Below are 144179 nucleotides of genomic sequence, written 5' to 3' on the forward strand. Positions count from 1 at the left end.
GTCGCTAACTAAACGAAGTCTTCGAATTTGGGCTTCCTAACTCAATGTGCCTTTCCTAAATTATCCAAAACCTATTGACCCTCACTTGTGCCTTTTGTTCTACTGACCTTATACTATCTTACAACTATGGTGGTCGACCTAATACTCACTTCTAAGTGTCCTAAAACTATGCGATAAGTGAAAGTGCTCACTGGTGCAAATTTCAGAATGGTAACTAAGGTTTCTTGAGTGCATTAGACACTCTTAAACTACAAGTTTTTCTTCAAAATTTTTACACAAGACTTTCCTGACCTAAGGGCATCTCACAAGCTTGATGTGGCTCAAAGGCCTGGCTTGGGCCTTCTTGGGCCTAAGCTAAAAGTCCAAGGTTCCCCTGTTTTTTTCTGGGCAGAAAATGCCCTGACTTGAATTAACTTGTGACACGTGGTTCTAGCTCATATCCTATGAACTATGGTTGGAAAAACTTCTCTGACACACCCTCTAACTAAGGCCCAATTGGGCCTAATGAGGGCCTACCCATGACATGGCCAAATCTCCCTATTTCTAAGTTGTAACAAAACTGTCCCCTGCTGGACAGATTTTGTTATTCTACTTGTGCACCTAACCAAATGACATGCAAACCTCCAATCAACTCCTAAAACCTATTATATATTCCACATACTAACTTCTGGTGGCTTGGGCCTCAAAGTGCACATCAATGACATGGTCAAAACTCACTCTAAACCTCAGGGTACTAAACTGATTTTTCTGCAGAAACTATAACTCTCATTTTCCAAGGTTTTGACTTGACAAACCCAATTAACAACAACTAAATACTTAAACCAAGACCTATACTTGGTATTCTACTGAACTAACTCCCTTTTTCTCAAAATAACCTTGGTGAGATCATCCTTACCTAAGGTGCAACTATGGCAAAACGAAAGAGACTACTCTTAACAAATCGCAAATCTTCATGCTTTTGAAACAACAAGATATATATTTTTATAAAAGATAACCACAATTTATTACCATGCAACAAGAAGCATAAATCAATATTATCACATTATTCCTACTGAAATTAAGGCTCACTAACAAAATCTTTTCCAAATGATCAAAATCTTACAACAAACTAAGAGAATTCCACATGCATGCATGCCTTCGGGTTTTTCAAACCAAACAACATATTTTCTACATATATTCCATCTTAAAATTGACATGCAAGCCTAGCATAAGGTATACCTAGATGATCACTTAGCATGCAAGGAGTTTTATCAAATTTTCACCACAAAATTCAAGTCATTATCACATAAACATGCAAAAATTGAACAAAACAACAAGAATGATTTCAAGGACCATTCATTCGGCTCCCATATGGTCATGGCCGAATGAAATGGATGGAAATGGCCATTAAATCATCAAGAGTTTCCTTCTCAAGACTTGGCACTTATCCATTCATTGTAGTCCTCTCAAAAACAACCTTAAATCCATAAGAATCAAGATTGTATTTTGAGTTTCACTAAAACCTTTACATGCAACCCTTAAACTTAAACTTTCTACTCAAAACTCTTTGAAATATGAATGATCATGGTATGGAAGATAACATTTACTTGTATAAAGAGTAGAAGCTTGGTGGAGAAATGAAAAAAAATGGGGAGGGGTGGTTCTCGGCTAAAGGCCGAGAGTGAGAGAGAGAGAGCCGAGAGTGAGGGAGGAGGAGGGAGAGAAGAGTGAGTGTGGTGTGGGTGATGAGTAAAAATGATCATGACTTTGCTTGTCTTATGGTTTTTGTATTGGCAAAAGTGAGTGGAATTAGGAATTGACATGATTAGCCTTCCACTTGAACTTGGTTGAATTTGCATGCAAGGGTAAAGAAGGTATTTGGCTAGGAAATAAGAGTTAGTGGGGTGGTTATTGACTCTTTAGCCCTTTTGGAATGTATGGAAGGAATTTGCATGCAAGGATAACTATGGAATTTGCTAATTATATTTATAAAGATTTATTTTTATAAAATAAAACACAAGTTCAAAAATTATAAAATTTATACCATAAAATAACTTGGATTTTTAGAGATTTTATAAAGTCACTTTCAAAATTTGTGAACAAAATATCTTTTAAAAGAAAATTTCTCCAAGGCTTAGAATATTCCTTATAAATCAAAAGTAAAGGAAATAATTAAAATTTTGCTTTGAAAAAAATCATGTATTACACATAAAAATTTTATAATGCAGAAATTCTCGCTTACACAATCGTACAATAATTGAACATATTTTTATTCGGCTTTAATATTATACCAAATCCACAATTAATATTACACGAAAATGCCGGTCGTAACAACAACCCGTTATAGTCTCAGAGATGAAATTTAAATAAGTACAAGTCTTTGAATCCACAATTTAAAAGTTATTACAACCCAAAATGATTACTTGATAAATTTACAGTTAATTGCCATTATCTGCCACAAGTTATAATTATACATAATTGATTCTCAAAAGTAGATGGTCTGATCTACAATAGATCTACCTCTGCAGCTATAGCAGCTACAACATCAACGGGAAGACGCGGGACGCTTCCCACGCGCTTGCGCTGGGTCTGCTGGAGTCTGGCCATCTTTCCTAACTGTTGTTGTGTGATGAAGAAATAAAGCAAGGGTGAGCAGCAAGCCCACCAAAATAATATGTATAATGATTTACAATATATGAGCCTACTCATAATACTCATGAAAGTCTTGGTCAAAAGAAATGAACCAAGTTTGATATCTTAATGCGATGAAGTCGCAAAATATTCAGTATATATACATATATACTTTTCAAAATATTGGAAGTCCTCTTCCATGCATAATATACACAAAGTCCCAGTGTATAACTGTATAAAAAAAAATATCGTTGCAAGGTGATCTCATATATCTAACCTTGTTTCAACGTTTTTCTGAAAATCTTTGTCATTCATAAGACAATTATTAATTAGATATAAGTTTAAAAGATGAGGTTACCAAATACCCCAATATACTTATATCTTTCCCAATACTACTTGAACTACCACCGTTCAAGTTATAATTAGTTTCAAAAGTTCATCCCACTGATGAGACCACAAGATAAGACTTGAATAGATTCAATCTTTGAAATATTATTGAATGAAAAAGTTATGAGATACTTTATTTAGTCCCGATATATATATATCCACATATATATATCTCTAAAACATTTCCTGGAACCTCTGTTATGTAAAGTATGAACAGAGTTTGAAACATCCAATGAATTTTGGAAAGGAAAAGAATTTTAGCATAAACCAGATATCTTGCTGATCAGGCAAAGATACCAATAAGTAACCTTTTCTACTGTAGATGGATGAATTCCTCACCGGTCATCACCCTGGCCGCATTAGGACCTCACGCTAGACCGTTACCCGGCCCCTCACGCGTTGATGGACTGCCACCCAGCCACTTACACAATAATAGACCGTACCCCGGCCCGTCGCTTATGCCGACTCAATTAGATGGGCTTACTTCCCGAACGTTGGGCAAGTAATCAATTCATTTACCAAAACTGCAACCTCGTTGCGAATATAAAATACACCACAGAGCCGGATTCCCCAGGTTTTGAGCGAGTATTTAAATCCCCTTAAAAGGAAGATCTTAAATATAAAAAAAGAGTTCTGGGATCCACTCTGACTTTTAAAAATCATTTTGAAGACTCGAAAACACTTTAAAGAGTTGATAGGGATAAATAAATTATGTTTGTATAATTAAATACTGCATTAATTGTACAAACTGTGGGCTGCCAGGCCCAATAAAAAGATATATGAAACTCAGACCAGAAAGGTTAAGCCTGATGGACCAGATTAGGCCTGATGTAATAAAAAAGGCCCAAAAGCCCTGATTATTAATTAATTTTGTAATTAATTAATAAGGGACAAATCAGATGTTGAAAAGAGTCCCGATAAGGATATAAATCCTTGGAGATTAGCCTCAAGGGGACCTAAAAGGATAAGGAATCAGTTTCCTACTATCTAGGACTCCAAAGTCCATTCTAATTATGAGACTTGCCCACCAAGTCTCCTATACCAAGTCCAATTCAAGGACTCCCAACATCTATATAAGGGGTCTCACCCCCACCAATCAGAACTACGTTTTTTGGCTTGATTCTCTAATTCACAGAGATACGTAGGCATCTCGTAAAGGCAGATCGAGCCACGAAACACGAGAGCAGCCATTAAAGGCCTTGAGCTCCCGAATCTCAGTATTAAATACAGCAAGTAATAACCTTGGTTTTTTATCCATAACATTTGGCGCCGTCTGTGGGAACACGCAACAACAACCATGGCGAGAACACGGAGAACAATTGGAGCTCTAGAGGAAGGAACACCATCAGAGACAACCCAGGTGATTTCATCAACCGTGGAGGTTCCTCCCCATTCAACTTATGCATCTACTCAGGGGGAAGCCCAGACAGGGGCAACTCATCCTCAGCCACAAGGGACAACTCCCCCGACTATTCAAGGTACGAATCCTCAAGTTCAACAAATACATATACCTGTGAATTCTCGACCCGTCGGGTATGAATATTCAACTATTGTTACTACTAACCCCCCTTATGGGATGCCCCTTCACCCTGAGGTTGGAGGAAGCGGATATGCTGGGCGAAGTGAAGCACGAGGGCGGTCGCCCCCCTATATACGAGGTTTGGATCCTATCCCTGAGGATCGGGAATTTTCTGGTCCATACACTGAGAGAGACTCCGAATCTTCGGATGATGAAGTGGCCCCGAGAAGGAGGCGTCCTGGAAAAGAGCCAATGGCCGATGGAAGGCAACGCCCCCAAAGCACCCCAGGGGCGAATCCCCAAGAAGTGCAGGAAAAGATCAGGGCTCATGAGGCTGAAATCCAAAGGCTGAGGCGTGACTTGGAGGCTCACCAAGCCACCAGAACCCACATACCTCCTAGGGGGAGAAATCCTCCTCCTATCATAGACCTGGATGGTCCGGTAAGAAGAAGGGCTGTTGTCCCAAGAACTGATCCAAGCAATCTCCTTCCCCTTGGAGATCCTGATGATCCAACTCCACCCTTCACAGAAGAGATAATGAATGCCCATATCTCAAGGAAATTCAAGATGCCCACTATCAAAGCCTATGATGGCACGGGAGACCCCGCTAATCATGTTAGGACATTCTCTAATGCACTTCTGCTGCAACCCGTGAACGATGCTATAAAATGTCGGGCCTTTCCTCAAACCCTGTCGGGTATGGCTCAAAGATGGTACAGTCGCCTACCCCCAAATTCTATTGGATCATTCAGAGAATTAAGTCAGGCTTTTATTAAGCAATTCATCAGTGGAAGAGTCCATGAGAAAAGTTCAGCATCTCTTATGAGTCTTGTGCAGGGAGCTAAGGAATCCTTAAGAGATTACCTGAATCGTTTTACAAAGGAGGCTTTAAAAGTCCCAGACCTTGATGATAAGGTAGCCATGATAGCACTGCAACAAGGAACTAGGGATGAGTTTTTCAAGATGTCTTTGGCCAAACGACCCCCTGAGAGCATGTTGCAGCTCCAAGAGAGGGCAGGGAAGTATATCAAGGTCGAAGAAAGTATGAGGAAGACCGTAGTAAGTAATGAGCCCACTGGAGGCAAGAAACGGAAAACTGATTTGGAGTATATCGCTAAGGACAAATATCCTAGAACCGAACAAAACCCTGATTCAACCCCCAAGAAGGGAGGACCTGGGCAAAAGTTCACTGAATACGCTAAGTTGAATGCTCCCAGAAGTCAGATTTTGATGGAGATTGAGAAAGACAGAGAAATTCGCTGGCCTAAGCCCTTGAAGGCTGATCCCGCCAAGCTAGATAAGGGCAAGTATTGCAGGTTTCACAAAGATGTTGGCCATGACACCGATGAGTGTAGGCAATTGAAAGATGAAATTGAGTTTTTGATTCGAAAAGGAAGATTGAACAAGTATACTAGAGATGGAGGGGACAGAAATAATAATGGAAGGAAGAACTTTGAAGATCGTAGGAGGGACCAAGACGATCAGGGGCGAAACCCACAGCCTAGAGGACCAGTTATAAACACCATTTATGGAGGGCCGAGACCTCGAGGGCCTGTGATAAACACGATCTTTGGAGGTCCAACTGCTGCTGGATTGTCCAAAAATTCCAGAAAGGCATATACTAGAGAGGTTATGCATATTGTTGGAGAAGCCCCGAAGAGGGCCAGGACAGAAGTAACATTGGCTTTTGATGATTCCGACCTAGAGGGTGTGAAGTTTCCCCATGACGACCCACTGGCCATAACACCAATAATAGGAAATAGCCCGGTTAAGAGGGTCCTTGTGGATAATGGTGCTTCTGTGGATATCTTGCTCCATGACACCTTTCTAAGGATGGGGTATAACGACTCCCAGTTAACACCAACTGACATGCCGATATATGGATTTGCTGGAGTAGAATGTCCTGTGGAAGGGATAATCAAGTTGCCAACCACCATAGGTACGGAGCCAAGGCAAGCAACGCAGATGCTGGATTTCGTAGTGGTAAAGGCTAGTTCAACTTATAATGCTATCATGGGGAGAACAGGGATACATGCCTTCAAGGCAGTCCCCTCTTCCTACCATTCAGTCATGAAGTTTCCCACCCGAAACGGGATTGGAGAAGAGAGAGGAGATCAAAAAATGGCTAGAAGTTGTTATGTGGCCTCTTTGAGGGCAGATGGAGTCGGGGGGCAGGTTCTTCCTATTGAAGATATGGATGTTCGAGAAAATGATGAGAATAGAGGAAGGCCAGCAGAAGAATTGGTCTCGGTTCCTTTATACCCCGAGAATCCTGAGAGGACGACTTTCATTGGAGCCACATTAGAGGAGCCCCTTAAAGGGAAGTTAGTGAAATTTTTGCAAGAAAATAGTGATGTGTTTGCATGGTCAGCAGCTGATATGCCAGGCATAGACCCGGAGTTAATTACTCACAAGCTAAACGTAGATCCAAGCCGGAAGACAGTGAAACAAAAGAAAAGAAATTTTGCCCCGGAAAGACAAGAGGCTATAAAGCAGGAAGTGGAAAAGCTCTTAGAGGCTGGATTCATTGAGGAGATTCAATTTCCGGAGTGGTTAGCAAACCCTGTAATGGTGAAGAAGGCTAATGGAAAGTGGAGGATGTGTATAGACTTCACCGATCTGAATGATGCATGCCCCAAAGACTGTTTTCCGCTGCCTAGAATTGATACTTTGATTGATGCTACCGCTGGACATGAGATGCTGAGTTTCATGGATGGGTTTAGCGGATACAACCAGATCAAAATGCATAAGGATGACATTCCAAGGGTATCATTTATCACTGACTTTGGTGTTTATTGTTATCTTGTTATGGCGTTTGGTCTCAAGAATGCAGGAGCCACCTATCAAAGGTTGGTGAATAGAATTTTTAAGGATCTTATTGGTAAGACTATGGAAGTCTATGTTGATGACATGTTAGTCAAGAGTCTAGTAAAGACTGATCATATAGCCCATTTAAGGGAAGCTTTTGAGGTCCTGAGGTACCACAAGATGATGTTGAATCCGACGAAGTGTGCTTTCGGAGTAGGATCTGGAAAATTCTTGGGATTGATGGTCTCGAAGAGGGGAATTGAGGCAAATCCCGATAAAATAAAGGCGATCCTGGACATGGAACCCCCCAAAACTGTCAAGGATGTTCAGAAGCTCACAGGAAGGGTTGCTGCGTTAGGACGATTCATCTCCAAGTCAGGAGACAAGTGCTTGTCATTTTTCAAGTCACTGAAGAACATCAAAGACTTTGTATGGAATGAGGAAAATCAGAAGGCATTTGAAGAGTTAAAGAAGTATATGGGCCAGGCCCCGTTGTTGGCCAAGCCAGTTCTGAATGAAGTTTTATTTTTGTACTTGGCTGTTTCAGAGAGCGCCTTGAGCGCCGTGTTGGTTAAGGAGGAACTGAAAGTCCAGAAACCCGTATACTATGTCAGCAAAATTTTGCATGGTGCTGAGTTGAATTATTCAGCCATTGAGAAATTCGCTTTAGCCTTGGTAATGGCTTCAAGAAAGCTGCGTCCTTATTTTCAAGCTCACCAAATTGAAGTGCTAACAAATCAGCCACTGAGAAATATCATTCACAGTCCCAAGGCAAGTGGGAGACTGATTAAATGGGCAATAGAGTTGGGAGAGTTCGATCTCAAGTATAAGCCACGTACGGCCATAAAAGCCCAGGCACTAGCTGACTTCCTGGTGGAATGTACCATACCCAACCAAGAAGTCGGGGGGCAGGAAGATACCATACCCCAAGACAAGGGAGTCGACAATGGGGACAAGGAGAAAGAATATTGGGTTCTCTATTTTGATGGAGCATCAAAAACAAATTCCAGTGGAGCAGGGTTGGTTTTGCAAAGCCCTGATGGGTTCTTAATTGAGTATGCTATGAAGCTAGATTTTCCAACCACAAACAATGAGGCAGAGTATGAAGCCCTGATAGGTGGCCTTGGTCTAGCTGGGACACTTAGAGTCAAAAACTTAAAGGTCCGTGGAGACTCGAAGCTGATCATATCCCAGGTAAAGGGAGAATTTGAGGCAAGGGATGATACGATGGCTAAGTATGTCCGCCTAGTAAGGGCTGTGATGACCCAATTTAATGAGTGCCATGTTGAACACATTCCAAGGGAAGAAAATGTTAAGGCAGATGCGCTATCAAAGTTCGCTTCGTCTGAGATTGAAGAAAGTTCAGGAAGTGTGTATTTCCGTGTTTTGAAGACACGAAGCATAGATGTTAAGCTTGTGGCTCCCGTAGGCTTGGGGACGTCATGGATTGATCCCATTAAGGCTCACATTCAGACCGGTTGGTTGCCAAGCGATGCAATTGAGGCACGGAAGTTAACTGTTCGAGCACTAAGGTACTCTTTGATAGATGGGATTCTATATAAAAGATCTTTCGTGGTTCCTTACCTGAGGTGTCTCAGGCCCGATGAGGCACGCTTGGCTCTTGAAGAAGTGCATGAAGGTATTTGTGGACAACACCTGGGGGGCAGGGCCTTGGCTCATAAAATAACCCGTTTAGGCTTCTATTGGCCAGAAATGATGGCTGATGCCAAAAAATATGTGAAGAAGTGTGATCGCTGTCAGAAGCATGCACCAGTTATTAGACAACCCCCCGAGATGCTGACCTCTATCAACTCGCCTATTCCCTTTGCCATGTGGGGGATGGATATTCTAGGGCCTTTTCCTATGGCCACGGCACAAAGGAAATTTCTGATTGTAGCCATTGATTATTTCACCAAGTGGATCGAAGCCAAACCCTTGGCCAAAATCATAACTAAGCAGGTTGCACAATTCCTGTGGGAAAACATTATGTGCCGATATGGAATTCCCCGTATCCTCGTCACTGACAATGGAACACAATTCAACAATGAGGAATTCAAGAAGTATTGTGAAGAAAATGAAATTGAGTTACGATTCACCTCTGTGGCTCACCCGCAAGCCAATGGGAAAGCAGAGGTAGCAAATCGGATAATCCTGGATGGACTAAAAAAGAGGATCGAGAAGTCAAGAAATAATTGGGTGGATGAGATACTTCCAATATTATGGGCCTATAGGACTACCTGTAGAGTCACGACAGGAGCAACTCCTTTCATGTTGGCATATGGGGCAGAAGCAGTAGTTCCCGTGGAGATATCGCATTCCTCTCCAAGGATTCAGACTTTCAATGCTGTAGAAAATGAGGAAGGGCAGAGGTTAGCCCTGGATCTAATTGATGAAGTGCGAGATGAGGCACATGCAAAGATAGTAGAATATCAGAAAAAGGCTTCATTTTATTACAACCTAAGGGTTAAAGAGAGATTTTTTAAACAAGGAGATCTAGTCTTGAGAAAAATAGAGGCTTCTGGTATTGGACAGAAAGGAAAGCTTGCCCCGAATTGGGAAGGGCCGTACAGAGTCAAGAGCGTTCAGGGTAGAGGAACCTACAAGCTGGAAACTATGGAAGGTTTTGAAGTCCCGAGGACCTGGCACGCACAAAACCTGAAGGTTTACTATGTGTAAGATAGGAGAAGTACGATTCTCACTTGTCATTGACAAGTAGGTTTAAAAGCACCTTGAAGCTTTGCTTGCATAGGATTTTATATTCCAGTAGAATTTACATTGTCTAGTTATTGTTGATTAGGGTCGAACCCATGCTATGTAAGGTTTTGGAAAACCAGACTTCATATTAAAGAGTTTGAAATTATTTCTATCTAAGGATGTTTAAGGTTCAAATGCATATTAATATTGTAAAGATAAAACAGAAAAAGGCAAGAAAAGCAACGTATAAAACATAACCCCAAAGGGTAACAAGTTCTGATATAAATAAAGTTCAAAAAGAAGATATACAAAAAGCTAGGCCTTGGAAGGATGAGATTCCTCAGAACCACTATCTGAAGTCTCTTCGGAAGTTTCAGTCGTTTCTTCGGACGTCTCGGTCGTCCCCTCCGAAGTCCCTGTAGAAGTTCCCTCGGCAGAAGATGATGGCTGTTGAGGCGCTGCTTTGGGAGATTCTTCCACCCTGGCCTTCTTAGCAACAGGCTCGAATTGCTCCTCGGGGGAATCTTCCTCCTCTCCATCCTTGATCATACCAGCAAGCTTTTCAGTAACACCTCCAAGCTCTGGAACCCGCACTGGGCAAGGAAAGGGCAACTGCTCAAGGACCTCGGGAAACTCATCCTGGATGGCCTCCACAGCAGCGTCCCAGCCTTCCTTATAGCTAACAGGATGAAGAAGGGCGTCATGTTCCACCATCAAGTCTTTGAATTCTTGAGTGTCCATCCAGCCATCAAAGGCTTTTTCCTTCTGCGCCTTCAAGATGACATTTTCAGCCCGGGCCGTCTCCAGGTCAGAAGTGGAAGAGGCCAATTGAGCTTCAAGGGCCTCAATTTTTTGATTGGCCTCCTCCAACTTCTTGTTGGCATCTTCCAGGCCAACCTTCCAAGCCTTGGCTTGGTGAATAGCCCCTTGAAAATGGGCGTTAGCCTGCAGGAGAAAATAGCAAAGGTTTAGAAAAGAAAGAAAAGAGAATTGTAAAAAGCATAAGTAAAGTACATACCGTCGCCAGAGCTTGGGCTCCAAACAGCTCATTCCCCTCCAAGTCCTGTTGAAGGAAAAAATCTTGATAATCCACCGGGGAAATGGAATGCTTAGACCATTCCTTGGACAGGGCCGTGCTGCCCATAATTGAGTCCTTGCCCCGGATCCCCCAAGCAGGTTGAAAGTAGGCACCTGGCCTCTGCTTGGTGCGCAGAACTTGGCTGGGGCCTTCCTCATCTGGCTCCGTCGCCTGAAGAAGGAACTCCGGGAAGCGGTCACCCAGTCGAGGGTCCTTAAAGATCTTCCCGGCCCTCTTCATCCTGGTTGTCTCCAGGTCCTTCGGCTTGGTAGCCTCCTCAATCTTCTCAGCCACTGCAACAAACAAAAGTCAGTTGAAAATCAATGAAATAAAAGTGCAGGAAATAAAGGAGATAAGAAAGGGAACTTACTTTTCTTATTAACGGGCGAAAGGCCGCGTTCTACCAGGACGGTCTCCCGGATAAGGTCCCAACAATGGGAAGTGCCGTTGTCTTGCGTAAGGAGGTTGAAACCTCTAGCCTCCTCCTCAGACAAAGTTATGTCATTCGGGCTCCCGTCGACGGCCAGCCCAAAGGATGATCGAAACAGGGAGCCCCAATCTCCACCTTCCCAAATAACAAACAAAAAATCTTTCTTCCACCTCAAGTTGTTGTCAGGGATGGACTTCCCATTTACGATATGGGGGATAGTGGGGTGCTGGTTGATAGAAACCCAACCCGGACTTTTATCAGGGCTGTTTTTAAACTGAAAAATCTTCCTGAAGACAGCAACAGATGTGGGGACGTTGTGCTTGGCGCATTGCGACAGATAACACAGAATCAACCTCCAGGAATTAGGGGGAAGTTGGCAAGGGCTGATGCCCACATCAGCCAGTAGCAAAGGAATGAATGGATGAAAAGGGAGTCTAATACCTGCCCTCAGAGTATCCCTATAGACGCATAGCGCGTCCTTCTTCCACTGACAGGCCCTGTCGGCCGGACCCGCAAGAACCAGCTTAAAAGGCTCCTTGATTTTGAAGCAGCTGCTCAACTTTTCCAGCTCCTTGGGATCCCGTAAAGCACTGATATGATCGTGCGCGTCCAGATGCGCATCAGACGGATACTCGTCCCCTCGAGTGTTGATCATGTCGATTAAGGAAGTATACCTCGATCGAATAGGAAAATCATTGGACTTTCTAGCCACGTTCATCTTGGCCAAACGAGTCATTCTTTTGTCAGCCATCTGAAAAAAGTATGAGGCACGTAAATAGGCTATCTTAAAATGGCACACAATGGAAAAATAATGAAAAGCAAAGGGAGGAATCTTACCTGAAGAAGCGCTCCTGAAAAAAGGCTTTGAGCTCCGACTTGCTGTTATTCCTCTGAGAATCTTAGCAAGAAGATGAAGAAGAAAACTAAGAAATGAGAAAGTGAGGAGTAATAGCCTTTCCTCATTCCTTTATATAAGAGGAAAAGGAAGTTGAAGGGACGAAAAGCCCATTGAGGACAAAAGCCCATAAGAAAAAGCCCAGAAAAAAGAATATTCCAGAATATTCCAAGGAATTCTAGAGCATTCTTAACAGGGTGTATTAAGCCCAGATCAATAAAAAGAGGCCCAATAAGATTTGAAAAGGCCCAATAAAAGAGGCCCAATAAGATTTGAAAAGGCCCAATAAAAGAGGCCCAATAAGATTTGAAAAGGCCCAATAAAAGAGGCCCAATAAGATTTGGAAAAGCCCAATAATAGAGGCTCAGGAAAATTTAATAAGGCCCAACAAAAAAGGCTAGGCCCAAATCCAATTAGGATTTGGAAAATACAATACCCTAAATTAAAGCTAAATAAAGAAGGCTAGTGGAAGACCAGGAACCAGGTCGAAATCCAGGTCGTGAATCCTGCCCGAAATCTTTCGAGCAGACACCCGAAAATAGCGGATAAAAAAGACCAGAATACAGGTCGAAATCCAGGTCATGAATCCTGCCCCAAATCTTTCGAGCAGACACCCGAAAATAGCGGGTAAAAAAGACCAGAATCCAGGTCGAATTCCAGGTCGTGAATCCTGCCCGAAATCTTTTGAGCAGACACCCGAAAATAGCTGGAATAACGGAACTGAATTGAGGTCGAAGCTTCGACCAGGAATGAGGTCGAATAAAACCAAGCATCTTTCAAAAAATAGGGATTAAAAACCCAGGTCGAAGTTCGACTAGGATCCTGGTCGAATTCCAGGTCGTGGATCCTAGTCGAAATCCTTCGACCAGGAAGCAAGAAAACCAAAGAATTTTCGAACAAGATTCAGGTCGAAATATCGACTAGAATCCTAGTCGAAATCCTAGTCGATAGGCTTAAAAAAAAAATGGGTTGAATTTTCGACCTCGATCCAGGTCGAATTTTCGACTAGGATCCTGGTCGAATTCCAGGTCCTAGATCCAGGTCGAATTTTCGACTAGGATCCTGGTCGAATTCCAGGTCGTGGATCCTAGTCGAATTCCTTCGACCAGGATGACAAGGCTGGCCCCATTTTTCGACTAGGATCCTGGTCGAAATTTCGACCTGGATCCTGGTCGAAAAAAGGGCTGGAAATTTGAAAATCCCAGAAAATTAGGGAAAATTCCAGAAAATAAGGAAAAATCCCAGAAAATTCCAGAAAATTAGGGAAAAATCCCAAAAAATTAGGGAAAATCCCAGAAAATTAGGGAAAAATTCCAGAAAATTAGGGAAAAATCCCAGAAAATTAGGGAAAATCCCAGAAAATTAGGAAAAATTCCAGAAAATAAGGGAAAAATCCCGGAAATAAGGGAAAAATTCCTGGAAATTAAGATAATTCTTGAATAAAAGGAAAAATTCGTTGTAAATGTGTAGGTCGCTCCATACTTTACGGAAAAACGAAACCCTGTAAGGGAACAAATAGACTTAACTTCTGCAAAACCTAATCAATGTTTCCCAAAAGTTGGGGGGCAAATGATAGGGATAAATAAATTATGTTTGTATAATTAAATACTGCATTAATTGTACAAACTGTGGGCTGCCAGGCCCAATAAAAAGATATATGAAACTCAGACCAGAAAGGTTAAGCCTGATGGACCAGATTAGGCCTGATGTAATAAAAAAGGCCCAAAAGCCCTGATTATTAATTAATTTCGTAATTAATTAATAAGGGACAAATCAGATGTTCAAAAGAGTCCCGATAAGGATATAAATCCTTGGAGATTAGCCTCAAGGGGACCTAAAAGGATAAGGAATCAGTTTCCTACTATCTAGGACTCCAAAGTCCATTCTAATTATGAGACTTGCCCACCAAGTCTCCTATACCAAGTCCAATTCAAGGACTCCCAACATCTATATAAGGGGTCTCACCCCCACCAATCAGAACTACGTTTTTTGGCTTGATTCTCTAATTCACAGAGATACGTAGGCATCTCGTAAAGGCAGATTGAGTCACGAAACACGAGAGCAGCCATTAAAGGCCTTGAGCTCTCGAATCTCAGTATTAAATACAGCAAGTAATAACCTTGGTTTTTTATCCATAACAAGAGTGTTTGGAGTAAAGCTGATTTAATGAAGTAAATCAGTCCCCAGAATATTTAGAAAATGACTGAATATTATTATTTAAATAATATTCCCATAAAGAATAGTCTTTATAAAAATAATTGAAGTAGAAGTATTAAAATTTATACTTGAAACGAGTATTAAATAACCAAAGATATACTTATATGAAAGTATTATCTTTATTTGAATAATCGAAAATAAGTTTGATTATTGACACCTTATTCTTTAATAAAATAAAGAATATACCTCAGCAAATAATCGGAGTCATAGATCCTCAAATGAATATTCAAATAATATTCATTAAATAATATAAACTGAGTCATAAGCCCTCGAATGAATATTCAAATAATATTCAGATAAATAAATAAAAGGAGTCATACGCCTTCGAATAATATTCGAAATAATATTCAATAATAAAATAAAGGAGTCATAAGTCCTCGAATGAATATTCAAAATAATATTCAATAATAAAATAAAGTTAAAGTTATCGAATAAACCTTATTCGATTAATAGTTTTAAAAACTATATCCATATATATATATATAAATAAATATATATATATATATATAATATACTCGGGAACATCGACTCCCGGTTTAGAAATATGTTCACCTTTTATCCCCTATACTAAGGGTATACGCAACTACTTGCTTATTTCTAGCATAGGTATTATGCAACTATAAGCATTGAAATCAACAGATAGATAACCAGATTACGAAACAGACATGCATATATACCATATTAGCATGCTCCAATATATCGCAAAATTTGCTAATAACAATCATGCAATATCACAAGATAATGCATATACATATATTTACATCACAACAACAGTATAACGGGTAGAAAACTTGCCTGAGCGACTGGGGTTACGAATGGCTCGGGACGAGTCTGGTAACCTATAAACAACAAGTAAGTTGGAATTAAACCAAAGTCACTTGTAAATCTATACTTTAACTAACTTAGACTCTAACGCTTGTTTTGCGCTCACTGATTCGCTTAAGTCACTCGGGTACCCTCGGCTCCACCATTTTTAATAATTTAACCTTTACGAGTTTTAAAGCGATTCCTTCGCGAGTGTCTTACCAACTGCCTAACACACTTACCATAAATGTTTCATACATTAATTAACCCTTTTTGGTCTTTAACCTATGTTTCAAAGTAAGGCGAGGGGAAAAGTTTCGTTCGCGAAACGCCGTTACTTGAAACGGTCGTTTCTCCTAAACCGTGCATCGGAATCGAACGAATTACATATCAAAACGAAGCTCGTAACATGAGCTATCTAAACATGGCAGTGGTCATATTCTAGAAGGGGGTTCTCGGGTCCTAATGCCATGCACAAAAAAAGTCCAAAGAAAATCGGACGTTACGACGACTATGTTTACGCGATTTCCCAATTTTAAACCAATTCAAAACAACCACAATTCAACCACATATCATTCATACAACCAACATCCATCCATACCATACTACAACAGCCCCAACAATTCAATATTTCCAATTCATACTTATTTCTCAATTATGAACTAAGAGTTTACTTAAGTTCATTAACTAATAACCAAGATTTCCAACTCCAAAAATATCACAAAATCAACCAATCTCTAAACACACAATAATCATGCCTCTCACCAACTAAACTACTCATAACAAGCTCTAAACATGATTACACACCCATTACACTAACCCATCATCTAAACATTAGGAAATCTAAACAACAAAACTTAAAACTAAGACCATGAAGAGTTATACCTTCCTTGAAGCTTTTAATCCATGAAAGGTCCTTGGAATGCCCATGGAAGCCTTAATCTAACCTCCTACAAGCTTGTTCTTTCAAAGAAATCAAGAACACAAAAATTAATTTCAAGAAAGTAATATTCACCATCTTCTTGAATGATTTATAGGAAATGCTAGGAAAGGATTTTGAAGCTAAGATTTCTAGGAAGTATGTAACTTAACTAGGAGAAGCTAGGATAATTACCTTGTAAAATAGCAAGTGGAGGAGCTTGGACTTCCCATTTCTTAAGAAAGAAGCCGAGAGCTTCATGAAGAAATGGAAGGTTTGGTGTTTTGTGATTTGTTTTGCTTGGTTGGTTGCTTTTTGTCTTGTTTTTTGGTTAATTCCCTTTGTAGCCTTGACTTTGTGTGGTTAATATTCCACCACATTTCCTACCCTCTTATGTCATGCTTGCATCATCCTCATGATGTCATCCTCCCCTCCTTGTCCTCTTCTCATTGGTTGGGTGACATCATCCTCTCTAATCCCTTTGATTAACTTCCTAATTGTTTGCCTAATGACCGCTGATCTGTTATACGGTTCGCTTAACTTTCATTTTCGTTTATCGTTTGAGGGATCATACCTGGGATCTTATTACTTAGGTTCCTTTAACCTTTCTCAATATATTATATTCCTTTTATGATCCTCTCCTATAATCCTTTAATTTAAATCCTTTTTATCCTGTTACCTTTTTCTCAAATCTTTCCGTATCTAGTGTATTTCCGGGAAAAATCAAAGTGTTCGGATTTGGATTCTGACGATCATTACATACACTTATATCCCATATAAAGTACTAATAAAATCTCAGAATATCCATATCAGAACCCCTACATAGTGTGGCATGAAAAGTTTTCTCATTCAGCAAAAACACTATTCATAAGGGTTTCAAAAATTTTCCAAAAATTGGGGTTATTACACCTAGTATTGTTTTCGAAGTGGGTGATTCTTCTTATGCAGTCACTCCTGGTACAATGCGCAAGGCTCTACATCTCCCAGAAGGTTGTACCTTTTCAATTCCAGAAGAATCAGCTCTTCAGGAGTTAATGGCAAATTTGGGGTATGAAAAGAGTTTGGCAAAACTTGGGCAGTTGAAACGGGCTCATATCAGAAGAGAATGGAGCTTCGTCTTCGACTGCATCACTAAAGCTTTTGGGAACAAATGTTCGAATTTTGATGCTATCCCAATTCTGAGTCAGCACATCGGGTATGCTATTATAAATTAAACTCATTTTGATTTTGCAACTGGTATAATTGGTTTTATTGGGGATAGGATGACAGAGGATAGGAATGTTGTCTATTTTGCTAGATTCTGTCAACTTATTTATACTTTTTGTACTGATGAACCTCAATTAGTCAGTTCCTCAACCCCACCTTTTAAAGTTGCAAAACGCTACTTTAATGACCTGGTAAATGTTGACACTAAGAAATCAGTGGTTAGACCATTACAGATTCCTCAGTCTGTAAAACAGATCCTAGTAAATGTTGATCCTGATACTTATAGATCTGTTTACTCTGATCTCCAACCAACAACAAACACTCAAAAACCATCATCCTCAGCACCTACCACTCATTCTACTCAACCTACCCTTAGGAAATATCTCAAATCCTATCTCTCCACTTCACAGACTGTTCAACCCTCATCCTCAGCCCCTACTGTGAAGCCTTCATCCTGCAAGCCAAAGAGGACAAAGACTGTTTCTCAAACACCTCAAAAGAGAAGAATGATTGCCTTGAGAGATGAATCTGATACTGAGGACTAGGTTCCTTCTTCAGAACCTGTTGTAGGTGAAGCTGAGAAAGAGACTTCTCAGAAGGATTCTGGAATTGGGGGATCTGGGCTTCTCAAAAGGCTTAGAAGAATGACAGTTCCTGAAACTCCCAAGGAATCCAAATCAACAAAGAGATACAAGAAACAGAGGGCAAAAAGGCCAGTTTCAGATGATGAAGAGGAAGCAGCTAAGGAAGGGGATCAGGAATCTCTGATCTCACAAGACAAGGAATTTGCTACAGTCATTTCTTCTCCATCAACTCCATCTAAGGAAGCTGTTTCCGAAAAGGCAAACACACCATCTGTGTCTCCTGTTGATCCAGGCACAAGTGCTGATATTGATGTTCAAACCTTGGTTATGCCTGAAGTAATTCTCTTAGGAGCTCCAACAATAACTAATCCTTCAACAACACCTGTTACTGATGCTGTTCAAACTCCAGAGTTATCTACAACACCTTCTCTGCATCATGATGCTGATGATCAGACTTTAGGTGAGCATCAGGATATGGCTGTTGATCAGAACTTAAAACCAGATCAACAATTAGAGGATGTTGAAGCCTCCATTGCTACACACACTGTTGTCTTATCAGAAGATACTGATTCTTTAAGTTCTGATGCTGAAAATGCTGGAGATACTGGTGATGCTGCTCCAACTACAGATGCTGATGCAGCAGGACCTTCATGACATGCTCCTCAACAAACTATTCTTAAGTCTGAACTTATTAAGAAGTTTGTTACCCGAGAAGCACCAGTACCTTGGAGTGAAACTCCTGCAGGACGGGAGTGGACTAAGGAATGGAACTCAGTTTCATGTGTTCCAAATGATATTCATCTTGCTGAGCACTTGACTAAAGCTGATGAAATGTTAAATTTTGATGATTTCAAAACCCAGCTTAGAGTCACTGCATTGAGTACTAAACATCTACAAGGTCTGAATTCAACTACTCGTGCAGAGCTTCACAAGATTCAGGAAGAATTTATTAAGCAAGGAGAAGTTTGGAAAATTGATAAGAAAAAGTTCTTCCAACCTACCTTTGACAGGATTGCTTCTATTGAGAAGACTCAAGACCATCAACAAGCTCAGATTGGTGATATTCTGAAAAATCAAGCTTCTCAGCAATCACAACTTAATGACATCCAATCTTCAGTGGAATTGCTTGTCTCTCTTCTATTACCTGCTGATGCCAAAAAGGGGGAGAAAGCAATTAAGTCCAAATGCAAGACTGACAAGACACTGAAAGGTAAGGATGATGGAAAAGATGATCGAGGAAGCTCTGGAATGGGTAGAGGTCATAGTCAAGGTAGAGGATTCACATCAAGACAAGCTAGTCACAGGACAAGTTCTGATACTGGGAAAAGAATAAGTTCTGCTACTGGTAAAAGGATAAGTTTTGATGAACTTTTAGATCTTGATGAGGAAATGTCAAGACAGTTATTTCTTCAGGAAAATCCAGGAATGGACTTGGAGAGTTTAATGGAAGAAGAAGCCAGACTTAAATCAGAGAAAGTTGCATCTAAATCTGAAGCTTCTGGTAAAAAGCCACATCCAAAACTCAAAGGCATTGTGATCAAAGAAAGGACACATACTGAAGCAACATTGGCTAAATCACAACCGCAGATAGATCCAAGATCCAAGGGTAAAGAAAAGGTTGGTGAACCTATCAAGGTTTATGTGCCTCCTGAGAATGAAGAAATTACTGATGAAAAGGATGATCTTGCTCTGACTTCAAGAAAAGTTCTTAAAACAACCTCTGACATTGCTCAAGTTGTTCAGAGTCAAGAAGCTGTAAGTTCTGATATTTTGAAGAAGCAAGTAACCTCTGACGCAGCTCAAGTTAACTTGATATCAGAAGTTAGACCAAAGACACTCCTACCAGGATTCACTAAAGCAAAACAGACTAAATCTTTTAAGACTGCAGCAAGTGGTTTTGAAGCAAGAGTAGTTACTGGAAAGGAAGCAAGAGATAAAACTGGATTGGGAAGTGCTGATGAAAGAAGAATACAGAACACTACCAATGATCCAACTTTCTTGAGTGAACCAGGTATTGGAGCAACTCCTGAGAGATTGAATCAACTGGAATCTGTACAAATGGTTTACCATACCTACTTGAAAGAATACATCTTGTTGTATTTCATGACAGATGGTAGGGTTTATCATATAAGACAAAATGTCATTCCGTTGAAGTATTTTGAAGAATTGGAGCATGTACTATTCTTACTTCAAGTGGATGACAGATTGACAGGGACTGCTACAAACTATTTGAAGGATCAGATTCAGAGACAGAAAAGGCTTTATTCTGTTAAGTTTGACAGCATATACGTTCCAAAGTACAGAGATCACAAGGGTGATATAGTTGAAATGAAGCTCAATTCTGCTCAAATTGTAACTACCTTTCTAGGGTACAGGGCTGTGGAATTCAATCTTGTGTCTGATAAAGCTTATTTGATCAGACTGGATCAGGATATAAGAAAAGCAAAGATCAATGATCTCAGAGCTGCAATCTTTCAAATTGGTGAAGATACTGCAGAGCTTAAAGATGCCAAAAGGAGAATGATTGATGAACTTAGATATGCTGAGAGATGTTTGTTGAAGAACTATCTCAGAACAACTCCTGACATCAGAGAGATCAGATAATAAAGCCAAGTCAAAGATCTACAACTGCTTAAATTTTGATATTTGAACAGACTGAAGTTGTTATCAGAAGTTAAATATTGGTAAAGCTTTAAGGACTGTAAGTTGTAGTTATCTAGTCTAATTCTCATGCATTTGTACTTAATGTTTTTGACATCATCAAATATCTGTTAAACTTGTATATTATGCTAATTTACAAGTTGGGGGAGATTGTTAGATATATTTGATAATGTCATGGCTAATATGATTTATGTTTAGATTTCAGATCTTACTTAACAGGACAAGTCAGTACTTAACCATTAATCAGTACTTATACTGGAAGTCAGGACTTAAGGATATCAGTACTTATATTATCAGGAGATAATCATCAGAAGTTAGATATCAGAACTTAAGTGCTGAAGGACGTTCAGATAAGGACAGTAGCTGATTAAAGGAAAGAAGATCGAGATAAACATAAGAAGAGATATGCATGAAGAAGGAGTTTCGTGAAGAATGGAATACTTGGAAGAAAAGATATATGATTGATATATTTTAGGAAGTAGAATTATATTCCATATCAATTAGCAATTATCTTATAACTGTGTAGTATATAAACACATACATAGGGTTTACACTATAAGTGTTATCATATTCAAGAAGATTATTCATTGTAACCCTAGCAGCTCTCGCGATATTTGTTCATCACTGAGAGGTAACAGTTCCATACTGTAACAGAGTTTATTGTTTCAATAAAGTTTGTTTTCTGTTACTTAAGATATTAAAGTTCGATTTGATTGTATTATACACTGTATTCACCCCCCTCTATAGTGTGTGTGACCTAACAGCATCAAAATGTGGTGTAACCAAAAGGTAACAATGCCACTCATCAGCCTTGCCATTTTTCTTTTCTGTCAAATTTGTGTTGTCTAACTAATTTGTGCTTTGTTATCCATGGGGTATCCTGCAGTTAGGGACATGCTGGTAAAGGAGGACACTTAACAAAAAGTGGACCAAACATTTGCATCTGAAGTCGAGGAGAATGCGAAGAGTTTCTAGTGTTACTATTTTATTAAGTTTATCTCTTTTTTCTAATATTTAGTAAAGAACCTGGACTATTTTGTTTAGTTAAAATAATTGGTATTGTCATAGTTTTAGACATGTGATGGTTTGAATGTTTGAGTTGGTTTAGATGTGATACATTTTGTGGTATGTAATAATATTTTGGGATTATTCGATTTCGAATAGCAGAATTTCATGTAGTATTGCTTTTTACGTATGAAAAACATGTTAATGGTATATATGTTCAATTTACAAACAAATCTTGTCAAATTAATATAATACAAATCATTATAAAAAATGGGGCCCACCCGGGGGACCCAATATGGGCCCCACAAGTGGGCCCCATCTTTTTTTTGCAACTTCAAAGTGCAAAGGTAACATACATAGTGTGATACTATAGACATACATTGATGTTACCTTTGATGTCTATTGTAACACAAAAGTCCATTTTACACAAGGACAAAGGAAATGTTACCTTAGGGGCCAAAGGTAACTCGAAAAAAAGCAACTTAAATTTTATGTTACCTTAGGTCTTTTGGGTGGCTATGGTAACATTTTTTTGGCCTGTTGTAATATTTTTTGGGTGTTGCTATTGACCATCTATGGCGTAGTGGTCTCGGAGGAAGAAGAGCTATGATCATCTGCTGAAGGCCGGGAAGATGACTCTGGAGGAGGTCGAATTGGGTCCTGAGGAGTACGATCCGAGACAACCACTCAGGTGTGAAACCTCTGTAGTAAAGCCTCGTCGTTAGGCACACATAGTACGCTAGGTTAATATCGGGACAAACCTCTTTCACGGTTCCAAGGGCCGTGTCCCAGCCAGTCCTAAAAACCCCAGGGAACACCGAGTCGTCCCTCACCCTCATAGACTGAGTGAACTACTCCAAGTCCAAATAATTATCAATCGCCCTGTCCTTCTCAGCCCTCAGCACGACCAGTTCAACATTTGACTCTCCAAGCTCCTCCTCCTTACGCTTCAACCTCCTCTCTAGTGAAGCATACTTCTTGTGCTTCCTTAAGAAGCTAGGCTCCAAAGCCTTTCCCCGGGTGTCCAATCCTGTGAGCCGAGCTTCTTCATCCTCGCAAATTCTTCAACGACAGACATATTATCCTCGTTGATTTCCTTAGCAGCTGCAAAGATAAAAGGGAAACAAAAATAAGTGGCGTCAATAATGCATGAAAGAAAGTAAAAACAAGAAGGGAAGAAAAATACCCTGTGCAGAAACTGAGGAGAGTCCCACTTGGATAAGTGAAAACTTGTATAATAGAGTCCAGTTGGGGGTGGCAACATCATCCCGAATGAGCTCATTATAGATAATAGTCTCCTCGGGGGTTAGGTGAATGGATTTGAGGCTACCATCGCTGACCTTCCCGAAGGAAGATCTGAAGAGGGTGCCCCAGTCCCCATTCTCCCACCTTAGCCCAACAAAACTACTCCTCTAGTGTTCGTTATTGTCGGGGATGGAAGCACCGTTAAATATGTGTTTACATTTGGGCCTTTGTCTAATACAGACCCAACCACAAGTGTTTTGAGAACTATTGTAACACTGTAAGATTTTCCTAAAGACTGCTACTGACAAAGGGAAACCTCCCCTAAGACACGAGACCATGAAACATAGAATGTTTCTCCAAGCATTAGGAGGAAGCTGACAGGGATTAATTTATAAGTCTGCTAGTAAGACAGGAATTAAATCATGGAAAGGAAACCTAATCCCAATGTTAAGGGCATCTGCATAAATGAATAGAGTGTCGGGCTTCCAATTGCAAGTACGATCACCACAATCAGCGGGAACTAGCCTAAGAGGGGGACGAACATTATAAAGTGTGTTCATTTTATCAAAATCTATGTTGTGCCATGTGTTACAATAATCGAATGAATCTAGATGTGTATTAGAAGGGTATTCATCCCCCTAGTGTTAATCATGTCTAGCAATGACATATAAGAAGAGCGGATTTCGATATCATTACCTCGTTTTGAAGCAGATGCGATCTTAGCCGCTCTCTCAGAACTCTTGTCTACCATTGATGCAAGAGAAGAACTTGAAACCCTGGAAGGAGAAGAAGAAGGCTGAAAAAGGCTAGGAGGATTGCCGGAAAATTTCTAGAGGGGAGAGGAGTGTTTGAGAGGTGAAGAAAGTGAAATGAGAAGTGAGAGGTATGAAATTCCACTCCACTCTTCCCCCCTCTTTATAGCCGTTGATATCCAACAAATGGGCCTAGAAAAAGCCCATTTGGCCCAAAACCTACACAATTCTAGAAGGTTCTAGAAAAATCTGGAAATCAAATTTGATAATATAGAATATACATCAGAATTCCAGAATGTTCTGGAATTTGGATTTTAAATCCCATAAAAAGGCCCAGCCCAAGTCATGGGCCCAAATTCTGGAAAATTCTAGAACAAATATATATGTATGGGGTCAAAGTTATGGAAAAACCTAAAAGAGGCCCAATATCAGGGCTCAGAACTTAGGCTTTTCTAAAGAAGATCAATAGGAGGGTCCAAATATCAGAAAATTCCAGTTAAGAGCCCAAATGATTGAAAAGCCCAAAGGGTTAAGGCCCATTTAGGGATAAAAAAAGGGGGCCCGCATAAAAGTCCCAGAGAAATTATGGGCCCAAGTGAGTAATTACTTATTAAAATTCCTGACCTAAATTCGATCAAGAATTCTAATCGAAGAATCCTAAACGAAACTACCTTCGATCAGAGATTATAGGCCTTTAATTCGGTCAAAAACAAATTTGACAAATCAATCCTGACCGAAAAAAGGTCAGTATTCTGATCGAACACTTTTGGTCGAAATAGACCACGACCAGAGCGACAAGGACTATAATTTGGTCAGAAAAGTCAGAGTCAAACACAAATCCTGACCAAAATAGGTCAGGAATCTTAATCGAAAATTCCTGCTCGAAATTCTTCACGACCAGGAAAAATAAGGGTCTTATTCGGTCAGTACTGAGGAACCCCGGGTAAAATCCTATCTGAAATAGGTCAGGAATCCTGGTCGACTGTTTCTGCTCGACAAGGCTTTCGACCAGGGCAAACTAGAAGCTTATTCGACGAGGATCCTGACCGAAGGGATTCCTGGTCGAAAATGGGTATTAAAAAAAGAAGAAAAAAAAAGAAAATGAAAAGGAAAAGGAAAAAAATGAGAGAGGGGGGAAATTGTAAATATTTTCTTGAAAAATAGAAACACCTTGGAAAATCCCAGAAATTATGAATATTTTCTGGAAAATCCTGTAAATTCCTTAAAAAATTCCTATAAAATAAGGAAAAAATCCCAGAATTAAGGGAAAATTCCTGAAAATTAAGGAAAAAATCCAAGAATTAAGGGAAATTCCTATAAATTAAGGAAAAAATCTAGAATTAAGGGAAAATTCCTGAAAATTAAGAGAAAAATCCCAGGATTAAGGGAAAATTCCTATAAATTAAGAAAAAAAATCCAGAATTAATGGAAAATTCTTATAAATTAAGGAAAAATCCTGGAAATTAGGAATAAATCCTGTAAATTAAGGGAATCTCTTGAAAAATTCCTAAAAATTATGAATGTATTCTGAAAATTAAAGAAAAATTCCTGTAAAATCTAGAAATTAAGGGAAAAATTCCAGATAATTCCTAAATAATAGGAATAAAGGTGAAGAAAAAGTGGTAGGGAGATTCCAAGATATCCCTGGAGCCGTGTACAAGGCAAATCATTGTAAATGTGTAGGTCGCTCTATACTTTACGCAAAAACGGTACCCTATAAGGGAATGAATGAACTTAACTTCTGTGAAATCTTTTTACGGTTTTCCAGAAGTTGGGGGCAAATGATAGGGAATAAAATAAACCCTGATTGTGTCCTGAATATTAATTAATTAATTATGAAATTAATTAATAAGGGATAAGTCAGCTGATAAATTAAGTTCGGTTAAGGAGACAATTCCTTGGAGATTGACCTCCAAGAAATCTCATAGGATAAGAAATCAGTTTCCTACTTCCTAGGACTCCAAAGTCTATTCTAATTCAAAGACTTGTCCATCAAGTCTCCTAACCCTAGTTTAATTCAAGGACTCCCAACATCTATATTATGGGCTCACCCCACAGATCAGAACTACGTTTTTGACTTAATCCTTGGCAATCAGCAAGGTACGTAGGCATCTTGTTAAGGTAGATCGAGTCACGAGACACAAGAGCAGTCAAATCGAGCCTCGAAGCTCACGAACCCTAGCATTAGATTTACCATAAGTTTTAATCCATAACACTTACCTGTTTAATTTCATTATTAACACATTTCACTACAAGATTTAATTACTTTGTTCACTACCTTAAAAAATTTAAGAAAAGTAGAAAAACACTAAAACACATTCACCCCCCAACTATGTGTGATTCATTATCTAACACACGTCCCTGTATTTCAAGGATTCTCTTGCAATATGTAGAAACATTGGTCATTCTTCATTCTTCTTGACGATGACAACCAATACTAAATTGTGATATTCTTTGAATATGTTTATATGATCTTCTGATTTAGAAGGAATAAAATTATGGACATTTTATACTTGTTCGACGTGTTCGTTTCATTAAATGGTAGTGTGCTAATTGGTAATTGGTCCCAATCCTTGTTAGTATTGTGAAAGTATTTAATTACTTTTACAATTTAAAAATAATATCTGAAAGCCGATTGTTTTATCAATATCGGTAAAACTGAGTGTATTTTCCAGTCTTGGGGATCGAGTGCGTATTTTACTCGTCTCAATATTTTATCTTTTTTAAAAATATTATTTGGTATTTTAACCGTGTTCACCCGGGCATAGGGTGAGGTTTAAAACCATTTAAATATAATATTTTACAGCTATTTTTCTACATGTTGAATGAATAAAAATATGTTTAATATTATTTAAAATATGTTTGGACATGATTTAACATGCGGTGGATTTATGTGTATTCTTGTAAGAACCAGAGTATATTTCGGATATTTATTACGTGTTTAAAATGCATTTGAATGAAATTACCCACAATTTGGACGCGTTTTATAGTGCATTTTTATCGAGGTACTTGTTTTATCTCGTTTTTCGGGCCTTTGCATATATTATATGTGTTTTTGGGGTTTACTTTCAATTTAGAAAGGATATCGGTTTTTATAAAAATTATCGGGTCGGGCCCCTATCAGGACGTGAAAGACCACAAAAATAATATTTTCATTTTTATAAAATCGTGGGACTTCCAAATATTTTATATTTTCATATTTTTGGAATATTCGTAATTTTTGGGGAATTTTGATACAAATTTATATCTATTTGATTAAATATTATTAGTTTTTGGGCTAATTGATTCTGTTGCATTAATTTTATTTTAAAAAAACTAAAAAAAACAAAAACTTGTAGAATCCTAATCTACCCACGTACCCTCCTTAATCAAGCGCCTACACCCCCTCCCCTTATCCTTTTCTTTTCCCGCAATTCCCTTCCCCTGTTATCCCCCTCCCTCTTTTCAGTCTCTCTCAATCTTCTATATTCGTATATTTTTAATTTTCAAAAATTCATATCTCCCAAACCGTCCGTCCAAATTTCAATTGTTATATATAAAAATGATCAGCGCTTCGATACCTACGCATTGAAATATATGTTGCGAGGTTTTGAGAAGAAAATATGCATGGCATATTTCCCTTTTTATTTATTTACGGGTCGTAGAAAAGGAGTCTAGCGGTATTGATTACTCCACATGGCATTTCAGCATGTGTATCTCTATGGCTATTAATTTTAGATTTTTCTAAAGATATTTTCTGGATATTAGATATTTTCTTGGGGTGATCAGAACTTATTTATTCTGAGTAAGGATTTCGAAATTCAGCTTTTAACTTGAGTATATTATAGCATGTTAGTGTTTATATATTTATTTTATAATTTTTAGAAGTTGTTGGAGAAGTCACTTTTAGTTCGAATTTTGGTTAAGGTGGCCGTGTTTTTCGTTTCTGGCATGTTTATGCGTGCAAATATAAATTATTGTGTGTTTTAAATTTATAAATTTTTATTAGAGTATAATTGATTATATTGTTTGGGATTGATTTTGGGGGGCTTTAAGCCCGGGGGAGAGTCTGTTTTACAAAAACGTTATTTCAATTTATTTTTTTGTAAAATATCTATTTCACTTTCAAATTATTATATTGTATTATTTTCATAATTCATAATTTGAATTAATTATTTATAATTTATTTTGATTAATTATATATTCATTTAATTAATTGATTAATTTATTTAATCAATTAATTTTATTTATAAATAGTTGAATGAAATGTAATTATTTATAATTGAGCCAAATAATACTCTAAAATTATTTTGATATTTTTAAAGTATATAAAGGTAGTGAATAATCTATTAATATTATTATTAATTGAATTTTTATTATTTTATTCGTAGAAAATAGATCGTTCGTCCGCTTAATACGAAACGAACGCGTTTAGACTTAGAAAGATATTATGCTTCTACTAAAAATACTTTCTAGACACAAATCCTTTTATTTTGAAAGGTCGCTTGTTTTGCAAGTCAGTTCTAAGTCGCGTATTTATCGAAAAGTCGTATTTTAACTCGATTTTAATTTTAAATATACAGGTTCGATAAATAGAGGAAATGTTGTCAAATTTTCGGTAGATTTCCTATCCATATATTGGATATGAATAAGTTTGTTATATAAATAAATTTTCAGTTTACATATCATTAAAATATGTCTACGTGCATGCGTGGGTTAAGAATCATTAAAATAATTTTCTTTATATGTGGGTTACCGTTTGGGTAGACGATAGAGTTTTGACACGCAGTTCGTCGAGTAATTATCGTGTTGACAATTAAGATTGTATCTTTTAATTATATATGTGAACCATTCAAGAAGATCAAGACGAGACTTTGGGATCCAGAGTAAAGTTGAACAGTAATGCATATCAGGATTCTATCAATCGCTGGAGCAGCATATCAGTGAATTATCGAAATAGGAAGACGGTAATGTCATGAGTTATCATGATGAGATATTTTGTGTTACTGCGAGTGTGCTTAACTGCTAAAAACCAAAGACAAGTATTACAATACTATTCTAATTCCAGAATAGTTTAATGTTTTACTTATCAGACTGCTTAATTATGATTATGAAAGTTTTCATAGGCAATTCTACTTCTAGAATAGTTATATATCTATGTATTACAATTAAACTATTTTATAAAGATTTTGGAAGACATTGCATGCATATAATCTTTGGATGATTGAAATCATGTTATTCTAGCAATTATTGTGCAAGAATATAATTCATTTCCAGATAGATAGTGAATAACTATTCTGTCCAAATATACTCAGTACAGTGAATTTTGATTACATAATTAGCGAATAACTATTCTGTCCATTAGTTGTTGAGATTTCTCCGGATCATGAGAAATGGGGAGTTGATTGTGATAGGATATCGATTGATTCGATTCCTATATGAAAGGTTTTTTGATTGGATGATGCGTAATTGACCCGGGGGAACGGTCCAATATTAGGGCTTTGTATTAACTGAAAATACAATTTTTTCCATGGCCACAATGTGCTTTTTTATTTAAGTACATACTAGTAGTGGCTGATATGTAGCTTTTATTTGAGTACTCATGTTTGGGACATGATCCAATACTATCACAGTGGCTGATCGGAATGTTATAGTACATCCGCTGGAATTTTATGATTCTAATCTAAAAACTTATCGTTTAATCATTAAGATTATAATAACTTGTGATAGCTTGTAATAGCTTTTATTCTCGTATGTATCTTGTGATTAATAATCATAAATAGATGATTTATCATAAATTTTTATTGCATGGTTTACATTAAAAGTTGATGTTAATATTTAAATTGTTGTTAAATATCAAAAGTGGTATTAATATATATGATTGATGCTAACTTCAGTATGGGATGTTGTGAGCATCAAAGTTAGTATTAATATCTAATTTGACGTTGACATCAAAATGAGTATTAAAGAGTGTCGTTGAGTAAATTTTATGATTCAGTCCATAATCGATGTTCCATATTGTTGTTTACAATAGTTTTGTAAACACTGTTTTACGAGTTCTATTCTCGTTGAGATTTAAAGTATTGCCGAAACATTTCCACTCGAAACATCAAAAGAGTTTTGAATAGATTTAAAGAATTAATTATGGGATTCCTTAACAAATTTTTCAGATTCAACAATTATGATTTTAAATGTTCTGCTCCATTGCAGATGTCGGTTTTATTTCAAAAAGACCATATATATGTCATATTGAACTTGTTGAGCATTTCATTCGCTCATACTTGCCTGTTTTTAATTTAACCTTCCAGTGAGGATTAGTTTGCGCTGTTTAGCCGCATAATTCGAGAAAGCAAAGAAGAAGCTTTTGGAAGGTGATTGGTCCAGTTTTTGTGGACTACTATAAGTTCTACTATGTAAAGTTATGTGTGTATATATAATATAGTTGTGTTATCGTATATTTGGGCCTAGTATACTTCCTTTTGAAATTATACTAGCGGGTTTAGTTTGGAGTTTGTAATTGTTGGAAAAGATGTTTTAAAAGAAGTGAAAAATTTACTTAAGAAAATTTGGATTTCTTGTTTCTAGAACTGTAACCTGAAAAGATCTTGGTCTAGTTTTGAGGTCACAAATATTATATTTAAGTTGTTGGAATTTATTTATTGTTAAAAAGGTTATTTTCGATTAAGGTTTCATCGTGATGACCAAATCTTCTAACCCCATATTTGGGGGCGTTACAGAATGGTATCAGAGTTAAGGTTATAGTAAACTAGAAATGAGAGTGTGTAAGAGTGTGTATAGTTATGTAAGGACTTCAAAGCTCATATCGAGTTCGTGTTGGACTATTGGATATATGTTAGGTCCCAATGTGTTTGTAGAAGGGGGGTTGAATACAAACAGTACCAAATAATCGAATAAAATGCGGAATAAAATTGAAACAAAATTCAAGTTAAATAAGAATATTATTAAATTGAAAGGTGTTACAACAACGATATCGATTACGAGGAATTAATCTCAAATTAATTATCACAAATCTAGAATAAATTCGACATGAACTTTTTCTATTTTTGCAATAAAAAGATTCAAATACTAAACGCAATTTGAGATTAAGTTCTAGGGATTTTGATCTGCTAGATAGTTACACAAGAACAAGACAAATATTTCTAGTGGTTTGGATTTAATGTTACAAGCTAGAAATTAGATCTTGAATTAAGCAGATGAAAAATGGAATATTTCTAAGGCGGCTGCTTTTTCTTTTCTGTGTTCTTGACTTCTGTTTTGTTGGATAATTTGTTCAATGGCTGCTTCTGTCTTTTTAATCAATCAACAGAATGGAATGAACTGGAATGACAATCCCATAGCTGGCAAGACTTTCGGCAGGACAATGGATTGAACTAGCAAGACAATCTGATTGAACTACAATGACTTTCGGTATGACAATCAGTTGAACTAGCAAGACTATCTCCTTCCCAGTAGAACTTTCGGTAGGACAATTGAAATGACTTGGCATGACAATCGGTATGACAATCCTGATTGTCATGCTAGTTCATTTTCAATTGCCTTGCTGATTTAAGACTGTTTTTAATCCAATTAAACTTCTAAAAATTCTTAATATTAATTCTGAATTAATTAATCAATTAATTCAATTAATAAATAAATTAATCTTTGCAGATATAATTTATTTTCTTAATTAAATTATATGACTTAATTAATTAATAGAGAATTAATACTAATCCTGAGCAGCAACCATTCTTCTGAAAATCTTCTGAAAATCACTGAAAATTATGAATCAATTCCACCACTTCAATGTTGACACTCGATGTACTGTCTGGTTCATGAGTGACTAACTTCCATGACGTTTCTTCATATCTTGACTTTGACAACTTGATTTTCTTCAGATTAAATCCTTGTAATTATCTGATACCCTGACGAGATCTCTGTCACTTGATTAAATCCACAATCTTGATTTATATCACTGAGGCATGATCAATTTCTTGAACTTCTTCCAGTGAATTAATTCCTCAAGTCTGTAGATGAACCTTATTTCTGAATCCTTTGACAGATATTACTTTGCGAGATCTCTTCGACGGTAGATCCACTATTTACTTATTACATTCTTATTTGAGTTGAGTTAAATCCTCGAATATACAAATAGGCTATGACATATGCCTTACAATCTCCCCCTATTTATTTGTTAGACAATAACACACAAATACCTAGAGGATAACTCAACTAACAAATAAGAAAAAGATATAAACAGAAATGCAAAGTAAATAGTAGAAAAGTTCTGGATGACATTTAACCTTTTCCAGATTCCAAATAGATGTTCCTCTAGACTGAACATATCTTCAAGTAGTTTTATTTTCATTTGTACAACCACATTTTCTGTTGAGAAGCGCATATATGTCTTGCTTCTCCCCCTATGAGAATCTACTGATTAAAGAAGATCACCTTCGTTTACCACCTCTCCCGTACAATAGGATCCGCAGATAAAAACCAATGGTACTCCCCTTTTAGAAAACAGCTTCTTCCCTTACTAGAAAATCACCTTGTGTTTACCACCTCTCCCGTACAATAGGATCCGTAGTTACAAACAACATGGTGTGGTGTAGTGTACATATGTAGGATCTTTTTCTTCCTCCCTGCTATTTTTCCCCCTTAGTTGAGGAATCCTGCAAACTATTACTTAAGCTTTTATCTCCCCCTTAAAGAAGGAATGTATGCCATCGTCTGAAGGAGTTCTCATATTTCACTTGGTTGGAAGAGAAATAACAAATGTTTCTCTTTCTTCCTCACTGTGAGTGTGTGATTCTGTTTAGTGTACCTCACATGTGTTTCACTCTTCTCTCCACTCGTGTTTACACTCATTCTCACAAGTGTATCACTCCTCTCTCATAGCTCCAAAAATCAGCTGTACCTGCAAGGAAAATCACCTTAGCCATCCTTAAGGAGGTCACAGGTGGTGCAATGGGAGTTCACAAATCCCCATCCTTGTTAAACTCGTCAGATGGATCTGAGTCATAATTTACAAGTTGCTAGTTTACCTTTTAGGGTTCCAGATTTGAATTTTGGGAAGGTAAACAATGATCCAACGAATTTAGCATAAAGATCAAAGTTCCCTTCTAATGTCTGTGAAGACATTTCCTTGTGACTCATCAGGTAATATCTGAATCATTGTCAACAAGTTGCCGATCTGCACCTATGTCAGATCCACTATCCGCAGATGCATCCAGGGGATTTAAGCCTGGGGAGGTAGACACTGACCACTGACATATGGCTTTTGGATCAGTATCCTCTCCTAACACCTGTAAAGGCAATTGGTCCATTAACGAACCTTTAACAATCGAATCTGACCTTAAAATGGTCGAAACTCTTGTTTCCGTCAACTCATCCTTTGTGTGTGTAACCTTTCCTTGTGCATTAAGAATTGTTTATATTTGAGGTGGTGACACTACATAGGATACCTTGGCCAACAGGCAAATTTCAATAGACGCACCCTGTTGAGAGAATGAATCTAGTAACTGTTTTTGTGCCTTTTTAACCATTACATCTTTTTGAGAAGATGTATGGGGGTTAGCAGTTGTCTCAGTTTAAATACTACTCATCTTTGTAGGAGACAGAGCTACTGGGTTGACTACAGAACCTTCCTTATGTGGTGCACTAAGGCACTATCTCCCTCACGCTTATTCATACTACATTTAGTGGTAAGAGAGTGTTGGTTGGTTCTGTTTTTATGTTTGTCTTTACAGTCTGGGATAGACGTTGTGGGTTTTCAACCTCATGACTGTCAATGAAAGAAAGTCATTGGAGACTGAACCTGTAACACAGAATATATGGCACTATAGAGATAAAATGTATTTAAGATTTATAATGAATGAAAATTATACATTTAATCTTTTGAGAGTAATGATGTACAATAGTGATTTGAAAGGATTTTACATGAAATAAGAAATCACTAATGTATAAAGAAGTTTGATTTTGTTTTTTAATATGAATGAGTTTTTGATAAAACATTGATCACTTAGGGTAAAGTCTAAGTATTTCTCATTCATGTCAAAAGCTTACAAATATCTGTAACATAATGTTAACAACATATCATTGACCGATACTTGTCAAGTACTTTAGATACTAATTGTTATGTTGCATAATATTTAAAATAAAATAAAAATAAAATAAAAATAATAATACAATACAAATAATAATAATAAAAATAAATATCAATGAATTAAATACCAAATATCTATCAACAAGATATCAACATTCAATTTCATATATCATACAATATTTATAATTACAGAAAATACAAATAAAAACTTATATAAATATAGCAAAAATATAGAAACTATTTACAAGTTCAATGATAACATTACCAGCTTGCAAACAACCATATCCCTCGGATAAACCTTTGCTGTTATCTCCAAAGGTAACCAGTGGGCCAGCTTTCTCAATCCACATTTGATAGCAGGGCTCTATCTTCGGTCATACGTCTTGATGATCCACTGTCAAGAATCCACACTACCGGTTACACCTGTTTAATACCCTCTTTTCTTGACGATGAAGCTTTTCCATCAATAGCCATAAGAGCAAGATCCTCATTTTCTTCATCTTCACTATCAGTATCATCCCAACTTCTTCCCTTTGCCAGGTAAGCCCTTTCAGAGTTACTCTTCTGATTTGAATCATAAGAGTTCTTCCTTACTTGCTTTGGCTTCCTATATTCTGTGGCAAAGTGTCCCAACTCATTGCAGTTATAGCATCTAATGGTGCTCCGATCAACCATCCCTGTTTTGTATCCACCACTACTGGTGTTAGAGGATGAAGATCCACCTGTCTGGAATCTGTTGTAGTTGGACTTGTACTTGAACTTGGGATTTCTCTTGAATCTAACATTGGAGAATCTCTTGACAATTTGGGCCATTGACTCATCTTCCAATTGCTCCAGCTCTTCCAAGGAATAAAAATCATCACTGGATTGATTTGTAGTAGGAGGATCATATTCTGCTACTATCACATTTTCCTCAGCCTTGGAAAACTATACCATTCTCTCCGACTGTTGAGATTGTTGTTGTTGTTGACCTTCAGCTACAAGAGCAGTAGATGTGCTGACCATTCTATCTTTCCCATAGACTTCCTTCTGCTGAATCTGCTCCAACTCATAGGTTTTCAACACACCATAGAGTCTATCCAAAGAAATCTCACTCAGATCTCTACCTTCTCTAATGGCAGTGATTCTATGTTCAAGATGAGTTGGTAGTGTTAAAAGGAACTTTTTGTTGACCTCCCTGATTGAATAATATTTTCCATTTATGTTCAGGTTGTTGATCAACGCATTGTACCTCTCAAACACTTCAGTAATTCCTTCTCCTGGATTTGATTTAAAATGTTCATACTCAGAGGTTAGGATCTCCAACTTGTTCTCCCTAACTTCCTCTGTACCTTCATTAATCACCTCAATAGTTTCCCAGATGTGTTTAGAATTTTTACAGTTCATCACATGTTTGTTCATTAAGGGATCGAGAGAATCAACTAAAATTAACTGAAGGCTGGCATCCAAGGAGGCTTCTTCTTTTTCAGCAGGAGAAAAATCCTCAGGCTCTTTTGGATAGGTTCTAGCTTTGGTAATCACAACATCATCTACTATCACCTCTGGTTCAATAACCATTGGAGTTGTTGGACCCTTCTTTAACAAGTTCAGATATTTGGGATTTGCAACTTGTAAAAACAAGAGCATCTTCTTCTTCCACATGATGTAATTTTCTTTATCAAATAGTGGAATTTTAACGGTTCCAACTTTTTGTGAAGTCATTATGAATTTTTGAATAAATAAAAATTCAAGGAGTTGAAAAATCACAAAAGTCTAGGATCTTGATTTATTCGTTAATCAGAAGGCTCTGATACCAATTGTTAGGTCCCAATGTGTTTGTAGAAGGGGGGTTGAATACAAACAGTACCAAATAATTGAATAAAATGCGGAATAAAAATTGAAACAAAATTCAAGTTAAATAAGAATATTATTAAACTTGAAAGGTGTTACAACAACGATATCGATTACAAGGAATTAATCTCAAATTAATTATCACAAATCTAGAATAAATTCGACATAAACTTTTTCTATTTTTACAATAAAAAGATTCAAATGCTAAACGCAATTTGAGATTAAGTTCTAGGGATTTTGATCCGCTAGATAGTTACACAAGAACAAGACAAATATTTCTAGTGGTTTGGATTTAACGTTACAAGCTAGAAATTAGATCTTGAATTAAGCAGATGAAAAATGGAATATTTCTAAGGCGACTGCTTTTTCTTTTCTGTGTTCTTGACTTCTGTTTTGTTGGATAATTTGTTCAATGGCTGCTTCTGTCTTTTTAATCAATCAACAGAATGGAATGAACTGGAATGACAATCCCATAGCTGGCAAGACTTTCGGTAGGACAATGGATTGAACTAGCAAGACAATCTGATTGAACTACAATGACTTTCGGTATGACAATCAGTTGAACTAGCAAGACTATCTCCTTCCCAGTAGAACTTTCGGTAGGACAATTGAAATGACTTGGCATGACAATCGGTATGACAATCCTGATTGTCATGCTAGTTCATTTTCAATTGCCTTGCTGATTTAAGACTGTTTTTAATCCAATTAAACTTCTAAAAATTCTTAATATTAATTCTGAATTAATTAATCAATTAATTCAATTAATAAATAAATTAATCTTTACAGATATAATTTATTTTCTTAATTAAATTATATGACTTAATTAATTAATAGAGAATTAATACTAATCCTGAGCAGCAACCATTCTTCTGAAAATCTTCTGAAAATCACTGAAAATTATAAATCAATTCCACCACTTCAATGTTGACACTCGATGTACTGTCTGGTTCATGAGTGACTAACTTCCATGACGTTTCTTCATATCTTGACTTTGACAACTTGATTTTCTTCAGATTAAATCCTTGTAATTATCTGATACCCTGACGAGATCTCTGTCACTTGATTAAATCCACAATCTTGATTTATATCACTGAGGCATAATCAATTTCTTGAACTTCTTCCAGTGAATTAATTCCTCAAGTCTGTAGATGAACCTTGTTTCTGAATCCTTTGACAGATATTAGTTTGCGAGATCTCTTCGACGGTAGATCCACTATTTACTTATTACATTCTTATTTGAGTTGAGTTAAATCCTCGAATATACAAATAGGCTATGACATATGCCTTACAATATAGTACCAATTAGTAAGTTAAGATAGGCGTACTCGTTTGAGATTATTATGCGGAGCTAGTTAGAATTCCTGACAGCTGCGAACGTCTATTGTGGAATCTTCTAAGGCTACTATGAAGCGACGATGACGTAGATTATTGATATACATAAGATGTGGAGAAAAAGAGCTTATAATCAGATGAAGAGTCATTGGAAAAGTCATTAAAGAAGGCAATTTTAAAGACTTTAGATATACCTTCTCTTTCTCCAAATTATTTTGACATCTCTCAAAAAGAGGTATATGTTAGAGGATATATTTACCAACACTCGTTTTCAATCATGTATGTGTCTTAAATGTGCTAGAGGTTGTCATAAAACCTAATTTCAGGTTTTGATAGCTCTGCCAAGTTGTGATAGTTGAAATTCCACTTTTCTGTTATGGTGGATAATTTTATTGGTGATGTGACACCACTTGGCCATTTTGTATTAGAACCTTGTTTTCTGGATTTCATTTTCTCCAAAAATATTAGCTTTTAAATCTTTCTAGTTTTGATCCAAGGATTGCATTAACAAGTCATTTATTAGAAACCCTCGATTATTCATTTAATTTTGAATTTTCTTTCATATTCTTTTACTTTGATTGAGATGAACAACCTTATTTTATAAGGGACGCCAGGAATCTCTGTCTGTGTGATACAAGTTAGATGGGACACCATCGCTGGTGTGTTGTACATTACAAAAAGGCTAATTACCTTCAATTGTAAGTTTCTTAACTAAGGCACGCAACATAAGTTCTTTTGATCATATTGATCTCTCGGTTATTCTTTTATTCCAAAAAATTGTACTAAAAAATTCATATTTTTAAAATCACAGTTGTGGAACATGTGTTAGATATGAGATCCTTTTCTTTCCGGAACTTCACTATTTTATCATCATTAAAATATGTGAAGGTATGTCAACCAACGATTATCCTGGTCAAGGGAAGTAAGACTTTGGGATTACCACGAGCAATAGTGAATTACAATACGGCTATAATATCAGTGGTGTATAGAGAAGTCAGCCATTTTCTTTCCCTCTCTCTTTCTCTTCCTCTGTTTCTCTATCTCAATCTATCTTTCTCTTTCTCCCTCTCTCTATCAGTGAAAGTAATTCTACTGAGAGATTGGTCAAATGGTATGTGGATGGAACAGTGGTGCAGAGTGAAGCTCCCGTGATAATTATGTTATACAAGGAATCCAAGTTTTTATTTGATATTTTCACAAAGGTTACTTATGCAAGGTTGGAAAGTTGGTAAGAAGACCCTGAGTGTTTTCCTCTGCTGATTCTGAGGACGAAATCCTTATAAGGGGGTATACTGTGATATCTCGGATTTTCAGCAATTAATATTATTATTCCTTGAATAAGTTTATATGATTTTCTGATTTAGAAGGATTAAAATTTTGGATATTTTATTCATGTTTGACGTGTTCGTTTCATTAAATGGTAGTGTGCTAATTGGTAATTGGTCCCAATCCTTGTTAGTATTGTGAAAGTATTTAATAACTTTTACAATTTAAATTTTTTATCTGAAAGCCGATTATTTTATCAATATCAGTAAAATTGAGTGTATTTTCCATTCTTAGAGATCGACTGGATATTTTACTCGCCTCAATATTTTATCCATGTTAAAAATATTATTTAGTATTTTAACCGTGTTCACCCGGGCATAAGGTGAGGTTTAAAAACATTTAAAAATAATATTTTACAGCTATTTTTCTACGTGTTAAATGAATAATAATATGTTTAATATTATTTAAAGTATGTTTGGCCATGATTTAACATGAGGTGCATTTGTATGTGGTCATGTAAGGACCAGAGTATTTTTCGGATATTTATTAGGTGTTTAAAATGCATTTGTATGAAATTACCCACACTTTAGACGTGTGTTATAGTGCATTTTTATCGAGGTACTTGTTTTATCTCGTTTTGTGGGTGTTTGCATATACTATATTTGTTTTCGGGGTTTACTATTAATTTAGAAAATATTTTGGTTTTATTAAAATTATCGGACCGGACCCCTATTAGGACGTCAAAGCCCACAAAAATCATATTTTCATTTTTATAAAATCGTGGGACTTTCAAATATTTTATAATTTCATATTTTTGAATATTCATAATTTTTGGGGAATTTTGATATAAATTTTATATTTATTTGATTAAATATTATTCCCCGTTAATTATTGGTTTTTGGGCTAATTGATTTTGTTGTATTGATTTTAGTTTAAAAAAAACAAAACAAAAATGTGTAGAATCCTAATCTACCCACGTACCCCACTTAACCAGGCACCTACACCCCCTCCCATTATCCTTTTCTTTTCCCGCAATTCCCTTCCCCCTGTTATCCCTCTCTCTCTTCTGTCTCTCCCAATCTTCTATATTCGTATACTTTTAATTTTCAAATATTCATATCTCCCAAAACGTCTGTCGAAATTTCAATTGTTATAAATATAAATGATCAGCGCTTCGATACCTACGCAGAGGTATATATATTGTGAGGTTTTGTGAAGAAAATTTGTGGGGGCATATTTCCGTTTTTTATTTATTTTAGGGGCGTAGAAAAGGAGTCTGACGGTGTTGATTACTCCACGTGGAATTTCAGCGTGTGTATGTCTATGGCTATTAATTTCGGATTTTTTTTGGAGATATTTTCCGTACAAAAGATATTCTCTTGGGGTGATCAGGACATATTTATTCTGGGTAACGATTTCGAAATTCCGCTTTTGTACTTGAGTATATTATAGCATGTTAGTGTTTATATATTTATTTCATAATTTTTAGAAGTTGTTGGAGAAGTCACTTTTGGTTCGAATTTTGGTTCAAGTGGCTGTGTTTTTCATTTCTGGCGCGTTTATACGTGCAAATATAAAGTATTGTGTGTTTTAAATTTATAAATTTTTATTAGAGTATAATTGGATTGTATTGTTTGGGATTGATTTTGAGGGGCTCTGACCCTGGGGAAAAGTCCGTTTTACAAAAACGTTATTTCAAATTTTTTTTTGTAAAATATCTATTTTACTTTCAAATTTTATCTTATATTATTATAAATTTATTTTAATTAATTATTTATTCACTTAATTAATTGATTAATTTATTTTATCAAATAATTTTATTTATAAATAGTTAAATGAAATGTAATTATTTTTAATTGAGCCAAATAATATTCTAAAATTATTTTGATCTTTTAAAACTATATAAAGGTAGTGAATATTCAATTAATATTATGATTAATTGAATTTTTCTTATTTTATTCGTAGAAAATAGACCGTTGGTCCATTTAATATGAAATGAACGCGTCTAGACTAAGAAAGATATTATGCTTCTATTAAAATACTTTCGAGACACAAATCCTTTTATTTCGAAAGGTCGCTTGTTTTGCAAGTCAGTTTCGAGTCGCGTATTTATCGAAAAGTCGTATTTCGACTCGATTTCACTTTTAAACATACCTAGTCGAATATTTTGACGAATTGAGTCATGTATTATATGAATTGTGTGATACGTGAATTATGTGTTTACTGCAAGTCGAGGCAGATTTTCTTATGTGTTTACAGCAAGTCAATGCTGATTTTTACTATATATATAATTGTTGATTGAGATTGGAAACAGGTGGATAGTTCGATAGATGGAGGAAATGCTGCCGAATTTTTGGAAGATTTCCTATCCATATTTTGGATATGAATAAATTTGTTATATAAATAAATTATCAGTTTACATATCATTAAAATATGTCTATGTGTGTACGTGCGTGGGTCAAGAGTCTTGTGTTTGACTATTTTCTTTATATATGGGTTATCGTTTGGGTAGACGATAGAGTTTTGACGTGTAGTTCGTTGAGTAATTATCGTGTAGACAATTAGGATTGTATCTTTTAATTACAGATGCGAATCATTCAATAAGATCAAGAAGAGACTTTGGGATCTAGAGTAAAGTTGAACAATAATGCATATCAGGCTTTTAGCAATCACTGGAGCCGCATATCAATGAACTATCGAAATAGGAAGATGGTGATGTCATGAGTTGTCAGGATGAGATATTTTGTGTTACTGCGAGTGTGCTTAACTGCTAAAAACTAAAGGCAAGTATTATTATACTATTCTAATTCCAAAATAGTTTAATGTTTTACTTATCAAACTGCTTAATCATGATTATACAATTTTTCATATGCTATTCTACTTCTAGAATAGTTATATGTTTATGTATTACAATTAAACTGTTTTATAAAGATTTTGGAAGACATTGCATGCATATTATCATTGGATGATTGAAATCATGCTATTCTAGCAATTGTTCTGCTAGAATATAATTTATTTCCAGATAAATAGTAAATAACTATTCTATCCAAATATAATCAATACAGTGAATTTTGATTACATAATTAGCGAATAACTAATTATTCTAGTTATCTCGCCATCAGTTGTTGAGATTGCTCCGGACCATGAGAAATGTGGAGTTGATTGTGATAGGATATTGATTGATTCGATTCCTTTATGAAAGAAAAATATTTTGATTGGATGATGCGTAAGTGACTCGGGCGGACGGTCCAACATTAAGGCTTTGTATTAACTGAAATATGTTTAATATAATTTTGTCCATGGCCACGGTGTGCCTTTATATTTAAGTACATACCGTTAGTGGCCGATATGTAGCTATTATTGGAGTACTCGTGTTTGGGACATGAATTCCATGAATCATGATCCAATACTATCACAGTGGCTGATCAGCATGTGACAGTGCCTCCACCGGAATTTTGTGATTCCAATCTAAAAACTTATCGTTTAATCGCTAAGCTTGTGATAGCTTATGATAGCTAGTGATAGCTTTTATTCTCGTACATATCTTGTGATTGATAACCATAAATAGATGATTTAGCATACATTTTCATTGCATGGTTTACATTAAGACTTGATGTTGATATTTAAATTGTTGTCAAATATCAAAAGTGTTATTAATATATATGATTGATGTTGACTTCAGTATGGGATGTTGTGAGCACCAAAGTTAGTATTAATATCTAATTTGATGTTGAAATTATAATGAGTATTAATATCAAGAGTGCCGTTGAGTACATTTAAGTGTTTTGAATACATTTTAGGAATCAATTATGGGATTCCCTAACAAACTTTTCAAATTCAGCAAATATGATTTTAAATGTTTTGCTCCATTGAAGATGTCGGTTTTTATATCAAAAAGACCATATATATGACATATTGAACTTGTGAGCATTTCTTTTGCTCATACTTGCCTGTTTTTAATTTAACCTCCGGTGAGGATTAGCTTGCGCTGTTTAGCCGCGTAATTCGAGAAAGCAAAGAAGAAGCTTTTGGAAGGTGATTGGTCCAAGGGTTTGCGGACTAGTGTAAGTTCTATTGTGTAAAGTTGTGTGTGTATATATAAATTATAGTTGTGTTATCGTATATTTGGGCCTAGTATACTTCCTTTCGAAATTATACTAGCAAGTTTAGTTTGGAGTTTGTAATTTGTTGAAAAAATGTTTTAAAAGAAGTGAAAAATTTACTTACGGAAATTTGGATTTCTTGTTTCTAGAACTATAACCTAAAAAGATCTTGGCGTAATTTTGGGGTCACAAATGTTATATTTAAGTTGCTGGCATTTATTTATTGTTAAACAGGTTATTTTGGACTAAGGTTTCATCTTGATGACCAAATCTTCTGACCCCAGATTTGGGGGCGTTACAGAATGGTATCAGAGCTAAGGTTATAGTATAGTTATGTAAGGATGCCAGAGCTTATATCGAGTTCATGTTAGACTATTGGATATAGTACCAATTAGTAAGTTAAGATAGGCGTACTCATTTGAGAATATTGTGCGGGGCTAGATAGAATTCCTTGTAGCTGCGAACGTCTATTGTGGAATCTTCTGACGTTACTACGAGTCGTCGATGACTAAGATTATTGATATACTTAAGACGTGGAGAAAAAGATCTTAGAATCATATGGAGAGTCACTGGAAAAGTCATTAAAGAAGGCAATTTTAAAGACTTTGGTCGGTGCTCGGGTTTTTAAAATGAAGTTGGATCAATTAGTTGACCTTATAAAAAAGAAAAATTATTTTGGTCAGTGCATCAAAGGTATATTGATATCTTTCACCTTTTATTAAGTTTTTGTAAGATATTCTTCCATAAGACAATAATAAATATGCTTTTTGTGTTGTTAGTAATATATGTCATAGAATTTCGAAAAAGAGGATTACTCCATGCCCATATGTATATGTTAGTGTGGCTTCACCCAGATGACCGTCCAAATATAATAGAGCAAATAGATGAATTGGTCTCGGCAAAAATTCAACACAAGGAGACATATCCTATTGCGTATAACGCTGTAAAAAATTACATGATCCATAGACCTTGTGGAAAGGATTTTTATATTCTCTGTGCATATCTACTGGCAAATTAACCCGCCATTTTCCGAAGAGGTAAGAGAACCTAAACTTCTTAACCTTTAAACATCTGGAAATATACCCTCTTATTTGCTACATTCACCTTTCTTTTAAATTTAGTGTTGAATATATTATTGTCATTTATTTTACTCAAGGCTGATTTTTGTTATCCCATTTTTAGGTACAACGATCACACATTTTTTGATGATTGTGGTTATCCTATTTAATGGAGAAGAAAGATGAACATAATAATAGAAAAGCATGGTCATGTTTTAGATTAAAAATTAGTTGTTCCATACAACAGAGATTTGTTACTCCATTTCCAATGTCACATTAATTTGGAGATATGCAACAATTCTAGATCTTTAAAATACATGTTCAAGGATTGCTTAAAAGGGCATGATAATGCTACAATTCTTATCAGACGGAAAAAGGGACTCACTGATGCACCAAACAAATCTAACTCTACTGACGAGATCAAACATTATTTTGATGGCAGATATGTGTATGCAGCTTGAAGAACCTTAGGATATGATATTCAATATAGATATCTATCAGTTGAACGATTGCCAGTTCATGTGAAAGAAGGAAAAAATATTATTTTAAAGTCGACTGATAATTTGGAAATGGTGCAACACAGGCAACATATCAGAAAAGTAAGTTGGTGGCATGGTTTGTAGCAAAATAAACAATTCCATAGGCAAAAGAATATACTTTCCAGGAATTCCCACGTGGAATTGTTTGGGATGGTAGAGCATGCAAATGGAAATTAAGGCAAAGAGGAATCGTTATTGGACGTCTATCGAAGGTCCATGCTTCTTAGGGTGATACTTTTTTCCTTGAGATGCTTCTTCGTTCTCGAGGAGCTATATCATTCTCGGATTTAAGCACTGTTGAGGGTCGAAAATATGGCACTTAAAAAGAAGCATGTGAGGCTCTGGGCCTTCTAAAAGATGATAATCAGTGGCACACAACACTTTAGGAAAATTCCCGGACTGCAGTGGCAATGCAACTACGTTTTATGTTTGTTCATATTCTCACTAGTTGTCCAGTTGTAGATCCTGCTAATTTATGGAGTCAAAATTGGAGAATAATGGTCGATGCTATTTTGTATTATAAACGGAAAAATACCGGAAACGTGGAAATACATCTAAATGATGTTGACTTGGAAAACTATGCACTTGCAGGTACACTATATAATAAATTACACGTAAGACAAATCACATAATTCACGAGTCCAAATTAAGATATAGCTATAACTTGTATAATAATATTGCATTATTATACGAATACATTTTGATTTTATTTTGATTTTTATATATATTTATTTTTCAGAGGTGGAAAAATTGTTAAATGAAGTTGGTAAATCTATGGGAGATTACCCTAACATGCCATTCCCAGAAGAGATTTATATGCATAGTGTAATAAACCGCCTTACTGAAGAAGAAACCAGTTATGATAGAAAGCTCATGAAAGAGGAACATGACAGGTTCTTCACAAGTTTAAATACAGAACAACTTCGAGTTTATCATGTTATGTTACAATCTATTGAGAGTGGAAAAGGTGGACTTTTTTTTGTGTATGGCAGCGGCGGTTGTGGGAAGACCTATTTGTGGAACACAATGTGTTGCCGTTTACATAGTGAAGGCAAGTTTGTTCTACCAGTTGCATCATCTGGTATTGCTCGACCTTATTACCTGGAGGCAGAATAACGTATTCTCGATTCCATATTCCTTTAGAGCTTGACTGCTGCTCTGTTGCTGGCATTAAGCATGGATATGATATTGCTGGGTTGATCAAGTTCACAAGTTTGGTGATATAGGACGAAGCTCCGATATAACATCGTCATGCTATTGAATCTGTGGATCGTTCATTCAGAGATATTATGTCTTCAGTTGATCCAGCAAGAAAACACCAACCATTTGGTGGTATCACCTTAATTTTTGGAGGTCATTTTTGAAAAATCCTCCCTGTTATTTCCAAAGCCATGTGTACTGAAGTTGTTACTTCTTCTCTTAACTAGTCCAAACTTTGGAGTTATTGAAAGCTTTTTCGGTTAAAAAGAAATATGCATTTAGGAAACGGTAAGACAGATGGCGAGAATAAAAAGATTGCAGAGTTTTCAATATAGGTCCTAGATATTGGTGACAGTAAAGTTGATAACATTCATCCGGATGATATATTCTCTGATCTAGAAATAGTAATTCCCAAGAGGTTTCTCCTAGAAAAATTCGCTAACCCAGTGAAGTGTATTGTTGATAATACATATTCAGATTTTTTTAAGAACGTGAAATTGGATACCTAATTCAAAGAGCGAGTCATTCTGACTCCAACTAATGTTATTGTAGATAATGTAAATATCCATGTCCTCGGTCTCATTCCAGAAGAAGAACACATATATCTTTCTCAAGATTCTATTGATGATTCTTATGGTGATGGCAGCGATGATTACGAATCTTCATTTCCCATTGAGTATTTAAAATCAACTAATAAGCCATCCATTTCAAAGCATGGGTTGAAACTAAAAGTTGGTGCAGTGGTTATGCTAATGCAAAATTTGAATCAAAGCATGGGTTTATATAATGGTACTCGGATGATTCTCACTAAATGCTTGAAGAACAGTGTCGAATGTCATATTATAACTAGATCAAAAGCAAGAACAAAACATCTAATACCCAGAATTGAGATGGAGCCAACTGATACTCATTTCCCATCTATTTTCAAGAGAATACATTTTCCACTTTAGATTTGTTTTGCTATGAGTATTAACAAAAGTCAAGGCCAGTCACTGGATAAAGTTGGATTGTACCTCCCATGTCTGGCATACACCCATGGCCAACTTTATATTACAATATCCCGAGTTACTTTTCCAGATGGATTGCGCATTTTAATTGAAGGTGATAACGGAAAGTCAATCTACTACACTGCTAATGTTGTTTTTGATGAACCTTCTTATAATCTAGAACCATCTTAATAAAATAAGTTTTTTGTTTTTCTTTTTTAAGAAAAACATCAACTCGAGTTAATTCTTGAAAGACATTGTCATTAATGAATAAAATTTCATAAATTTCATTAGTTTAATGAAGTTTTTTTAAATAAATAATATTAGTATAACAGTACAAAACTATATTCTATACAATAATATAATAGGCAATAAGTTATTATCAGGCATGTTTCAAGAAAATGCAATGAAAATATCAATTAGTTAATATTTTATATACTAATTTAACTGGGATAAATGGTATAAGTAAGAGAAGTAAACAAAGAAAAATCTGCTCATTAATCAGATGTATGTTAATTGATTTGAAGTAAGGTACATGATGATCCTGATAGCCTAATTTTGTGCTCGACTAATCTTATCATTTTAAACAAATATCAATCAAATATTGCAGGTCTAACAACCATATATATCATGCCGATTGTTACTATTTACTTATATATACCAAATAATTCATCTATAAATTACACTGCATACATTCGTGGAAAGTCCAAAACATTATATCATAGAACAAAGTATCAGTTTCTTCCACTTTAGCATTATAAGTGAGTAAATTTTAAAGGAGTTCTCTATCATTGTGATATTTATCATTGTGATAGTTATCCATATTATACACTATATTATATATGTTCATACTCTGACATAGACATAACCGATGTGTTTTATTTATAAACAATGATTGTATCTTAATAATCAAACATTTTTCACTCTCTCCGCACACTTGATGCCTCAAACATAACCTAGAGAATTTGAGTGCGTGTTACTCGCATGTGGCATTCAATCGCTCATGATGTAGACAATTTTGGTGGCATGAATATGATCTTTCTTGATGATAAGGTAAACCTTTTTTAAATATATACTATTACATTAATATGTTATCTGTTCGAATAGTGCTTTAGAGTGAATCAGTTTATTTCTTCTTTTCATTTATTATGCAGGATTACCATATCCATGATTTTGCAAGTCCTCCAGTCTGGTAGATGTTTAATGAGATGATTCTCGAGGGAGGCGTCTACAAACCTATAGATTTTTACTGTGGTGGAGGCCAGAGGATCTTAAAAGCCTGTTTCTTCCACTTTTAAAATATTGCTTACACACGCCATAATAGGAATGGAAATTGTTCAACCTACTGATTTTTTTCCTTTTCAGAAGTTTGAACTGAAGACCGTTGCCGAATTGTATGATTATTCAGATACCTTGGACCCTGAACAAGCACCCGCATTTTCCCCAGGTTTTTTACATAAGAAAACGTCCGCTTACTTCTGTAATTTATTGAAACTAAGTAAAACTAAAATATACAATTAATCATGCAGATGTGATAGGTTTTGTAGATGCAATTCAACATGTTATACAGTTGCAGACATATTTCAGTGCTAGAGATTGCTTTCATTTTTTGCTTCATGATGGAAAGTAATCGTACTATCTTTTTCTAAGTTACAATTAATATGCTTTACAGGTTTTGAATGTCAACACATGATTTTGAATTTTTTTGTTGATAATCATAATAATTTCCTGAGTAACCATTCTGTTAGAGTGATTCTATGGTAATGTACCGGAACTACTTAGTGGAGCTGTTGATGTTCCTCCTATAGTCATTTTTGCCGGTTGTAAATGTAACGACAGTAAAATTTTAATATAATGATTATTTGTTTCTGTGCTATTTATGTGAAAGTAGAGAATAAATATATATAATTATATATTTATTCCAGTCTGATGTATTTCAGAGGAATTGTGATAAAGTGAATTGTGAATTTATTGATGCTATAATAGCATTATAAAATTTAAAGATGGAAATTTAAATATGAAAGTGAAATGTGAAAGTGGAAATTGAAAAGTGGAAAAGTGGGAATTATGGAAATATGAGATCTTAGTTAGAAAAATAAAATATGTGTTATTTATATGCTAAAGTGTGGTTTAAGTGATTATTAGTATGTTTGAAATTTATTTATGTGATTATTACAGTGCTTGGAAATTTATTTTTTAAGTGAATATTGAAAGATAAAGTGTGAATAAATATTTATTTAAATTTCTGAAAAATAGTTAGAAAACAATAAAAATTTTATTATTGCTCTACAATCATTATTTTGGTATCAAAAATTTTATAATAATGTGAAAGTGAGTATTTTGGGCTATTTCCTATTTTTAATTCGAATTAAGAACTGTTTTTGCACTTTTCGTAGTCAAACTTGTAAAATTCATACAAAAATAACCGTGCATCAGAAAAATATTTTAAAAATATGCACGCGAAGCTAATTTCGTGCTCTACATTTTAAAAATATAAAATTTATAACTTACAGAACTTTCAGAACAGTTTGTATTTTATTAAAGAAACATTTTTGCATTCATTTATCAAAAGAAAACTATTAAAACAAAAACTTTTATACGTGAAATTACCAAGATACCCTTGTTTTCTTAAATAAAACATCAGCCTCCCTCTTTCTTTCCTCATTTTACCCGAGACATCATCCTCCCCATCTCTTCCTCTCGGTTTTCTTTCCCCCGGCCAAAAACCACACACACAAGCACACAACTTTTTCTTCTTCCTTTGTTGCTAGGTAAGGATCTAATCTTTTCTCTTCTTTTATATTAAACTTGTAATTTGCATGTTGGTATCCGTGTGTATGTATAGGTGTGTGTATATTTGAGTTTGGTTTTGTTGAGGGAGAAACTAGAGTTTCATATGATTTCACTTGAGTTTATTGAGTAATAGAGTGTTAGTGTTAGTTAATTCGAATTGCATGTCATGGATTATAGTTGCATGTTGGAAATTGGTGTCTTATGTGTGTTGTATACATGCGGGTGTATGTATATGTGAGGAATGTGTATGTACATGGTGTTTTTTGATAAAAATAGTTGTTAATTTAGTGGTTTAAAGTACTAAAGTTTTGTATCATGGAAGTATATATATATGCGGCTTGTGTATATGTATATATGAGAGAATGGATTTTTTGACTTATGTGATGTAGTTGATGGTGATAAGAGTGTTTAAGTCAATCTAATTGTTTAAAAAGTGTTGTATGTAATTAATCTCCTTTGCATGTTGTGTTCTTTTATGAATTTAAGTTCTAAACATAATTATGGCAATAAATTAGTAATGCATGCTAAGATATCTTGATGTATATTAGTTTTGATATATGCATGTCATTGTTTTGTTGTTGCTGAGAGAAACATGTGTTTAAATGGTTTTTTTGTGTGAAATTGATTGTTAATATAGTTATAAAGATATAAGGTTTGATTTCAAAGTATTAGGTTCTGTTTTTTTGCTAAATTCGTATAAAATTCATTGCAGGTCGGAATGTTATGATTTCAGAGTCTCTAGAATGATAATTCAATTCTCTACAACTTTGATTCTTTAAGTTTTTCGAAATTCTGCTTATAAGGAGGTGATTTCTGCAGTTTTTCTAACGTTGCAGAAAATTTTCAAAACTGAGAGGCAGACTTTGAAAATTTATAGTAAATTAAATATTTATCAGAAAATTTTGAAGAATACCATTCTGAAAAGATCTTTTCAAACTCTACATTTTGTGTTCACAACTCAGAGTCATATTCTGGGATTTATGAGTCTTAAATGTCAAATTACTTCTGCGATCAGGGCCTGACTCTGTTCAGGAAGCCCACATTTATCCAATTTCCGAATTCGTTATTTATCCATTTTTAATGAGCCTTACCCTTTTGGAAAGATCTAAGAAGTATCTACAACTTTAATATTTTATGATTTTTCATTTGACTTTAATATAACAGAGTAAATTGGCATTCTTTCGAGATGGTCGGGTTATACTTTAAACTCTTAATAGTCTATGTATACGACATTTTGATGAGTAATCTTGTATCTAGCTTTAATATGGTAAATACGATAGAATATGTGTGTTTGTGTGATGGCGTGTGCTAGTGTGTGCCTTATTAAAATTGGTTTATGTCCTTGGTTGTTAAATGTGTTTGGCTAATTGGTCTGTTTTGATTGTAAACTAGTATCCATAATAATGTACTAGTTGTGTAAAGTGTTTATAAGTCAATGTACTTAGTTTTTATAGAATGGTTTATTATTTACTTGTTTATTCTTGAAACAGTATAAAGAGCAAGTAAGTTGAATGGTATGTTTGTGATGAAGTTTGTATAGTAATATTATACTATCATAATATAGTATTGTGATTGTATATGAGGTTGATTGCTTGTGTTTGGGTGTCGACAATGGTCGACTGGTATGCTGGAAATACAGAGGATATTCTGCCGAAATTTCGTTAAAATCTTTTAAATATCTAACGTAGTTTGGCTAGCTATCCAATGTAGTTTCACTTGTCGAGTAACTAGACTATCTTCGAAAAGCGATTACGTTTTCAAGATACTTAAATACTATTATAGATTCACTAAGTTTGACTTACAATTAATTCGTCAAACGATAATATGGATTTCAAATTCTTTTAAACTTAAAGTTTGTTTTCTAAACATGATCAAATAATTTGCAAGAGAGTTTTAAATTTAAAATTTTGTTTCAAATAAGGAATTATATCCTAAGTTTGAAATGGAAGATCGGATAGTGACTATATGTGCAATATGTGTTATGTGCTATGTGACCTGTTTATGATATGTGTGCTATATATATATATGAAATAATAGTACATATATAAGTATAATGTAGGTATCGCGAAAGGGGTAGTTAAGGTAGACGTTTAAAGTTAACGTCGAACTGTATTTAGAATGATTCTGAAATAGAGTTCTTACCCGTGTAGATATAAAGAGTGAGGACGCATCTTTAGAGAAAGGCAATGCAAATGCTGAGATTCAGTGAAGTGTTAATCCTTAGGCAGGACATCTAGCTATTGTACTTGTGAGAGGCAAGTAACGAAACCTCAACTGCTCTCTCTCTTTTACTTGTATTCCTGCCTGTTGATTTAAATTTTGAATACCATATTTCAGCCATTGATAAATAAGCCTGTTTCCTTTATATTTTCAAATGCTCACAATTTCATTCATTATGAGAACCACTTGGTTCATTATTGATAATACCTATGTTTGAACCCATTGCGTTCTTTTTGATACCTGATACTTGACATGATATCCCTGAGTTTCAAAAATGAACTTAAATATGATTTCAGACTTTCCAATAAGGTCTTATTTCATCAAAAGGTTGGTAAAGCTTAAAATTGAAAGATATTTTCATAAATGATATAGGAATTCAGTCAAAAATGTTTTATACGGATTCATATAGATTGTAGGCGTAAGTGGTCGAGTGACGTCGGTCCAGCATTTTTGGTTGTGATGCGCTAGCAATGGCTGATCACCCGTATTGTCTATGACATTGTAGGAAAACTCCAATCAAAAGATAAGTTTTGAAATAAAGATTTCCTTAGAAAATGTTTGCTTGAAAAGGGTTTTTGAAAAGATGTTAGAAAGAATTTTATGAAGAGTTTTGAAAGAAAACTTGAATTTTGAACTGACGATAAAGAATTTTTCTATAATTCCTTTCCTTATTCCTTATATTGGATTTCCATTTGAATATTATAGTTGGCCTTGATACCTATTGATCCCTGATAGCTTAACTGTTTTAATGTTATTGTTACTTGTTGAGCTTTTGTAGCTCACGTTGCTTTGTTATCTAAATTTTACAATTAAGCTCGAGTATGCTTGGATTTAGAAGGTTAGCTAGGAAGAATGCTAACTTTGGACCTTCGCACACAGTTAGATTCGCTATGACATCGCAGGTAGCTAGAAAGGGGGTAGATCAGTGGCAGCTTCTATATGAAGTTATCTTTTATATTTAGAAAAGATTGTAATAGCATTATGTTGTGTAGTTAGATGTAACTTGTTTCATACCTTAACCTGTATTAGATCCTGTAGCAGTGCAAGGGGCCATGGCATTATGTTTATGATTTTGTTTTATATTATTGTAATTTGTAGCATGGTGACTCCTCAATCTAGGCCCCTGATTGTGAGGGTGTCACAGTTTGGTATCAGAGCTACAGGTTTTGGTCACTGAAACAAGTCAGGATTCGGTGGGTTGTAGGAATGTTAAGTTAGGAATTAAGTTTTAAACTATATAGAGTTTGGGTTGGGATTGTAGGATATAGTCTCGGCTTTAAGATCTTTACGATATGATGGCGTTAGAATTTAAGATAACCTTTTTCGTTTCACCTTGCATACCTATATTATCGCAGATGCCGGATAGCAACATCAGTGATGATGAATCAGATAGGACTTCTCCTACCGACCCTTCAGCCTTAGCGTCTAGTCATGAGTACGAGTTTGAGATTGATTTTGAGGAAGAAATTATGTGGCAACCGGTCAGATCGACTACCGAGACTCTTGTCTTACCAGCTATGGAACCTGTTTCGGCCCTTGTGACAATTTTAGTTCCACAAATTCCCTACTACATTTATGCGGAGCTATCACGCGACTGAGAAATGGTGTTTGGACAAGGTTCATAATTAAGATCCTTAGTTGATCAGATGTCTAATGAGACTAGGCAACGGGTAGACGTTTCTAAAAGTGAGTGGGTATCTAGGATTGAATGTCTAGAAGAGATGGCATGTGGTCGTCTTCGGGAAGGATCATCTGTTTACACTTCTTGGGAAAGGACTGGGAGACTGACGAAGTTGGAAAGATGGATGTGGACTGTGTTAAGAATTTCTCGACAAAGGAAATATTAAGCTATTGGGAAAAGAAGTTGTTGGCGTGGTACTCAGCTTAGTTAGTAGAACTTGTTTAGATACTATTTTACGTCAGTATCAGATGGTTCTAAGTTAATCTTTTCAGATGTGTAGGTCATCATTGATTTCGATAATTTCCTTGTTGTTGTCTAGCAGCTTGTGATAGTTGGGGTTGTTTTTCCCATTATTTTACCCCTTTGACTAATCATCGGACTGCTGTTTTCTCTCCTGTTATTTTTTTGAACTCAAGTGTTGGAACCATAACTTTTAATTTTACAGATGAACACCCTTTCTTTTCATATTCGTTGAACACCTTACTATTTCCTCCATATACAACTGTTTATATACCCACCTTAACATTCCAAAATTGTTTTATTACCAATAAACCATACCTTGTTATTTCCTTGAGGAAGGCGAGCAACTTATAGGGTAATAAGGCTGCATGAGTTAAATCTTTTTATTGTACTAAAAAGATAGAATTAAATCCTTTGACAAGGATAGAAATTACATGGTTTCTTAAGCATGTAGCATATTGCTTAGTAAGTTGCTTGTTTACTCGTCAAGAGGATATCACTCTCAAGCCAATTTCTCAAACCTATAACATTGGAAGTTTGGAGTCAAACTGACCCTACCATAACCCAAATTTTATAACCAGTCTGACAATAACTGCTGTTTTGACACAACAATAACAACAGCATCAAGCCGTAATTGGTAAGTTTTATATCCTCATAAGATGCCAAATTCCCATAGGCTCAGGAAACTGTGGAACTGACCAAAGCCAGAGTTTGGCTTAAGTAAATAGATAAAACTTTTGGCATGGTTAAAGTTGGTGAACACCAAAAGACAGAGTTTTCAAGTTGGTTTCTAGTGGAAATCAGTTAGAGAAATGGAAAGAGAAAGTACAATGACATGGTAGAGATTTACGGAGCCGTTTCTAGTAAAGGATACACAAGACTGTATGAAGGAGCACTTGGGGGTAAGACTTTGAAATTGAAAATAAGAAAATATAAGCAAAGCGGTTATAAGCCCAAGATTACTGATTTAATATAAATGGTGTCAGGAATAGGCTTTTAAGGATGTAAAAAGAGCCAAGAGCTTCAAGCATCGGATTAAGCAGCAGGTTAGAAGCTGGATGGCTGTATTTGAACTTCGAACTTATGTGAGCAATGGTTTTGTAAGGTTATAAAAGGAGAAAGTAAGTGATCTAGGGAAGAAAATAAATATAGATAAAGTTGAAGAAAATAAAATGGATTACTTTACTGAGAAATGCCCGAGTATAAGTGTAAGAGTGGATCTGGATTTTACTTGTAACAAGTGTGGTATGGTGGGCTATTCTATAAGGTATTTTAAGGAACTACTCCAAACAACAAAAATTTCAAGGTGTCATAAGACCATCACGAGCATCGGAATTTTTAGGTAAGGACCTTCATTATATCTAAGAAACATATAGTTCAAAATGTGGAAGTGGTAATAGGAACGCTGTAATTTAAGATCAACCGTTATGACCAAATTTGGTTATAAGAGTAGTCGATCAGGACAGAGTTCACGTTGGTCAGGTATGTTAACATTTTGACATTAAGATAACAGATTGTTCTTTCATCGTGAATATGATATCTTTCAAATTAAGAAAAATTTAATAGAACCCTAGGAATGGATTTGTTATAGGATTACGATGCACAAATAAGTACAAAAAGAAACAGATTAACATGAAGTCTATGAATGACGAGGAAGTTATACTTTAAGGATAAAAGCACGTTAAGAAATTCAGACCCTTATTTTAAGTTAAAAGGATTGTGAAGACGGGGATGTGAAGCCTATGTGTGTCACACATGTAGTGAATATCCGTCAAGAAATACTCAAGATTGAAGAAATCCTCATGATTAAAGAGGTCAAGGTGTGTTTACAGATAAGCAACTTTGCTTATCTCATAGTAGAGAAGTGAATTTTTAGTGCGATACCTAGAATTAAATCAGTGGCAAAAGATTGCACAGAGTGGTACTAGTTGAAATGAGAAGACTGGCAATTCGACTGCCAGAAATTTTGGATAAAGAAGTTATAAGGCTTAGTATATCGATTATGGAAAGCTTAATTAGACAATCAAGCATAAGTAACTGAAATGATGATTGAGTTGAACTGTTAGGAAGAGCAACATACTTCTCTATGGTTGATTTAAGAATGGAGTTACTATCAAGTAGAAATTAAGTTTGAAAATCTGCTAGAGACAGTAATTTATACAAGGCTTTAATAATGTGTTATTTATTCGAATATGAAGGGTGAGTACACCAAACACTGGAAGGACGACTTGATGATCCTAAGAAAAGAAAAGAATAACTGTATGTGAAGTTTTTAAATTTTGAGTTATTAAAGAAATAGGTAGCCGTGAAGGAATCAACGTAAATTCCACAAGTGTTGAAATTTAAATGAAGTGGGAAATGATAGAGATATCTACGGAAATAAGGAACTTTAGTAATGGCCAACTCTTATAAGGAAATTGTTTAAGAAAGATAATGACATCAGTGACAATGACAATAAGGAGGATGGAAAAGTTTGATCAGAAAGATAAGCATGAGAGAAATTTTTTTTGAGTTAAGGAAAGGGTTAGTGTCCTAACCATGTTGGTTCTACTTGGTGATCGAGACAATCTTGCGATTTATAATGGTATTTCTTATAATGGGTTAGAATGCATTTTGGTACAATATGGTCAGGTTATTGAGTATAGCTACCGAATAGAGAAAGTCTTGCAAGTAAAATCATTTAGCAAATGATTTGAAACTAACAAAAACTTGAGTGCCCCAAGATTTGGAGACATTTATTCGTATAGAAACAAGTAAGAAAACCCGTATGGATTAAAGGAGCCAGAAGTTTTGTCTTTATATGGAAAGGACTTAATATAAGACAAGAACGATGATAGAACTGATCAAGTTAGTACACTTCTAATTGGTTAATGAAACGTTTCTATAAGACAACTAGATGAGGATAATAGTCATGTGGTATGGGGTTTCAGAGTGTATTGCGAAAGGTATAGGCAAAGAATTACTCAAAGACTTTGGAATAAGTTCCAAGTTTGTGTAGACACTAAATTGTAGATGAGAACAATTCATCGTCAATGAGTGCATCTTCAAAAGAAAGGATGATTCAGACAGGAGATGATATACTAAGAGTGGACGTCTTATACAGTAAATAAAACTAAGGATGAACATCCGTCGTTAGTGGATTTATGCCGTAGCAAATGTAATGCGAATATTAGTATATCACCTTATGGGCTCTATATGTAAGAAGACCATTAATGTTATCAAACGAACCTAGATAAATTTTGATCTATGGGTGTATTACGAGGAAAGAGCGATTCGGAAGCTCCGAGTGTGAATAATGTGGAAAGAGGTTATTGCTGTAAATATTCATGTTGGTGAATTTCCGTGATTGATGGAAAAGAAGTAATGAATCTAGTATGAAAAGCTACATTGATGTGGATGTGTAATCCACTCTCGAGATACGAAAGAATGGGTTACAGTTGTTATACGAGTACGTGTATGAGAAACCTATAAAAATGACCAATGATAAATTTCTCTTCTACCGCTGTAAAGTGTAATTTTTATTGTTTTTTAAAAGTATCCAGAATCTATTCTATACTTCCAACTCCCTTCGAACATCTTTTGTTTCCTTGAAAATTTGTTCATCTGATTGAGACAAACAATACACGTACTGTGGCTGTTTGTCTTCGTGACAAATAGTTTGGTGGGACGCCACCTAAATGTGTGTTGTGAACTGTATGGTACTAAGATTGGCCATCTTAAGTACTAATAGGGTTGTTCTCAATCATGTCAATATCATTTTCATTCTTTTCTTCTTGATCATTGAACCTTAGTTCCAATCAACTATTCTGAAACAATGTGTTTCATCGACAAACTTTTGAATCAAGAATTGGCGCAAGTGAGAATTATGCATTTTATATTTCTTACCTTCAATCTAAATATGTTGGAGTATAGACGAACCATCAGACGAGATTATGTGCATCAGGATTTATGCAAAGTTTTGAAGGACAAGATAAGTCGTGTTTGAGATGATATTATCTCTGCACATACCTCATGTTCACATTATATTGTGTAATGGTTCTGAAACTTTAGGATTCCAATTGCAGACCATGAAATAGAATATGGATACTTAAGGATTTAGCTTGTCTTATGAGGAACATCCGGTAGATCGGAGAGAAAAGCGCTTAGGAATAAATCTGTGTCCCTAGTCAAAGTTTTGTGGAGAAATCCTCTTGTGGAAGAGTTCACATGGGAACTTGAGAGTGAAATGTTCGAGAAGTATCCCTAATTGTTTACTTAGGCGTGATTCCGGGGACAGAATCCTTTAAGGGGGGAAGAATGTAACGACCGTAAAATTTTAATATAATGATTATTTGTTTCTGTGCTATTTATGTGAAAGTAGAGAATAAATATATATAATTATATATTTATTCCAGTCTGATATATTTCAGAGGAATTGTGATAAAGTGAATTGTGGATTTATTGATGCTATAATAGCATTATAAAATTTAAAGATGGAAATTTAAATGTGAAAGTGAAATGTGAAAATGGAAATTGAAAAGTGGAAAAGTGGGAATTATGGAAATATGAGAAGTTAGTTAGAAAAATAAAATATGTGTTATTTATATGCTAAAGTGTGGTTTAAGTGATTATTAGTATGTTTGAAATTTATTTATGTGATTATCACAGTGCTTGGAAATTTATTTTTGAAATTTTAAGTGAATATTGAAAGATAAAGTGTGAATAAATGTTTATTTAAATTTCTGAAAAATAGTTGGAAAACAATAAAATTTTTATTATTGTTCTACAATCATTATTTTGGTATTAAAAATTTTATAATAATGTGAAAGTGAGTATTTTGGGCTATTTCTTATTTTTAATTCGATTTAAGAACTGTTTTTGCACTTTTCGTAGTCAAACTTGTAAAATTCATACAAAAATAACCGTGCATCAGAAAAATATTTTAAAAATATGCACGCGAAGCTAATTTCGTGCTCTACATGTTAAAAATATAAAATTTATAACTTTCAGAACTTTCAGAACAGTTTGTATTTTACTAAAGAAACGTTTTTGCATTCATTTATCAAAAGAAAACTATTAAAACAAAAACTTTTATACGTGAAATTACCAAAAAAAACCCTTGTTTTATTAAATAAAACATCAGCCTCCCTCTTTCTTTCCTCATTTTACCCGAGACATCATCCTCCCCATCTCTTCCTCTGGGTTTTCTTTTCCCCCGGCCAAAAACCACACACACAAGCACACAACTTTTTCTTCTTCCTTTGTTGCTAGGTAAGGATCTAATCTTTTCTTTTCTTTTACATTAAACTTGTACTTGGCATGCTGGTATCCGTGTGTATGTATAGGTGTGTGTATATTTGAGTTTGGTGTTGTTGAGGGAGAAACTAGAGTTTCATGTGATTTCACTTGAGTTTATTGAGTAATAGAGTGTTAGTGTTAGTTAATTCGAATTGTTTGTCATGGATTATAGTTGCATGTTGGAAATTGGTGTCTTATGTGTGTTGTATACATGCGGGTGTATGTATATGTGAGGAATGTGTATGTATATGGTGTCTCTTGGTGAAAATAGTTGTTAATTTAGTGGTTTAAAGTACTAAAGTTTTGTATCATGGAAGTATATATATATGCGGCTTGTGTATATGTATATATGAGAGAATGAATTTTTTGACTTATGTGATGTAGTTGATGGTGATAAGAGTGTTTAAATGAATCTAATTGTTTAAAAAGTGTTGTATGTAATTAATCTCCTTTACATGTTGTGTTCTTTTATGAATTTAAGTTCTAAACATAATTATGGCAATAAATTAGTAATGCATGCTAAGATATCTTGATGTATATTAGTTTTGATATACGTGTGTCATTATTTTGTTGTTGCTGAGAGAAACATGTGTTTAAATGGATTTTTTGTGTGAAATTGATTGTTAATATAGTTATAAAGATATAAGGTTTGATTTCAAAGTATTAGGTTCTGTTTTCTTGCTAAATTCGTATAAAATTCATTGCAGGTCGGAATATTATGATTTCAGAGTCTCTAGAAAGATAATTCAATTCTCTACAACTTTGATTCTTTTAGTTTTTCGAAATTCTGCTTATAAGGAGGTGATTTCTGCATTTTTTGTAACCTGCCAGAAAATTTTCAAAACTGAGAGGCAGACTTTGAAAATTTATAGTAAATTAAATATTTATCAGAAAATTTTGAAGAATACCATTCTGAAAAGATCTTTTCAAACTCTAAATTTTGTGTCACAACTCAGTCATATTCTGGGATTTAGGAGTCTTAAATGTCAAATTACTTCTGCGATCAGGGCCTGACTCTGTTGAGGCAGCCCACATTTATCCAATTTTTGAATTCGTTATTTATCCGTTTTTAATGAGCCTTACCCTTTTGGAAAGATCTCAGAAGTATCTACAACTTTAATGTTTTATGATTTTTCATTTGACTTTAATATAACAGAGTAAATTGGCATTCTTTTGAGATGGTCGGGTTATACTTTAAACTCTTAATAGTCTATGTATAAGACATTTTGATGAGTAATCTTATATCTAGCTTTAATATAGTAAATACGATAGAATATGTGTGTTTGTGTGATGGCGTGTGCTAGTGTGTGCCTTATTAAAATTGGTTTATGTCCTTGGTTGTTAAATGTGTTTGGCTAATTGGTCTGTTTTGATAGTAAACTAGTATCCATAATAATGTACTAGTTGTGTAAAGTGTTTATAAGTCAATGTACTTAGTTTTTATAGAATGGTTTATTATTTACTTGTTTATTCTTGAAATAGTATAAAGAGCGAGTAAGTTGAATGGTATGTTTGTGATGAAGTTTGTATAGTAGTATTATACTACCATAATATAGTATTGTGATTTTATATGAGGCTGATTTCTTGTGTTTGGGTGTCGACAATGGTCTACTGGTATGTTGGAAATACAGAGGATATGCTGCAGAAATTTCGTTAAAATCTTTTAAAGATCTAACGTAGTTTGGCTAGCTATCCAATGTAGTTTCACTTGTCGAGTAACTAGACTATCTTCGAAAAGCGATTACATTTTCAAGATACTTAAATACTATTATAGTTTCACTAGGTTAGTTGCTAGTCGAATTAAGTTATCAAATGACGATCAGTTATTCGAATTAACTTAGTTTGACTTACAATTAATTCGTCAAACTATAATATGGATTTCAAATTCTTTTAAACTTAAAGTTTGTTTTCTAAACATGATCAAATAATTTGCAAGAGAGTTTTAAATTTAAAATTTTGTTTCAAATAAGGAATTATTTCCTAAGTTTGAAATTGAAGATCGGATAGTGACTATATGTGCAATATGTGTTATGTGCTATGTGACATGTTATGATATGTGTGCTATATATATATATGAAATAATAGTACATATATAAGTATAATGTAGGCATCGCGAAAGGGGTAGTTAAGGTAGACGTTTAAAGTGAACGTCAAACTGTATTTAGAATGATTCTGAAATAGAGTTCTTACCCGTGTAGATATAAGAGTGAGGACGCATCTTTAGGGAAAGGCAATGCAAACGCTGAGATTCAGTGAAGTGTTAATCCTTAGGCAGGACATCTAGCTATTGTACTTGTGAGAGGCAAGTAACGAAACCTCAACTGCTCTCTCTCTCTTTTAATTATATTCATGCCTGTTGATTTAAATTTTGAATACCATATTTCGGCCATTGATAAATAAGCCTGTTTCCTTTATATTTTCAAATGCTCACAATTTCATTCATTATGGGAACCTCTTGGTTCATTGTTGATAATACCTATGTTTGAACCCATTGCGTTCTTTTTGATACCTGATACTTGACATGATATCCCTGAGTTTCAAAAATGAACTTAAATATGATTTCAGACTTTCCAATAAGGTCTTATTTCATCAAAAGGTTGGTAAAGCTTAAAATTGAAAGATATTTTCATAAATGATATAGGAATTCCGTCAAAAATGTTTTCTACGGATTCCTATAGATTGGAGGCGTAAGTAGCCGAGTGACGCCGGTCCAGCATTTTTGGTTGTGTTGCGCTAGCAATGGCAATAAGTCTAGCTGACTAGTTTTGGAACTAGCCTTAGGGGACCCTATATACATGGAAGCTCAGGAGGACGATTAGGTCCTGATGGGAGGCATTACGTGGCTGATCACCCGTATTGTCTATGACGTTGTAGGAAAACTCCAATCAAAAGATATATTTTTAAATAAAGATTTCCTTAGAAAATGTTTGCTTGAAAAGGGTTTTTGAAAAGATGTTAGAAAGAATTTTATGAAGAGTTTTGAAAGAAAACTTGAATTTTGAACTGACGATAAAGAATTTTTCTATAATTCCTTTCCTTTTTCCTTATATTGGATTTCCATTTGAATATCATAGTTGGCCTTGATACCTATTGATCCCTGATAGATTAACTGTTTTAATGTTATTGTTACTTGCTGAGCTTTTGTAGCTCACGTTGCTTTGTTATCTAAATTTTACCGTTAAGCTCGAGTATGGTTGGATTTAGAAGGTCAGCTAGGAAGAATGCTAACTTTGGACCTTCGCACACAGTTAGATTCGCTATGACATTGCAGGTAGCTAGAAAGGGGGTAGATCAGTGGCAGCTTCTATATGAAGTTATCTTTTATATTTAGAAAAGATTGTAATAGCATCATGTTGTGTAGTTAGATGTAACTTGTTTCATACCTTAACCTGTATTAGATCCTGTAGCAGTGCAAGGGGGCATGGCATTATGTTTATGATTCTATTTTTATATTATTGTAATTTGTAGCATGGTGACTCCACAATCTAGGCCCCTGATTATGAGGGTGTCACGGTAAAGTTTCTCGATTTCGTGGTAAACGTATTAATAGTGGAAAATATATTTATGATAGTTTATAACTTATCGGTCGAATGATATTACATTAATACTATATATATTTACCAGGTAGAATTGTTATTTGTGGCGCCCTCCAAACCCGGGTCAGAAGTTTGGGGTCCACAACACATACACAATATATAAACCTGTATATGAAACATTATTTGTAATGACCCTGCTTTACATAACCACGGATCGCAACAAGTTAAAGTATGAAAACAAGCCACAACCTTAACTTTTATTACAACGTACCAAATCCCAACCAGTTTAACTTACAACTGATAATGAAATTATTCTTACAATCTTACTATTTCACTACCGCAGTAAGCTCCTGCTAGCTCTATCCAACTTAATCTGGAATCTTAGCTCGTACTTTGAATAGGGAAACCTCGCTATCAACCGTATCCTTCTTAACTGTAGAATGCATAAAAAGATTCGCAAGAGTGAGCTAACTAGCTCAGCAAGTCACAATAACAATAACTGAGGTTAATCAGTAATCGGACGAGATGATTCAAAGGAATCAAGGTTCTTGTTAAACAATCAATAGAATTGGATATTCATTTTAAATTTTAAAACCAAGGTTAGGCTGCTGATCAGTCACGCACTAACCCCGAGAATGGCACACAGCTCTGCTCTACGAACTGGATCCAAGGCACACATTGGCCTAATTCGACCACGAATCTGGTCTGACCACGAATCTGGTCTGACCACGAATCTGGTCTGACCACGAATCTGGTCCACATAAAGAAAAATATCCAATTCTAAAGCAGTTCAATATGATAAACAATATAATTCAATAAAATCGGATCATAATCAACAACAATAAAACATTTGCATAAGAGCATGGTGAAAATTCATGGGTACCACAAGGGTTTGTCAGAGTATATAAAAGAAATGGCCTCAGCCTGTAGGAGAATCGGGTATTATATGAACAATGTTTTTACAAGGTTTTAGTTCTTTGATGTCACAAGGTATGGTTGAGTATAAAAGTTTCTAGATGTTTAAACAATTCTGTTCCAGTGTTCGATGGGTATATATTTGTGGAGTAGTATCGTATTTGTGTGGTTTATTATCTGGTAAATCAACAAGAAATGGTTCACAAAGAATAAGGCTTATGGATCAAAGATCAAATGATGTGGCTCAGGTTCAAGGTTGAAGGATTCAAAGTATTTACAATATAAAACAGAGCTATTTTGAATACTTAATAATATTACGAGAAAATTTAGAAATATTTGTATTATATCTCGAAAAAGGTTTAGAAGTACTTGCCTTATCACAATCGATTCCAATTTCACTTGTACTCGCCCAATGACTTTCTTCAACAACCACTCGTCTACTTTTCCTATGCCTCGATTCTATTTTCTGATCACTTGCCGTATTTTCTACATGTCAATTCCATTTTCTGATCACCTGCTTCCCTTTCCTACATCGTGTTTACTCTGATGTTTCTGGGTATGTTTTCATGAAAGATTTGGATTCTAGATTTCAGTAGCTTCGTTTTGAGTATATGTACGCCAAAATCGGATATCGATAATGCCTCTGAATTTGTGTTTGATTACGAAGAACAAAATATAATTATAGTATTTTCTCTGTAAAAACTCTGTAAGTACTGTTTGCAAATGATATCCGGTACAAAATAAAATACGATAAATGCTATTTATAATTACGGGAAATTAGTATCCCGTTGGATCATTCCAGATATAAAATGGTACGTTTATTTATAAAAACTGATCCAAACGGTACCGATTTTCGAGATAATTATCCAAACCAGTACAATTTGTACTGTGGTCTTGGTCTCAGCGCCTGGTTACACGTATTACGAGGTGATAATTGTGATAGTTTAATAAAAAGATCTCGTTTATCAAAAATACGAGTTTTATTGATTTACTGAAACGAGTAATGTATCGAAAATATTGCGCTGGGACCCGCACAGGACAAACCGTACGCCGGATCAAAAAAGTCGAAACATGGAAAATGCTCGAAATATTGCAATTAGGTTAGGGAGGAGTACTCGGAAGAGTTTCGGGTTATAAAAACGTAAGAACGGATGACGTCGGTTGGTTCCCGATTGTATAAAATAGTTTTTAAATACTCGGAAAAAGATTTTATAAAATCCATATATTTCCTATAAAATTATAAATCATCATAAAAATAAATAGGAATATATGACAATTATTTATATTTTATTTTGGACATATAAAAATTAAAATACTTAATTAATATTAGTTTTAAACATCCAAACACATTTAACACTTAATAAATAATTCACAGAATAGATATTGAACACATATAATAATTATCTATTAGCAAAAACAATTACACGATATATCCCGGATATTACATCCTTCCCCCTTAAAAGGATTCTATCCTCAGAATCTCCTAAGAAAATAAATGAGTGTACTTTTCTCTCATATCTTTTTCTAACTCCCAGGTTGACTCTTCACCTTTGAGTTTCTCCACAATACTCTTACTAACTTTACCACTTTATTTTTCAATACTTTCTCTCTTTCTTCTAGAATCTCTATCAGACTCTCTACATATGACAAATCTGCCTGAAGCTCTATTGGCTCCTACTCTATTTCATGCTTGGAGTCTGGAGTATACTTCTTAAGCATCGATACGTGAAAAACATTGTGAATGTGCTCCATATGCGGAGGTAACGCCAACTCGTAAGCTACTTTTCCAACGCGCTTTAAAATCTCAAAAGGTCCGACATATCTTGGGCTCGGCTTTCCTTTCTTTCCAAATCTCGTTAATCCCTTCCACGGTGATACTTTTAGTAATACCAAATTCCATTCTTCAAATTCCATATCTTTCCTTGATTGATCTGCATACTTCCTTTGATGATCTTGTGCTTCTATCAATCTCTTCTGGACAACTTTAACAACTTCCTTTATCTGCTGCACTAATTCAGGTCCAAGTATTTTGCGTTCTCCTACTTCGTCACACTACACTGGAGATCTGCATTTGCATCCATAAAGGGCTTCGTGGGGTGGCATCCCAGTACTGGCGTGATAACTGTTGCTGTAAGCAAATTATACCAGAGGTAAATACTCGTCCCAACTCCCTTTGAAATCAATAGCACAAACACGTAACATGTCTTCAATTGTCTGGATTGTTCTTTCACTTTGGCCGTCCGTCTGTGGATGGTAAGCCATACTCATATTCAGTCTCGTTCCCAAACATTCTTGAAAATTCCTCCAAAGTCTTGAATTAAATCTTGGATCTCAATCAGATACGATAGACACAAGAACTCCACGACAAATTACAATTTCCTTCAGGTACTTATAGACCAACTTGTCGAGTGAAAATCTTTCATTTATAGGTAGAAAATGAGCTTACTTGGTAAGTCTATCCACTATAACCCAAATGGCATCATGATTGGCCCTTGTCCTTGGTAATCCAACTATGAAATCTATGGAAATATGATCTCACTTCCACTCTGGAATCTCCAATGGCTGTAGCAATCTACTTGGTCTCTGATGCTCTGCTTTAACTCTCTGACATGTATAACATCTGCTAACCCATTCCGCAATTTCCCTCTTTATATCTGGCCACCAATAATTTTCCTTTAAATCTCTGTTCATTTTGGTACTCCCTGGATGGATTGAATACCTTGAATTATGAGCTTTCTATAAAATTTCATTCTTCAACTCCATCACTGGTGGAATCCAAATTCTAGAAGAAAACCTAAGAATACCTTGATCGTCCTTTTTGCATCACAATTCTTCACCTATCAAACGATTTATATCCTGATCCATTACCTCTTCCTGACACTTCCTTATCTTCTCTAACAATTATGACTGAAAAGTCATACTTATACATTCTTAGTCCTTTTGGATCATGAACCCTGACTTCCAATTCCAACTTCTAGAATTCCATAGATAATTCTTCTGGTACGATCTCTATGTTCATCCTCTCTCCTTCTTATTTATCTCTTGCCACTACATTTGCTTTTCCTCGGGAGTTCATACTTCAAACTCTTATGGTCTGTATATATCTCACATCTTTCTCCATACTTATAATATTTCCCAATCTTTCAAAATAAATATTATTGTTGCTTTTAATTCCCAGTTATGAGTAGGGTACTTCTGCTCATAAGGTTTCGGTTGTCTGGATGCATATGCAATAACTTTATTGTGTTGCATCAACACACATCATATTCCCTTACGAGAAGTATCACTATAAACTACCAAATCTCCTTGATACTTTCAAAGTGATAAAACAGGTGTTGTAACCATTCTTTCATTTAACTCCGCAAAACTTTCTTCACCCTTCTCCATTTCATATAACCTTCTTGCTTTTCCTGGTTAGCTTCATCCAAAATATTGCAACTTTCAAGAAATCTTGCACAAATTTCCAATAGTAACTGGCCCATGATAAAACTTCTTACTTTTGTTGGTGCTTCTGGTCTCTTTTATTTATAGTAACTTTAATTTCTGCTGAATTTCTTTTGATCTTCTCCACATTGACTATTTATGCTAAAAACTATATTTTCTACAACTTCTTTCTTCTCTAACTTCCCAGTTATCATTAAATGCTTTGCATGGTCCTCCGTTGACTTTAAGTATTACACTATAGCTTATCCAGATATTCCTTGAAGATTATGTCCATCAAGTTCAAATATTACTGGTATATTGGTTAATCCAAATGACAATACGAGAACAATACTTAGTTCTGAAAATTATCTTTAATATGTCTATAGGTTCAATTTTCAATTAGTAATATACCCAGTCTTAAATCAATCTAATAAAAATACTTGGCTTTCTTCATTTGATCAAACAAATCATTGGTTTCAAGTAACAGATATCTGCTTTTGAGAGTAAACTTGTTGAGCTTCCGCTAGTCAACACATAATCTCACACTTCCATCTTTCTTATTAACAAATCATACCGGTGCACTTTAGGGGGTATGCTAGATCCAGTTGCTTTCTCTTCTAATTATCTCCTGCGTTTGCTCTAGTAACTCCTTCATTTTATCTGGTGCCATTCTGTGCGGGGCTTTGGACATTGGATTCATTTCAGGTGCTAAATCAATCATAAACTCATTTTCTCTATTTAAAGGAAATATTGGTAACTCGCCTGGAAACATATCTTGAGATTATAAAATCTTCAAGTTCGGTTTGCTCCTGAACCTTATTTATAATCGTCATAGCACTTATATTTTGGTCACTGTAATCTTAAATCATTCTTAACAAGTTCTTTACTTTCCTTTGTCCTCTAAACTTCTTCATGTTCTCATTTGGCGTCTTCAGAACTATCTTCTATCACGACGGTCTATCTGGGCATCACACTTGAATAGTTAATCCATTCTTTAGAATAATGTCAAATCCTCTTATCTCAAATGATATCAATTCTTTACAACTTATTTCCAGAAATATCGATTCCGCCATTGCTACTTACTTATTCAATAATTGCTCGTTCTTAACTTGCTAGTCCTTTAGTCATAATCTTATCGATTCGACAGGGTAATTCATCTTATCAACAAAACCTTGAGAGATATACGATCAAGTTACTCCCACATCTTTCAATACTTTAACGCATAAGGTATCCGCAATAATCATCCACGTCATCACATCCATATTCTAAATAATATATTTCTCAGGAAAATCGCAAATTCTCGTTCTCGGAGACGTATTCCTTATTGAAGTAGATTCCCTTGACTCTTAGTGCATCCCTGGCTAAGGCTAGTGATTTGCAATTCTCACCATATGCCCTTGTTTCCTTTCCATGCATGAGAGGTAGATGGGACTTTGCCCGCTTGGTGTATAATACGTTGACTTTTATTTGAAAAGCCCTCGCAAAGAACAACTGTACGACGAAACAACTAGAAGGATTCACAATTTTAATAAACATAGAGTTGAAAAGAAAGAAGACGTAATGATTTGAATATGAATGAGACAACCACATTGGTACTTAAGATGGCCAGTCTTTCATACCGTATGGCATACAACACATAATTAGGTGGCGTCCCACCCGACTCTTCATCATTCCGACAAAGTGTCTCATCATAACACTGTTTGTCCCAATCAGAAAGCAAAACTTGAGGGGAACAATTAAATTTGAAAGGAATGCAAAATCCTCCTTTTTGATATCATCAGAAAGAATTTATTAAGAAAAGGAGTTCATACATTTTTAGGAATTAAAAAGGGAATATACGCTGTAATATTGAGGACAAGAATGATACCATTGGTCACCATCCACAATTTACTTGTATTCATCTTTCGAGCTTGTTCGATCATATCCCAATTGTGTCATATAACAACTTTAGAAAGTATGTTGAAATGCCTTCGCAACTAAGTATTATGGTAGCTTCTTACTTGTTAAGTCTTGAGTCTGTAACATCGCATCTACACATATAATACTTTAACAATTCGATCATAATGGCGTTCTTATCAGATAACCTTGAGTTTTCTCTTTTTAATTTAGAATAACCATGAATCATTCAACATAACGATCCTTTTATTGATAATATTCTTCTTTTAGAAAAGTTTGGAAATCTTCCCAATCTTCTTCGGTCATGCTCAGGCTTCCGTTAAATCAATGAATTCTTTAAACTCTGATAATCCCAGTAATTGATCGAGAGGATTCAAACACCAAGTTTCTGAGAGCCTTGAGTGAAGAATGGGAGACTCAGACTTCAATCATACGATATCAGTATGATTTGGAAATAATTACTCTGGTTGAAGTATATGGCATTCTGAGAACTCATGATTTGGAAGTCCAGCAAAGGAAAGAGAGGAAAAGCAACAAAGGAAAATCAGTTGCTTTGAAAGTAAATGATAAAGCTTCAAAAAAAAGTATGTTGGGGTTGTAAGAAATAAGAACAATTTGCAAGAATCAGATACTGATGATTCATCATCAAATCCTGATGATGATACTGATTCTGAAACTGATGAGAACATGACAGATTCTGATGTCATGCAAATGGTTGCATTGCTGGTTAAGGGTTTCAGGAGGATGCAATTCAGGAAGTCTAAGAACAATAGAAGCTTCAGGAAGAAGTTCACTAGAGGTGAAAGGAAGTCAACAAGAAGAAGAGATGGAAAGGACTCTAAAGCTGGAAGGGTAGACAGGAAAAAAAACAAGTGCTACAACTGTGATGAACCTGGTCACTTTGCTACAGAGTGCAAGAACACAAAGCATGATAAATGGAAGAACAAAGCCCTGATCACATCAAGCAAGAATTGGATGGACTCCTCTGATTCTGAAAATGAAGACACATACTATGCACTGATGGATAGCTTTGATGATCCTACTTCCTCTAAGTCTAAGGTATTAACTCTTTTCTTCTCTTTTGATACTGAAGATATATCTGAATTGAAATCTATTATTAAATCTCTACATGGTAATTTTAAGAATAAGACTCTAGAAAATGATAGACATATAACTAAAATTGAGATCTTAAAGTCTAGGAATATACAGTTAGAGTCTGACTTAATAAATCAGATTGATTTGAAGAAAGAATGTGAGAGAGCTACACATACAGTAAAGATCCTTGAGGCTAGATACAGTTTGTTAGAAAAAGATTTAAAAAATGAGAGAAAGACCCTTAAAGCCTGGACTGATTTAGGAAAAAAGGTTCATGAGATGATCTCAAAGAAAAACTGGAAAGAATGTCTTGGCTATAAAGATGGAATTAAAGATGTTGACATAGAAAATAAAATTTCCCTTAAGACTCCTGTTAAGTTTATCTCTTCAGAAACTGGTGAACCTAAATCTATCTTTGAAAAGGGTTCAACATCAGGATCACAAGAAAAATTAGTAAGTAATAAATCTCAAAGAAAGGAAAGCAAGGAAACCATTAAAACTGTTAAGAAAGAAAAGAACATAGGACATTTGTCTACAAGACAATTGAAAAATAAATTATCTGAGGTTACTGACAAACCTCAAGTAAAAAGTCTTAAAAGAAATAGGAATGGTAAGCAAGGTATTTCTAAGGATTCTAATTATAAGGTTGTTCCCAATGCTCCTAGAAAAACTTCTTTTAACTATGGAAATACTAATCATCTTGCTATTAATTGCAGGAGGAGTAAGAAAATGAAAACTGCTATTCCTGAGTCTGATGTTAGGGGTAGATCAGTATTTTACAAACCACAAAATCCTTGTTGTCATTGTGGTTGTAGTTGGCATTCGATTTATACTTGTAGTTCCTATCATAAGCTGCATCACAACTATATGAACCTTTGCCTAAATTTAATAAAGTTGCTTGTGTGCTTAATTCTTTTGGTTCCACTAAATTTGCTTCTGACAGGACAAATCCTGACAAAGGAAAAACTGTCAGAAGTACTCCTGACACACAAAGGTTTAAGTTGTCCAAAAAGAGGGCCCAACAAGTGTGGGTCCTTAAAAATCCTTCTAATTAATTATTCTTCTGATTGATGGGTAACAAGCAAAATACACTTGTCTTGGATAATGGATTTTCAGGACACATGACAGGAAATAAATCTCTGCTGTCAGAATTTGAGAAGAAGGTTGGCCCAGATGTATCTTATGGAGATGGAAATATAGGACACACTCTGGGATATGGCAACTTGATAATTGGAAAGGTAGCAATAGAGAACGTAGCTCTGGTGGATGGACTGAAGCATAATCTTCTGAGCATCAGTCAAATCACTGACAGAGGTTATCATGTGGTATTCTATGACTCACACTGTGAAGTTGTTCATAACAAGTCAAAGAAAATTATCTTGATAGGATACATACATGGTAACATATATGAAGTAAGGCTACATGAAAATTGTCTTGATAGGATAAATACATGTTATACTTGGGTTTATTTTCTACACAGGAAGGATGAAACTCCAGAAATTCTTCTGGACCACATAAGGCAAATTGAAAATGGATCCACTCATAAAGTGAAAATTCTGAGAAGTGATAATGACACTGAATTCAAGAATTCAAAAATGGAGGAATTCTGCAATTACAAAGGCATAGAACAACAATTCTCAGCTCCTGGTACACCTCAACAAAATGGTGTTGTTGAGAGGAAGAACAGAACTTTGATTGAAGCTGGCAGAACTCTGCTAGAAGAAGCAAAACTACCCACTTACTTTTGGGCTGAAGCAGTAAACACAACATGTTATACTCAGAATATTACTCTGATAAACAGACATGGTGTTACTCCTTATCAGATGTCAAATATCTTCATGTATTTGGATGTAAGTGCTTTGTTTTGAGAACTCATACTGATCAGCTAGGAAGGTTTGAATCAAAAGCTGATGAAAGAATTTTTGTTGGATACTCCCCATCAAGAGCATACAAAGTTTTCAATCTGAGAACAAACACTTTAGTTGTCTCCATAAATGTATCTTTTGATGATAACAAGATTTTTGGTTTTGAAGAAGACACTCATGAAAGTCTAATATTTGCAAATGAAAATGCATTGTTGGAACCTGGATCAAACTCTAATGAACTGTCAAATCCTGATAATCCAAATCCTGACACTCCTTTAGATTCTGAAGATAATCATTGTACTAATGAACCTGTACATGTTGAAGGGGAGTAACAGCAAGGGTCAGTTGATGCTACTAACACTGAAGGATCATCTCAAGGTTCTTCTCAATCTAATCTCTCAGAATCCAATGTTGATTCATCATCAAATGAACATGAGTCAAGTCCCAATATTTTATCAGGAGATAACACAACGGATTCAAGGGGAGCCTCAAATGCATTTGATGAGGCATACAATTCAGGGGGAGCATATAGCTCCAGAAGGACACCTCCCAGTGCCAAAAAATGGACTAAAGATCATACTCCTGATCTGATCATTGGAAATCCTGATGATGGTGTAAAGACAAGAAGTGCAACTCAGAATGTATATTTATATCATAATCTACTTTCAAAAGAAAAGCCAAAAAAGTAGAAGATGCACTCAAGGGTGCGGATTGGGTCATGGCTATGCAAGAAGAATTGAATGAGTTCGAAAGAAATAAAGTGTGGAAGCTGGTGCCTAGACCTAAGAACAGGTCAATTGTAGGCACAAAGTGGGTCTTTAGAAATAAGACTGATTCTGATGGAACAATCATCAGAAACAAGGCAAGATTGGTGGCTAAAGGATATTCCCAACAGGAAGGTATTGACTATGATGAGACATTTGCTCCTGTTGCTAGGATGGAAGCAATCAGAATCTTCTTGGAATATACTGCTCACAAGAAGTTTAAAGTCTTCCAGATGGATGTCAAGAGTGCATTTCTCAATGGAGAACGTGAAGAGGAAGTCTATGTTAAACAGCCACCAGGATTTGTGGATCTTAAACATCCTGACTATGTTTATAGACTTGATAAAGCACTCTATGGACTGAAGCAAGCACCTAGAGTATGGTATGAAACCCTTGCTCAGTTTCCACTTGGAAGTGGATTCAAAACAGGTATAATAGATAAAACCTTATTTTATCCGAATAAAGGTAAAAATTTGCTTTTAGTTCAAATTTATGTGGATGATATCATTTCTGGATCAACTAATCAAACACTATGTGATAAGTTTTCAAAGTTGATGCAATCAAGATATCAGATGAGTATGATGGGAGAGATGAGCTATTTCCTAGGCTTGCAAATTAAACAGACTGATAATGGCATCTATATTAATCAGTCCAGGTACACAAAGAATCTACTAAAGAGGTTTAATATGCAAGAAAGTGCAACTACAAGTACTTCTATGACAACAGCTACGAAACTTGATCATCATGAAGGTACATCAGTTGATGTCACAAGCTAGAGAGGTATGATTGGTTCTCTTTTATACCTAACTACTAGTAGGCTAGACATTATATTTGCCACTTGTTTGTATGCAAGATTTCAGGTAAATCCAAGGGAGCCACATCTAATTGCAGTAAAGAGAATTTTCAGATACCTCAAGGGTACTGTTTCACTTGGACTCTGGTATGCAAGGGAAGCTGATTTTGCATTATGTGGTTGTTCAGATGTTGATTTTACTGGATGCAAAATAGACAGGAAGAGTACATCGGGAAGCTGTCAGTTTTTGGGAGGCAGATTAGTCTCATGGTTCGGCAAGAAGCAGAAATGTATTTATACTTCAACTGTTGAGACTGAATATATTGCAGCTGAGAGTTGCTGTGCTCAGTTGTTATGGATGAGAAATCAGCTCATGAACTATGGATTATCATTTTCAAAAATTCCTATTTATTGTGATAACCAAAGTTCTATTGCCATGACAGGAAATCCAGTGCAACACTTTCTCACCAAACATATCAGTATCAGATATTACTTTATAAGAGAGCATGTCATGGAAGGAACCATAGAGCTTCATTTTGTTCCTACTGATCAGCAGCTAGTTGATATCTTCACAAAGCCATTACCTGAAGCATCATTTACAAAGCTTGTAAATGAACTTGGAATGGTTAGTTGGGACATATAAATTCTTTTCAATTTATATTTGATTAAATCCTGATGAATATTGATCAAATCCTGATATGTCCTAAATGTTATTTTAGATACTAAGGCGGGAATATATGATGTATTTTATTATATGCATGATAAATTGAGTAATTTTTTTTTTCTATTTGTGCATATATGAATAAATATCTCATTGTCATCATTACAAATAAGTCTAGGGAGACGCGCCTTTACATGACATCTTTTGATTAAATCATTAAGTTAACTCTATATTTAATAGTTGATCAGTCCTCTAGTCCTTTGATATTCCCTTGGTTATTTAAACCATCATTCTCATTCCATCAAATCATCCTTGCCTATACACAAATTGCCTGTGTCACACTCATTTCTCATATTGTTTTTCTCCATAAACAAAAATGGTTCTTTTCAACATGTTCATGAACTTTGAGAACTTCAATGTCGAGTTCAGTTGTGATGACTGGCAGCAGGAATGGCACATCACTGCCATATCCGATGAGGTGTGGAACTCAGTTCCACAGGAGATTCAGACAGATCTCCTGTTCTTTGAGATGGATTATCATCTCCATCTTGATCGCTTAGAAGAAGCACGGCGAGAGGCTCTTCTTCAACAAGAACAGATCATCCGTCTTGCTGTTCTCTTTGTTGAAAATAAGAAGAAGCATTGAACATCCTCCATCCGTTTCTCTTCACCATCAGCTTTGTCAGGCTTCTTAGACCAAGGCTGTTGATGTTCATCTTCTTAGACTAGTATTATCTTGTAATTTATTTTGCATGTAATCCACAAATTTCATGAAATGTACTCTTCTGATATATTAATGAAATTTCTTTTGATTGCAAGATTTAGTCTATGCTTATTTCGCTATGTATGCATGTGAATGTTCTTATTGAAGCCTGTTAATCTTTACATCATCCACTTAAAATGTATATCTTGATGATTGATTTGATTAAAATTGTGGTTTGCTAATAATTTGTGATGCTTTGACAAACAACTGTTGAATTCGAATTGACATATCCTGAGTTTATCAAATCTTGACAGAAAAGAGGTCTCAAATACTGACGACAGGTCAGCATGTTCTAATTCAGATTATTAGTAATAATTAATTTCTGAGTAGTTTTCTTGCTGCAATTAAGTGTCTCACTTAATTAATGATTAATGGTGGATTATATGATAAACAAATTTCTACAGTTGTGTCTTGACATATCTGTATGTTTTTGTCTTTACTTCCGCAATTTACTCCACCGTCAAATTCTATTACTCAGTAATTGTTATCTGTCCGAAGTCAAATTCACTAAATTACCTTCTTCATATGAATGTGTTATAAATACTGCAGAATAGTAAAGTTATATAACCAGAAGAAATTATATGACACAATTCATTATACACATAGTTTCATTGTGCACATTTCACTTATACTCTCTCTCACAAGCTATGCACATCATGACACCTTCTGAAGTTTCACCACTCTTCCTCCAAACCATAATCATTCATGGAAATACATTTGGCACTAATAATTACTTAGCTCTGCTTACACATCAGCATCTACCATCATCTTTTCATGAAATTCAGGATTTTCTACTTCAATGTCCAATTGGGTATGCTCTTACGAATCCTGTCAAGGTGTCATACAGAGCTGTCATGCAGATATGGAATACAACTTTGGTTAATTCAACAAACACTGGTTTTTCTTTTGAGTATAAGGGCCAAAGATATGAAGTTGATGCTGATATTCTGCTTCAAGCCTTGAGATTGCCTGCCCTTGATGGTGCTCCTGATACTCATACCGCTGAGCAGCTGTTTGACTAGCAAAGGACTTTAGGCTATCAAGGAGAAATCACAACCATTGGAAAACTGGCAAGGACTAAACTGAAAAGAGAATGGAATTTTTTCTTTGACTGCATCAGTAGGTGTTTCTTGAATAAGACAACAAATTTTGATGCTCTTCCATCCACTTCTCTGAAAATTGGGTATTCTCTTCTTTACTCTGGTAATTTTGATTATGGTAATACAATACTACACTTCATAATTGCTAGGAGAGCAGATGCATCAGGAGTGATAGGGTATACTAGATTTCTACAACTAGTTTTTCAATTTTCTATGCCCTAATGCTATTTTTGATGATGATGAATTACTACCTATATTTCAAATTTCTGAAAAAGCAATTACTTATCATATTAAAAGGGATGAAAAGAATAATTTTTCAGGACCTCCCTTTCTTCCTAGAGAGGTCAGGCAATTTATGTTAAAAAATAGACCTTCTCCTACACAAGTGCCTGCAAATCCTGATGCTGGCACCTCTATCATAGTTCCTGATGCTGAGAATCAAGAAACCACCCATCTTGTTTCTAACCCAAGCATTTCTTCTTCCAAACAACAAACATACCCAGCTTCTAAATTAGCCTCCTCTACTGTCTCTCAAAAGACATCAGTTGTAACAAAGAAAAGGCTATTTAAGAAATCTCTCACATCTGGACAAAAAGCTAAACAAGCCTCACTGAGTGAGAGTGAGAAGAAAGAAGACTGTTTTCCAGTCAGGTAACGAAGACTGATCATACAAGATGAATCTGACCCAGATGATCAGATGCCAATAGGGTCTTTGTCAAAAATCAAGAAATCCATTGATCAACATCCTGATGACTCTGTTGACACTACTGGAACGAAGGAGCTAACTACCGATGCTAGTGCTCTACTCGACAAGCTTCCAATAACTGAAGCAACTGTTGAACTCAAGACAACCGCAAAGAGCCAGTTGAAAAGAAAAAGTGAAGAAGTAGTTGGATACATCAGAAAGAAAAAAAGACTCAGCCTATTGCCAAGGATGTCAGTACATAAGAACCTAAGTCTCAAAGGGACTTAACAACTGATTCAGTCACACAAGAACCATCTTCTCAAAGGGAAGAAGCAGACAACAAGGCTGCACAAATCATTGTTAATATTGCTCAGAGTGATCTTCTTGCTGACTCTGTTCAACTACTACAGGAAAAGCAAACTCATCAGGAGATACTGTCAAAGGTGGATGTAATCATAAATGATCCTATTTTTGAGAAGAGCACACAAGAACCTTCATCAAGCATTGCTGAAGTAGCTCACATTTCTCAGACTCCACAAGAACCATCAGTTCAAAGTACTGATGTTGGTCTCTCACCTTCTCCTGACAGATCAAATCCTGATGTTACAACAGCTCCTGCTGAAATTCATCCTTCAACTGAACTAGTTACTATTGATGATCCCCTACTAATTGCTAGTTTACAAAGGCATCCTGATGTGCTGTTTGTTCCTCCACTATCCTCACTTCCACTTGAGGATTCACCTTCAGGTATTGCTAACTTCCTCATATGTTCTCATATTTGTATGACTATAAATAGTTTCTTCTTTGCGGTTACCTCTATTTATACGACAAGTATACTACTCTTCTCATTTATCTCTTATTTCTTTGCTAAATGTGTGATTGAGCCTTTGTGTGAGACTGTGTGAAAATATCATTAAAAAAATTAAAATTAATTTTTTTTGAGTTGCAGTCTCCTGTACTGGCAAAAGGAGAGGTAGCTTTGAGATAAGAATCTTATAAGTTTTTTTACTTATAAAGTTTTTTCTGTGAGGACAATATTACTCTTAAAAGTAAAATATTGTGTAAGAAGTGATGAGATCACTCGAAAAGAACAGAGAAATTTAGGTGTTACCATGATTCTGTTTCAGGATCTCATCAGCCACAGGCACCTCTTGCAAAGGATTTCGATAAAGGCAAGGCAATTCTGCCTGATTCTGCAAATTCTTCTGATAGGTTGTCTGATTCTGATAATGACAGTGATGTAGATGATTCTGACACAACTCAACTTAAGACTGCAATTGATGCATCTAAGAAGTCCAATATTGGTTCTTCTTCACACTTTAATGAAAATCCATCTCATTACAATGCCGATGCTGAGCATTTTCGACAGACAGAATGGGATTATAAATGGAAACTTGCAAATACTTCTATCTCATATGCTGTTGGCCTGCAACATATTCATCGTGCCTATGATCAAATTCAAACTCCTTATCTGAAGTTGCATATTAAGGCCTCCACTATTTCTGTTAGAGGAATTCACTCTGACCTTGATGATATGAAGAAGTCTCAAGCTGCTGTCAAGGAGAAAATTGATGGATTTATGCTCCACACACCTATCTCAGCTGAATTCAAAAGTGTGAAAAATACTATCTTAGATGTTGTCGAATTTTAACACAGCATGGCCTCTAGAATTTCCTCCTTAGAAGATAAAGTCTCTTCTATAGCTGACAAACTGGATGCTTTGTTTTCTCTTCTTTCAAATACTGATGCCAAAAAGGGGGAGAAGATAGTTGTTACAAAATGTACACAAGATTCTATTCAGACAAAGGATAAAGATATTGATGATAATGGTGATAAGAATAAGAATCCCGGTGATAAAAATGATAAGAATCCAATCACAGATGTTCAAATTACTTCTAATGCTCAACAACCTCAACATTCTAAGAAGATTGGTTCTTTAGGACAAAGGAAGTCTACAGGTGCTCATAAAGTTAAGCATAAGACTACTGTTGGTGCTCCTGAGGATGATGATGTTAAAATCTCTAATTTAGCAAATGCTAAGGATTATTCTTTCCTTACAGACATAAGGAAATAGGTGAAGAGATTGTCTTGTACTACAAAGACAAGAGGTTTGAGAAAAATAATGCTAGGAGTGCTCTTGGGTATATAACTGAAGAATTTCCTGATCTAACACCTGAAGAAGCAGTTATGCAACAAAAGGAGTTAATGCCTCAAATTGAAGCAGAAGCTAACAATTCTAAAAGAAGAGGAAAAAGAGGTGGGAGATCTACAAGAGCTAGAGGAAGAGGAGGAAGAGGAAGAACTTCTAAATCAAGTTAAGTGACTGCATTTAACTCCACTATTTTGAATGTTCTATCCAGAGAAGGTTATGTTCCTGTAAAAGGACATGAAGAAGATGAAGAAGTTCAGAAGCCAGAAGAGTTGATTATACAAAGGAAGAAAAGATCAGCCACTGACATTGATAAAGTTGATAAAGCAAATCAGAATGTAACTCCTGATGCAGACATAAATCCTGATGTAAAAGCAGATCCTGATGCTATGAACTTGATAGCTCATTTTAACATTGATGAAAAAGGGATCGAAGCATTAAATAAGTCAGCCCTTACTATAGTAGTCACTCCTCATATTTCATAGGTTGATGAAAAAGAAAAGGTTGATAGAAGGAAAGCTGATCAAGCATGCAAAGATTATGTGCAGAGAGTTTGAAAATCAAAGAGAGAACTATGTCATAAAGTAAAAGGGAAGATTCATGATCTGTCTACAAGTTATGCTCCTCTCAGCAAGAAGGATAGAAGATGGAAAGATATTTATACATTCGATTATCCTAAAGGGTTCAAGCATGTTGAATTTGTATCAGCAGGGTTAAGAGATTCTATTTCAGAACAGGAAGATGTTGATAAGTCCATCAAGAAACCTTCTTGGGTGGAATACAATGAAAAACTGAAACTTGTCAAATCTCGAACCAGGGGAGGCATTGGTCATTCTGATATGGAGATTTTAAGGTCTGATCTGCTGGATATAAATTGTCTAATAGAGAATCTTGGTGAAAGAATTTATCCTTCACATCTTAAGAAAGTTGAAGTTGTGAAGATCATTTATAGAAAGATAAATGATAATGATGTCAGAGAAGAGATTCTGTACTTTTTCAGGGATGGTTAAGTAAAGAGCTTTACATTGCAGCAACTCTTAATGAAGAGTGTGACAGAATTGGAATACATTCATTATCTTCTTAGAAATGAGAACAGTGTCACCAGAAATGGGTCTTATATGATACTTGAAGCCATCAGTAGAAGAGTCATGACAAAAGATGATAAATACAATGGTGATTATGTTCCTGAGTATAGAACTTATACTGGTCAAGAAATGAAGATGAAAAAGGGAGCTGCAGTGCTAAAAGTTTTTCTCAACATTCCTCCGTTATCCTTCAGTCCAGATCATGAAGATGTCAGTTTAAGTTTCATGTTGATTGGTGATCTTAAGATAAATAAAAGCTCAATTTCTAAGTTGAGATCAGCCATCTATCAGCTTGGAGAAAACACTGAAGAGAAGAGAGAGTTGAAGAAAAAGCTTGTTAAAGTCCTACGAGACAAGGAGGAAGAAAGATTGAAAAACTTTCTGAAAACAACTGTCAGTTATCTGAAGATACTGAAGTAAGCTTTATTCCTTATACATTTTGTAGATTAGTTTTGGCATCATTGAGAATGGAATTTGTGCTTCATTACATTAAGCATAAATTGGGGAAGATTATTATATATTGAATTCTTAATGATCAAAAGAAGCTCAGGATCTAGCTATTCGGATGTCATCAGTATTTGATGTGTCATCAGGATTTGACACATCATCAGCATTTGGATGTCATCAGTATTTGAAGACAGTCAGCTTAGAAGATTTGTTTTGTTCCTTGTATTATGGAATAGATATCTTTTACGTCTGAGTTATAGGACTTTTTCTATTCAGTTGAAGATATGTATCAGTTTCGGTTAGCTTTTGATAATGTATATCTTCGATTGATTAGTGTAGTTGTGTAGTATATAAACACAGTTTAGGTCATCACATAGTGTATCGATCTCAAGTATCATTCGACCTAGAAGCTCTCAAGAACATCAGTATTTCTTGACAGAGTTTTGTAACAGTTTTTATCAGAAATTTAAAAAGATGTTATATTTTATTACTTGTTCGAAATATTTATACAATTGTATCCAACCCCCTTAAACAATTGTATCTTTACTAGACAATAATTACTACTATAATATATAAATAACTGTAATAATTTATTAAATAATTGTAAATTTTGTTTGAGTAATCAATTGACTTAATATATGTAAATAATAATTAAACATATATATTATTAAGATATTTAGCATATAAATAAAAGAGATCAACGTAATTTCCTAAAAAATATAACAAATAATAATTTACATACATACACACACACGCACATATTACTTTATCTTTTACTAAATATAATAATTCCATGTTAATGTAGTATTCAGATTCTTTGATTTACTTGAAGAGAACAACATAAGTCTTTTATGTTATGATATTAATAATGGTCTATTGAATTTGAAATTCAGTGTGTTAAAAATTAGGTGAATTATGCCAATTTTCTGATTTAATGTGTTAAGAACTAGGTTGACTATGTCAATTTTAATTATTTGACAATTATTTGACGTCTTATTAAATTAGGACTTTGTTCAAAAGATTTAAAACTAAGGATTCTGAGTAAACTTTAGTCAATAAATTAGGACATCGGCAATGATATAACATCAACCTAGACATTAACATTTTTCCATTAAAATCAACTTATATTAACGGCTGTTTAAATCTTAATTTGTTGGATATTATTATTAGAAGTCTTTACAACTTCAGTTATGCATTTTTAATCTTTTTTAGTTGAGCAATATAATTGTAAGTTAGTAGTGATTTCAGTAATAAAATAACTCATTACTCACCTGAAAAAAATATATCTCATTACTCATAGTTTATTTGACAAAAACTCAGAAAGATTGCTTAACTCTCAATTCATAATATGTGTTAATATTTAGTTTATTCTTTATGAACATAACACGCCATTTATGGATTAAATCTTAATCTTTTTATTTTAAATGTACATCGACTATCATGTTTATATTATTTTAATAAATACATATTATTCAATATAAACAAGAACATGTGTAATTTGCTTAATGACCTATATTAGAAACATTGTGTCATCGATATTATTTTACATGAAAATCATACACACTGATAAAGAATCAACTTATATTTGATACACATGAGACGTTGCACAATATTCAAAAACAAAAATAATAATTATTGCATCACACTTTTTTTTTAAAACTGACACGTGCCTCACACGGGTTATTATGCTAGTTTAATTTTTACTCAGAATGACCTCATAGATAACGTCGTATCTGTAAATTAATAAATTCATAGATATAATAATCACATAGAATAATCATGTACTACACATGGTGTTAAATATAAAATAAAATAAAATAGATCTTCTAATCCATATTCATATTGATTGATATGAACCAAAAATAAAATAGATCTTCTAAAATCAGTTTAAATTTTAATTTTGACCTTACTTCAATTTGTCATCGATAGTAGTACACATCTTATGACATATTACCATATCGAAATAGTGGCTCCATAATTGATTTCTGCATTCACATTAATATTTTTTATCTACATTGCACCAATTCATCAATCAACAGTAGTCCAAAACAAATGATCACATCTTACCATATCTGAATAGGAGATCCATATCAACTCCTACATTAACGTTATTCAAATCAATTTCCTATACTATCAACTCCTACAGTTACGTTATTATCATCAATCTCACGTATGAATTATCTACTATTACAATAGATGTTACAATATATATATATATATATATATATATATATATATATATACATACATACACTTAATAACTTTACAGTTTATCTCCGCATTCTACACTTTAGATCAACATAATTAAACATGTCAATTCTGCAGTCTTTTTTTCCTAGTTATTATTGATTATATACTATGTTTTTAAAACTTCATTTCCGATGCAGTTTCACAAGATTTTTCTGTTTTGACAATTTTTGCATTTTACAAATTATAGTTATGGACAATCATACTCATCTGGCTTCCCTGAACAGAAATAGGCTCGATTGGACAATTCGGCGTGTGTAACAAGGATGTGGATGACTATTAATGTATTAGGCTTCATCCACTTACAAAAGTTGATTCTACTGAACTATGAGGTAGCGATAGTTTACATTTTATTATCGACCTTTATAACATTGATTTTATATGCCAGCTATCATTGATTTTCTGACTTAATCGGTATGTGCTGCAGAATAACCATATGCAAGCAGTTGTATCTCCTGAAATCTGGAATTAAATTGGTAGCGTTATTTACGCAGGCGGTTTATATATTATCACAAAAATTCAGATTGTTCTGGAAAATGGCATTCTAAGGCCTTTGAGTTCTACAAAATATATCTATTTTATTCCAACAACCATTATAAAATTGTTATCCCACGATGATTTGGAAATATCTATGCAAAGTTTGAATTCGTTCCTATTTGCGAACTTGTAGATCGATATCTTCCTTATGATTTTCAGATCCAGCCTACTTATTCAACAGGTAATTGAGGTTTTTTATAGAGGTAAAACTAAAAGTATAAAGTGTAGAGCAGTTTAATATCCAAGATTAACAATCAACAAACAATCCAACCAGTTGGATTGACAAGTCTACAAAAAGCAGCTTGAAGAGTGTGCAAGATCAAGGCTGAAGATTAATTAAAAAAAGGAGGATCAAAGTTAACACAGTATGCAAAGATATGCTAAGCCAGAATTGGAAGATATATTTTTCCTAAAATGGAATGATTTGTAACAGTTTACTAAAGCGAATAGCATCTCTTATTATACACTGTGTAGACCAGTAGTTAACTATCATATAAAGTTAACACTGGTCCTTTGTTAGAAGTAACAATTTAGATCATAAAAATCTTGTATTCTCTCAAGGAAGAATCTAAGCTCTTTAGCAACAAAGAGCCTATAAATTTTGTAGCAAAACATTCTTAATTTTAATATAAAATTAAGTGAGTTTTGAAAGATTTGTGTTCACACTTATTGCTTGTTTAATTTCAGTATTAACACATCTCATTGCAAGATTTAATTTACTTAGTTCACAACCATAAAAGATTCAAGAAAAGCATAAAAACACTAAAACACATTCACACCCCCCCGTGTGTTATTCATTACCTAACAAGTGGTATCAGAGCAAAATCTGAAAGCAAACAGATTTAAGATCTTGGAAGAATGAATAAATAGAAAATTAGTAGCATCAAAATCCCTACCATTGATAAAACTAACTACACTCTATGGAAGAAGAAAATGTTATTATTTGTCAGGATGGCCAATCCACTCTACATTCAGATTCTCAAAAATGGACCCTTCACTCCTATGGTTAGAGTTGAGGAACTTACAGATGGAGACATGGTCATCCCAGCTCAATATGCTCCAAAAGACCCTTCTGAGTACACTGAGCCTGAGAAAGAAAAAGTTTCCCTACATAGTGGCCTGCAGCTAATATTATAGAGTCGCTTGACAATGTAATGTACAATAACATTGTCAACTGTGACACTGCTAAGCAGATCTGGGAAAAGATTGAAATACTCTGTGAAGGAATTGAGGAAGTTAGATCTAATCAAAGAAGGATACTGATTTCATATTATGAGGGTTTCATGGCTAAGCCAAAAGAAAGTATCACTGATGTGTTTGAAAGGTTTAACAAGCTGATAAATGACTTGCAGCTGCATGGCAAATACTATAAAGCTGAATAAGTGAACTTGAAGTTTTTTCTTACACTCCATGATCATTTGGAACAGAAAATTTCAGCAATCAGAGAAAGGAGAGACTTGAGTAGAATAACACTGGAAGTTCTATATGGAATCCTAAAAACATATGAATTAGAGATGATCCAAAGGAAATCATTAAGAACTGGTCAAGGGCATTTTGTAGAGGGTTCAAGTGCTTTAATTTTCAATGAAAGCCAGACCTCTAATAATGAGCCAAGATCCCAGATTTTAGTTGCCTCAGCAAGTGAGCAAAGAAATAATGATTCACAGGATTAAGTCATTCTGGAATTGAAAGAAGATGACTTCTACACCCTAGATGAACTAGATGAACTTGACCAGTCAATGGCCTATCTGGCAAGAAAGTTCTCTAATATTAGAGTAAAGAAGCCAAGATTCTTTAAGGGTAAAGGACAATCATTCAACAAAGACAACAGCTGGAAAGGAAAAGTCAAGTACACATCTGATAGCAAAAATGGTTACAAAACTGGATCTGTTGACAGATAAAAGATAAGGTGCTACAACTGTGATGAACTAGGTCATTTTGCTACAGAATGCAGGAAACCCAAGAAAGAAAAGAAAGACAAAACTTATCTTGAACTGGAAGCATAGTATGAAGCTCTTCTGAAGAAACAGCAAAGTAAAGCTTATATTGCAGAGGGAAAAAGTTGGGATGACTCTGATAATGATGAAGATGAGGAAGTTGGAAATTATGCACTAATGGCTTTGGAGCAAGGAGAATCATCCTCATCAAAATCACAGGTACCAACTCTCACTACCATTGATTTCAATGTGAGTCAATATAAGGAAACTGTAGAGAAGATGAGCACATAAATGTTTCACATTCATACAAGTATGGTTTTTGCTAATGAAGAAGTTAGCAGACTTACAAATATAAATGAGAAGCTTGAAAATGAGAAACAAGAAGCTGAATTGTTGTTGGTAGAACTTGAAGCTTTAAGACAAGAGAATGCATATCTGAAGAACAAGCTCAAGTGTGCAAGTAAAATTGAAGCAGTGTTAAGGGAGAAGTTGGAAAAGAATGAAGTGAAGTTGAAGTCCTTCAAGAATGCATCTGAGTTGGTTGGACAATAGCATGAGAAAAACAAATCATGTGCAAATATTGCTATTGGTCTTGATTCTGATGTCTTGAACAACAAGAAGAAAAATATAGGTGACAAAGGAAAAACAACATAAAATGAAAATATTCCAGCAATGTTGAAAAAGGTTGTTTCACCTATGTTCAAGGAATGTGAAGTTAACTTCAGTGAAGAAGAGTTGATTATCAAGCAAGAAATTGTTAATGAAGACAATGAGAACAAAAATGCAGAAGCAACTCAATCTTCCAAAGCTGAAGAGAATCTCATGGAAAATCAAGGTTCCAAGACACCTGTCAAAGAAACCAAAACTGAAGATGCAAGAAAGAAGAAGAAAAATAGAAATGGGAAAATTGGGATAAATAAAAGCAACAATTTTGCTTATGTTACAGATGCTCCAAATTTGTTTTTGAGAAATTTGGCTCTGTGAATCACCTAACTCACCTTTGTAAAAAGGTTGTTACCAAGCCAGTTGAAGGAGCATGCAAATACAATGAAACAGATACAAATGATCCCTACTCATTATTTGACAAGTTTAATTGCATCCCTTGTAACTTAAAAGTGATGAAAAGTTGCCACAAGATGAGAGTAGACCTCAAAGAAACAAAAATTGGGTCTACAACAGATAGGGAAAATGCACAACAGTCAATGAATTCTATTTTATCTGAAACAACTCATTTTACTTCTGCTAAATCAGTTAACAAGAAGAAAGTGCCCAATACTGCTTGGGTTGCGAAACACACTTAAAATTCATTACGTGCATGGAAAAATGAAGAAGGTCATATAAATCAAAGACAGTGGATGTTACAGACATATGACAGGTGATAAGGCCCTGCTATCACAATTTGAGGAAAAGGTTGGCCCTTTGGTGACCTTTGGAGACAACAACAAAGGATTCACAATGGGATATGGCAAGATTGTTTTTGTAAATATTGTCATTGATGATGTAGCAGTAGTAGATGGTCTTGAAGTGAATCTTCTCAGTGTTTTCCAATTTGCAGACAAAGGCTTTGAAGTCTTATTCAACAAAGAAGAATGCACTTTTATCAACAAGAAAACTGGTAAAGTTTCTCTGAAAGGAGCAATAAAAGGAAGCTTATTTGTTTCAGACTTGGACTCAGCAAATAAGGATGGAATTTGTTGCTTCTACACCAAGGCATCAGAAGAACAGAGCAAGCTATGGCATAAAAAGTTATCTCACTTGAATTTCAAGGCAATTAACACCTTGATGAAAAAGGAGTTAGTAAGAGACATGCCTAATCTGGAGTTTGCTCAAGTTGAAGTTTGTGAAGCTTGTCAGAAAGGAAAAATGAAAAGATCAAGTCACAAGTCAAAAACTGTGAATTCTATAAGTGCACCATTACAACTAATTCACATGGACTTGTTTGGGCCAGTAAATGTCTTATCAATTTCAAGGAACAAATATGCATTTGTGATGGTGGATGATTTAAAGATACACTTGGGTTGAGTTCATGCACTCTAAAGATGAAACTCCACACATTATAATTGAGCACATTAAGAAGATAGAGAAACAGGCTGAAGATCAAAATTTTGTTAAGAGATTGAGAAGTGATAATGGAACAGAATTCAGAAATGCAACACTGAGTGAATTTTGCAAAAACAAAGGCATTGTTCAAGAATTCTCTACTGCTAGAACACCTCAACAAAATGGAGTAGTTGAAAGAAAGAACAGAACATTAGTTGAAGCTATTAGAACAATGTTGCAAGATGCCAAGTTTCCAACAAGTTTTTGGGAAGAAGCTGTTAACACTGCATGCTATACTCAAAACAGATATCTCATCAACAAGGTTTATGGCAAATCACCTTACTCAATCTTATCTAAGAGAAAGCCTACTGTAAAGCATCTTCATGTGTTTGGAAGTAAGTGTTACATTTTAAAAGACAACTCTGAATATATGGAAAAATTTGACTCAAAGGTTTTTGAAGCAATTTTTCTGGGATATTCATTGGAGAGAACTACCTACAAGGTCTATGTAATTGATCAAAAGAAAATTATGGAAAGCACAAATATGACCTTTGATGATGACAAGTGTCCAGACTTGGAATGCCTTGATGAAAATGAAGTTGAAGCCCTTGTAATTGAAAACCTCGATATAGATAGTGATTCTGATGGAGAAGATGAAGTTAATGCACAACAAATGATGAATGAAGAGACTACTGAACAGGAAAATCATGGGAATGGAAGCTGATCTTAAACATCTGAATTTGATAGCACAAACTCAGGGGGAGAAAGATAAGAAGGATCTACAAATCATACCAATGATGAAGAAAATGATGAAGGCACAAGTCAACAAACTCATACAAGGAAGTGGGATAGAAGTCACACTATAGAAGCAATTATTGGTGATCCTACTGCTGGTGTGAGAACTAGAAGTGCAACTGCTAATGAGTGCCTACATGCATGCTTTCTATCTCAAGTAGAGCCTAAGAAAACTGAAGAAGCTCTAATGGATTCAGATTGGATATCTGCCATGCAGGAAGAGCTAAATCAGTTTGAAAGGAACAAATTTTGGGATTTAGTCCCTACACCAAAGAACATAAGTATAATTGGAACAAAATGGGTGTTCAGGAACAAGATGGATGAAAATGGTATTATTACCAGAAACAAGGCAAGGTTAGTTGTTAAAGGCTACTCACAGGAAGAAGGGATTGATTATGATGAAACTTTTGCTCCGGTTGCAAGACTTAAAGCAATAAGGATTTTTTATAGCATTTGCTGCACATTCAAATTTTAAAGTATATCGAATGGATGTCATGGGTGCCTTCCTAAATGGTGAACTAGAAGAAGAGGTTTATGTACAACAGCCACCTGGCTTGAAAGATCCAGAATTTCTAGATTTTGTGTACAAGTTACTAAAGGCTCTATATGGACTAAAGCAGGCACCTAGAGCTTGGTATGATACACTGCCAAACTTCCTACTTAAACATGGTTTTACTAGAGGGACTATAGAAAAACCTCTCTTCTACAAGAAACATGGTGATGATATGTTCCTAGTTTAAATTTATGTGGATGATATTATCTTTGTTTCTACAAATGAAAAGCTTTGCCAAAGATTCTCCTCCGAACTTATGCAGAGTGAATATGAAATGAGTATGATGGGGGAATTAAGTTACTTTCTTGGACTTCAAGTCAGTCAAAGAAGTGATGGAATATTCATCAACCAAACTAAGTATGTCAAAGATTTATTGAAAAAGTTTGGCATGGTTGATTGTTCACCTGCATCTACACCTATGTCTACAGCAACAAAGTTGAATGAAGATAAAAAGGGCAAAAGTGTAGATATTTTAAACTATAGAGGGATGATTGGATTATTGCTTTATTTAATTGCAAGTAGACCAGATATCATGTTTGCTACATGTTTATGTGCAAGATATCAAGCCAATCCAAAAGAATCACATTTGATGGCTATAAAGAGGATTTTTAGATACTTGAAGGGAACTCCAAACTTGGGATTATGGTATCCTAAGCGAACTAGTTTTGAAGCTGTTGGCTACACAAATGCATATTTTGTTGGATGCAGGGTTGACAGAAAGAGCACTAGTGGAAGCTGTCAGTTTCTTGGACAAATACTTGTATCCCGGTATAGCAAGAAACAACAATATGTGTCAACTTCTACAACAGACGATGAATACATAGCTGCAGGAAGTTGTTGTGCTCACGTGCTTTAGATTAGAAATTAGCTAATGGACTATGGCCTAGTGTTACACAAAATTCCAATTATGTGTGACAATACTAGTGCTATATCTATAGTGGCTAATCCAGTTAATTATTCTAGAACAAAGCACATTGATGTAAGGTACCATTTTATTAGAAAACATGCTACAAATGGTACCATTGAGCTCATTTTTTTCCAACAGAAAAACAATTAGCTGACATTTTTACTAAACATTTGGATGAAACAACTTTCACTAGACTTGTAGGTGAAATTTGAATGCTTAATTCTTCATCCTAAGGTACGAACATATTTTACAGCAGATTAATTTCTAGTAAATCAAAATTAATTTGATCCAATTGGAAATTAACTGAAATATGGATTATAAATATTTCAGAAATATCTACATATTTATTTTTCAAAAATAAACTCAGCTTGGAATTTTTTCAAATTCTAAGAAAACTGCCTAAATGTTAATTTACATCTTCAATATGTAAACTTAACACAAGGCAGAATCAAATTGATCAAAAGTATATAGAGAACTGAGTTCTCGATAAGTCTAACTGACTTATCGACAAGTCATTTTAAGACTTCTCGAGTGAGTTCTCGATAAGTCAATTTACTGACTTCTCGAGTGACTTCTCGATAAGCTTTATTATGACTTATCGATAAGTCATTGTAGAGTTCTCTATAAGTGTAAACTTACAGAGTTCTCTACAAGTATCTTTTTAGACTTATAAATAACTCAGAACTAAAATAATTTAATTTACTAAATTATTTTGGTAAAAAACTTTTGGCAAAACTATTCTGATTTTATTTTGATTTATTCAAATAAAAATTGGAATCAAATTCAGTCCATTTCTGGACAAACTGGGTATTTATTTGACATCTCGATAAGTTAATTTTTAGTTCTCTAAAAGAGTAATTTAAAATGACTTCTCGATATGTAATTCATTTTCAAATTGACTTCTCGATAAGTATAACCCAAATTTCTATTTTTGACTTCTCGATAAGTCATTTATTTTTACTATAAATACCCAGACATCTCGATACATATATATACTTACATCTTTCGAGAACTCAAGTAACCTAGCTTTTCAATCCAAAACTGATTTCTCTCTCGTTTTTACTCCTTTCTCGCTAATTTTTCTTACCCATTCACTCTCACTAAACAACAATGACACTCAATATTGTTAGAGCTACTATCCCAGAGAAAGGAACAAACTACCTAGCTTTTACTAATACTAACCAAGCCCTTGATAGTTTCAAGGGGTTTGTAAAATTCTTGTCTGAATCCTACCTTGCAAGAGCATTAAATGCTAACCAGTCTTGTACTTGGATTACCTGCATGAGTTTTGGACAACAGCTGTGGTAAGGACTGTTATGAATGACAATTCTGTATCTCTGGTGATAACTTGCTCAGTTGGAGGCCAATAGATAGAGTTTAATGAGCAAGATGTGAATATAGATTTGGGTCTTCTAACTGCAAACTTAGTGGAGGTGCCAACCCAGGAGGAACTGACTGAGTTTATGGACTTCATCAACTATGGTGGAAGAATAAACTTGTCAAGCTTGAATAGGACAAACTTAAGGAAAGAATGGTCCTTTGTGTTTGACTCTGTAGTGAGGGCCTTCACATGCAGGAAGACAAGGTATGACAATATTTCAAGTATGGTGCAGAGGCTGATGTACTCAATAGCCGACAACAGACACTTGAATGTTGGTCTATTGATCCTGGGAGAACTTGCAACCAGGCTGACCATGCCCCAATCTGCTAGAGGTAAGGAATTTTTTTTCCTAGATTCATTATGTCTACTTTAAATTATAAAGTAACAGACATACATTTGTTAAATGGTATAGATAACACCAAAATAGGCAATTATAAGCAAGTGTCCAAAATAATATTTGGTTCACTTACTACAAAGAACAAGGTAAATGTGAGTCTGAAAATCACTCCATTCATCATGGAGAGATTTAAGACTTACCCTTACCCAATGCCTGACATGAGATTAAATGCACGGTTTATCACAACTATGGTCCCTGAACCTATGGAAGTACAAACACAGGAACACCCATAGGGACCTTCCCAAGTTGAGACCACTTCTTTAAACCAACTAGCAGCTCAGAAACCAACCACTTCATCCTCTCAAAAGGGTGAAGTGAGTAAAAATAAGAGAAAGGAAATAACCCTAATAGTAATAGATGAGAGTGGTGAGGATCAAACACAAGCTGAGTCACCTTTGGTCAGAAAGACAAAGAAGGCTAAACAATATAAGCTGACCACTCAAACCACCTCTGTATCCACCCAAAAGGATGTAGTTGTAAAACTGGGGACTAAACAGACTCTAGATACATTCTCTCAACTGGATGTGTCTATTGAAAAGAGCATTCATCCCAATACACCCTGTAAAGAGTCTGCACAGCCAACACCTGAAGTAATTAAAGTGTTTGGTAGGACAAATAAGGATGGACAACACTGTGAGAGCATATCTATTGAAGCTCCCTCATCCATTCAGGGGGAGCTGCCAACACTCAATTCTGAGCAACAAATCTTAACCTCACAAATTTCTTCCTCTCCTACAGCACTTGAATCCATTTCTCAAGTGCAAGCTAAATCAAGTGATTTGGTTCAAGAAACCTTGCTTACCACCCAGACACTACAATCAAATGGTGAGAGGCTACTAGCTAGGAAAGACCTTGATGACACCATCAAAACCATGGGGGATTCATCAGTTTTTACTGAAGACCCCATGGATGTCATAAATGCACCTTCATGTGCAAATCAGCCTTCACACGCTGTTAGGTTTGAGGGTAGTACTCCAGAGGGGGAGCTATCTAAATCCTCTCCAATTCAATTGGAGGTTCCTCATGTAGGAACATCTCCCCTCAAAACCCTAGCAGAAATTTCATTAGCAGTTGATGCTAGCAGTATAATTGCCAATGATCCTGTCATGGAGGACGCAAGTATATCATATTCATGTGACAATGCTTTGCAAGAAGCACACGGGTTAGAGACTGATGCAAATGATAGTAACCAAGTCAAATCCCCTCCAATTCAATTGGAGGTTCCCACTACATGTGAGAAACAACAACTTGTCATAAACACAGAGAAATCTATGAGTTTAACTGTGACTTCAGTCACAGGTGGTTCTGATGCTTAACCATCCACCTCACAACCACAACAACAACACTTAATCTCCCAATGGCTTCAAGAAACCACACATCAACCTTCCATCATTGAAGATCTTAGAGTTGATTAACTTGGAGGCCTTGCATAGATATCACAACAGCTACCCACATCCAACATGTCCAACCAGGACTAACAAGCTAACATGCTCACCTACCAGGCTGATGTTGAAGAAAACCAAGATAAAATTGTTGATGAAGCTGGTCAGGATGCTAACTGTGATGTTTGGATGGATAAGGATTTCACCATTAAAATGGATGTTGTGTTGGCTAAGTTCAGGGAAGAGTACATCACCATTTTGGGCAGCAATGCTAGATCTTTAACTCCCCTAGAGGTGTATGATGCCCTGAATGATGTCTACAAAGCTCAAATCAAGGCTTTCCATAATTTTAGAAAAGCACTTCAAATCACATTGAAGGGACATCAAGACAAGATTATGAGGATGGTAAGGGAAAAGATGGATCAAATCATCCCCTCTCAGACTGAGATCAGAAATCAATTCAAAACCTTTTCAGAACAAATGTCAAGGAATGATCTGAGCAGGATTGACAGGAGTGTTACACAACTAAAATACTCCTTTGTAGCTTTGCACAAGGTGGTTCAAGATCACATCATCAACTCAAATGACACAAGGTGGAAGCTGGATTAAATGGATAATACAAGATACAATCCTTCTCCTTTGGTTATGGATGAAATTCAGATATATGTACAAGCTTCACTTGGCCCATCTACTGCTGTCTCTACTTTACACTCTTCTTCAGAAGACTTTCAAGATTTCAAGACAAAAGTGGCTTCTCTAGAAACCTAAAATGCATCTCTCACTGCTCAAGTTCAAGCTTTGAATTCTCTGGTCAAAAGTCAACAATCTGACATTAAGACATTGGTGGACTCCCACAAGCATCTCCAAATGCAGAACTCTGTTGCTTTGGGAGCCATCATAGGAAAACTCAACATTCCATTGCCCTCACTACCTGAAGACATAAGGCGAGAATTAACAACTCCTTTACTTATGCCTATCCCCAAGACTAAGGGGGACATTGAGGCAAGGATTCAACAATCCAGGGATGCTCAAGCTAAATCCAAAGTGCCTGTTCAGGTTGGTCAAATCTCTTCAAATTCTCAAGTTGATATTGGCAAAGAAAGACTCATCAAGGCTGTAGAAGGACCAAATCAAGACCAATAATTCAGTGAACTACTTTCAGTCTTGAGAATGTCACTTCAAAATAACTTCATCACATACAAAAGAGAATTGGCTAAAACTATCAATCAAGTCAAGGCAGTAGTGGTGAATGTTGATAATTATCTACAAAAGAGGATTGTTGTCAATAATAATGATGGCGGTGTAGACATATGCCTTCAAGTCTCTATCTCAAATATCAGAACTCTAAGGACATCTGAGCTAGATGTGGTGATTGAAAAGTCCATAGAGTCATCATAGAGGACACTCAGCTTCTCAATAAACTCAAAAATGCAAGATAACAGCTTTTCCTGAAGCCTATCTATATCCAAGCAAAGAAGTGTCCTACATATGGCCACATACCAAGAAGAACAAAATCCTCAACGTGCCCAAGAATTGTGTGAGAGGGAACATGAGACCGATCATGACTATTCAATCTGACTTGAAGTATAAAAAGATCAAGAAAATTGAAGATGAAGAAATAATCAGGATTTTTGAAAGGTTTCTAAGAAATGCAGACACCATATTGCCATCCACTCAGTTTAATCTAGGAAGTGACAAGGATGATGATGAGTAGAAGCATGATGAACAAAAATTTTCGGGCTCAAATCCAAGTCAAGCTTCTAAAGCAACTGATAGCAAGGACAAGAAGCAGGATGAGAAAAATAAGGATGATGAGAAGAAGAAAGAAAGTGAGAGGAGAAGCAAGAAGAGACAAGATGGCTCAGAACCAATACAAACCCTAAAAATCTAAACAACTCTAGCTCAACCTTTAAAACCAACAACCTCAATCATCAAACCACCTCTAACCTCTAAGATAAAGTTTCTATATAAACAAACTAAAAACACCTTCCTAAAAACACCAATCACCTCAAACCAAACATCTCTCAAGAAAATCACAAACTTACCTTTAGACAAGCCTTCACTCAAAATTCACTACAAAACTGTTGGGAGGAAACCTAAGAAGGCTAAGGATGCTGAAAAAGTACAAGTTACGAAAAGGGCCATCTAGAACTGTTCCAAGAAAAGTGACTTTCTACCTTTAAATTGGTGCATCTCAGATGAAGATTATTTTTAGCAACTAGCTGAGGGAATTGTTAGAGTCTGGGTTGTATCTCTAAGGGAAGTTAGAATTTACTATGAAGATGGGTCCTTCACATTCCTGGGATGTACTTTAATGGACTCACTCTCTCCCACAGAAATCAAGAGAGTGATAAGCTTGCTAAAAGATAAGTATATTGCTACAAGAGCATGGTGATCAATTTTGGCTGAGTGGTTGATTGAAAGGGAAGAAAGAAGAAAAAAAAATGAGGCTGAATGCGGCGCCCTCCAAACCCGGGTCAGAAGTTTGGGGTCCACACACACCTTATTTATAATCTGCTTATAACAATAATAAAGATAATAATAATATGCAGTGACCCTACTTACCAACTACCACGGACCGCAACAGGTTAAAGTATGCACACAAGCCAAACACATCTACTTATATTACAAACCGTTCAACTCCCAACTATCCCACCCATAACTGAGTATTAAACTCTATTACAAACTTTTACAAACTTAAATTATCCCAAAAGAAGCCTACTAGCTCAGCTCAATCAACCTGAACCCCTAGCTCTTGCGCTGGACTGGGGATCCTCGGTACCAACCGGTTCCTTCTTAACTAGAAAAGAACAGAAACAATATCGCACAAATGAGCTAACTAGCTCAGCAAGTCACAATGAGAAAACTGAGAATAATGATCATCAGGTGAACATGGTTATGATATCAAGTGAACAATGGATTATGATTTAGAGTTGGATATTATATTTTCATGTTAAAAACCAAGGTTAGGCTATTGATCAGTCACGCACTAACCCCGAGCAAAGCACACAACACTGCTCTAACTACTGGATCCAAGGCACACATTGGCCTAACTTGACCATTATATGGTCTGACCACGAATCTGGTCCACAATTTTATAAAAACAATCCAATTCTAACATAATAACAGAATAAGCAATAATAAACAATAATTAGAATCATTAACAACATTTGACGTTCAATAATGAAATGGTTTTAATCTGTATAAGGATCAAAAGAACATTTTCAAAGTTTGGATGCTAGGTAATGAAAGAATTGGCTAACAATGAATCAATATTTCAGGGTTTCAAAGATTTGGTCTTTCAAAGCATAAAATACAAAGGTTTGAATGTGTAAGCAATCTGGTTCAGTGTTTAATATTTAGTTTGTATGTATTTGTGGAGTAGTATCGTATATTTGAGGTTCGTGTTTAGGTATACAACAATCAATGGTCTAGAAAGAATCAGGTTACGGCTCAAGATCAATAACTGGAATCAAGGTTTAGGGTTCAGTGCTTCAAAGCACTTGCATATAAAACAAGAATATCAATCACTACAATATCTCGAGAAAGTTCAGAACACTTGCCTGGTATTAGCTTACTACACTACACTCACTTCCAATCACAATCGTCTTACTCCTCAAATACCCGTTTCCCTTTCCTACGTCTTGCCTCTTCTACTCACATATCATAAGCATCTATCAATATTCAACTTATAAGATTCTATTCAACACATACTCCTATTTACCCTTCGTTTTACCCAAATCTGATTAACGGATTGAAAGTTATGCAATAAACATGTAAACATCGAATATACAGACCGAAAATCAACCAATAAGTCACATATAACATAAAACACGTCACATAATCAATGGTATCTCATTTATAAAGAAGTCTCGGGTCATAAATAGGCTTTCGGGTACTTAAAATGATTTTTAAAACATTTTTCGGAATTAAAACGGGTCGTTGGATCGATTTCGACGTAATAAATAGGGTTTGTTCGGCCAATTCTGGCTTCAAAATAATTTTATAATAATTATCGAGCCTTGAAAATAATTTAGATTAATATCTTAAAGCTCGAAACTATTTTTCGGAATTTTTAAATCATTTTTAAATAATTAAATCTAATTAAATAATTAATTAAAATCAATTAATAATTAATTAAATCAATTAATCAATTAATTTTCAAATTAATTGACCAATTAATCAATTAAAAATTAACTGAAATTAATTAACTAATTAATTCAGATTTATTTTTGAATTAAAAATAATTTTCGGAATTAAAATAATAATTTTCAGAATTTTCAGAAATAAAAATCAAATTTTTATAATAAAAATAAATAGGAAATATGATTTTTGAATATTTTTAAAACAGGAATCCAAAATTTGCAAGTTCTGGAAACTTGGGGGACCAAACTGTATCGTTTTTAAAACTACAGGTACTAAACTGTAATTTTCCAGGGGGGTCGCCGGAAAACTTCGGGGATGGCCGGAGAAGACGATCACGGCGTCCTCACCCCACCAACACCTCCAGATCAAAATTACACAACACCAGGAACACAACCATGCAATCAATTCCTCCTAACAATCCCTGAGTTGGCCGGAAAATGGCCGGGAAGTTCGCCGGTTTCCGGCGAACTCGACGTAACTTTAAAATCACAACTCCCTTCTCTACAGACCTCGTTGGTTTGTGAAACTTATACGACTGGATTGCAAATTTCACAGAGAACACAACCCACTATACCACAACATTTATCTATCCCGAAATAAGAAACCCCCAAATTTCAATTAAGAACATTCATATGGGTTATAAACCCTAATTTCACAATTCGAAAATTAAACCCACTTTTGAGCATGTTATTGAACTCCAAATCAGACGTATGACATATGAAAAACATCAGGAAAACAAGCTCTACAATATGCAAGCTCAAATCATACAAACAATCATCCGAACAAAAATTCATATTTTTAATAAAATTAATTCGAAAATAAATAAAAATATAGAAAATAAACCTTGATTTATGCAGTAAAACGAAGCTCAGAATCTGATAGAACACCTCAAGACCTTTGGATTGAGTACTCGAGCTTTGAAAACAGAGATCAATAACACCTTCGTTTTGCTGTTTGATTCTTGGAAGATTATATGAATATAGGGTTTTTCTCTGGAAAATTATATAATTAACTGTCTGCAAATGATTTTGATACGCAATAAAATATGGTAAAAGGCTATTTATATTTACGGAAAATTAGTATCCCGTTGGATCATTCCGGATATAAAACGGTACGTTTATTTATAAAAACTTGATAAGGATAAATAAATCCTGATATAACATTAATTATACAAGATTGGGCTGTGAAGCCCAATAAGAAGATGTATGATATTCAGACCTGAAAGGTTAACACGTTGATCAGGCCTGATGGACCAGATCAGGCCTGATGGAACAAAGAAGGCCCAAAGCCCTGATTATTTATTAATTTTGTAATTAATAAATAAGGGAGAAAAATAGCTATTAAAATAAGTCCTAGTGGGGATATAAATCCTTGTAGATTGGCCTCCAAGGAAATGGGATAAGGAATCAGCTTCCTACTTCCTAGGACTCCCAAGTCTATCCTAAGTCAGAGACTTGATCACCAAGTCTCCTATACCAAGTCCAATTCAAGGACTCCCACATCTATATAAGGGGTCTCACCCCACAAATCAGAACTACATTTTTTGACTTGATCCTTGGCAATCAGCAAAGTACGTAGGCATCTTGTTAAGGCAGATTGAGTCACGAAACACAAGAGCTGTCAAATCGAGCCTTGAAGCTCACGTTCCTTAGTACTAAATATAGCAATTATATATATTAGTTTTTAATCCATAACATTTGGCGCCGTCTGTGGGAAAGCACAACAACAACCATGGCGAGAACACGGAGAACAATTAGAGCTCTGGAGGAAGGAACACCATCGGGGACAACCTAGGTGATTTCGTCAACCGTGGAGATTCTTCCCCACTCAACTTATGCATCTACTCAAGGGGAAGCCCAGATAGGGGCAACTCAACCTCAGCCACAAGGGACGACTCCCTCGACTATTCAAGGTACGAATCCTCAAGTTCAACAAGTACATGTACCTGTGAATTCTCGACCCGTCGGGTATGAATATTCAACTGTTGTTACTACTAACCCCCTTATGGGATGCCCCTTTACCCCGAGGTTGGAGGAAGTGGATATGCTGGGCGAAGTGAAGCATGAGGGTAATTGCCCCCTATATACGAGGTTTGGCTCTTATCCCCGAGGATCGGGAATTTTGTGGTCCTTACACTGAGAGAGACTCCGAATCTTCGGACGATGAAGTAGCCCCAAGGAGGAGGCGTGCTGGCAAAGAACCGATGGCAGATGGAGGCCAACGTCCTCAAAGCACCCAAGGGGCAAATCCCCAAGAAGTGCAGGAAAGAATCAGGGCTCAAGAGGCTGAGATCCAAAGGCTGAGGCACGACTTGGAGGCGCACCAGACCACCAGACCTCAGATACCTTCTAGGGGGAGAAATCCTCCTCCTGTTATAGACCTGGATGGTCCTGTACGGAGAAGGGCTGTTGTCCCAAGAACTGATCCAAGCAATCTTATTCCCCTTGGAGATCCTGATGATCCTACCCCGCCCTTCACTGAAGAGATAATGAATGCCCATATCTCAAGGAAGTTCAAGATGCCAACTATCAAAGCCTATGATGGCACGGGAGATCCCGCTAATCATGTTAGGACATTCTCTAATGCACTGCTGCTGCAACCCATGAATGACGCTATTAAGTGTCGGGCCTTCCCTCAAACCCTATCGGGTATGGCTCAAAGGTGGTACAGTCGCTTGCCGCCAAACTCTATTGGGTCATTCAGAGAGTTAAGTCAGGCTTTTATTAAGCAGGTCATCAGTGGGAGAGTCCATGAGAAAAGTTCAGCATCTCTTATGAGTATTGTGCAAGGAGCAAAGGAATCCTTGAGAGATTACCTGAATCGTTTCACAAAGGAGGCTTTAAAAGTCCCAGATCTTGATGATAAAGTAGCCATGATAGCACTGCAACAAGGAACTAGGGATGAGTTTTTCAAGATGTCCTTGGCCAAACGTCCCCTGAAAGCATATTGCAGCTCCAGGAGAGGGCAGGGAAGTATATTAAAGTTGAAGAAAGCATGAGGAAGACCGTAGTAAGTAATGAGCCCACTGAAGGCAAGAAGCGAAAAACTGATCTGGAGTATATCGCTAAGGACAAGTATCCTAGAACTGAGCAAAACCCTGATTCAACCCCCAAGAAGGGAGGACCTCGATAAAAGTTCACCGAATACGCTAAGCTGAATGCTCCTAGAAGCCAGATCTTGATGGAAATTGAGAAAGATCGAGATAATCGTTGGCCTAAGCCCCTGAAGGCTGATCCTGCCAAGCTAGACATGAGCAAGTATTGCAGATTTCACAAAGATGTTGGTCACGACACCGATGAGTGTAGGCAGCTGAAAGATGAAATTGAGTTCCTCATCCAAAAAAGGAAGATTGAACAAATACACTAGAGAAGGAGGGGACAGGAATAATAATGGAAGGAAGAACTTTGAAGATCATAGGAGGGACCAAGACGATCAGGGGCGAAACCCCCAGCCTAGAGGACCAGTTATAAACACAATTTATGGAGGCCCGCGACCTCGAGGGCCTGTGATAAACACGATCTTTGGAGGTCCAACTGCTGCTAGATTGTCCAAAAATTCCAGAAAGGCATATACTAGAGAGGTTATGCATATTGTTGGAGAAGCCCCGAAGAGGGCCAGGACAGGAGTAACATTGGCTTTTGATGATTCTGACCTAGAGGGTGTGAAGTTTCCTCATGATGACCCGCTGGTCATAACACCGGTAATAGGAAATAGCCCGGTCAAGAGGGTCCTTGTGGATAACGGTGCTTCAATGGATATCTTGCTCCATGACGCCTTTTTAAGTATGGGGTATAACGACTCCCAGTTGACACCAACCGATATGCCGATATATGGATTTGCAGGAGTAGAATGTCCTGTGGAAGGGATAATCAAGTTGCCAACCACTATAGGTCAGGAACCGAGGCAAGCGACGCAGATGTTGGACTTTGTGGTGGTAAAAGCTAGTTCAACTTATAATGCTATCATGGGGAGAACAGGGATACATTCCTTCAAGGCAGTCCCTTCTTCCTACCATTCAGTTATGAAGTTTCCCACCCAGAATGGGATTGGAGAGGAGAGAGGAGATAAAAAAAATGGCTAGAAGCTGTTACGTGGCCTCTTTGAGGGCAGATGGAGTCGGGGGGCAGGTTCTTCCTATTGAAGATATGGATGTCCGAGAAAATGATGAGAAGAGAGGAAAGCCGGCAGAAGACTTGGTTTCAATTCCTTTAGACCCCGAGAATCCTGAGAGGATGATTTTCATTGGAGCCACATTATGGGAGCCCCTTAGAGGGAAGTTGGTGAAATTTTTGCAAGAAAATGGTGATGTATTCGCATGGTCTGCAGCTGATATGCCAGGCATAGACCCGGAGCTGATTACTCACAAGTTAAACGTGGATCCAAGCAGGAAGACAGTGAAACAAAAGAAAAGAAACTTTGCCCCGGAAAGACAAGAGGGTATAAAACAGGAAGTAGAAAAGCTCTTAGAGGCTGGTTTCATTGAGGAGATTCAATTTTTGAAATGGTTAGCAAACCCTGTAATGGTGAAGAAGGCTAATGGAAAGTGGAGGATGTGTATAGACTTCACTGATCTGAATGATATATGCCCTAAAGACTGTTTTCCATTGCCAAGGATTGATACTTTGATTGATGCCACTGCTGGGCATGAGATGCTGAGTTTCATGGATGGATTTAGCGGATACAATCAGATTAAGATGCACAAGGATGACATTCCAAAGGTATCATTCATCACTGACTTTGGTGTTTATTGTTATCTTGTTATGGCATTTGGTCTTAAGAATGCAGGAGCCACCTATCAAAGGTTAGTAAATAAAATTTTTAAGGACCTTATTGGTAAGACTATGGAAGTCTATGTTGATGACATGTTAGTCAAGAGTCTAGCAAAGACTGATCATATAACCCATTTGAGGGAAGCTTTTGAGGTCCTGAGGTACCACAAGATGATGTTAAATCCTACAAAATGTGCTTTCGGAGTAGGATCTGGAAAATTTTTGGGATTGATGGTCTCGAAGAGAGGGATAGAGGCTAACCCCGACAAAATAAAGGCAATTCTGGACATGGAACCACCAAAAACTGTCAAGGATGTACAGAAGCTCACAGGAAGGGTTGCTGCGCTTGGACGATTCATCTCCAAGTCAGGAGACAAATGCTTGTCATTCTTCAAGTCACTAAAGAACATCAAGGACTTTGTATGGAATGAGGAAAACCAGAAGGCATTTGAAGAGTTAAAGAAGTATATGGCCCAGGCCCCGTTGTTGGCCAAGCCAGCTTTGAATGAAGTTTTATTCTTGTACTTAGCCGTTTCAGAAAGTGCATTAAGCGTTGTGTTGGTTAAGGAAGAATTGAAAATCCAGAAACCCGTATACTATGTAAGCAAAATTCTACATGGCGCTGAGTTGAATTATTCAACTATTGAGAAATTTGCTCTAGCCTTGGTAATGGCTTCAAGAAAGCTGTGTCCCTACTTTCAGGCTCATCAAATTGAGGTGCTAACAAATCAGCCACTGAGAAATATCATTCAGAGTCCCAAGGCAAGTGGGAGATTGATTAAGTGGGCAATAGAGCTGGGAGAGTTCGATCTCAAGTATAAGCCACGAACGGCGATAAAAGCCCAGGCGCTAGCTGACTTCGTGATGGAGTGTACCATACCCAACCAAGAAGTCGGGGGGGGGGGGGGGCAGGAAGATATCATACCTCAAGACAAGGGAGTCGATAATGGGGACAAAGAGAAGGATGATAAGGAGAAAGAATATTGGGTTCTCTATTTTGATGGAGCATCAAAAACAAACTCCAGTGGAGCAGGATTGGTTTTACAAAGCCCTGATGGGTTCTTAATTGAGTATGCTATAAAGCTAGACTTCCCAACCACAAACAATGAGGCAGAATATGAAGCCCTGATAGCTGGCCTTGGTCTAGCTGGAACACTTAGAGTCAAAAACTTAAAGGTCCGTGGAGACTCGAAGCTGATCATATCCCAGGTAAAGGGAGAATTTGAGGCAAGGGATGATACGATGGCTAAGTATGTCCGCCTAGTAAGGGATGTGATGACCCAATTTAATGAATGCCATGTCGAGCACATTCTAGGGGAAGAAAATGCTAAGGCAGATGCATTATCAAAGTTTGCTTCATCCGAGATAGAAGAAAGTTCAGGAAGTGTGTACTTCCGTGTTTTGAAGACACGAAGCATAGATGTTAAGCTTGTGGCTCCTATAGGCCTGGGGACATCATGGATTGATCCCATTAAGGCTCATATTCAAACCGGTTGGTTGCCTAGTGATGCAACTGAAGCACGGAAGTTAGCTGTTCGGGCACTAAGGTACTCTTTGATAGATGGGATTCTGTACAAAAGATCTTTCGTGGTTCCTTATTTAAGGTGTCTCAGGCCCGATGAGGCACGCTTGGCTCTTGAAGAAGTGCATGAAGGTATTTGTGGACAACATTTGGGGGGCAGGGCCTTGGCTCATAAGATAACCCGTTTAGGCTTCTATTGGCCAGAAATGATGGCTGATGCCAAAGAATATGTGAAGAAGTGTGATCACTGTCAGAAGCATGCACCTGTTGTTAGACAACCCCCCTAGATGCTGACCTCTATCAACTCACCCATTCCCTTTGTTATGTGGGGAATGGATATTTTGGGGCCTTTCCCCATGGCCACGACACAAAGGAAGTTTCTGATTGTAGCCATTGATTATTTCACCAAGTGGATTGAAGCCAACCCTTGGCCAAAATCACAACTAAGCAGGTTGCACAATTCCTGTGGGAAAATATTATCTGCCGGTATGGAATTCCCCGTATCCTAGTCACCGACAACGGAACACAATTCAACAATGAGGAATTCAAGAAGTACTGTGAAGAAAATGAAATTGAGTTACGGTTCACCTCTGTGGCTCACCCACAAGCCAATGGGCAAGCGGAGGTAGCAAATCGAATAATCTTGGATGGACTAAAGAAGAGGATTGAGAAGTCAAGAAATAATTGGGTGGATGAGATACTTCCAATATTATGGGCCTATAGGACTACCTGTAGAGTCACGACCGGAGCAACTCCCTTCATGTTGGCATATGGGGCAGAAGCAGTAGTTCTCGTGGAGATATCACATTCCTCTCCAAGGATTCAGGCTTTCAATGCTGAGGAAAATGAGGAAGGACAAAGGTTGGCTCTGGACTTAATCGATGAAGTGCGAGATGGGGCACATGCAAAGATAGTAGAGTATCAGAAGAAGGTTCATTCTACTATAACCTAAGGGTTAAAGAAAGGTTTTTCAAATAAGGTGACCTAGTCTTGAGGAAGATAGAAGCTTCTGGTGTAGGACAGAAAGGGAAGCTTGCCCCGAATTGGGAAGGGCCGTACAAAGTCAAGAGTGTTCAAGGTAGAGGAACCTACAAGCTGGAGATGATGGATGGTTTTGAAGTCCCGGGAACTTGGCATGCACAAAACCTGAAGGTTTACTATGTGTAGGGCAGTTGGATACGATTCTCACTTGTCAAGATGGCGAGTAGGTTGAAAAGCACCTTGAAGCTTTGTTTGCTTAGGATTTATATGTTCTAGTTTTATTTTGAAGTTTATTAAGACTTTTGTAAGGGATGAATCCCAAACAATTTATGGAAATTCATGAAGTTTTCAAAATATGTTTGAATGCAAGGAAAACCAAATGTGTGAAATGCAAGCATAGAATGTGATAAATAAAGTAGATCGGATAAATATTACAAGAGTTTGATAAATAAAGTCTCGAAAATAAGATAAAGAAAACAAGCCACGCAGGGCTGGAAAAGCTCTAAGGAGCTGAGGTGCCCTCGGCATCCATATCATCGTCTCCTCCGCTCTCGCTAGATGTCTCTGTCGTCTCGGAGGAGGAGGAAGAACTGTCATCCTCAGCAGGCCTGGAAGAAGACTCGGGAGGAGGAAGGAGCGGATCATGAGGAACATGACCCGAGACAACTACTCGGGTACGAAACCTCTGTAGCAAAGCCTCGTCATCAGGGCAGACATAATCCGCCGGGTTAATATCAGGACAAGCCTCGTTCATGGTCCTAAGGGCCGTGTCCCAGCCAGTCCTGAAAAACCCGGGAAAAACTGAGTCATCCCTAATCCTCATGGACTGGGTAAACTCCTCCGAGTCCAGGTAGTTATCTATAGCTTTGTCCTTCTCCGCCCGAAGTACCACCAGCTCGGTGTTAGACTCCCCGAGTTCTTCCTCCTTGCATTTGAACTTCTTCTCTAGAGTAGCATACTTCTTCTGTTGCCTCCAAAGGGCATTGTCGGCCTTATCGGAAGCCCACTTCCATGACTCGGCTTGCCTCACAGCGCCTTGAAAATAGGCGTTTGACTGAAGTAAAGCAATTAATATAGTATAAGGCAAGAGAATGCTACAAGAAAGAAAGATAGGTTCAAAAAAGAAGAGGCATACTGAAGCTAGAGACAGAGCTCCCATGAGCTTTATCCTCTCAAGATCAGGGGTGGCCACCACGTCAGTAAAATCCTTGGGAGTCACGCCATGGTAGGACCAATCCCAAGCATGCTTCGTGGATCCAACCACGGTATCCCCTCGGCGGAATCCCCACAGAGGCTGAAAGGTGCCTGTAGCAGCAGCAGCAGCAGGAACATCAGCAGTGATGAGAGCGTTGTGGCCCTCAGCTCCCTCAGTTGAAGCCTCTCCCATAGGCTCCTTGTGTTTTCTCAAGAAGCTAGGCTCCGTGGCCTTCCCTCGGGTGTCCAGGCCTGCAAGACGATCTTTTTTCATCCTAGCAGTCTCTTCAACGGGAGGAACATTGTCCTCGTTGATCTCCTTAGCAGCTGCAAAACAAGGTAAAAAACAAAATAAGTGGTGTTAATAATGCATGAAATGAAATAAAGTTGAGAAGGGAAGAAAAATACCCTGTTGACAAACAGAGGATAGTCCCAAGTGAATGAAGGAGAACTCCTCTAAGAGAGTCCAGCTGGTAGTAGTGCCGTCGTCCTGAGTAAGCCCATTATAAATAATAGTTTCCTCAGGAGTTAAGTGAATGGATTTGAGGCTACCATCACTGACCTTCCCGAAGGAAGATCGGAAGAGTGTGCCCCAGTCACCATTCTCCCAACGTAACCCAATGAAACTATTCCTCCAATTTTGGTTGTTGTCGGGAATGGAGGCGCTGTTAAAGATATGTTTACTTTTAGGCCTTTGCTTAACATAGACCCAACCACAAATACTGGAAGAGCTATTATCACACTGAAAGACCTTCCTAAAAACAGCTACGGAAAGGGGAAAACCCTCCCTAAGGCAGCAGACCATAAAACATAAAATGTTCCTCCAAGCGTTTGGAGGAAGCTGACACGGGTTGATTTGTAAATCAGCTAAAAGATGAGGAATAAAAGGGTGGAAAGGAAACCTAAGCCCAGCATTAAGGGCATCTGTATAAATAAAGAGAGTGTCGGGTCTCCAATGGCAAGTACGGTCACCACCAGAGACTAGAACTAATCTAAGAGGAGGAAGGACATTATAACGTGCATTTAGTTTATCGAAACCAATGTTGTGCCAAGTGTTACAATGATTAAAAGAATCGAGATATGCAGTAGAAGGATATTCATCCCCCTAGTGTTAATCATATCGATTAAAGACATACGAAGAACGGATCTCGATATCCTTATCTCGTTTTGAAGCAGAGGCTATCTTGGCCGCCCTCTCGGAACTCTTGTCAGCCATTAGTAAAGCTGGAAAAGCCTGGAAACTTTGAAAGGAAGAAGGCTAGAAGCTAAGGGAGGGAAGTTGAGAGAGGAGAAAGTTGGAGAATTTTAGAAATGTATGAAATAAGGAGTGAGGAGTGTGAGTGAGAACACTCCCCCCGCCCACCTTTATATAGGAGGAAAGAGGGGAAAATGGGCCTAGAAAAGCCCATTTGGGCCCAAGTTCAGGAATCTTCTGGAAAGATCTACAGAATGTTGGAAGAATTTAGAAGATTTTCTAGAAAAATCCAGAAAGTTTTGGGAAAATTCCTCAAAATTCCGGAAGCTTCTTAGCTTAGAAAATAAAAGCCCAGCTCAGAAAAACCAAGGCCCAATACCAAGGCCCAAAAACAAAAAGCCCTGTATGAGGCCCACTTGATTTTTAAGAAAAAGGAGTGAAAAGAAGCCCAGCTAAAAATAATGGGCCTAACTTCAAACCCAAAATGTTGACCCAAATTGAAAGCCCAGAACTAGGGGCCCAATTGAATGGCCTGTGGAAAATAGGCCCAATAAGAAAATAGGCCCGAGTTATAATCCATTAAAAGGTTGGCCCAGACGAGTCCAATTCATTGGCCCAATTTCAGGTGAAAGGAGTTTAGCCCAGATATAAAGGCCCAAATCCAAGTATATGCAAAAAAAATAAAATAATAATAATTATTATTATTATTCCTGACCCATTCGACCAGAAAACATAAAGAAATCCTGGTCGAATAACTTGAGGTCGAAACCCTGTTGATCAGGGAAAAAAAAGGCCTTAATTCGACGAGGACCAGGACCAATTCGACCAGAAAGTGTGAAGAATTCCTGGTCGAAATCCTCGAGCTCGAAATATCGTCGACCTGGGCAACCAAAAGGGGGTTAATTCGGTCAAAAATGGAAATCCTGACCGAAACAGAAGTTTCTTACTCGAAAAATTCCTGGTCAAAAAAAGGGAGAGAAATCCTGGCCGAAATTCGACCAGGATTCTTGCTCGAATGGATTCTCCTCGAAAAGCCTTCGACTAGGGCTGAATGAAGGTTAATTCGACCAGGATCCAGGTCGAATAGGATTCCTGGTCGAAATCTGTATAAAAAAAGAGAGAAAAGAAAAAAGGAAAAAAGGAAGAAAAAAAGAAAATTCCTGGAAAATTACAGAAAAATAAGGAAATTCCTTAAAATATTTTCTGAAAAATATTAATATTTTCAGAAATAAGGAATAAATCCAGAAAATTAAGGATAAATCCCATAAATTAAGGGAAAAATCCATAAAATTAAGGATAAATCCCAGAAATTAAGGGAAAAATCCAGAAAATTAAGGATAAATCCCTGAAATTAAGGGAAAAATCCAGAAAATTAAGGATAAATTCCAGAAATTAAGGGAAAAATCCATAAAATTAAGGATAAATCCCAGAAATTAAGGGAAAAATCCAGAAAATTAAGGATAAATCCCAGAAATTAAGGGAAAAATCCAGAAAATTAAGTATAAATCCCAGAAATTAAGGGAAAAATCCAGAAAATTAAGGGTAAATCCCAGAAATAAAGGGAAAAATCTAGGAAATTAAGGAAAAATCCCAGAATAAAGGGAAAAATCCTGGAAATTAAGGAAAAATCCTAGAATTAAGGGAAAAATACCTGAAAAATTAGGATAATTCATGAATAAAAGGAATAAAAGTAAATCGTGGTAAACGTGTAGGTCGCTCCACACTTTACGCAAAAACGAAACCCTGTAAGGGAACGAATGGACTTAACTTCTGCGAAACCTAGTCAATGTTTTCCAAAAGTTGGGGGGCAAATGATAGGGATAAATAAATCCTGATATAACATTAATTATACAAGATTGGGCTGTAAAGCCCAATAAGAAGATGTATGATATTCAGACCTGAAAGGTTAACACGTTGATCAGGCCTGATGGACCAGATCATGCCTGATGGAACAAAGAAGGCACAAAGCCCTGATTATTTATTAATTTCGTAATTAATAAATAAGGGAGAAAAATAACTATTAAAATAAGTCCAAGTGGGGATATAAATCCTTGTAGATTGGCCTCCAAGGAACCTCATGGGATAAGGAATCAGCTTCCTACTTCCTAGGACTCCCAAGTCTATCCTAAGTCAGAGACTTGATCACCAAGTCTCCTATACCAAGTCCAATTCAAGGACTCCCACATCTATATAAGGGGTCTCACCCCACAAATCAGAACTACATTTTTTGACTTGATCCTTGGCAATCAACAAGGTACGTAGGCATCTTGTTAAGGCAGATTGAGTCACGAAACACAAGAGCAGTCAAATCGAGCCTTAAAGCTCACGTTCCTTAGTACTAAATACAACAATTATATATATTAGTTTTTAATCCATAACAAAACTGATCCAAACGGTATCGGTTTTTGGGATAATTATCCAAATCAGTACAATTTGTACTGCGGTCTTGGTCTCAGCGCCTGGTTACACGTACTACGAGGTGATAATTGGGATAGTTTAATAAAAAGCTACCGTTTATCGAAAATACAAGTTTTATTGATTTACAGAAACGAATATTGTATCGAAAATGTTGCGCCGGGACCCGCGCAGGACAAACCGTACGCCGGATCGAAAAAGTCGAAACATGGAATATGCTCGGAATATTACAATTAGGTTAGGAATGAGTTCTCGGAAGAGTTTCGGGTTCCAGAAACGCAACAACGGATGACGTCGGTTGGTTCTTATTTTTACAAAATAGATTTTAAATACTCGGAAAAAGATTTTATAAATTTCATATGATCCTTATAAATCCATAAATCAACATAAAAATAATTAGGAAGATATGACAATTATCTATATTTTATTTTGGACATATAAAAATTAAAATACTCAACTAATAATATTTTTAAACATCCAAACACATTTAACACTTAACAGTTAATTCACAGAAGAGATACTGAACACATATATTAATTATTTATTAACAACATAATTACACGATATATCTCGGATATTACATCCTTCCCCCCTTAAAAGGATTCTGTCCTCAGAATCTCCCAAGAAAACAAATGAGGGTACTTTTCTCTCATATCACTTTCTAACTCCCAGGTTAACTCTTCAACCTTTGGGTTTCTCCATAACACTCTTACTAGCTTCACCACTTTATTTCTCAATACCTTTTCTCTTTTCTCTAAAATCTCTATTGGACTCTCTACATATGTCAAATCTTCCTGAAGCTCTATTGGCTCATATTCTATTACATGCCTGGAGTCTGGATTATATTTCTTAAGCATTGATACGTGAAAAACATTGTGAATGTGCTCCATGTGTGGAGGTAACGCCAACTCGTAAGCTACTTTGCCAATGCGTTTTAGAATCTCAAAAGGTCCGACATATCTTGGGCTCAGCTTTCCTTTCTTTCCAAACCTCGTTAGTCCTTTCCACGGTGATACTTTCAGTAGTACCAAGTTTCCTTCTTCAAATTCCATGTCTTTCCTTGACTGGTCTGTATATTTTCTTTGACGGTCTTGTGTTGCTATCAATCTTTTCTGGATTACTTCAACAACTTCCTTTGTTTGCTGCACCAATTCAGGTCCAAGTATTTTGCGTTCTCCTACTTCGTCCCAATGCACTGGAGATCTGCATTTGCGTCCATAAAGGGCTTCATAGGGTGGCATCCCAATACTGGCATGATAACTGTTGTTATAAGCAAACTCTACGAGAGGTAAATACTCGTCCCAACTTCCTTTGAAATCAATAGCACAAACACGCAACATGTCCTCAATTGTCTGGATTGTTCTTTCACTTTGGCCATCTGTCTGGGGGTGATAAGCCGTACTCATATTCAATCTCGTTCCCAAACATTCTTGAAAACTTTTCCAAAATCTTGAATTAAACCTTGGGTCTCGATCAGATACGATAGACACAGGAACTCCATGACGAACTACAATTTCCTTTAGGTACATATGGACCAACTTGTCGCGTGAAAATCTTTCATTGATAGGCAGAAAATGAGCTGACTTGGTAAGTCTATCCACTATAACCCAAATGGCATCATGATTAGCCCTTGTCCTTGATAATCCAACTATGAAATCCATGGCAATATGTTCCCACTTCCACTCTGGAATCTCCAATGGCTATAGCAATCCACTTGGTCTTTGATGTTCGGCTTTAACTCTCTGACATGTATAACATCTGTTAACTCATTCCACAATTTCCCTCTTCATATCTGGCCACCAATAATTCTCTTTTAAATTTCTGTACATCTTGGTACTTCCTGGATGGATTGAATACCTTGAATTATGAGCTTCCTGTAAAATTTCATTCTTCAGCTCCATCACCGGTGGAATCCAAATTCTTGAAGAAAACCTAAGAATACCTTGATCATCCTTCTGCGTGCACAATTCCTCACCTACCAAATGATTTATATCTTGATCCATTACATCTTCCTGACACCTCTTTATTTTCTCCAGCAGCTCCGGCTGAAAAGTCATACTATATACTTTTACTTCATTAGGCCTGCAAACTTTAATTTCCAATTCTAGTTTCTGAAATTCCTTATATATCTCTTCAGGTACTGATAACACATTTAACTTTTCCTTCCGACTTAACGCATCTGCTACAACGTTCGCTTTACCGGGATGATAATAAATTGAGCAGTCGTAATCCTTGATCAATTCTAACCATCTCCTTTGCATCATATTAAGTTCCTTCTGTGTGAATATGTACTTTAAGCGTTTGTGATCCGTGAAAATCTCGCACTTTTCTCCATACAGATAATGTCTCCAAATCTTCAAAGTGAAAACTATGGTTGCTAGCTCCAAATCATGAGTTGGATACTTCTGTTCGTGTGGTTTTAATTGCCTTGACGCATACGTAATCACCTTACCGTGCTGCATCAGAACACAACCTAGTCCCTTGTGAGAAACATCGCTATAAATTACAAAATTCCCTTGATCGTCTGGAAGTGACAAAATAGGTGCCGTGATTAATCGTTGCTTCAATTTCTGAAAACTTTCTTCGCACTTGTCGTTCCATATAAACTTTTCATTTTCCGTGTAAGCTTTGTCAATGGTGTTGCAATCCTTGAGAAATTTTGAACAAATCGACGATAATATCCCGCCAATCTCAAGAAACTTCTTACTTCGGTGGGTGTTCTATGTCTTTCCCAATTTGTAATTGCCTCGATCTTTGCTGGGTCCACTTTGATCCCTTCATTACTGACTATGTGCCCTAAGAACTGAACCTCCTGTAACCAAAACTCACACTTCGAGAATTTAGCATATAACTTCCTTTTCCTTAAAATCTCCAAAGCTGTTCTCAAATGTTCAGCATGATCCTCTTCCGTTTTTGAATAAATTAAAATATCGTCTATAAACACAATAACGAACTTGTCCAAATACTCCTTGAAAATTCTATTCATCAAGTCCATAAACGCTGCCGGGGCATTGGTCAATCCAAAAGACATTACTAGAAATTCGTAATGTCCATACCTTGTTCTAAAAGCTGTCTTTGGTATATCTTCTGGCTTGATCTTCAGTTGATGATATCCCGATCTTAAATCAATTTTGGAGAAAAACTTGGCTCCCTTCAATTGATCAAACAAATCGTCAATTATGGGTAACGGATACTTGTTCTTGATTATAAGCTTGTTGAGCTCCCTATAGTCGATACACAGTCTCATGCTTCCATCTTTCTTCTTGACAAATAATACCGGGGCACCCCACGGGGATACACTGGGTCTGATTACTCCTTTCTCTGACAGCTCTTGCAATTGCTTCGCTAGCTCTTTCATCTCAACAGGCACCATCCTATACGGGGCCTTGGATACTGGTTCTGTTCCAGGTGCTAAGTCGATTGCAAACTCAATTTCTCTATCTGGAAGAAGTCCTGGTAACTCGTCGGGAAACACCTCTGGAAATTCATTCACTACTGGAATATCTTCAAGTTTTGCTGGCTCCTGACTCTTGTCAATCACATATGCCACAAAATGCTCGCATCCTTGCCATAGTAACTTCTTGGCTTGAATCATTACTACTTTACCTGCTTCTGGCCCTTGAACGTTACTATTCTTTCGTCTGGCGTTTTCACCATTACCTTCTTATTTCGACAATCTATCTGGGCATTGTGCTTAGATAACCAATCCATCCCTAATATAACGTCAAACTCCCCTAACTTAAATGGTATCAAATCTACGCAAAATTTACTATCAGGAATCTCAATCTCACAATTCCCACAAACTTGATTAACAGATATTTGTTCTTGATTTGCCAATTCCACAGTCATTATTTCATTTAAATACTCAACTGGACAATTTAACTTACTAACAAAATCTTGTGAAACAAACAATCGAGTTGCTCCCGAATCTATTAACACTTTGGCATATAAAGAATTTACATAAAGCGTACCTGCCAAGACATTCGTATCCTGGATAGCATCCTTCACAGACATGTCAAAAACTCTAGCCCTTGAAGTCTCATTCACTGCTGGGGTAGATCCCATAATCCTTAATGTATTACTGACTGGGGCTGGTGTCTTGCAATCCCTAGCTATATGTCCTGGTTTCCCACATTTAAAGCCCGTAAATCCAATGGCTAGAACCTTCACTGCTGGATTCCGGATAGGCTGATCCTTATTTACTGGCTCTCTTGCTGGCTGATTTCGGCACTCCCTTGAATAGTGCTCTTTCTGATTGCACTTGAAATAGACTACATTCAACTTATTACAAACTCCCCCATGCTTCTTCCCACATACATGACAATCTGGAAAAGTTATTATCAACTGATTCGGCTGATTCGCATTAACTGGATGGTTGCCCTGGCCTCCGTTGCTTGCATCTTGTCTCCTGAAATTAAAATTCCTCCCTGGCTGAAACTTGCCCTTCTTAAAATTTGGAAACTTCCCTGGTTATGACTGACCTTCATTCCCTTCAAATTTCCTTTTCTTGCTTTCCTTTTCCTTCTGGAACATCTCACTCTCTGTCTCTGCGATCATAGCCTTCTGTACCACTCCTGCATAGGTATCCAATTCAAAAATGGCTACCTTCCCTCTGATCCATGGTTTCAAACCTTACAGGAATCTCTTAGCCTTCTTCATGTCGGTATCCACATACGATGGCATATACCTTGACAATTCCTCAAACTTACTCTCATAATCTACCACCGACATATTCCCTTGCTATAATTCTAAAAACTTCATCTCCATCTGATCTTGGATAAACTGAGGAAGGTACTTTTCTAAAAACAATTCCTTAAACCTCTCCCAAGTAATAACATTTGTACCTTCCAACGTCTTTACCATCTCCCACCAATAGGTGGCCTCATTCTTCAGATAATAACTTTCAAACTCAACCTTCTGTTCTTCCTCTACTTTCACTAAGGCAAATGCCTTCTCTATTTCCTTTAACCAAATATTTGCTTCAATCGGCTCTAGGGATCCCTTGAATTCTGGTGGGTTTATTGCCTGAAAAGTTTTGAAAGTTACCTGGGGATTGGTCTGTCTTTGTTGTTGTTGTGTCAGGTGAACTGTTTGTTGGGCCAAAATTTGGAGAATCTGGGCTATTGCTGGGTCCATGGGTCCTGGGTTCACATTTGGGTTTGTATCATCTTGGTTGTTATTGTTGTTGGTTTCTTCATTCTGGGTGTTGGTGCGGGTATTTCTTCTAGGAGGCATTTTTCTGTAAAGAATCAAACAACGTATTTAGCTTTTAAACCAAATTCTTTGTAGAAAAGAAAAGTTTTATAAAACAGAAATATCTCCTTTTTGAAAACAGTTATAACTAAGTAAATTGCATGCTTCTTTACAGAATATAAACAGTTATGAAAAGCAGGGTACATGGTATCACAGGGTATAACTGGTGCAATAAATAAGGTAAAGTAAAACAGGTGCAGTAAAATGAATGACAATACTGGAAAGGAAAGGTGTTGATATATATAGATCAAAAAGTTTTAGGTAGTACAAGCGTAAAGACGCTTCGGAAGTAAAAGCAAAAAGGGTACAACAACCTACTCACTAGTCAACATAGCTAGTCTATAAATACAACTTAAAAGTCTACTGATACACACTACACACTACTGTACATACTATACAACCATCACAATACTGCTCAGCACCTCTGGATCTCTAACTCAACTCCAAGGAAACTCTGGTCCTGCCAGCCTCTCAAAGTCCTCCATCACCTCAGTAGCCCAGCCCATCAGTGTATCAGGGCCTCTGCCAGGTTGTGTACCTCCATGTAGCCTAGCCTCAAGAACCATTCGTGTCACATGAATCTCCTCTCGAAGCTCCCTCACACCACGATCAACATCTATAGTCCTAATGATATGTTGTAGCTCTCGAATCTGGGTCAACAAGGAATCACGCTCTAATAGAAGAGCCTCATACCGGTAGTAAGGAACTGGGGGCAATGTAGACTGGAATGGGGCACTCGCAACTGAATACCCAGTGGAATCTGAATCAGATGGTGGGGTCCTCTGATAGGTGGCCTCATGCCTGGGGGTGGAATAGCCTGCAGTGGTACGGGCTGCAACACAGGTGAAGGTAGTATAGCCAACACTGATGGAACAATAGGACGTGGATCCGAAGACGGTACTCCAACTGAAAGCTCTGAGTGATCAGCTAATACAGGAATAAAAGAGTCGGCCATCGCTACTATCTGAAATCATATCGCAATATAAGAATCTTGAACCATAACGCGCATCATACTAATACCTGTTATACCGAAGCACTCAACCTCTCGACGTTCTATCTTTCTATTCCTTACTCCTAATCCTAACCCTTTACCCATTCCCGTCAACCTAGGCTTGTGTCAGTGACTTATAACCTGTGGCTCTGATACCAAACCTGTGGCGCCCTCCAAACCCGGGTCAGAAGTTTGGGGTCCACACACACCTTATTTATAACCTGCTTATAACAATAATAAAGAAAATAATAATATGCAGTGACCCTACTTACCAACTACCACGGACCGCAACAGGTTAAAGTATGCGCACAAGCCAAACACATCTACTTATATTACAAACCGTTCAACTCCCAACTATCCAACTCATAACTGAGTATTAAACATTATTACAAACTTTTACAAACTTAAATTATCCCAAAAGAAGCTTACTAGCTCAGCTCAATCAACCTGAACCCCTAGCTCTCGCGTTGGACTGGGGATCCTCGGTACCAACCAGTTCCTTCTTAACTGGAAAAGAACAGAAACAATATCGCACAAATGAGCTAACTAGCTCAGCAAGTCACAATGACAAAACTGAGAATAATGATCATCAGGTGAACATGGTTATGATATCAAGTGAACAATGGATTATGATTTAGAATTGGATATTATATTTTCATGTTAAAAACCAAGGTTAGGCTGCTGATCAGTCACGCACTAATCCCGAGCAAAGCACATAGCACTGCTCTAACTACTGGATCCAAGGCACACATTGGCCTAACTTGACCATTATATGGTCTGACCACGAATCTGGTCCACAATTTTATAAAAACAATCCAATTCTAACATAATAACAGAATAAGCGATAATAAACAATAACCAGAATCATTAACAACATTTGACGTTCAATAATGAAATGGTTTTAATCTGTATAAGGATCAAAAGAACATTTTCAAAGTTTAGATGCTAGGTAATGAAAGAATTGGCTAACAATGAATCAATGTTTCAGGGTATCAAGGATTTGGTCTTTCAAAGCATAAAATACAAAGGTTTGAATGTGTAAGCAATCTGGTTCAGTGTTTAATATTTAGTTTGTATGTATTTGTGGAGTAGTATCGTATATTTGAGGTTCGTGTTTAGGTATACAACAATCAATGGTCTAGAATGAATCAGGTTACGGCTCAAGATCAATAACTGGAATCAAGGTTTAGGGTTCAGTGCTTCAAAGCACATGCAATATAAAACAAAAATATCAATCACTTCAATATCTCGTGAAAGTTCAGAACACTTGCCTGGTATTAGCTTACTACTCTACACTCACTTCCAATCACAATCGTCTTACTCCTTAACTACCTGTTTCCTTTTCCTACGTCTTGCCTCTTCTGCTCACATATCATAAGCATCTATCAATATTCAACTTATATGATTCTATTCAACACATACTCCTATTTACCCTTCGTTTTACCCAAATCCGATTAACGGATTGAAAGTTACGCAATAAACATGTAAACATCGAATATACAGACCGAAAATCAACCAACAAGTCACATATAACACATAACACATCACATAATCAATGGTATCTTATTTATAAAGAAGTCTCGGGTCATAAATAGGCTTTCGGGTACTTAAAATGATTTTTAAAACATTTTTCAGAATTAAAACGGGTCGTTGGATCAATTTCGGCATAATTAATAGGGTTCGATTGGCCAATTTTGGCTTCAAAACAATTTTATAATAATTATCGAGCCTTGGAAATAATTTAGATTAATATCTTAAAGCTCGAAACTATTTTTCGGAATTTTTAAATCATTTTTAAATATTTAAATCTAATTAAATAATTAATTAAAATTAATTAAAAATTAATTAAATCAAATAATCAATTAATTTTCAAATTAATTGACCAATTAATCAATTAAAAATTAACTGAAATTAATTAACTAATTAATTCAGATTTATTTTTGAATTAAAAATAATTTTCGGAATTAAAATAATAATTTTCAGAATTTTCAGAAATAAAAATCGAATTTTTATAATAAAAATAAATAGGAAATATGATTTTTGAATATTTTTAAAACAGGAATCCAAAATTTGCAAGTTCTGGAAACCTGGGGGACCCACTGTATCGTTTTTAAAACTACAGGTACTAAACTGTAATTTTCCAAGGGGTCACCGGAAAACTTCGGGGATGGCCGGAGAAGACGATCCCGGCGTCCTCACCCCACCAACACCTCCAGATCAAAACTACACAATACTAGGAACACACCATGCAATCAATTCCTCCTAACAATCCCTGAGTTGGCCGGAAAATGGCCGGGAAGTACGCCGGTTTCCGGCGAAGTCGACGTAACTTTAAAATAACTCCCTTTTCTACAGACCTCGTTGGTTTGTGAAACTTATACGACTGGATTGCAAATTTCACAGAGAACACAACCCACTATACCACAACATCTATCTATCCCGAAATAAGAAACCCCCAAATTTCAATTAAGAACATTCATACGGGTTATAAACCCTAATTTCACAATTCGAAAATTAAACCCACTTTTGAGCATGTTATTGAACTCCAAATCAGACGTATGACATATGAAAATCATCAGGAAAATAAGCTCTACAACATGCAAGCATCAAATCATACAAACAATCATCCGAACAAAAATTCATATTTTTAATAAAATTAATTCGAAAATAAATAAAAATATAGAAAATAAACCTTGATTTCTGCAATTAAATGAAGCTCAGAATCTGATAGAACACCTCAAGACCTTTGGATTGAGTACTCGAGCTTTGAAAACAGAGATCAATAACACCTTCGTTTTGCTGTTTGATTATTTGAAGATTATATGAATATAGGGTTTTTCTTTGGAAAATTATATAATTAACTGTCTGCAAATGATTTTGATACGCAATAAAATACGGTAAAAGGCTATTTATATTTACGGAAAATTAGTATCCCGTTGGATCATTCCGGATATAAAACGGTACGTTTATTTATAAAAATTGATCCAAACGGTATCGGTTTTCGGGATAATTATCCAAATCAGTACAATTTATATTGCGGTCTTGGTCTCAGCGCCTGGTTACACGTACTATGAGGTGATAATTGGGATAGTTTAATAAAAAGCTCTCGTTTATCGAAAATACGAGTTTTATTGATTTACCGAAACGAATATTGTATCGAAAATGTTGCACCGGGACTCGCGCAGGACAAACCATACGCCGGATCGAAAAAGTCGAAACATGGAATATGCTCGGAATATTACAATTAGGTTAGGAAGGAGTTCTCGGAAGAGTTTCGGGTTCCGGAAATGCAACGGATGAAGTCGGTTGGTTCCCGTTTTTACAAAATAGATTTTAAATAATCGGAAAAAGATTTTATAAATTTCATATGATCCTTATAAATCCATAAATCAACATAAAAATAATTAGGAAGATATGACAATTATCTATATTTTATTTTGGACATATAAAAATTAAAATACTCAATTAAGAATATTTTTAAACATCCAAACACATTTAACACTTAACAGTTAATTCACAGAAGAGATACTGAACACATATATTAATTATTTATTAACAACATAATTACACGATATATCCCGGATATTATACTGAATATGAAGAAAGGATAAGGAAGTATGATGAGGAGATTGAGATTTTCATTAAAAGATCAGAAGAACTCAAGGAAACGGGAATGAGCAGAATCTCTAAGGATGGAAAGTTTTTAAACATTAAAGCTGGAAAATTCTCAAGATTTAGGATTGATTTCCTAGATAATGGTTATCCAAAGGCAGACAGACTCAAACTTGTAGAACCTCTAAGTGGGACACCTATTATAGAAGAACTTGAAATTCTTGATTACTTAAAGGATCTCATTAGAAAAGAAGTAGAAGCAAAAACAGTCTTTACCTGATGCTTGTAACTATATAAACTCTGTAAATCTCCTAATGTATAAAAGTTGTAATTGTGTCAATTTTTATGTATTAATTTTATTTTCCATTATAATTTGGGTTAGTCTTGTTAATATGCATGAATTTGTGTTAATCAATCTTCTCATAGATTGGGGGAGATTGTTGTGCAAGACATGCTTGTACAATAACAAGACTAAGTCAATTTGACAACCCTAAGTAAGTTATATTGTAATATTAGTTTGCATTTTTATTGTAACATTTAAAGTTTGTAAAAATATCAAAGAGCAGACTGGGGTCTTTTTGTTTAAACAGTATCAAGCCTAATAATTCTATCTGGAAGAAGATCAAGAAGATCATGCCTCAGAAGATTATGAAGAAGCTTGGAGTTGAATAAATCTATTTTGAGAAAAATATTCTAAGTCGAGATCTCTACAAGTCACAGATTTAATGTTATAGAGAAGTCATTCAAGAACTCCATAATAACTTATAGAGAACTCAGGAAAGCTACTAGAGAACTCAGAGATATCGACAAGTCAAATTGAAGACATGAAGATTGGAGATATCGATAAGTCATTTCTTCACTAGAGAACTCAGAGTCATCGACAAGTCAAATATCACTAGAGAACTCTGAGTTATCGACAAGTCAAATTTCACTAGAGAACTGAGAGTTTTCGAAAAGTCAACAAGTCATTAGAGAACTCAGAGATATCGATAAGCCAAAGTGAAGATATGAAGATGAGAGATCTCGACAAGCTAAATTCTCTTATAGAGAACTCAGAGACCTCTACAAGTCAAATCAATTATAAGGTAATAGGAGATCTCGATAAGCCAATATACTTACCGAGATGTTAAGTTCTCTATATAGCAAACTGGAGATCTCGAGGTAAAACTAAAAGTACAAAGTGTAGAGCAGTTCAATATCCAAGATTAACAAATAACAAACAATCCAACCACTTGGATTGACAAGTCTACAAAAAGCAGCTTGAAGAGTGTACAAGATCAAAGGTGAAGATTAACTGACAAAGGAGGATCAAAGTTAACACAGTATGCAAAGATATGCTAATCCGGAAATGGAAGATATATTTTTCCTAAAATGGAATGATTAATGACAGTTTACTAAAGTGAATATCATCTCTTATTATACATTTAACTATCATATAAAGTTAACATTGGTCCTTTGTTAGAAGCAACAATTTAGATCAAAAAATCTTGTATTCTCTCAAGGAAGAAGCTAAGCTCTTTAGCAACAAAGAGCCTAGAAATTTTGTAGCAAAACATTCTTAATTTTAATATAAAATTTAGTGAGTTTTTAAAGATTTGTGTTCACTGTTATTGATTATTTAATTTCAGTATTAACTATTGTGCAAGACATGCTTGTACAATAACAAGACTAAGTCAAATTGACAACCCTAAATAAGTTATATTGTAATCTTAGTTTGCATTTTGTACTTGTAACTTTTAAAGTCTGTAAAAATGTCAAAAAAGAAGACTGGAGTCTTTTTCTTTAAACAGTGTCAAGCCTAAGAATTCTATCTGGAAGAAGATCAAGAAGATCATGCCTTAGAAGAATTATGAAGAAGATTGGAGTTGAATAAATCTGTTTTGGGAAAAATGTTATAAGTCAAGATCTCTACAAGTCACAAATTTAGTGTTATAGAAAAGTCATTTGAGAACTCCAGAATGACTTATATAGAACTCAGGAAAGCTACTAGAAAACTCAAAGATATCGACAAGTCAATTTTTTCTTATGACCGGCATTTTTTGTAATATTATTTGTGAACTTTGTATAATGTTAGAGCCGATTATAAATATACGTAGTGATTGTACATTTGTGTGAATGTAATTTGATACGTTATAAGTTGCTTTATGTAGATTATAAATTTTTCAAAGTAAGAGTTTTATTATTTGCCTTTATTTTTGATTTATAAGGAATATTCTATACCTTGGAAAATTTTCTTTTAAAAATTATTTCATTCATAAATTTCAAAAGTGATCTCATAAATTTTTTAAAAATCCAAGTTATTTTATGGTACAACTTTTATAATTTTCGAAATATTAATTTTATTTATAAAAATTATTCTTTACAACTAATTGTTTATTTAATTTGCATTTTACGCTTTTGCCCATGCATGCAAATTACTTCTAATTCAACTCAAGGGCACTAGAGTCAATAACCACCCCACTAACCACTTCTACCAAGGCCACTTTACTAAAACACACTTGCATGCATTTTTTTTTTTTTTTGCATGCATTTTTACTTTCAATAAGAGAAAGGAGATAGTGGTAAAAGCACACTCCACTCACCAATTTGCATAAGTGTAATAATTTAACCTCAATCAAACTCACACTCAACCACATTCACTTCACTCCAACTCATCTCTCTTTTTTCTCTCTTCCCCTCCCTCTCTTTGCTCTCGGCCGAAGCCCCTCCCCACTCCCTTCCATCATTTTTCCATCCCATTTCTCATCTTCCCTAATGTAATTATCCTATCTACATTTATTTTATATACTTCCCAAGAGTTTTGTGATTTGGAGATGAAGTTTCATGGTTGCATGTGTAGCTTTAGTGTGATCTCCAAAGAGAAACTCTTGATTCTTGAGAATTTAAGAGCTCTCTATGAGATACATTTCATATATGTTTTAAACAAGTGTTTTATGGAGAAACCATGCCTTAAAAACCTTTGCATGCTACTGAAATTTCACTATATAATCATGTTTATCCATGCATGCTAGTTTTAAGATGTTAATATGATGATCAACCATGATGTGTATGCTACTCATCTCGAAATCATATTTTCATGTTTAAAATTTTATAAATACAAATTATTTGTGCTTGAAATAGATTGTTTTAATGATATGTTGTATAATAATAGTTAAGAGAAGATACATTTCATTATTATTAAGGTGGAGTAATTGGTTCAAGTTGAATTTACAAGAATTTAAACTCCATGTTTAGTCGAAACCTTGTTAAGTGTTTTCCATGAGTTGCATGTTATATTTTTATTTGCATCTCGGTGTTCTAGGGCATGGATGATCTCCACTCCTGTTTAGGCACTATTTTAGGATGTTGATGCACTAGGTTTGCTTTGGTAAAGGTTGGATGTTTGGTTAATAAGTGGGAGTTAAGGTGGAAAGGGTTTAGTTAGTGTGTATTTTTCCAAAATTTTTGCACTAGTTTGTGGGAAATTTGGATTGGGCATTTGTTGCACTTTGAGGCCCAAGCCACCAGAAGCTAGCACTAGGAGTATATAATAGGTTTTAGGTGTTTTTTGGAGGTTTGTAAGACGTTTGGTTGGGTGCACGAGTGGAATCACAAAATCTGTCCACCAGGGGACAGTTTTTTTGCAACTAAGAAATGGGAAGTTTTGACCATGTCATAGGTAGGCCCTCATTAGGCCCTGTTGGGTCTTAGTTAGAGGGAGTGTCAGGGGAGTTTTTACAGCCATAGTTCATAGGATTTGAGTTAGAATAATGTATCACAAGTTAGTTCAAGTCAGGACCTTTTCTGCCCAGAAAAATAGGGGCACCATGGACTTTAAGCTTAGGCCTAGGGAGGCCCAAGCTAGGCCCTTGAGCCACATAAAGTTTGGGAGTTGCCTTATGATCAGATGAGTCTAGTGTAGAAGTTTTGGAGGTAAACTTGAAGTGTAAGAGTGTCAATTGCACCCAAGAAACCTTAGATGTCATTATGAAATTTACCATAATAAGCACTTTCACTTACCACATAGTTTTAGAGCACTTATGAGTGAGGCCTATGTTGACCACTATAGTTGCAAGATAGCTTAAAGCCAGTAGAGTGAAAGGCCCAAGTGAGGGTCAATAGTATTTGTATGGTTTAGTAAAGGCACATCGGGTTAGGAGGCCAAAATTTGGAGATTTTGTCTAGTTTAGCGATCAAGTGACTTAAGTTGTGGAGCGAGATCATCCAAGCCTAGTGTTGCAATTTGGTATGTGTGATATTATTTGGTACTTAAATATGGTATGTGAGTATATGTGGCTATGTGTACTATTATGTTTATAAGGTGATTATAAATTGCGTGCATATAGGCCTAAGTGCCATTTGTGTTTAATTTCGGGTTGTAAATAGGTTGAGTTGGTAAGAATATATTATAATGAGGTTATTATTAATTGTGTAGGATCTCGAGACAAGGGTAAACTTGCTCTAAAGGTCGAGTAAAGCTTCCAGTTGCTCCTACCTTCCAGTCCAGTCCAGCCTTTCTCAAGGCAAGTGATTCAACCTGCTTCTTAGTTTACACTGCGAATGTTACGACCGGTATCTTCGTGTAATATTATTTTTGGATTTTCTATAATATTAAAGCCGAATGAAAATATATTCAATGATTGTACGTTTGTGTGAGTGCAAATTTCTGCATTATAAATTTGCTTTATGTAATATATGATTTTTCAAAGCAAGAGTTTATTTAATTTCTTTATTTTTGATTTATAAGGAATATTCTAAGCCTTGGAAAATTTTCTTTTAAAAGGTATTTTGTTCACAAATTTTGAAAATGATTTTTATAAATTCTCTAAAAATCCAAGTTATTTTATGGTATAAATTTTATAATTTTTGAACTTGTATTTTATTTTATAAAAATAAATCGTTATAAATTTTAGTTGTCATATTTAGCAAATTACAAGAAAGCCCTTGCATACAAACCACCCTCTCATTCTTTTCAAGGACAAAGAGGACAATTCCAACCCCACTAACTCTTATTTCTCTAGCCAATTTCCTTCTTTACCCTTGCATGCAAAATGCACCAAGTATAAGTGGAGGGATAGACTTGTCAATTCTCCTTTCCACTCAAATTTTATCAAATCAAATACCATAAAAACAAGCAAATGTCATGATCATTCTCATACTCCACCCACACCTCACTCTCTCCTCCCTCCCTTCTCCCTCCTCTCGGCTCTCCCCTCTCAATCTCGGCTATAAGCCGAAACCCCCTCCCCATTTTTTTTCTTCAATCCTCAACCAAGCTTCCACTCTTTACACAAGTAAATGTTACTTTCCATACCATGATCACTCATATTTCAAAGAGTTTTGAGTAGAAAGTTTAAGTTTAAAGGTTGCATGTAAAAGTTTTAGTGAAACTCAAAATACAACCTTGATTCTTGTGAGTTTAGGGTTGTTTTTGAAAGGACTGCAAGAATACAAGGAATGGATAAGTGCCAAGTCTTGAGAAGGAAACTCTTGATGATTAAATGTCCATTCCCATCCATTTCATTCGGCCATGACCATATGGGAGCCGAATGAATGGTCCTTGAGATCATTCTTGTTATTTTATTCAATTTTTGCATATTTATGTGATAATGACTTGAATTTTTTGGTGAAAGTGTGATAAAACTCCTTGAATGCTAAGTGATCATATAGGTATATCTTATGCTAGGCTTGCATGTCAATTTTATTATAGAACATATGTAGAAAATGTGTTGTTTTGGATTGAAAAACCCGAAGGCATGCATGCATGTGGATTTCTCTTAGAATGTTGTAAGATTTTGATCATTTGGAAAGATTTTGTTAGTGAGCCTTAATTTCAGTAGGAATAATGTGTTAATATTGATTTATGCTTCTTGTTGCATGGTAATAATTCGTGGTTATCTTTTATAAAATGCATATCTTGTGGTTTCAAAAACTTAATGATTGGTGAGTTGAGAAATGTGATCTCTTTTGTTTTGCCATAATTGTACCTTAGGTAAGGATGATATCACCAAGGTTATTTTGAGAATAAGGGAGTTAGTTCAGTAGAATACCATTTATAAGTCTTGATTTAAGTATTGGGATGTTGGTAGTTGAGTTTGTCAAGTCAAAACCTTGGAGAAATGAGAGTTATAGTTTCTGCAGAAAAATCAGTTTAGCACCCTGAGGTTTAGAGTAAGTTTTGACCATGTCATTGATGTGCACTTTGAGGCCCAAGCTACCAGAAGTTAGTATTGGGAGTATATAAAAGGTTTTAGGAGTTGGTTGGAGGTTTGCATGTCTTTTGGTTAGGTGCACAAGTAGAATAACAAAATCTGTCCAGCAGGGGACAGTTTTGTTGCAACTTAGAAATAGGAAGATTTGACCATATCATGGGTAGGCCCTCATTAGGCCCTATTGGTCCTTAGTTAGAGAGAGTGTCAGAGAAGTTTTTCCAACCATATTTCATAGGATATGAGTTAGAACCATGTGTCACAAGTTAATTCAAGTCACGGCATTTTCTGCCCAGAAAAACAGGGGAACCTTGGACTTTTAGCTTAGGCCCAAGAAGGCCCAAGCCAGGCCCTTGAGCCACATCAAGTTTGTGAGATGCCCTTAGGTCAGGAGAGTCTTGTGTAAAAGTTTTAAAGGAAAACTTGTAGTTTAAGAGTGCCTAATGCACTCAAGAAACTATAGTTGTCATTCTGAAATTTGCACCAGTGAGCGCTTTCACTTATCACATAGTTTTAGAACACTTAGAAGTGAGTATTAGGTCGACCACCATAGTTGTAAGATGGTATAAGGTCAGTAGAGCTAAAGGAACAAGTGAGGGTCAATAGGTTTTGGATAATTTAGGAAAGGCACATCGAGTTAGGAATCCAAAATTAGAAGACCTTGTCTAGTTTAGCGACCAAGTGACTTAAGTGGTGAGTCAAGATCATCCAAGCCTAGTGTTGCATTATGGTATATATGGTGTTATTTGGTGTTAATATATGATATATGTGGTTATGTGTGTACTTTTGTAATTTAAAAGTGAATATAAAATTAAGTACGTATAGGCCTAAGTGCCATTCGTGTTTAATTTCAAGTTGTAAATAGGTTAAGATGGTAAGAATATATTATAATGAGGATTATTATTATTATGTAGGATCTCGAGACGAGGGAAAACTTGCCATAAAGGTCGAGTGAAGCTCTAGTTGCTCCTACCAGTCAGACCAGACCAGCCTTTCTCAAGGCAAGTGATTTAACTTGACCTTCGTATTTACTATAAACAGTTCATATATATATTGATGCAATTATCCTGAGTCATTTGATATGTTTTAAATCAAGCGTATCTTTCGTTTATCTTTGAATTATATAGAAATGCCATGAACCCTCGAGTATGTATTGCAAGTAGTTCAAAAGCCTTTTCATGATAGTTAAATGCCATGATAAAATAAAGAGTTGATATATTACTTGATTGATCCTCTTGATTAACATGCTGATGATTCCTAAGTATTGATATCTCATCCTGATACTTGAATACCTATAGAACCTTACCTTGAACCCTGAAAGTCAGAAACTTATCAAAGTGATCCCTCATTGATTGATACCCCTCTTTCTTATCCTAAAGCTTGACAACTCTGATATATCCTGAGCTAAAGAATCATTTCTTCATACCTTAACACCCATAATATTCATGAAGCTTATCTTCTTGATGATCCAACACCTGTACCTTGACGAGAAATCATTCATTTAAGCCCAGTTTGGCATTACCCCTTTATATTATCCATTAGTCTCACTAAATTTTCCTGTCCAAGTTCTGACATATGGAAACCCTTTTGGTTACCCTAATAGAGTAAAATTTTGTAAATCATGGCCCTGAGATTTAGTACCATATTTTCCGTGTTTCGAGTTGATCTATAATCCCTTAATAAAAATGTTTACTGTTAAAAGAGATTTTGTTATAATTCGGCATCAGTTTTTGAAATAAATAAAATATGGGTTTTCAGTCCCAAAGGGGGATAAATGTTTTCCTTGAATAGTGGATCTAGACTGAGACGCGAGTCCTTTCCACACTTATATTAGGCTTAAAAGTTGCCTAGGGATTCCCGATAATGTTTTAGAACCCAGCGAGGTTCGGGATTACTTCGCGGCTGATCACCGGCTGTAATCCGTAGCGTCATAAAATGATTTTGATTAAGACATGATTTTAAAATTGTTTTGATACAAGCAAAATGATGCCATCTCACATAGTTTTATCTCTCGTTACCTTTGGTTATGTCTTTCCATTGTCATTCTTTAATGTATATCTCGATTTATGTTTTGTGTCATACAGTTAGCACTTGTTGAGCATTTGGCTTACTCCTTGTTTTACCCTGATATTACAGCTAGCAGCTATGGTTAGATTCAACAGACTGCCCCTAAGACCTGTGATGCTGATGCTTATATTCGAGCTCAGGTAGAATAAGTAATAATAGTTTGTGTGAGGACTCGGTACTTTTAATCAGATGTAATAGTTGGTAGTGTTGGGCTGTTCCAAACCCTAAACTGTAAGATCTTGGAGTTGGTTGTGTATTCTTCTTTTAAAATGTTGTAATAGTTATATTTAATTTGCTGTTTAAGTTGGGGACGTGACAACGAATGTGTGATAACTAGTTCCTATATATATGATGCGAGTATCCTGATTTATCTTGTCATACCTGAACCAAGTGATTCTCAAATTTATCTTCATATTATACAGAAATGCCATGAACCCTCAAGTATTTATTGCAAGTAGATCAAAAGTCATACCATGCTAGTATACCAAAGTAATGGTGATGCCATGATAGAATAGAGATTCATTATCATACTTTATTGATCATTTTGATTAACATGCTATTGATTCCTGAGAAATCTTGATATTGCACCCTGATGCTTTGATTCAACTCTTGTAAGAACCTCGATAGAAACTCTATCTTGATACCTAAAAGCCAGTTATACTTTAAAGTCGTTCATGATTGTTTGATAACCCTATCCTTACCCTAAAGCTTGATACCTTGATATACCTTGAGCTGATGATCACTTTCTTTGTATTTTAACACCTATATCATACTTGGAACCAGTAATGCTTAACTACTTGATATTTTAATACCTATACCTTATCTGAAACTATTGCTTTAAGCCTAGTCTGGCATTACTCTTCCATATTATCCAATAACCCTACTAAATCTCCTTATCAAAGTCCTTGTAAATAGAAACCTTTCAATTACCCTGATAGATTAAAGTCTAGTGGATCATGGCCCTGAGATTTAGTGAACATATTTCCAGTGTTTTAAAGCTGATCTATAATCCCTTGATAAAATGTTTACTGTTTAAGAAATTTATTATCAATCGGCATCAGTTTTTGAAATGACTAAAAATTTGGATTTTCATTCCCAAAGGGAGATAAATGTTTTCTTTAAATAGTGGATCTGGATTGAGACGCGAGTCCTTTCCACACTTATATTGTAGGCTTAAAAGTTGCCTAGGGATCCCATTAATGTTTTAGAACCCAGCAAGGTTCGGGATTACTTCGCGGCTGATCACCGGCTGTAATCCGTAGCGTCATAAAATGGTTTTTGATTAAAAAATGATTTTAGAAATGTTTTGATTTAAACAAATGATACCATCACCCAAAAGTTCATCTCTTATTATTATTAGCTCTATCTTCACAATGTTATATCTCGATTTATGTTTTGTATCGTATTGTTTAGCACTTGTTGAGCATTTGGCTCACTACTTGCTTTCACCCGGATATTACAGCTAACATCTATGGTTAGATTCAAGCAGACCGCACGTAAGACCTATGATGCTGATGCGTATGTTCGAGCTCAGGTAGAATAAGAGATAGTTTTGTGTGAGGACTCGATCTTAAAACCAGTTGTAATAGTTAGTAGTGTTGGGCTGTTCCAAAATCTAAACTATAAGATATTGGATTCGGTTTTATTTACTTTCTTTTATCTATTGTAATAGTTTTATATTATGTATTGTTAAGTTGGGGGTGTGACAGGTTTTGGTATCAGAGCTATGGTTTAGAGTCCCTGGACAGCCCAAATAGGTTATAGGATATATGTATAAGTTATAGATATTATGCGAGAGAGTAGGTTAAGTAAATTTATTATTAATACTCCTCTTATATATCTATGTATGGGTTGTCAGCAAAGGGCGCACTCCTCGTCATCCTCTGGGTCGAACGATACTATTGCTTTCTCCATGTATGCTGAGTTGAGGCGCGAGTTTGACATGCTTCAGGGCAAGTACGACCGACTGATAGACCGATTGAAGAACGTGTATCCGGACAACCGAAACTATGAAAGGAAGCCTAAGGAGCAGATGACTGTGAGACTTGAGACTTTGGTTCAGTACATCAACACTAAGCTTGAGGAGATGCCATCGCACCGAGACCGTACCCGCCAGTATATCATCCAGATGGTGGCGGTTCATCTCCAGAGTATTGTGAAGACGCTTCGAGAGGAGAAGACTACGAAACCCCGTTCCGATGGAGTGGAGCCTTAGTTCTTTCCATTATCTACCTTTCATGTTATTGTATTATCGGACTATGTAGAACTCCCTGTTGTTCCTTTAAATAAGCATGTTATTCCTAAATTCAGACCTTATTCTAATCTTGATGTATTGTGACCTTAAATTTCAATGCACTATAGTTCTGTTTGCTTTCAATTATTTATTTTACGCCTTTATATGCATCACCATATTTGTTTAATTTAAAACTTGACCTCATATGTGAATAAGAATGCCATGCGACACCATCGAATTATCTCATTATTCATACCTATTTTGACGAAACTCTTATTTCAGGATCATGCCACCCAAGAAGAAGAACCCAACAACCACATCTACCACATATCCAAACATTCTTCGATTACTGGAAACCTTACAACAACAAACAAACGCTATAACTCAACAACAACTAACTCTTCAACAACAATTTGAAAACCAAGATAACCGTGAACCACACCAACCACCTGATCCACCAGTACCACCTCGACAAGTTGTTACTTTCAAGGCTTTTCAGAATGTGAATCCACCTGCATTTCATGATACCACTGATCCAATAATAGCAAACACATGGATTAAGGAAATGGAAAGAGCTTTTGAATTGGTACAGTTAGGGGACGATCAGAAGACACCATATGCTACTTACTTCATGAAGGGCGAAGTCATCTATTGGTGGGATTCAGTAAAAGCTATGAAAGCAAACAACAAGTTTCTTGGGAAAGGTTTAAAAGTTATTTTTGGAAAAGTATTACCCTAAGTACATGCAGAATCAGATGGAGCTTAAATTTCTTGAATTGAAGCAAGGGAGTATGTATGTACTGGAGTATGAGAAGAAGTTCACAGAGTTGTCAAGGTTTGTGACAAAGTATACCAGCAGTGAGGAGGAAAAAGCAAAGAGATTTCAACAAGGATTAGAGTCTTGGGTCAGAGATAGAGTGGCTATGTTTGAGCTTGATACTTATGTAGGCGTAGTGCAGAAGGCTGCTCTGATTGAAAGTAATGGGATGCAATCAAGGAAGGAAAGGGATAACAAGAAGAGAAAGGTTCCATTTTATGGAGAAAAGTCTGAAGCCGTAAATTCACAAGATAGGAATATGAAGAATGTTGGATTCCATAAAGGCGGAAATTTTCAAAAGAAGGGGAATTTGAGCAGAAGACAAGAATCAAAGGGGAACAACCAGGCAAGCCACAGACAAGTTGCAGAAAACAGATTTCAGAGACCAGAATGCAAGCATTATGGAAGAAGGCACCCCGGAGTGTGTAATAAGCTGAGCATGACATGCTATAGGTGCAACCAGAAGGGACATTTGGCAAACGAGTGTAAGATGCTAAAGCCGGGAGTCACATGCTACAAGTGTGGAAAGACTGGACACATAGCTAGGGAGTGCAAGTCAACCGGACTAGTTAAAGCTCTGATGAACGTGGCAAGTACCAGTGCAAGCGTTCCAGCTGAGGTATTGGCCTTACCTCTACCACCTACAACAACTCCGCAAGCAACAGCAAGGACATTTGTTTTAAAAATGAAGGACGCTGTTCAGAATTCTGAGGTGATAGCAGGTACACTTTTACTAAATAATGTCGAAGCTAAAGTATTGATTGATTCGGAAGCGACTAGATCTTTCATATCAGAAACTTTTGTTGATAAACTTCAATGTGATAAAATGGTTATGAACGAGGTAGTAAATTTGGTATTGCAAACCAAGAGAAGATTCTTGTGAGTCAACTCTGTCCGAAGTGTGAGATTGATATTTCGGGGTATAAATTTTCAGCCGACTTGATACTCTTCAAGTTGGGAGAGTTCGATATAATTTTAGGCATGGATTGGTTAGGGAAGAATAACGCCCAGATTAATTATAAGTCCAAGGTGTATTTAAAGACGAAGAGTGGAGAGAAAGTAGTATTTAAGGGACAGAGGCAAGAAAAACTATTTCTTACAATTGTTCAGGCTAAGAAGTTACTTAGGAAAGGTTGCGAGTCATTCTTAGCTTATGTAGTGGATTCAGAAAAGGACAACCCCAGCATAGAAGATATTCCCGTAGTCAACAAATTCCCAGATGTGTTTCCAGATGAACTACCAGGCTTACCGCCAGATCGACAAATCGAGTTTGAGATCAACCTTGCTCCGGGCATAGAACCAGTTTCGAAGGCCCCATATAGGATGACACCAGCAGAAATGAAAGAGTTGGCGAGTCAGCTACAAGAATTGTTGGACAAGGGAGTGATACGGCCAAGTACATCGTCATGGGGAGCACATGTTCTGTTTGTAAAGAAGAAAGATGGAAGTATGCGGTTATGTATAGATTATAGGGAGTTGAATAAGGTGACGATTAAGAACCGTTACCCGCTACCAAGAATAGATGACCTATTTGATCAGTTGAAAGGAGCAAAGTGCTTTTCAAAGATTGACTTGAGATCAGGATACCATCAATTAAAGATCAAAGAAGAAGATATTCTAAAGACAGCATTCAGGACCAGATACGAACATTATGAATTCTTAGTAATGCCTTTTGGATTGACTAACGCCCCAGCAACATTTATGGATCTGATGAATTGGGTATTTAAAAAGTATTTGGATAAGTTCGTAGTGGTGTTCATTGATGACATCCTTATTTATTCAAAGTCAAAAGAAGAACATAAGCATCATCTATGAATAGCATTGGAGATACTCCGACAAGAGAAGTTGTATGCCAAGATTTCTAAATGTGAGTTTTGGTTAAAGGAAGTTCAATTTTTGGGACACATCATTAGAGATGAAGGAGTTAAAGTAGATCCGACAAAGATTGAGGCGATTATGAGTTGGGAGAAGCCAAAGACACCTACGGAAGTGCGAAGTTTTCTAGGATTGGCAGGATATTATAGAAGATTTGTCAAGGATTTTTCGAAAATCGCCACGCCATTGACTAAGTTAACAAGGAAGAATCAGAAGTTCGAATGGAATGCAGAATGTGAGGATAGCTTTCAAGAGTTGAAGTAGAGGTTGGTAACAGCTCTGGTGTTAGTACTACCAGACGACCAAGGAAACTTTATGATTTTTAGTGATGCTTCACATAAAAGATTGGGTTGTGTGCTAATGCAACACAACAAGGTGATCTCGTATGCGTCAAGACAGTTAAAACCGCATGAATTGAAGTACCATACGCATGACTTGGAACTAGCCGCTATAGTATTCGTACTTAAGATTTGGAGACATTACCTCTACGTAGAAAAGTGTGAGATCTACACGGATCACAAGAGTTTAAAGTATATTTTCACTCAGAAGGAGCTCAATATGAGGCAAAGAAGATGGTTGGAATTGATTAAGGACTATGATTGCTCGATAAATTATCATCCGGGAAAGGCAAACGTTGTAGCCGATGCTTTGAGTAGGAAGGAAAGATTGAATATGATAGCAACACCAAAAGAATTGTCTGAAGAGATTAAGAGATTTGAATTGGAACTTTGTGATTGTGGAATAGTTGAAGAAGTTTGTCGTGCAATCACTTTTCAGCCAACATTATTGGAAAAGATAAGGAAATGTCGGAAGAAGTAATGAAGAAAGAGAAAAATCAGCTAACTGGAGAAGAGATTGGTACTCAAAAGGATGAGCAAGGTATACTAAGGTTTTCCTCAAGAATTTGGACTCCTCATGTACCTGAATTGAAGAATGAGATTTTGCAAGAAGCCCACAATTCAAGATTTTCAATCCATCCGGGAAGCACCAAAATGTATCGAGACTTGAAGCAGAACTTTTGGTGGCCAAATATGAAGCGAGAAGTGGCAAAATGGGTTGCGAAGTGTTATACTTGTCAGAAAGTGAAGGCAGAACATCAACGACCAAGCGGATTAATTCAGCCCCTGAAGATTCCAGAATGGAAATGGGAAAATATTGCTTTGGACATTATAGTGGGACTACCGCGAACGAAATCCGGACATGATGCTATATGGGTTATAGTTGATCACCTCACGAAGTCGGCGCATTTTCTTCCAATTAATGAGAAGTCATCATTGGACAGATTGGTTCATCTGTATGTGCGTGAAATCGTACTAAGACATGGAGTACCCGTATCGATAGCTTCAGACAGAGATCCCCGATTTAAGTCGAGATTTTGGAAGCAATTTCAAGAGAGTCTTGGCATGAAGCTGAACATGAGTAAGGCGTATCACCCGCAGACTGATGGTCAGAGCGAAATGACAATTCAAATAATCAAAGACATGTTGTGCAGTTGTGAAGTCGATTTTGCAGGAAGTTGGGACGACTACTTGCCATTAGTAGAATTCTCCTATAACAACAGCTATCACTCTAGTATTGGCATGCCACCATACGAAGCTTTATAGGGATGTAAATGTAGATCACCGACAAGTTGGGATGAAGTAGGAGAAGGAAAGATTTTAGGCTCAGAATTCGTACAACAGTTCCATGAGACAGTCAGATTAATTCAGAAAAGGTTGTTTGCTGCTCAAGATAGACAGCGAAAGTATGCGGATCCAGCGCGTAAGGATGTTAGATTCCAAGTAGGCGAAGCCATTTTGCTGAAGGTGTCACCAAGGAAAGGGTTGTCTAGATTTGGAAAGAAAGGGAAGTTAGCACCTAGATATATAGGTCCTTTTCAAATTTTGAGTCAAGTGGGGAAGGTGGCCTACGAGTTAGCCTTACCACCTCAGTATCAGCATGTGCATAATGTGTTCCATGTGTCATTACTTAAGAAGTACAATCCTGATGCCAACCATGTGATAGAATATGAACCTGTAGAAATTCAGGAAGACCTTTCATTTGTGGAGCAACCTGTCAAATTACTCGACTGGCAAGTAAAGAGTCTTAGGAATAAGTCGGTAAAGTTAGTGAAAGTACTTTGGAGGAACCCCAAGGTCGAAGAATCAACCTGGGAGTTAGAGTCTGATATGCGTTCTCGGTATCCTCATCTGTTCTCTTAGATTCTGGGGACAGAATCCTTTAAGGGGGAGAGGATGTTACGACCGGCATTTTGTGTAATATTATTTGTGAACTTTGTATAATATTAGAGCTGATTATAAATATACGTAGTGATTGTACGTTTGTGTGAATGGAATTTGCTGCGTTATAAGTTACTTTATGTACATTATAAATTTTTTAAAGCAAAAGTTTTATTATTTGCCTTTATTTTTTATTTATAAGGAATATTCTATACCTTGAAAAATTTTCTTTTAAAAATTATTTCATTCATAAATTTCAAAAGTGATCTCATAAAATTTTTAAAAATCCAAGTTATTTTATGGTACAACTTTTATAATTTTTGAAATATTAATTTTATTTATAAAAATTATTCTTTACAACTAATTATTTATTTAATTTGCATTTTACTCTTTTGCCCATGCATGCAAATCACTTCTAATTCAACTCAAGGGCACTAGAGTCAATAACCACCCCACTAACCACTTCTACCAAGGCCACTTTACCAAAACACCCTTGCATGCATTTTTATTTCAATAAGAGAAGGGAGATATTGGTAAAAGCACACTCCACTCACCAATTTACATAACTGTAATGATTTAACCTCAATCAAACTCACACTCAACCACATTCACTTCACTCCAACTCATCTATCTTTTTTCTCTCTTCCCCCTCCCTCTCTTTGCTCTCGGCCGAAGCCCCTCCCCACTGCCTTCCATCATTTTTCCATCCCATTTCTCATCTTCCCTAGTGTAATTCTCCTACCTACATTTATTTTATATACTTCCCAAGAGTTTTGTGATTGGGAGATGAAGTTTCATGATTGCATGTGTAGCTTTTGTGTGATCTCCAAAGATAAACTCTTGATTCTTGAGAATTTAAGAGCTCTCTATGAGATACATTTCATATATGTTTTAAACAAGTGTTTTATGGAGAAACCATGCCTTAAAAACCTTTGCATGCTACTGAAATTTCACTATATGATCATGTTTAGCCATGCATGCTAGTTTTAAGATGTTAATATGATGGTCAACCATGTTGTGTATGCTACTCTTTTCGAAATCATGTTTTCATGTTTAAAATTTTATAAATTCGAATTATTTGTGCTTGAAATAGATTGTTTCCATGATATATTGCTTAATAATAGTTAAAAGAAGATACATTTCATTATTATTAAGGTTGAGTAATAGGTTCAAGTCGAATTTACAAGAATTCAAACTCCATGTTTAATCAAAACCTTGTTAAGTGTTTTCCATGTGTTGCATGTTGTATTTTTATTTGGATATCGGTGTTCTAGGGCATGGATGATCTCCACTCCTGTTGAGGCACTATTTTAGGATGTTGATGCACTAGGTTTTCTTTGGTAAAGGTTGGATGTTTGATTAATAAGTGGGAGTTAAGGTGGGAAGGGTTTAGTTAGCGTTTGTATTTTTCGAGAATTTTTGCACTAGTTTGTGGGGAAGTTTTGATTGGGCATTTGTTGTTCACTTTGAGGCCCAAGCCACCAGAAGCTAGAACTAGGAGTATATAATAGGTTTTAGGTGTTTTTTGGAGGTTTGTAAGACGTTTGGTTAGGTGCACGAGTGGAATCACAAAATCTGTCAAGCAGGGGACAATTTTGTTGCAACTAAGAAACGAGAAGTTTTGACCGTGTCATAGGTAGGCCCTCATTAGGCCCTGTTGGGCCTTAGTTAGAGGGAGTGTCAGAGGAATATTTCCAGCCATATTTCATAGGATTTGAGTTGGAATAATGTGTCATAAGTTAGTTCAAGTCAGGACCTTTTCTGCCCAGAAAAACAGGGGAACCATGGACTTTAAGCTTAGGCCTAGGGAGGCCCAAGCTAGGCCCTTGAGCCACATCAAGTTTGGGAGTTTCCTTATGATTCGAAAAGTCTAGTGTAGTAGTTTTGGAGGTAAACTTGAAGTGTACGAGTGTCAATTGCACCCAAGAAACCTTAGATGTCATTCTGAAATTTACCATAATAAGCACTTTCACTTACCACATAGTTTTAGAGCACTTATGAGTGAGGCCTAGGTTGATCACTATAGTTGCAAGATAGCTTAAAGCCAGTAGAGTGAAAGGCCCAAGTGAGGGTCAATCGGATTTGGATGGTTTAGTAAAGGCACATCGGGTTAGGAGGCTAAAATTTAGAGATTTTGTCTAGTTTAGCGATCAAGTGACTTAAGTTGTGGAGCGAGATCATCTAAGCCTAGTGTTGCAATTTGGTGTGTATGATATTATTTGGTACTTAAATATGGTATGTGAGTATATGTGGCTATGTGTACTATTATGTTTATAAGGTGATTATAAATCGCGTGCATATAGGCCTAAGTGCCATTTGTGTTTAATTTCGGGTTGTAAATAGGTTGAGTTGGTGAGAATATATTATAATGAGGGTATTATTAATTTTGTAGGATCTCGAGATGAGGGTAAAATTTCCATAAAGGTCGAGTAAAGCTTCCAGTTGCTCCTACCTGCCAGTCCAGTCCAGCCTTTCTCAAGGCAAGTGATTCAACCTGCTTTTTAGTTTACACTACGAATGTGTGATAACTAGTTCCTATATATATGACGCGAGTATCCTGATTTATCTTGTCATACCTGAACCAAGTGATTCTCAAATCTATCTTCGTATTACATAGAAATGCCATGAACCTTCAAGTATTTATTTCAAGTAGATCAAAAGTCATACCATGCTAGTATACCAAACTAATGGTGATGCCATGATAAAATAGAGATTCGTTATCATACTTTATTGATCCTTTTAATTAACATGATATTGATTCCTGAGAAATCTTGATATTGCACCCTGATGCTTTGATTCGACTCTTGTAAGAACCTCGATGGAAACTTTATCTTGATACCTAAAAGCCAGTTATTCTTTAAAGTCGTTCATGATTGTTTAATAATCCTATCCTTACCCTAAAGCTTGATACCCTGATATACCTTGAGCTGATGATCACTTTCTTTGTATTTTAACACCTATATCATACCTGGAACCAGTAATGCTTATCTTCTTGATATTTTAATAACTATACCTTATCTGAAACTATTGCTTAAGCCTAGTCTAGCATTACTCTTCCATATTATCCAATAACCCTACTAAATCTCCTTGTCAAAGTCCTTGTAAATAGAAACCTTTCAATTACCCTGATAGAGTAAAGTCTAGTGGATCATGGCCCTGAGATTTAGTGAACATATTTCCAGTGTTTCAAAGCTGATCTATAATCCCTTGATAAAATGTTTACTGTTTAAGAAATTTATTATCAATCAGAATCAGTTTTTGAAATGATTAAAAAATTTGGATTTTCAGTCCCAAAGTTGGATAAATGTTTTCTATAAATAGTGGATCTGGACTGAGACGCGAGTCTTTTCCACACTTATATTATAGGCTTAACAGTTGCCTAGGGATCCCATTAATGTTTTAGAACCCAGCGAGGTTCGGGATTACTTCGCGGCTGATCATTGGCTGTAATCTGTAGCATCATAAAATGGTTTTTGATTAAGAAATGATTTTGGAAATGTTTTGATTTAAACAAATGATGCCATCACCCAAAAGTTCATCTCTTATTATTATTAGCTCTATCTTCATAATGTTATATCTCGATTTATGTTTTGTATCGTATTGTTTAGCACTTGTTGAGCATTTGGCTCACTACTTGCTTTCACCCTGATATTACAGCTAGCGGCTATGGTTAGATTCAAGCAGACCGCACATAAGACGTGTGATGCCGATGCGTTTGTTCGAGCTCCGGTAGAATAAGAGATAGTTTTGTGTGAGGACTCGATTTTAAAACCAGTTGTAATAGTTAGTAGTGTTGGGCTGTTCCAAACCCTAAACTGTAAGATCTTGGATTCAGTTGTATTTACTTTCTTTTATCTATTGTAATCATTTTATATTATGTATTGTTAAGTTGGGGGTGTGACATTCTTCACTAGAAAACTCAGAGTTATCGACAAGCCAACATTCATTAGAGAACTCTGAGTTATCGATAAGTCAAATTTCACTAGAGAACTCAGAGATATTGACAAGCCTAAATTCACTAGAGAACTCTGAGTTATCGACAAGTCAAATTTGACTAGAGAACTCTGAGTTATCGACAAGTCAATAAGTAAGTAGAGAACTCATAGATATCGGTAAGTCAAAGTGAATATATGAAGATTAGAGATCTCGATAAGCCAAATTCTCTTATAGAGAACTTAGAGACCTCTACAAGTCAAATCAACTATGGAGTATTAGAGATCTCAATAAGTCAATATGCTTATCGAGATGTCAAGATCTCTATATGCCTAACTGGAACATCTCGAGGTAAAATCTCAAAGTACAAATTGCAGACCAGTTCAATATCCAAGATTAACAATCAACAAACAATCTAACCAGTTGGATTGACAATTTTATAAAAAGCAGCTTGAAAAGTGTGCAAGATCAAGGGTGAAGATTAACTGACAAAGGAAGATGAAAGTTAACACAGTATGCAAATATATGCTAAGCCAGAATTGGAAGATATACTTTTCCTAAAATGGAATGATTACTGACAGCTTACTAAAGCTAATAGCATGTCTTATTATACATTGTGTAATCCAGCAGTTAACTGAGATATAAAATTAACACTGGTCCTTTGTTAGTTGTAATAATTCAGATAAGAAAATCTTGTATTTCTCTCAAGAAAGAAGCGAAGCTCTTTATCAACGAAGAGCCTAGAAATTTTGTAGCAAAATATTCTTAATTTTAATATAAAATTAAGTGAGTTTTGAAAGATCTGTGTTATTCGTAGTTACATGTTTAAATTCTATTTTAACAATATATGATTGACTTTGTTCAAACCATAAACAGTTCAAGAAAAGCATAAAAACATAAAAACACATTCACCCCCCCCCCCCTCTGTGTGTAATTCATTACCTAACAAGTGCTATCATAGCAAAATCTAAAAGTAAACAGATTCAAGATCTTGGAAGAATGAATACACAGAAAAACAGTAGCATCAAAATTCCTACTTTTGACAAAGCTAACTACACTCTTTAGAAAAAGAAAATGTTGCTGTTTATCAGGATGGCCAATCCACTCTATATTCAGATTATAAAGAATGGGCCGTTCACTCCTATGGTTAGAGTTGAGGAATCTACAGATGGTGATATGGTCATTCCAGCTCATTATGCTCCAAAAGATCCTTCTGAGTACACTGAGCCTGAAAAAGAGAAAGTTTTCCTGGATAGTGGCCTACAGCTGATATTGATAGAATCACTTGATAATGTAATGTACAATAACATTGTCAATTGTGACACTGCCAAGCAGATCTGAGAAAAGATTGAGATACTCTGTAAAGGAACTGAGGAAGTTAGATATAATCAAAGAAGGATATTGATTTCACAGTATGAAGGTTTCATGGCTAAGCCAAAAGAAAGTATCACTGATGTGTTTGAAAGGTTTAACAAGCTGGTAAATGACTTGCAACTGCATGACAAATACTATGAAGCTGAAGAAGCGAACTTGAAGTTCTTGCTTACACTCCCTGACCATTTGGAACAGAAAATTTCAGCAATCAAAGAAGGGAGAGACTTAAGCAGAATAACACTGTAGGTTTTATATGGAATTTTAAAAACATATGAATTAGAAATGATTCAAAGAAAATCATTAAGAGCTGGTCAAGGGCATGTTGTAGATGGTTTAAGTGCTCTAATTATCAATGAAATCCAGACCCCTAATGATGAGCCAAGATCCCAGACTCCAGTTGCCTCAACAAGTGAGAAATAACCAATGATTTACAGGAACAAGTCATTCTGGAATTGGAAGAAGATGAGTTCTACACCCTGAATGAGCTTGATCAGTTCATGGCCTATCTGGCAAGAAAGTACTCTAACATTAGAGTAAAGAAACCAAGATTCTTCAAGGGTAAATGTAATATCCTATATTTTCAATTATTATTATTATTATTATTATTATTTGGAATTGTTTATGTGATTTTATGTGAATTTTAGGGAATTATGTGGTAATTGGAGTTGATGTTTTGGATGTTTATATATGATATTCTTTGAGTATACTAATTTTTATATATGCAGAATAAAATATAGATAATTGTGATATTTTTCTGGTAATTTTTGGCCTATTATATGATTTTATAATGATTTATGGATTTATTAATTATGTTCTAAGTATTTATAAAACTATTTTATAGAGCCGGGAATCGTCCAACTTCAACCATTTTAGCGTTTTTACAACCCGAAACTCTTCCAAAAACTCATTCCTAACCTAATCTGGTAATTCCGGACATTTTCCGTGTTTTAACTTTTTCGATCCGGATTACGGTTTGACCCGTACGCGTCCCGACGTAATATTTTCGATACAATAATCATTTTAATAAACCTGTAAAACCCGTATTCTCAAAAGAGGGATAATTTACGTTATTTTCTTGTAAGTTGTTTTATAAGAAGCTCGGTTTCGATAATTATCCAAATTTGATATTAAATTGTATCATTTCTATAGTTACTTAGCGGCTAAGTAACCTATTTTCAGATCCGATATGATCCAGTGGGATACTCCTTACGTGTTTAAAATGTATGTATATGGGATTATACGCAATTTGGACGAATGTTTATTAGCGTCTTTATCGAGGTACTAGTTTTATCTCGATTTATATGTGTTTGAATGTATTTAAGGTGTTTTCGGGATTTTATGTTAATTTAGGAAGCGTTTCTGTTTTTCAAAAATAAACGGACCGGGACCCCACCGGGACGTTAAAGTCCACAAAAATTCATGTTTTTATTTTTATAAAATCAATCGTATTTCAAATACCAGGTATTCTTGTATTTTAGAATTATTCGCAATTTTTTGGGCTTAATTATTTTAATTAGGGGATAAAAATACCCTTAATTAATTTTTGGGGATATAATTTTCTGTAAGTATAAATAGTTGCAGAGTTTTTATTTTAGTCATTTTAATTCATTAAAATTTCAGAAAATAAAAAGAAAAGCTAAGAACAAGTTTAGGGTGGAGATTCATTCATAATCTTTATCTAGTGATTCTGGAAGCTACATTTGATGATTTTCAACGTTCTGATAACCAATTTGAAGCCCTTTCAATCCTCTTTCTGTTGATATTAATATCATCGAATAAGGTGGGGTATTTTGATAAAGACGATTTTCATTATTGTTCTTGAATTTGAGTTTCTGATTTGTAGTGATCCTCGATTGTTTTTGATGTTGTATTAGGCTTTATTGTATTCGTTATAGTCGATTTGAACATAAATCTTAGTCGTTTTACTTTAGGATTGTACAACCGAGTTCATGGTGTTTAAGATTTTTATTTCTTCGATTTGTGGATTAATCGTAATAGTTGGATTGATTTTGATCATGAGTATTGATTCTAGATGTCAGGAGCTTTAATTTAAGATATAACTCGATGTTTTTGGTTGAGTTTTGAATGAATTGGATGGTTGATCGGAGAACTCAATTTTGTGGCCGGATTTTTGTATAAATTCATCGGAAAAACTGATGTTGTGATTGACTGTGACTTTTGTGGTTGTAGCCGAGTTGTACGAAGGGTTTGGAGTAAGTTGGCGTTGATAATCAAAGGGGAAGGAGTCGTTTTGAGGCTGTTCAAGCCGCCGGAGTCCGGCGAAGGCTCACCGGAATCTGGGGATTTCCCAGAAACCGGTCGGAGTTCTTCCTGACCCGGTTGGCTTTTCCCCACCCGTTTTCGAACCGGTCATTTGACCCGGGTTTGATTCCAAAACCCCAACTTCTGTTTCTAAATTGTGTTTCTACATTTTTGATTTAAAAATAATACAGAATTTCTTTTTCTTATTTTCAAAAATAAAGTATTTTAATTTTAAAAATCATTTACTTATGATTTTAAATTCTAAAAAAATTATTTACTTAATTATTTTAAATTCCAAAAATTATTTCTTCTATTATTTTCAAAAATCCATATTTGTTTTAGTTATTTATAATTTATTTAATTGATTATTTATAGATTTAATTAGTTGAATAATTCATTTAATCAATTAATTTTTTTTATAAATAGTTAAATATAATACAATTATTTATAATTAATTCAAATAATTCTTAAAAATTGTTTTTAAGCTTTTGAAAATTATATTTTGGTATTTAAAAATCAGTTAATATTATTATTAATTAATTTATTCCTAATTATTCGTATTTTATTCATAGAAAATAAACCGTTCATTCGTTTAATACGAAACGAACGCGTATAGACTCAGAAAAAATATTTTGATTCCAATAAAAATACTTTTGAGACCTAATTTCTTTTCTATTGAAAGGCCATTTGATTTTTGAATCTTTATGTGTCTATTATTAATCGATAAATCATATTTTTGACCTGATTTCAGTTTTAAACATACTGAGTCATATGTGATATGGATTATGTAAAACGTGAATTATATGTTTATGTGCTATGTGAATTATGTGCATATGCGGGTCAAGAGTCATGTGTTTGGTTGTTGTAATTATGTGTTGCCTATCGTATGGGTAGATAATAGGATTTTGACGCGCAGTTTGTCGAGTAATTATCGTTTAGACGATTAAAATGTTATTTTCCAATTTTAGATACGAGACCTTCAAGACGATCAGGACCCAGATGGAATGGATGAAGACTAGAGTTGAATAGTATCGAATATTGGAGTGCAGCACTGCATGAGTAGCAGGCCAAAGGATTAGTAGAATAAAGACAGTGATGCTTTGAGATAAAATGTCAGATTAATTGCGTTTCTACGAGTGTGACTAACTGTTAAATCCTAAAGGCAGGTATCCTTATCATCACTTATTGTTCAAATGATTTATTTTGAATCTTATCATGCAAGTATTGTTTTCCCTATTCTCAGTTCAGAATAGATAAATGTTTTACCTATCGCTAAATTAAACGATTCTATTTATGCAAGTATTCTTCTGTTATTCTATGTTAAGAATAGCTAAGTGATTTTACTTATCAACTTACTGGATTTATAAATGTTTTGGATTTTGAGAAAGATGATTTTGTTGCGAGTATTTCTGGCCGTGTGAATGGGGGAATAAATTTATTTAGGATGTCAATTGATTCGGCTCCTTTTTCAATAAAAAGGTTTTTAAGATTGGAATAGTTACTGGTTACTGGTTACAGCGTAGGTGATCGAGATATCGGTCCAGCTGTATATCTTTCAAGGTGAGAATATGCCTTTTTCTGGCGCCCTATAGGTACCGTATGGCTGCGGGATACGGGTAGTACCTATATTTACGGTATGGTTGCGGGATACCGGTGCTGTTTCGTGACTGGTCATCAGGAACATCATGAAATATAATTGGTTCCAATCTAAACTGTTGTTTCTAAATTGTTTTGATAATCATAGAATAAATGATTTATCAACTATTTCTGTTTTGGATAAAAGGTGAAATGTAGTTTTTATTCAGTTTCTGATTTATGTTGATACTTACTTTGTTGTGAAATATCAAAGGTGGTATTAGTATAGATGATTGATGTTGAATTCAGTATAGGATGTTGTGAGCATCAAAGTTCGTATTGATATCTAATTTGATATGACAATAAAATAAGTATTAATATCAAGAGTTCGGGTTTGAATAAAGTTTATGATTTAATCCATAATCATTGCTTCTTGTTATTGTTGCTTACGATATTTCCGTAAACACGATTTTACGAGTTTTATTCTCGTCAAGATTAAAGGTATTGCTGAAGCATTTCGCTCGAAAATATCAAAAAGAGTTTGAATACAGTGAGAAACAATTATTCGATTCTTTAATAAATTTTCTGGTTCGGGAATTATGTTTTTAAAATGATCTGCGCTATTGCAGATGTCGGTTTTATATCAAAACAACCCTATATATGTCATAATAAACTTGCTGAGCATTTCTTCCGCTCATACTTGCCTGTTTTTAAAATTTAATCTTCAGTGAGGATTAGCTTGCGCTGTTTAGCCACGTAATTCGAGGAAGCAAAGAAGAAGCTCTTGGAAGGTGGTTGGTCCAGGGTTTGCGGGCTAGTGTAAGTTCTGCTATGAAAAGTTGTTTATATTATATTATATTATAATTGTGTTATTTTATAGTTAGGCATAGTATACTTCTTTTCGAAGTTATACTAGCGGGTTAGTATTGAATTGGAATTTGTTGAGAAGAGTTTTAAAAGGAAGTGAAAATTTATTTATAGAATTTGGAATTCTTGTTTCTAGAACTGTAACCTTAAAAGATCTTGGATTAGTTTGGGGTCATAAATGATAAATATCTTCTACTGGCATTTGTTTATTGATTAATCAGGTTAATTTGGATTGAGGTTTCATCGTGATGACCAAATCCTCTGACCCCGGATTTGGGGGAGTAACAGTAAAGGCCAATCATTTAACAAAGACAGCAGCTGTAAAGGAAAAAGGAAGTACACATCTGATAGCAAAAATGGTTACAAAACTGGATTTGTTGACAGATCAAAGATAAGGTGCTTCAATTGTGATGAACTAGGCCATTTTGCTACAGAATGCAGGAAACCCAAGAAATCAAAGAAAGATAAAGCTTATCTCGAATTGGAAGCAAAGTATGAAGCTCTTCTAAAGAAATAACAAAGCAAAGCTTATATTGCAGAGGGAAAAAGTTGGGATGACTCTGATAATGATAAAGATGAGGAAGTTGGAAATTATGCACTCATGGCCTTGGAGCAAGGAGAATCATCCTTATCAAAATCACAGGTACCAACTCTCACCACTATTGATTTAAATATGAGTCAATTTAAGGAAACTGTAGAAAAGATGAGCATAGAAATATTTCACATTCATACAAGCATGGTTGCTGCTAATGAAGAAGTTAGCAGACTAACAAAGATAAATGAGAAGTTTGAAAATGAGAAATAAGAAGCTGAATTGTTGTTAGTAGAGCTTGAAGCTGTAAGACAAGAAAATGCATATCTTAAAAACAAGCTCAAGTGTGCAAGTAAAATTGAAGCAGTGTTAAGGGAGAAGCTTAA

This window comes from Apium graveolens, chromosome 7, assembly GCF_009905375.1.
Source record: "Apium graveolens cultivar Ventura chromosome 7, ASM990537v1, whole genome shotgun sequence".
Taxonomy (NCBI): Eukaryota; Viridiplantae; Streptophyta; class Magnoliopsida; order Apiales; family Apiaceae; genus Apium; species Apium graveolens.